This window comes from Arvicanthis niloticus, chromosome 20 (genome assembly GCF_011762505.2).
Source record: "Arvicanthis niloticus isolate mArvNil1 chromosome 20, mArvNil1.pat.X, whole genome shotgun sequence".
Taxonomy (NCBI): Eukaryota; Metazoa; Chordata; class Mammalia; order Rodentia; family Muridae; genus Arvicanthis; species Arvicanthis niloticus.
This window is the reverse complement of record NC_047677.1, coordinates 5,114,407-5,258,585: the sequence shown is the minus strand read 5'-3', so window position 1 is coordinate 5,258,585 and position 144,179 is coordinate 5,114,407. Positions and strand designations below refer to the sequence as shown.

Here is a 144,179-nt window from a genome sequence, read left to right as displayed (position 1 = left end):
TTTCTGCCTTTTGTTTTTCTTCTCCTTCTAGCTACCAGATACCACCTAAAATTCATAAACACTTGTCTTTTCTCTTCTAACTAAATCATAATTGGGTTATCAAATTCAACTTTAACAGTTTTATTTAAAAGTGGGAAATATCCACGGTATTGATGGGTTCATCCAATCCTATTGAGCATTTGGGGTTTTTTTTTTCACAGTAGTTTTACATTTGCATAGGTTCCCATTAACACTAATAAATACTATTCTCCTTTTTATATTCTGTGAATTTCTGACAGCTTCCTTATGTAGCTGTACATAATTCTTAACAGCCATTCTAAACGGATGTACCATGTGCTATTGATCTGTGTGTACTCATGAATGTACATATATAAATCATTTCCTTAACCATAACCCTTTTGTTAAATATTTAAGCTATTTCCAGACACCTTTCTACTGTAAACACTGCTGTGACAAGCAAGCACAGCAGTATTTTTTTTTCCACATTACAGGTTAATTTCTTTGTGTAGATTCCCAGAATTAAAATCACAGAGCCATAATGAACAAACTGTGATCGACACAGCATCGTGCTTCCATACAAGAAGGCTGTGATGTGTCTTATGGTGAGAATATGTGTGTGTGTGTGTGTGTAATGGATTCAATGTTAATGAATCTACAATATACACTAGACAAGGTATCGTTGAGCAGAAACACGGATGATGCGACAAGTCCAGCTCGGTGGAAACTGTGATCAGATGCAAACAGCAGCCTCACACAACAGAAAGTCTTCAGTGTTTGCTGATACAGAATCTCACAAAACATTACTGCAAACTGCAAGAATCGGCTACATCTGCAGGTTTTGTCCGAAAGCTTTTAATTCTATTTATTAAAGTTTAGACTTGTGAGTTTGTCATTCAAGGCCCACGCCTTTATGCCCTAAACTAATTTTTTTTGTCTTCAATCTTCCCTGTGAAGTGTTGCTATAGAGGAACAACTTTGCTTTTGCAACAGAAGTCTACTCCAAGCATGAACAACTAGTGACCCCAGAGAAAGTTCTGAAATGAAAAGCCCTTCTTCGTCAGGCGGGGTTGGGAGGGTGGGGGGTGGGAGTGGGAAACACATTTGCCCTTTAACTTTTCTTGGCAGTGAGCTCTCTGAGTCCATTGTTTCTAGAACACTGTTTTGTGGTTACCACAGTAAGTGACTTCATACATGGTTTCGTTGCCAAGTCAGGCCGTGTTTACTTCCCTCCATGCTCTGGTTCAGAGCAAGGGTTTGCAGATTGCACTAACCTCAGCCCTGACATTCTCCTAAAGCATGAGACTGTTTCAGAACACCAAACCACACCGGGACATATCAGGCATGGGTTGGAGGGTGCAAACCTTTTAACCAGTGTGTAGATATTGGGGAAGGGCACTAAGAATTGCAGATCAGCCAGGCATGTGGTACAGTCCTATAAATCCAGCACTCTGGAGGGACGATTGCTATGAGTTCTAGGCCAGCGTTGGCAGCATGGTAAGTACCAAGCCAAACAGGGATATATAGTAAGAGTTTTTCTCAAAAATCCAGAAAGCACGGGTAAAGAAAACAAAAGAACTGTAGACAGGAGATTTAAACCCCTATTGAAATCTAGGTCGTCCTTTTTCTGTAGCTTGAGCCTTTTCAATCATCTCAAGTCATCCACAGTTGGACTTGTAACAGTTTATGACCTATGTAACAGTGCACGGGGGAAATAACACGTGGGTAGCCTGGCACTCACAGCTCTGTTGATGTTGATGCCTAGACGCCAGTGTCATGTTGAGTGGTCCAGAGGTGCCAGGCAGTGACAGATGGCAATCCAGCTATGAAGAATGTAAGTGTCGTGAGAGGCAGCTGTCTCTTAGACACGCTCAGAAAACAAGTGTTTTCCAAACAGCCTGCCCAACGAGTCAGGCGGAGATCTGGGTCACACAGCACGTGTGACCACGTGTGACCATGTAGCCTCAATAGAGTCCCTGCAACCCATGCGATTGATTGCAAATCTTTGGGTCTCTGACTCACAAACTACTGTAGACCCCCTTACAATACCATCTACCCCACCATCAGGTGACTCTGTTCTTTAAGCATACCACTTCCTCGCCAGGACAGCTAGCTCACTGTAGTTATGGGAGTGTTCTTCTCTTTGTCTGCCTGGTTAATTCCCTCTGACTCTTCTGAGCCTCTCTGCTCCCTTGGCAGTTTGTCCCTCCATCCTGTGTGATTATACCTCCCAACCCTTCAGGCTAGCTCAGCTATTGTCTTACAAGGATTTCTTTCTACAGTGGCCACCTTAGCTAGGCTGTGACACCCACTGAGAGCAGGAACTGAGTCTTTGCCCTTCTGCCTCAGTCAGTCACCCCAGTTCCTTCCTTCCGGGGAGGAGGGTTAAATGGATGATCCTAGAAACACACCTGTAAGCTGGTAATGAATGCGCTTTGGTTCTAAAGTGGCTTCAGTTTCAGGTTGTCCTGTCAACAGTTAAGACTGGCTCGCACCAACGGTGGAGTTCCTTCCAAAGTTAGAAGATAGAGTGGCAGGACGTGATGTTCTAGGTAAGAGGAACAGGATATACAAGGAAACCAGACACTAAGTGGAAATAGAAGCTCCAACCACTACCTATATAGTCAAAGAAAGAAGAAGGAGGCCAGAAGTTGAGGCAGCCAACTGAATATAGCCTTACTTCTCATCAGAACAAATGCCAAAAAAGATAAGGGAATCTTTCTTTTTTTCTTGGGAAATGGCTAACATTGGAAACACAAATCAAAGAATTTTTGGTTCTGGTTTCATGGAGCTCTGTAGCCCAGCTGAGAAGGCAGATGTGAAAAGAGTCATCCGAATCCAGTAGGAGCAGTTCTGGCATGAAGAATAAGAACACACACACACATGCACACACATATGCAGGAGCACAAGCATGCACAAGCACACACATGTAGGAAGGAGTAAGCAGCATAGTGTCACTCGAGCAGGTGGGGAAGGCTGACCAGACAGACAATGGATAAGAAGGAGTGAACATACAGACCCATGCACGTGGCTGGGTGAGGGGAAGCTGGATGAGTAGGAGCTCGGGCCGAACTTTCTAGCTGAAACTCTAGAAGGAGAAACACAAATGACCTCAAGCAAGTGTGGCACATGGGCTAAGATAGTCTGATCTGTTCTTTGTGCCCCTCTCTTCCTTATGGTGAGCTGGGATCCAGACACTCTGGCCAGCCCCATAGGGATACAGCCAGCAGCTGAAAGTGGTGGTCAAATATATGACCAGGACAAGAAAAATACTTGTGAGGGCTGAAAGGCCCAGGCTATCTCTGTAGATTCAAGGCCTTTACAGCTGTATTCCTACCCATAGTGACTGAGGAAGAGCTAGCCTGGGGAATAAGTGTAGCAGAGGTAGTGCATGTGTGTAATAGGACAGCTTAGGTCGTAAGAAGCTAGGAGAGACAGCTACCTGGTCAGTTAGAGTTTGCTGCTTTTATCTATCTACAGAGAGAACTTGAAAAAAGGTGTGCCTTACTGGAAAAAGTATGTGTGCACGTATGCATGCATGTGTAGACAGACAGACGGCCTATTGGGGTTATAAATTGCCATATGTTAGATTTTTCACTGTACTATAATCAGAGAGAAAAATGAAGAAAAAAAAAGAGTCAGATTGGCAGATAATTGATTGAGACAAGCAGACAAAACGTTCCAGGGAGGGAAACCACAGTCCTGTCCTAGGAACTACTGGGCCAGTGCCATTTTGCCCAGAAATCTGTCCCTTCCCTATGTGTTCAAATTTTCCTCTGTCCCATAGCTTTGTGCTTCCTTAAAACCAAGGCAGGTGACACACTGAGCTCCACAAGTGCAGTTCTGACTTCAGCTGTTGCTCCAGCTGCTGCAGATAGAATGTGCATCTTGGCGCCTTTGCTGAGATGTGCAGAGACTGATGCTCTGACACTCTGTGTGTGTGTGTCTGTGTCTCTGTGTGTATGTGCATATGTGTGTCTCTGGGTATGTATGTGCATATGTGTGTGCATGTGTGTTTGTGTGTTGTCTGTATGTGTGAATGTGTGTATGTGCATATGTATGTGCATGTGTATCTGTGTCTGTGTGTTTGTGTCTGTGTGTATGTACAGATGTGTATGCATGTGTGTGTATGTGCCTGTGTATGTGCATATGTGTCTGTGTGTCTGTGTATGTGCGTATATGTGTGAATGTGTGTTTGTGTGTCTATCTGTATGTGTGTATGTCTGTATGTGTGTGCATGTATATGCATGTGTGTGTGTCTGTGTCTGTGTGTGTATGTGCATGTGTGTGTCTGTGTGTATGCATGTGTGTGTCTGTGTGTGTATGTGCGTGTGTGTGTGTGATCTCTCAGCAGAGGGGCCTTAGTGAATCATATTCCAACACTAATGCTCTATAGGACTGTGAAAGGCAGCCTGGTTCCTTGTTGAGCAAAGGCTAGACACCTCGGTGACCCTGAAGGGACAGAAGGTGTTTCACCTCACTCCTGGGCAACTGGCTCCTGTCATTTAGCTACAGGCCCCCACAGCCCTCCATAGATTTGTGGCCATCAGTCACATAAGGGCAATGCCCCAAGCTTCTACACAGGTAGAGGATGTGACCTATCGTCATGTAGCATCAAGACAGATCTCCATTTTAATGACATGCCTAAAGGCCTGGAGGACTTAGCCAATAAACTCTCCTTCCCAGACACTCCTCCCTGCAAAAGGTATTTAACCTCAGACCCGCCCTGAGAAGTGGGGTATGGTTTTACTCATCCGCTTTCCATCACGACAATAAATGCCTTAAAACCATGGGACTGCCTCTTTTCATCAGGATCTGCCATGGGGAGCCATGGAGAAGGCTTTCACCTAAAGAGCTGCCATCTAATCTTCTGTAGAAAGCCTCTCTGAGCTCCCAGCCATGGCCATGACCAAGCCAAGCCAAAGCCAGCTGCCTGCCAAGAAGCCAAGGACTCTCCCACCCCTCCCTTACACTCTCATCCCCCACGACCCAGCCAGAGCTCTCCCCTCTTTTCCCCCTCAGCCCCAGGCTATATCCAGGCTGGAAGCTCCTACTCTGTTCTCAGCTTTTCTGGAGCTCCCAGTGGTGCCTGGGTGTCCAAGAGCCTGACAACCAGACAGCCCTGGCCTCCACACAAGCCTGGGGATCCTCAGCCAGCTCTAGCTGTCCCCAGGACCTCAGACTGTGCTTCCCCACCCCTGGAGCAGTGTCTGAGGCTTCCCCACAGCCCAACATCCATCCTGCATGGACATGGGGTAAGAGCGGTCAAAACTTCTTCATCCTGCCTCCCTGAGCAGTTCTGACATGTGGCAGAGTAGACGTGGAACCTCCATTAACCCTACCATGTTTTATGGATAAAGACTAGGCCTTGGCCACCCACACTAGCGGTGACCAGGGACAGATCTCCTGACAAGACACTGTACACTTTTGCGTGTAGTATTGCAGGCTCTGCTGCCTCATCCACCATCTCTTAGCCTTCTAAGCAAGCATTCAGGATTTGTGCAAAAACTCTTGATTCCTTCGGTTTCCTACTCTGTGTGGTTTCTCTGCCCAGAGTTTGAACTCGGTTCCTCCTCTTCAGCCTCTGGGATAGCTGGGATCTCAGGAGGGTTCCACTGTGCCAGTCTCTGTTTGCCTTGCAGTCTCTATTAGAGACTCCAGCACCCTTTCTCATGGTGCAGAAGGACACTTCCTACTTCCTCCAGAGCTTTCCAGATGCTCACCTACTAACTGGAAACTTCCCTTTTCCACTCTTACCCAACCCTACCTAAGCCCACTGTTTGTTCTGCAACTCCCTGTCTGCCTGGCTCTTAACCAGTTTGCACAACTGCTTCAAATACATTGAGAACAACAGAGCAGTGAGAAATTGCTTTAGACTGGACATGGCTAATTTGCATTTCTGTTACTAATAATCTTGTGTGTTTTCTTTGTTTTCTGCAACTCAGAGTGTCAAAGACACTGGAAGGTAGAGGTTGTCAGGAAGGGCGTGCTTCCATGACCTAGACTAGTCATTTTACCTAGTATAGTGTCTTTTGTGTTTTTAATTGATATTCTAAATTACATTTTATTTTATGAATATAGCATAACCAGTCTCCACACTCATGTAAAGGCTTGAGTTGCAGAGACTCAAGTTATAAAGAAGCATTTTCCCTTTAGAATAAATGGAATGTAAGCACCTGGTTCTTCTGTTCTCTTTAAGAAGCATGTATTGGAGGAAAGAATTTTACAACCAGGTGCTATTCCCACAAAAGATTCATCTGCTAAAACTACAGCTCTTACCTTTAATGCCTGCCAATGTTGCTGTGGCCGTCAATCACAGAACACTACAAGACAGGAAGTCTTGAAGTTTGCCTTAAACATTTTGACTAGAAATATGACTTTGCTTTAGCAGTGTTCTAACATGAAACACATGTTTACCAAAACTCTTTTCAAAGGAGGATATGATTCTATCTCTAAGAATCAACCAGTTGCTTCCTTCTCCAAACCCTTGCTTCCTGCCTTGACATTTGGAGTAGAAAGAAAGACTATATCCATACCCACCCAAGTATAATATGTTCAAAGCCCAAGCCCATCTGCTCTCTTGGAGGAAGCAAGAGATAAGAATTCAAGCTAGGTATGTTGCACACCTATAATCCAGCTTTCAGCAGGTACAAGGACAGAGTTATCAAGTTTCAGTTTGGCCTGGACTATATAACAAGAATGTAAATAAAAAAAAATAAATTAAATTAAAATTTCAGTGCAAGTAAGTAGTTTATTTGTAACTCAGGAATTTCCTCAAGTGGGCCAGAGAAAGAACAGAACAGTTGGCCACTAATAAAGGCCTCTTGATTGAGCCACTCTCTCAACATGTAAATAAAGCTTAATCTTACAGGGAAATGTGGTGGTATAAAAAGAAAACCCAGATCATCCCCAAAAGGGCAATAGCACTAAGATGGTATTTTGTATTGATGCTTGGAAGCCATTCAATGGAGATGTTAATATACCCCCAGAACCTCCAGCTTATTGTAAGTTCTGGAAATAAAGCCTGTGGGTTCAGAAACAGATACTGTTGGGCTGTAGTGTGCCCAGCATGGGTCCTGAGGGTTGAACTGTGGGTCCCATGTCTGCCACCCCAAGGGGCTAGAGCCGTGGCTCAGAGAGGCAGAGGTGTGGGAATTTGACTGTGTTCACTCCAAGCCAGCGCTGGGCAGATGTCGGGCTGTGAGGAGCCATGGGACTCTGCTCCAGGGGTGAGGGAACACAGTCTGCGGTCCAGTGGGGCTGGAGCTCTTGGGTTGGGATCCCTAGGCCAAGGGGGCTGGGAACAGTCGATTCCCAGCCCTTGGGCTCTCAGGCACCACTGAGAGGCCTCAAAAGAACCAAGATGGGGCAGATGGGCTGGATCCGAAGAGGGGAGAAGGAAAGATGAGCTCCAGCTGCATCCTGCAGGGATGAGACTCTTGATCATTGCGAGTCGCTTGGCTGTGTCTCTGTGGCTGGAACATAGAGAGGTCGTTGGCGGGAGATTAAACTGCAGCTCTGTAGTTGAAGACCTTCACGGTTCCTCCTGGTGGGCCCCAAAGAAGAAAGATAGTCCATGGTCTATCTCTTAAATACCTTTTGTAAGGAGGAGGGTCTGGGAAGGAATGCTTAATTGGCTATGCCCTCTGGCCTTTAGGTATCTCGTTAATATGGAGATCTGTCTTGAGGCTCTGTGGCTTATAGTCACGCCCTCTACCGGCCTACATGACTGATGGCCACAAACCTCTCTGTGAGGGGCTGCAGCTATGTGAAAGCTATGTGGAGCCAGGGGACCAGGAGCAAGGTCAAACTCCTACAGTCCCTGAGGGAGATTGTTTGTGATTTAAGGTGGGAAATTCTAAGAACGTATCAGGATTTCCTGGGCTGTACTCTCCTTTTTGTTTTATTAAAACTATATTTATTTATTCACACATTTATCTATTTAGTTAGTGGTTGAGGAGGGGGCATGCCTGCCATGGTGTTGGTATGGAGGTCAGAGAACAACAGAACGGATGTTGGCTGTTTCCTTCCACCATGTGTGTCCTACGATCAATCTCGGGCTGTCAGCATTTTACCCACTGAACCATCTCTCCCGCCCTTTCTCTCTCCATTTCTGTCCTGATATGGAGTTGTTGGGTGTGGTATGATATCGATGCATAATTAGAACAGGCAATTTTGCCAAGGCAAATATCTCATTATCATGTAGCAGTGGGCATTCAAAAGTCATATAGATTGGCTCTTGTAGTTGTAGCCTGTTTGGGGTAGTCTGAAGTTCAGCTCTGTAGAGTTATATCAACCAACTTCCAGTTACAATATAGCTTTCCTCACCCTTTTCCTTCTAGCCTACTTTATAGTCATGCTAAGTGAGCACAACTCAGAGGCACAATTGGAAGAAATTGTTTTTCTTCCCATTTACAGACTCTTCAAACCTGTTCTCAGTCCCTTCTTCTCCTCAGGGAAGATTTGGGCAAGTCACATAACACGTCTGCTCATGCATGGAAGACAAAAGTCCTCTGCTCAAGGAAAGTCTTAAAACCCAGCTCAATTTTGCAAGTAAAGTATCAGTCACTCTTGGCAAACCTCCTGGGCAGGCTGGCTTACTCTTTTGTGGTCATATCTGGCCCTGGAAAAGATTCTCGAGCGTATTTTGTGCCAACAAGCTCCATCCCCACCGTAACTATCCACTCACACATTTATTTGCCTTCTGGGTTTTCCAGTAATCTTCCTGTAGCTGCCTTTTGTCCCCACACAATACAGATCTCTGAGAGATGCCCTTAAAACACATGAACACACACATACACAGCATATGCACATACATGCACAATACACACAGAGAGACAGAGTGATCAAGTGAACCTGTGTGTGTGAGAGAGGGGAGAGGGGTTACCAGTCAGATAACTCAATTTTTGTTTATGTAATGTCTTGTTATAAATTCCAATCTTTTTTTATATCCTACAATTGGACATAAGTCCCAACTATTGCAAAATTTGTTTTTGCCACTTTCCTTGAAAGTCCTATGAAGGTATGCTAGAACTTTACTTTGCACAAATAAATACTAGTTAGGCCTTTTGATTCTTTCTGGGGCTGCTACTAAATCCAAACAGAACACCTTACATGACATTGTTTTCTGCAGACAGTCTGCTCCTCTGGATTTTCATGGTTTTTTCTCTTCAGTGCACCACACACACACACACACACACACACACACAAATTCTACTTACTCCCTGCATACAGCTAAGTTTGCTTAACTGATCAGGAGACCTTCCTTCTCCTGTGCCTTATCTGAAGTGACGGCTAGACACATTGACTGTTGCACTTTTGATATTTCTGTTTGCACTTTGCCATTATTGAATGTAGGCTCCTGCTGTGGTAAACATGCTTTCATGGGCATCTTAGAGCTGTTATAGCAAGGGCCACAGACCAAGTCACCTAAGCATAGTTCTGGAGGCCAGCCACCCAAGCTTGAGGCTTGGTTTCTCCTGACTGCCTGCGTCTTTTGGCTTGTAGTTAATTACCCATTTCTCTATAGGTCTTTCACGGCTTTCTCTTTGTGTATTCTGTGTCCTAATAGTCTTCTCTGGAGAACACTAGTCAGATTGGATTAGGTTCACTTTAGTGGCTCAGTTAACCCTCATCACCTTTTTAAATCCCTGTTTCCAAATACAGTCACAGTCTGAGGCACTGAGAATAAGAAAGCATCAAAACATGTGTTGGCCCACAGTAATGCCTTGTTCATTATAGTGTGACCTCATGTCTCCTACATAGTACAGAGCAGAAGTCCGAGGCTCTAGATCAGTGGTTCTCAACCTGTGGGTCAAGACCCCATTGTGATTAAACTACCTATTCACAGGTATCACCTAAAAGGACTATCAAAAAATACAGATATTTACATTACAAATCATAACACTAGCAAAGTTACAGTTATGAAAATAATTTTGTAGTAAGTCTCCACAACACAAGGACCTGTATTAAAGGGTTGCAGGCTTAGGAAGGTTGAGAACCACTGTTCTAGACTGAGGAGTTCTTTGAAGACCTAGTGTCAAATATATCTAAGAAGTTATGCAGTATGACACTGTTGTTAAGAGTCTGTTTAGAAGGGATTTTTGAACTGAACAGTTGAGAGTATATATTGCCACATTTATTGAGTTGAAGTTATTTTTGAATAATCCTTGCAAAAACGGAGAACAGAGTCGACAGAACCATATCTAAAAGGAATAGGAGAGCGCTTCAGTGCCGACAAGTCCTACTTAAGATCGTAGTATAAACGTCTTAACAGGAGAAATGTGCCGATGGTCTCTCTCCCAGGTTGATGCACGGCCTCAACAATCTCTACTGAAGTTCTAGGGGAACTTAACCCAGCTTCTAGTGTTAACAAGAAAAATAAGATTTTTTTACATTTAATTAAATGTGTTCACGCTGTAGCATTTAACAATAGGAACATTGTAGCAGTATATTTCCCACTACATTAAACTCGGTATTTTGGGAGGAGCTAATGTGGGAGGAGTAAGGAGAGGAAGAAGAGAAGGAGGAGGAGGAGCTAGGAGAGAAGGGACCAGAGGAGATAAGGGAAGTGGCTGAGGATGTGCACATGTCTTTAGAAGTCTAAGGTAGGTGTAATATCTAGGTTAGGTATTGGGTAACACCTCTAATTATGTGTGTGTCTTGTTTATTGAGCATTATCAAACATATAAAGCCTTTGGTTAATCTTTAAGCACTAGAGTCTCATTTCTACCAGGCACCGCATGGATGGCGGGATGGTATGGGCTCAGCCCAGCCTTGTGGAGACAGAGTGGGAGATTGGCAGAGCCATCTCCCACTATGGTGTCTCTTGGATGGCAGGGCCGGTATCTCTGGCCACCTGAGCCGGTGGCCTGAGCCGAGCAGCAGGGAGAACACGCTGCTACCAGCCTCAGGTCTAGCCTAGTCGGGAAAATGGCAGGCCCCATAACTACAAGCCAGAGTGGGTACCACCGTTATAAATATAATCAGTAACAGAACATCTTCAATGTGATAAAATGCAATGTAAGGATTAGAAAGGGCAGGAAAGTCTATATTATTTGTGGACAGGAGGGCATGCAAATTAACAGGACAGACTGAAGAGTTTGACAAAGTCAATACAAAACAACCTATGAAACTCAATGGCATTCCTTACGTACTGTCAGCAACATAAAATACATTTTAAAATACCATTTATAACATCAACAAATTTTTTTTAAAAATTACTAGACCATAATAGAAAGTGTCTGAAGCTGTAATTAAGACCCTCGAGAAGAGCTGTCAGGAGAGGTATGATGTTCAGTGACTGAAAGATCCAGTCTTACAAAGCTAGGAATTCTTCCCTAGGGACCCAAATGTTTAATAGTTTCAGTAAAATTCCCCAGAGGACTCTTGACAAGCTCACTGGAGTCCTCACAGAAAAACAAGAAACCAAGAGAGGCAGTGAGTTCTGAAAACAAGAACAAGGAGTCTTATCCTCCCACACATCAGAAGTCACTGTAAATCCACGTCCAGCTGTGTGACCGTGCATATTAAGGAAGAGCAGGAAGGGTCAAGAAACAGTGTCCCTCTCCTCCCTCTCTGTCCCTCCCTCCTCTCTCTTCCCTTCTTTTCCTCTCCTCTCCTCCTTTCCCCTCCTCTCCCTTCTTCTCCCCTTCCCTCCTTTCCCTTCCTCCCCTCCCTTCCCTTCCTCTTTTTTTCTTTCTCACTCTCTCAAAACTTGACATGACATGTGACCAAAGACAAGAATGGCATCACAAAGCACAAGTACTGGGTTTTACTGTGTCATCTTTATACATGTGTGTGGTTTTAGTTTGTGGACACTCGTGGTTTTAGTGTGTGCATATTCAACCTCTGCCCCCACTGCCCTCTCTCACATTCCCTACCTACCTCATGCTAGTTAAGAAAAGTTTTCATCAATAAATGGTACTGGGACAACTGGTTACTCTGTGAGAAAGAGGAATCAGCTGAATCTCCTTTGAATGCTACAGACAGAAATAAAACCCAAGTTAATTAAAGCCCAACAAGACAGAATCTCTCAATTCCAACTTACCAGAAAACAATTACTGCATACCTATCATTTTGGCCAAAACAAGCTAGGCCTCATATTACCAGGGGTTGACAGGATGTAGCACAACAGGTATGTCTGTGTCCTGCTTGGGAGTGTTAAGTTGGAACAATCTCTTTAGAAAAGGGGGTTTGGGACATAGCTGCCCAATGGTTACATTCTACTATTCTCCCTTGTTTATGCCCCCCCCCCCCCGCCCCGGTGTTAGAACAACAGTGTACTCACGCTCAGCATAGATAGGACTCACATCTGGTTCACAACTATGTCTGCATAGTGTCTTCATGGTGTCTTCAGACTAATTCTGTCCATAGAAACAGATTGTTGCCTCTCAGAATAATGAAAGTTGGAATGAATGCCTTCCCTCACACTCTTTTCTCTTGTTTGGGACTCTGAGTGAGACTGATTTCTGGAGCTGTGTAATCCATCTTGTGATCATGAGGTGACACGTGAAGGATTCCAGAGTGGAAGGATAGACTAAGGCTACATTGACCATGTGACTGCATTCTATTGCCTAAGTAACTGCTGGTTGGCCAATTTGTCAGCCATAGCTTTCCTAATAGAATTATCTGTAAATTTAAAGAAAACCTCAAGCTTCATAAATGCCATCCCTAAGTATATATTCAAATAAACATCACAAATATGTATAGGAGTGTCCATCGCCACACTGTAATGGTGGAAGTACCAACACAGTCAGTAGGAAAGATGGGTAAATAAGTTGCTGTTGGTGTACCAAAAAATACCACAAATAAACTTAAATAAATGAATGAGCTACAAGAATCAGTAGACAAAAACCTAGAAGAATCTGAGCCAAAATTATGTGAGCTGAAGAAGGATTTACATGTGGGTTACATTTATATGAAATTCAAAAACATAATAAGCAATGTTATATGTCACTTATAAAGTGAAATGGTATTCTTGCCCAGGTTAGAAATGCTCTGAGACCTCCCTGGGGGCACAGGTGACACTGTTTTACAAGCACCAAAACCTCCTTGACTTGGTCCAGTCATCATGCATGGAGACTTTGGGCATTTGAAGTGCAAACTTCTTATGCCTGTATTTAATGAGAAATAATAGAGCAGGCCTGAGGCAATGGAGACCCCAAAGGAAATTCCTTAAGGCATCACAGTACGGCGAGTAGCCTAGCTTCTGTTCAATGATGGTTGTCATCTTTAGCTCTCACTAATCCATACAATCTGGGGTTCAAGGTGCACAGGACCATTCTCCTGGCAGCTTGCTTCCTCTCATTACCCTTTATTTCCAAAGATACTTTGTAGAGTTTTAATATCAGAAAGGACCTGATTTCAAAATGACAAACTTCCTCCAGTTCAGAAATTAAGGCCAATATGAAGCTCTAAGGGAATTCAGGCTTGCTAAGATGCAAAAAGGGGTGGTGAGCAGCTATGGTGTAGAAACTTAAAATTAATAAAAAGCTCCTATTTCGGTTTTTAAACTCAAACATTAACTTCCCCCAGGGACACATCCCGGGAGAAGCACATTTCAAAGACTCAAACAAACATTCCAGAAAGAAAGACCCAAGATAAGAGTTTATGAGCCCTTAACCCAGTAAACCTGGGTAAACAGAAGCTACTTAAGGTGACCTTCTTTGTTGTAAAAAGATAAGGTGCAAATTTGAGTTACTTATCAACCAGGCATGGGAACGGAAACTGAGCCTGGGAATGGCTGTTGGAGTTTGGCCTTCATGGTTAATGTTTAAGAAGTAATTGTATAACTGCCCTCATAAATTCTGTAAAAATAGTATATAAGCTGCCTGTAGGAAGCTGCGGTTAGCGGTGATACATCTGCCATTCCAAGATGGCGCGGACATCGTGTCCTCCCACTAGTAAACAACTAACTGCGCAGGTGCAAGAGGCAAAAGCGCGCCAAAGTCACTGGCCAATCCCGGGGTGTATTATGGGTAATGAGTGAACAGCCAATCAGAAGTGAATACTTCACTCTAGGGTGTATTTAAGCTGTGCCTCTTCCTGTCTTTCCGTCTTTCCGCGTCTGCTTATACAAGAATAAAGCCTCGCTGTGGTAACCACCCGAACACCGCCTCACGTGTCCTCTTTCGTGGGCGAAGGGGACTCGGGAGGCGCGCGGAACATCTGGCACCGAAAACCCAGGAATTTCAAGGCGCCGCAGAAGGCCCCCCAAGACTCGGGGCGGGTTAAAAGACTACAGGATCGAGGTACGCCTTTGGAAGATATACCTGGGGTGGAAGCGTTTGTGGCAAGTGGACTTAAACTCACCGCTGCCGCTCCACTAGCTAGCCTCTTGCTTGCATTGCTTTTGTTTTTAGCTTATTTGTGTTGTAAGAAAGAGGGCCACTCTAGCATACCAGAACCAGGGCGTGTTAGCCGGCATCAGGCCAAAGAGCCTGGAGAAAAAGATCAGGCCAAAGAGCCTGGGGATCAGGCCAAACAGCCTGGAGAAACAGATAAGGCCAAATAGCCTGGAGAAAGGAAAGAGTACTCAAGAGGAACAAGGGCTACTGCAGAGCTTGTTAAGCTTAAGGACCCTCCACCGGTTGGTGGAGAGAAAGTGGAGGTCAATAGGACCCCCCTTCACCCCATTAAGGAGCTTGAGGCCATAGACCTTAGCAGCTCCGAAGAAGACCTAACGCTAGGAGAGGAACAGGAGGCAGCCACCTATGCAAAAAATAACCTTTCTGAGATAAGACTAAGAAAGACCTTAAGTCACTCAGCCCAGCCCCATAGCCCTCGGCCGGCGCCTCACTTGGGCTTGAGGGTCCCCTGCCTTGCTTCCCGGCTCGGGCTGTGGGAACAGAGGCGCTGCGACGGTGCCCGGGCCAGACCGGTTACAGGGGCGTCTGTGCTCTGCTACCTGCGGCGGCTTGCAGCCCGGCAGAGTGAGAGCAAGGGAGCGTGGCGCGAAAGACTGCCAGAGGAGGGAGACAGTCTGCTCTGGGAAGTGGCATCCCGCCAGTGGGCATACGGGGAGTGCCCCGCGAGCTTAGAGCAAGCAATGCCATTAATTGCACAGATGGTCTTTGAAAATGCCACAGCTGAGTGCCGTACAGTCATTGTCCCTCGTAGGAACAAGAGGCTACAAGATTGGCTGAGAGCCTGTTGTGGCCCAGGAAGGGGAGATGTTTGTGCTTATTCCACAGGTGAAAACAATTCAATTTGGGCCCCTACGCGGCTGGTTTAGATCGTGAAGAATGAAGCTAGATTGCAAGATTACGGCTCTGAGTCTCCTGATACTGATGTTCGATTTGGGGATAAGTATACCACTATGGGCCATAGTTAGATCTTGGCCTGTTCCCATGCCAGTACATTCAAATTCTGCAGTGCTGCCTTTGTTTACAGCTATTGAGTGTTACTTGGTTGCCCCAGCCTCAGGCGCATCCACCAACAGCCTGGGTCATAAATGCTACAAGTTTTCCATTAAATTTTACACTTTGTTTTGTTGTAGCAAAACTTTATAGCATAAAGGTAATCTACTTGGTGTTGATTTTAGAGAAAATAGATTGCTTACATCGTTAAAGATTGGTTTTGTTTCTCAAAAATATGGTAATACTCTAATATTACAAAAGAGGATTAAAAACATAGTTAAACTGCCAATATTCCATTGGCTACAGTTGGTAGTTCAACCGAGAGTTTGAAAATTTTTGATTTGCCTATGTTTATAGAGAAAAGATACAACACGTGTATTTTAAAGTTTACAGTTTAAATTTAAGGTTTAAAGTTAAAGTTAAGGTCAAAATCACACAGTTCAGGACTAGCCAAGCCTCAGAGAACAGGCCGGAGGGAGGTTACATTTACATTTGAATTGAGACAATGCAGACTGAGCTGCAGAAGCTCAGGTGCTAAAAGCTCCTTTTGTTCTGGGTCTTCAGACCAGGCCCTAAAAATGTGCATACCGGAATTTGTCTTTTGTCCTCATTGTTTCTTGTGAGAAGAGGGATAAATCTAAGACCCAAAGTCTTTACAACAGTCTGTGGGCTAAAAGTTATGATTATGCTGGAGAAATTAAAATTATGTCTACTTCCCTCCATGAGTATAACTGTACCTGCTGATAAAATATGGTTCAAATTGTTTTAATTTCTTTATATTCAAAGTTGTTAAAAATGAGATGCTTTGGATTCCTCTAATATATGTAACAATTATTAGAGAATAAGGTTGGATTTTATCCGATATTCTCATTAGATAAAAAAAGATTGGTTATTAAATTAATCCAAAATAAAGTTTAAATTTAAGAGTTATACAGCCTAACTTGCCTACTCCAGCTGCCATTTCAGTAAATGCTTATATAAAAGATGTTTTATACCTTCCCTTTACATTTCTGGTAAAGGTGAGAGATTTACAGTTAGTAAATTTATTCATAATTTTTAAGAGCCCATGAAGCGATATTTGTTAAAAATAATTGCTTCAGAAAATGGTTAATCATTTTACATTTTATATATATAAATATTGTTGTTGCTTTAATACAAAAAATTAAGAGGTTAAATCTTTAGTGTATCTTATTCATTGTGTGATACTTTATTAGTGGATTTCTCTAAAGAAGTTTTCTACAAGCCATTGCTCCAATATAACGAGCTTTAAAAATTTTTTTGGACTACTTGTTGCTCCAGAAAGGATTCAAAGGCAGTGTCTTTTCAATATTTGAGACAAGTTGGGGCTAAAGAGATGGCTCAGCCATTAAAGGCTAGATTTACAATTTAAAATATAAAGGCTGAATTCCCAGCAACCACATGGTGGCTCACAACCATTTGTGGTGGGGATCTAACGCCATCTTCTGGCTTGTGAGTGTACATGCAAAAGGAAAATGGGTTACTTTTAATCTTGATTTGCTCTTAGTGATTTTTAAAAGTTGTTAAGAGATATTATTTGGCTAAAACCTCATCTTAAGCTTACCATAGGAGGATTTAAACCTCTGTTTGATATTTTCAAAGGGATGCAAGTCCTAATTCCCCTTGACAATTAACTATAAAGGAGAGATAGCTTTGCTGAAAATAAAATAAACTGTTAGTTATCAACAGATAATTCCACTGTTTAGAATGTTAAAAAAGGGTGTATCTGCCTTTGTCTTGTTAAATGATATATTTCATGAAATACAAAATGTTTCAGCTACATGATCAAATATCTCTAGCCATTTGGATAACATTAAAATTAATAAGGTGTTTAGGAATGCATCTGCACAACCGGTGTCGGTGTGTGTGGACCCTCCATTTTTCTTTATGTTATCCAACTTTCAGAATAATTCTGATATCTTGGATTGTAAGAATGTTACATGCTTTTTAGCACAATGCTGGAATGGATCGCTAGACCTAGCCTTGGTTGTGCACGTGCCTACCTTTGTGCCCATCCCAGTAGAAGCTGATCCTAAAACTTTCCCTACTACATCATTATTGAGACATAAAAGAGACTTTGGCATTACTGCAGCCATTATCATTGCTATTACCATCTCTGCAGCTGTGACAGCTGACACAGACATGGTTAATCAAGTTACAGCAACTACTGTTGTTAATTAAATTTTAGAAAAGACCTCTAAGGCTTTGACCCTTCCAGAAAGTGGATGCATAATTGGCATCAGGCATCCTGTTGGTCAATCAGAGAGTTGATTTGCTCCAAACCCATGTGGAGCAGCTCACGGATGTGGTTCAAATGAGCTGCGTGTCAGCAACCCCACATCTAGGTATTACACCTCTGAGATTTGTGAATGATACATTTATTCAAAGCCATAATCTTTCTGCTTATTTAAAAGGGAAGTGGACTAGGAAGTTGGACCAGGTGCAGCAGCAATTGCAGATCTGGATTTCGAGCCTTAATGGAACACGAGTGGACCCCGTTACCCCTGGCGATTTTACTTCTTGGCTTACCTCTGCCTTTTTCCTTCTTTCTTAAAGGGTGGGGATAGGCCTGTTTGATGCAGCCCTATGTTGTGGATTAGTGTTCATGATGGTTGGTCTGTAAGCTCAGAGCCCAGCAAAAACATGACAAGGCCGCTATCGCCCAAGCACTCGCAGCCTTGGAGCAAGGATCTCCCCCTGAAATTTGGCCGCCCAAGCACTCGCAGCCTTGGAGCAAGGATCTCCCCCTGAAATTTGGCTATCTAGGCTAAGAAAGTAGCCAATGACTGACACCCTCAGTCGATGCACCCCAAGGGTTCAGCCCATTGCACTGGGTCGATGAGAGGTCTAAGTCCAGCCAGCCCTTGCCTAAATAGCTGTGGTACCTGAATAGTAGGTTGACAGCCCTTGCACTCCTGGGAACTATACTCCATTGCACAGGGACGGGTGTCAATTCCTCTTTACATCCCCTTAGCCCTTGCACCCAGAGGACTTGCTTCCATTGCACCTGGTAGGGTAAGGGAGAATCTTCGGGCTGTAAGCTCTTGATCGCTTATTCCCCCAAGATGGAGTTTGCTTGATCGGGCTTGAGTTCGAATCTTGATTGGTGCTGCGCTTGATAGACAAAAGGCTGTTCCATATTAATAATTTAAACAGGGGGAGATGTAGGAAGCCTCGGTTAGCGATGATACATCCGCCATTACAAGATGGCGTGGGCATCCTGTGCTCCCACTAGTAAACAACTAACTGCGCAGGTGCAAGAGGCAAAAGCCCGCCAAAGTCACTGCCCATCCCGGGGCGTAATATGGGGTGATGAGTGAACAGCCAATCAGAAGTGAATACGTCACTCTAGGGTGTATTTAAGCTGTGCCTCTTCCTGTCTTTCCGTCTTTCCGCGTCTGCTTATACAAGAATAAAGCCTCGCTGTGGTAACACCGCCTCACGTGTCCTCTTTTGTGGGCGAAGGGGACTCGGGAGGCGCGCAGAACATCTGCCCTCAGCTGTAATTTGGGGTTCTTCTTGCTGGCATGCAAGGGAACCCCAGTGCACTGGGTTTTATCAATTTATCAATTTATTAATAAACCTCATGTTATTGCAACGAGTCCCGCATCCATGAGTGTCTCAGGAGAGCGCGTCACCTGGTTTTGGATCATTAAGTCCAACAATGGCAGCCTCTCCTCTGCATTGAATGTCATAGAAATATCAGCTGTAAGTAATATTTCACTCTTTCCATGAAAGTCTGAAACAGACTTTATAGTGAAAACTGAAAACTTCCTTTCCATCTTCAATATGTTTTTCAATAAAACATATTGAAAATAATTGGTTCTTTTCTTTTCTTTTTTCTTGTTTTTACAGCAGGATCTCATTTGAGTCTTAATTAACAGGGTTCATGAATTTTCCTTAGGGAAATGGCTTGTGACAAATAAAAAGAAAAGAAGCAATGTAAGACAAGTGACCAGCCCAGGCCTACTACAATTGGGCACTAATTGTGGAAACACGCTTACAAGAGAGCTGTATTTCAGGCCACACTGAGCTTCAATAAAGACGTTTCCAAACAATACAGCCAGCCATGGTGTCTTAGTCAGGGTTTCTATTTCTGCACAAAGCATCGTGACCAAGATGGGGAGGAAAGGGTTTATTCAGCTGACACTTCCACACTGCTGTTGACTGGAACTCACACAGGGCAGGAACTTGGAGTCAGGAACTGATGCAGGGGCCATGAAGGAGTGCTGCTTACAGGATTGCTTCTCCTAGCTTGCTCAGCTTGCCTTCTTATAGAACCCAGGACTACCAGCCCAGGGATGGTACCACCCACAATGTGCTGGGCCCTCCCCTCTTGATTACTAACTGAGAAAATACCCTACAGCTGGATCTCATGGAGCCATTTCCACAAGGGAGGCTCCTTTCTCTGTGATAACTTCAGCTTGTGTCAAGTTGACACACAAAACCAGTCAGTACACATGGTGTTTCTGAAATCCTATCTCCTGGGAGGTAGAGACAGGAAGATGAGGGCTTAGGGCCAGAGTAAGTTTGAGGGCAGCCTGGGCTAAGTGAGACCTTATCCCACATACTCCTTTTCTGCCTGCCTTCATTGAATCTCTGAGGGGTGGATTTATTTTGTGATCTGCATAATAGTTACATTCTAGATGCTGAATATTTTAGCACAGTGGTCTCCTTTATCCATTCATTCACTCTTAGTAGTTTCACTGACCTACAGTTAACCCTGACCTCAAACTATCACATGAAAAGATTTAGAAGCGTACAATTAATAAAATTTCAACTGCATGCTATTCTGGGTAGTGTCATTAAGTCTTGTTCTGTCCCTCTCTCTCCTAAGATATGAATTCTGTCTTTGTCCAGAACATCCCCATTGTATACATTTCATGTATATCCTCCCATTCATCAGTCAACACTTTTGTTAGGAAATAGTGATTTATTTAATGGCCACAAAGCACGTGAATATCAAATATGGAAGTTATCAACTCAGATATGTCAACTGTCTGAAGCCATCACCTGCCTTCCTTAAGTGAAAAAGTAAAGACACAAGATGTTTTGAGAGAGCAGGCCCACAATCACCAGACATCGACTGCATTATTGCATTCATTACATTTGCATCATGGTAACTAAATACCTAAGAACAGGAACAATTTAAGGGGGGAAAAAACTAAGATTGACCCATGGTTTCTAGGGGCTCATTCTGTGGTTCTTCTGTCCCACCTATCAGCAAGACATCATGGTAGGGAAGACTGGTGCCTTCATAGCCTGCCAGGAAGCAGAGGGAGGAGAGACACAGTTCCTCAGTTTGCTCTTTCTTTTCTCTCCCCCTTTTCATAGTGTAGGCTCCTGGGCCATGGAACAGTGATACCCAGCTTCAAATTCTTTATCCCCTCTTTGGTTCATCCTTGATGAGAGTGCCCTCACAGACATATCCAGAAGTGTGGCCTCATCAACTTGCTAGGTGGTTCTAAACCTAGTCAAGATGATAATGAAGATCAATCATCATAAGTATGGTATTACAGTTATCCTGTTAGTATTTTGTTGTTAACCCTGTCTAGTCTAATTTATTAGGCAAAACCAGAATAGATTGGGGCTGGTACTGTCTTCAGCTTCAGATGTCCACTGGTCATAGAACAAAGCTCCAGGATCTTAGAACAGAACTGGTATATGATATCATTCATTTGTTTGTTTGTTTGTTCATTTATTTATAACTTTTATGCTTCTCTCATACATTACATCCCAACCAGTTTCCCCTTTCTCCACTCCTCCCAGTCCCTTTCCCTTCTCCAAATTAACTTCTCCTCTTTTCTGAGAGAGAGAGAGAGAGAGAGAGAGAGAGAGAGAGAGAGAGAGAGAGGACCCCCCCCCCAGGGATATCCAACAAATATGGCCTACCTAACAAGATACAGTAAGACTAGGCACAAAGCCTTGTATCAAGGATGGACATAGCAAACTAGTAAGAGAAAAAGGGTCCTAAAAGTAGGTAAAAGAGTTAGAGCTACCTCCCACTCCCATTGCCGAGAGTCTCACAAGGAGACCAAGCTACAAAACCATAACATATATGCAGAGGACCTAGCTCAGACCCCTACAGGCCCTGTGCTTCAATTGTTGCTTCAATTTCTGTGAGTCCCTATGAGCCCTGCCTGCTTAGTGGATTCTGTGAGTCATGTTCTTGTGTCCTCTATCCCTCTGACTCCTACAATCTCTCCTCAATGCCTGTGGGGGTTCCCCTGGCTCCACCTAGTGTTTGGCTGTGGGTCACTGCACCTGCTCCCATTGGTTGCTGAATGACACCCCTCTGATGACAACTGAGCTAGGCATGGACCTATGAGTATAGCTGAATATTATTAGGGGTCATTTCATTGGATTTTTTTTTTGTTTTTGTTTTTTGTTTTTAATTTGTTTTTGGCACTCATGTTTTATTATATCCTGAGTCTCTGGGCTGTCCTGCTTCAGATTCCTGGACATCCAAAGAGTGCCAGGTATGGGCCTCAAGTTGGACCAGTCATGGGTTGGCCACTTGTGGTAGCCACAAGTACTATTTTGGGGTAACTCAAACCAAGCAAGTAAAAGACCTGTACAACAAAAAGTTCAAGTCCAAGGATTGATGGAGAAAATGGCCATCCTACCAAAAGCAATCTACAAATTCAACTCAATCACTATCAAAATTCCAACAGAATTCTTTACAGATCTTGAATGGACAATACTCAACTTCATATGGAAAGATAAAAAAAAACCCAGGATAGTTAAAACAATCCTGTACAATAAAAAAAAAAAAAAAAATCTAGACAAATCACCATTCCTGACCTCAAGCTGTACTACAGAGCAGTAGTAATAAATACTCCATGGTATTGGCATAAAAACAGACAGGCTGATCAATGAAATTGAATCAAAGGAAATAGTATCATAGAAGATAGCTTTGCATATTCCAGAGTAGTAATTTTGAGTAAGAAAATAATATAGTGTCTTCTGAGTGGAGTATAGATTTTTATTCCTTTATTGGACCTTTTCTTCTGGATGGACAAAACTAGGTGTCTCAATCATGGCCTGAAGTGATCTTTCCATCTTCTAGAAAGCTCCTCACCCCCTTTGTTTTATGGCATCGTGTGGAAAGTCCTTGTCTGAGACACTTTGACTCTACAATTCCAAAAAACTTAGACCTGGAAATACTTCTGAAAATAATCCAAGGCATTTCTGTTAAAGATTTTAGTGGAAAGTAAATGGAAACACTAAGTTGAAAGAAATCAGAGTGATAATAAATCTGCTCTGATCATCACACATCCACTGGTGTGGAACACTCTGGCAGCCTGTGCATGGAGGATTACAGCTTCCAGCTTGTGTAGAAGATTTGTGGTGATGTCATTTCCTGTGGGAAGATAGAAGAAAGAGCAGATTGGGATGTGACAAGAACAACAACAACAACAAAAACAATAATAATAAATCCCAGGTTCTGAAAATAGCTGAAGAATCCAAGATATTCTAACAGCCTCCTGCAGGCTAGCAGATGACCGTGCTCTAGTACACAGAGAGAAATCTGGGAACTTCATTTACATTTAGAAGTTCTTTAGATTTAGATTCCCCCAGGCATGGGGGAATCACACTCGTTTTTGTGTTACTGTAGTTTTGGGTTTCTTTGTTTGTTTTTGTTGTTGTTGTTGTTTTTAATCCAGATAGTATTGATTGGCCTCTGTTGTAGCAAATTTTCCTTTCCCAGCTTTATATATACTATTTGCTTCCTATCATTACAGTAACTAATTGCCACTTACTCAGTAACTTAAAGCAGAAATTTATTCTTATAGTTCTGGAGGCCAAAAGTCCAAATGGGGCAGCAGTTCAGCTCCTTCTAGATACTTCAAGAAGAAGCTCTTTCTATATCTTTCCCAGAGGCTGTCCGTGCTCCTTGCTCTGTATCCCTGATCAATGTCACAAGATTCTGTGATCACTATCATTCTCTGGCTCAGACTATGATAAGGACTTCTTATAAATTAAGTTACCGCCTCTCCTCAGGGTATATAGGACAATCCCACAATCTCAAACTCCCTAATTTAACAAATCTACTTAGTCTCTTTTGCTATGTAAAGATTTCCTGTTCCAGAAATCAGGACATAGGTGTCTTTAGGGAACTATAGCTCCATACCTTATATACATGCTTGGGAGTCAGTAGAAGTGTCGTGTTCTGGGGTTCTAATCTAGTCACTCTCTGTATGGCCTCAGTGTTTGGAATAATATCTACCATGCACAGTGGGTGTTGTTGAACTCAACTAAAAGCCTTGGTGGGAGTTGAGGGCCTAGCTGGAGTGATAAAGCCAGTGGGATTGGAAACTAGAGGGAAGTTTTGTGGCATGTGATGGAATCGACCATAGGGCGTCCTGCTTGCTAAGACAGTGATACAAGGTGGACAAGGTGGACTCAAATGGGTCTGTGCTCTGCCTCCATGGCTAGAAATACCTTAAAGCAGATAGATGTGTTGTTAATCAGATTTTTAAAAATTCCCTAGAAAACACTTAACTGTCCTAATGTTTATCATGTGTGTGCCACGCTGCCAAGACACTATAGAATGAAGTCTACCATGCCCTAAAGCAGAGATTTGGAGCAAAATAGTATGCAACCGCTCTGTGATTCCACACTAGGTAAGATGAATACATACAGGAACTAGACAAGGAAGCCAGTGTCCTGGGCTGGGCAAACAAGAAAAGTGTTTGTGGATTTAAGAGTAAAGGATCTGGTCAATCTTTAAATGTCCACAACTGTGAGGTTAAGAAACAGAGATAAAGCAGTTAGGTTCTCCTTTTAAAGGAGAGAGTAGGAGTTGTGAGGGACACGACCTTGACCATGAGTGGCCACAGTTCATCACTTAGTGTCTCTCCTCTACCTTCCTCAGAGCATGTGATTCTGATCCCAAGTGTCCCATGACTCCTTGGCAGGTAAATGTCCTTTTGAGAAATGCTGATTTTAGTGTTCTGAGTTTAAAGAGTCATAGACTTTCAGAGCCTGAGTCAAAAACCCCTTCCCTTGACTCAGGACAATGGCAACAGCATGGCGGAACCTTGTATCAGCTGGCTCTTGGCTCTCTAGTACCGGGTCCAGCCCAGCTCAATGAAACATAGCTGGATTAAGGAGCCAGATTTAGGTAATCTCAGTAGGATCAGTGTCTGTAGGGGAGAAGTCTTCAGAGCATAAATATCCGTGGGTTCGGGGCAGAAAGTTATGGTGGACACTTTCTGCGCACAGTGTTACTATCCACACAGAACAGGAGGGAAGGCTTTCAGGTGTCCCTCTGGGTCTGAAGCTTAGGTCCTTGACACAGCTGTGCCAATGTCAACAGTACACATTCAGTTACGAACCTCACACTCAGTGATTCCTCGGCTGCAACACTAGTTCCAAGCCTCCTCTGTCTGCTGTGACAGTGACTGTCCATGGCAGGCCTGGTAAAGCAACTGTGGTCCAGAGCCTGTTCAAATCGGAGAATCAGAACGCATCTGCATAACAGGGTGGGTGATGACTCTTTTAGAGGCTTTGGGACATACTGAATAAGGAAGACAGAAACTCTCCAAGAATAAAAAGGTCAGAGCAAGGTTAGAATGAGGAAGAATAATCATGGAGGATACGAACACTTGTTAAAAGATGGGATGAGATGATAATTATTGCACCACCATGTAAAAAAAATCTACAGAAAACGCTCATTCTACGGAGTCCTAACAGGCTGATGTATCCCGCTCAGGAGAGCCCCAGTAACCTTTAAGTGAGGCAAGCATCCAGAACCTTCGCCTCTCACTCCAAAGCCCCTTGGCCCCATGAGCTGTGGTTGAGGGTCTCTGTGCACCTCTGTTCAGCCCCACTCCAGTGCATAGCTGCCGGTACGAGGCACCCTGCTCTTTCTAGTTCCCTTGCTTAGGGAACTGAGGCAGCTCAGTGCCTGTGTGGTCCCTAGTGGGGTCTCTGTTTCTCTCCTGCTGCCAATTTTTGGTGTTCCCAGCTTCTCGATTCCATAAATGAGCCCCAATTGTTTCTGTTCTCCCCCATGGGTCAGCATTTGGCGTTCGGCGTTCTTCCTGTTTGGGAGAGTTTCTGGGCAGATGCTTCAAGTCCTCCCGGCATGGCAGAGCTCAACAGTGGGCAGTGTGATCCATCGATCACACAGGGCAAAAGACCTGAGAGGACAAGAAACAGGCTGTGTCAGGAGAGGTGTTTGAGGAGCAGTTTCCTGAGTCCAGGCTTCAGAGCCTGAGCAGAAACACAAGACAAAGTAGGAACCGAAAGCCTTGTCACAACAGCCAGTGTGAGGGCGGCCTCCCTGTTCTGACCCAAATCCGCTGTCTCAGGACCTGATCACAGAACAATGCTGACTGTTTTCTTCGGCAGAGGTGACAAGTGATAAAGAAGGTATTTCCTCACAGCTGCTCCTGATAACGTGCTTTCAAAGCTCCCTGGCCCTCCTGGGCTGGAAGCTTGCGCTGTGGCATCTGCCTTTTCTGCCTTGTAGAACAGAAGAGAAAAGGAAGCAGAGTCTCTGGTTTAGGGGCGCAGATCCTGTGCGGGTGTGTGTGTGTGTGGGGGGGGGGGGGGGTCCCAGTCTGGCCTGAGCTTGCTCTCTTCCTCTTCTTGAGCTGATTTAAATCTGTTTGAAACAAACACTGACTTCTCAGGGGTTTTTTTTTCTGCCCTAAATGTGTTTTGAAGAATTTTCATCAGCGTCTAAAGTATCTTAATCATAACCTGCATTTAGGGAGATTCCCCAAACTACAAATAAATTAGCACTAACTGTTCATATTGCCGAAGCACTGACTGTATAATATCAGTCCCAGGCATAGTGGTGCGTACCTTTAATCCCAGTACTAGGGATGCTGAGGCAAGAGGTCATCTGAATAAATTTAAAAAATAGATACATAAATAACAAACAAACAGGGTCTGTATTGTAGAATATTTTAAATGCAGAATACGAGTTTTCCTTACTTGACCGACTGACTCCCTGACTGAGAATGTCAGTTTTGAGACAATGCTCATCAATGCTTTCTTCTAATAGTCACATGGCTACGCGTCCGAAGAGGACATAAATATATACTGTTAGAGACTGGAAAGGCAACATGGAAAGAAGAGATTGGAAATAAAAGAAGGAATAAACCGACCTGAATACAAACAGATTGCCCTTTAATCAGAACAGTGAAGGGCATCACCCTCTCCTCTGAGGAGCCTGTGCTCCTGGGGGTGGGGGTGGGGATGGGAGTGAGTTTATAGAGCAGAAAGGGGGACTCTCGATGGATTGTTCTCCTAAAGTCTCACGGCTGTGATTAGCAATGGAGGTTGGTGTGCTAGCCTTATCATGATCTTCTGCTTAGTTTAGAAGGCCTCACCTCTGGACTCCCTTGTCAGGAGTTCCATGGACCCTAGGCCTGAACATGTTGGTTCCTTAGCCCACTCTAGGCTTTTGGGCCATTAGCCCTTTACCATACTATACATACATACATACATACATACATACATACATACATACAAGTGCACACACACACACAGAGAGAGAAAGAGAGAGAGAGGATTGAATGTAACTCTGTTCTTGCAAGAACTTCATCAAGTTTGGATACAGTGCCCATCCTAGATGATAGAAATGAGAGAAAACACAAACTCTTAGGATGAATAGTTCTCAAACAGCTCAGAAAACACTTGTGAATTTAGGATCTCGTCTTCCCTATTTTTATATCCTGACGCCTCCCAGTTGTTGACTGGCCTTTCCGGAAACCACATAGTATGTGTATTACGTATTTTTATCCCTCTCAGAAAATAAATCTTGATTACATAGTTTGTGTCCAGTACCATCCCAGAGACATATAGGAGAGGGGCAAAGAACCCAGACCCTGGAAGCTTCCAAGAAGTAAATGTGTAGGAAGCTGCTGTTAGCAGTGATATAATTCACCATTCCAAGATGGCGCGGACATCGTGTCCTCCCAGTAGTAAACAATTAACTGCGCAGCTGCAAAGGCAGAAAGCCCGCCAAAGTCACTGGCCAATCCCGAGGCGTAATATTGGGTGATGAGTGAACAGCCAATCAGAAGTGAACACGTCACTCTAGGGTGTATTTAAGCTGTGCCTCTTCCTGTCTTTGGCCCTTCCGCGGTCTTTCACGTTTGCTGATACAAGTAAAGCCTCGCTGTGGTGATACCCGAATTCTGCCTCTCGTGTTTCTCTTCCACGGGCGGAGGGGACACGGGAGGTGCGCGGAACAACTGGAGCCGAAACCCGAGAGTTTCAAGGCGACGCGGAGGCCCCCAAGTTTTGGGGCGGGTTAAAAGACTACAGGACGAGGTACACCTTTGGAAGATATGCCTGGGGTGGCATTTGTGCCAAGCGGATTTAAACTCACCGCTGCCGCTCCACTAGCTAGCCTCTTGCTTGCATTGCATTTGTTTTTAACTTATTTGTGTTGTGAGAAAGAGGGCCACTCTAGCATACCAGAACCAGGGTGTGTTAGCTGGCATCAGGCTAAGGAGCCTGGAAAGGAGAAACAGGCAAAAAGACCTGGACAACAGAGGCAGGCCAAAGAGCCTGGTCATAGGAAAGAGTACTCAAAAGGAACAAGGGCTACTGCAGAGCTCATTAAGCTTATGGAACCTTCACTGGCGGGTGGAGAGAGAGCGGAGGAAAGGATCCTCCTTTATGACAGAATCTTTGGGGGAAGCGTCTGCGCTCTGCTACGTGTGGCTGCTTGCAGCCCGGCAGAGCGAGAGCAAGAGAGCGTGGCATGAAAGACAGGCAGAGGAGGGAGACAGTCTGCTCTGGGAAACGGCATACCACCGGCAGACACATGGGCAGTGCCCTGCGAGCTTAGAGCAAACAATGCCAGTGATAGAACAGATGATCTTTGAAAATGCCACAGCTGAATGCGGTTTGGGAAACACCCTTACTAACGCAGGACTAGCGGCAGCTAATTTACAGAGGGCTGTTGTCCTTCTCCAAGGTCAGGGACGAGATAGGCCCGAACCATGGCCAGGAAGGGGGGCTGTTTGTGCTTATTCCACAGGTGAAAACAATTCAATTTGGGTCCCTACGCGGCTGGTGCAGATTGTGAAGAAGGAAGCTAGATTGCAAGATTACAGCTCTGATTCTCCTGACACTGATTTGGCGATAAGTATACCACTGTGGGACATAATTAGATCTTGGCCTGTTCCCTTGCCAGTACATTCAAATGCTGAAGTACTGCCCATTGTTTACAGCTATTGAGTGTTACTTGGTTGCCCGTCCTCAGGGCACACAGGCCAGCAGCCTGAGTTATACAATGCTTCAAGTTTTCCATTAAATTTTACACTTTGTTTTGTGGCAGCAAAACTTTATAGCATAAAGGTAATCTACTTGGTGTTGATTTGAGAAAAAATAGATTGCTTACATCGTTAAAGATTGGTTTTTTGATTTGCCTATGTTTATAGAGAAAAGATACAACAAGTGTCTTTTAAGGTTTACAGTTTAAATTTAAGGTTTAATGTTAAAGTCAAAACCACACAATTCAGGCTTAGCCAAGCCTCAGAAAACAGGCCTGAGGGAGGTTAAGCGCATTTACATTTGAATTAAGACAATGCAGACTTAGCTGCAGAAGCCCAAGTGCTAAGCATTCCCTTTTGTCCTGGGTCTTTACAACCTGGTCCTAGAAATGTGCTTACCGGAATTCGTCTTTTGTCTTCATTGTTTCTTGTGAGAAGAGGGATAAATCTAAAAACCAAAGACTTTACAACAGTCTGTGGGCTAAAAGTTATGATTATGCTGGAGAAATTAAAATTATGCCTACTTCCCTCCATGAGTATAACTGTACCTGCTGATAAAATATGGTTCAAATTGTTTTAATTCCTTTAACAATTATTAGAGAATAAGGTTGGCTTTTATCCGATATTCTCATTGGACTAAAAAAGATTGGTTATTAAATTAATCCAAAATAAAGTTCAAATTTAAGACTTATACGGCCTAACTTGCCTACTCCAGCTGCCATTTCAGTAAATGCTTATATAAAAGATGTTTTTATACCATCCCTTTACATTTCTGGTAAAGGTGAGAGGTTTACAGTTAGTAAATTTATTCATAATTTTTAAGAGCCCATGAAGCGATATTTGTTAAAAATAATTGCTTCAGAAAATGGTTAATTGTTTTACATTTTATATATATAAATATTGTTGCTGCTTTAATACAAAAAAAGTAAGAGGTTAAATCTTTTGGTGTGTATTATTCATTGTGTGATACTTCATTAGTGGATTTCTCTAAAGAAGTTTTTTCTACAAGCCATTGCTCCAATATAACGAGCTTTAAAAATTTTTAGAGTACTTGTTACTCCAAAAAAGGATTCAAAGACAGTGTCTTTCAATATTTGAGACCTCAGTTATATCCTAATCAGATGGGGCTAGAGAGATGGCTCAGCCGTTAAAGGCTAGACTTTTAAAATATAAAAGCTGAACTCCCAGCAACCGCGTGGTGGCTCACAACCATTTGTGGTGGGGATCTAACGCCATCTTCTGACTTGTGAGTGTACATGCAAAAAGAAAATGGTTTACTTTTAATCTTGATTTGCTCTTAGTGATTTTTAAAAGTTGTTAAGAGATATTATTTGGCTAAAACCTCATCTTAAGCTTACCATAGGAGGATTTAAACCTCTGTTTGATATTTTCAAAGGGATGCAAGTCCTAAATTAAATCATATGTGTATTTTCTTGAGTTTACCCTGCTTCAACACAATTAAATTATGTGTTGTAGCCACTGTTTAGAATGTTAAAAAAGGGTGTATCTGCCTTTGTCTTGTTAAATAGTATATTTCATGAAGTGCAGAATGTTTCGGCTACATGATCTAATATCTCTAGCCATTTGAATAACATTAAAATTAATAAGGTGTTTAGGAATGCATCTGCACAACCAGTGTCAGTGTGTGTGGACCCTCCATTTTTCTTTATGTTATCCAACTTTCAGAATAATTCTGATATCTTGGATTGTAAGAATGTTGCATGCCTTTTGGCACAATGCTGGAATGGATCGCTAGACCTAGCCATGGTTAACCAAGTTACAGCAGCTACTGTCGTTAATCAAATTTCAGAAAAGACCTCTAAGGCTTTGACCATTTTACAGAAAGTGGATACATAATTGGCATCAGGCACCCTGTTGGTCAATCAGAGAGTTGATTTGCTCCAGGCCCATGTGGAGCAGCTCACGGATGTGGTTCAAATGAGCTGCGTGTCAGCAACCCCACATCTAGGTATTACACCTCTGAGATTTGTGAATGATACATTTATTCAAAGCCATAATCTTTCTGCTTATTTAAAAGGGAGTTGGACTGGGAAGTTGGACCAGGTGCAACAGCAATTGCAGATCTGGATCTTGAGCCTTGATGGAGCACAGATGGACCCTGTTTCCCTTGGTGATTTTACTTCTTGAATTTCTTCTGCCTTTTCCTTCTTTCTTAAATGGTGGGGATAGGCCTGTTTGGTACAGCCCTATGTTGTGGATTAGTGTTCATGATGGTTGGTCTGTAAGCTCAGAGCCCAACAAAAAACAAGGTCACTAGCACCCAAGCACTCGCAGTCTTGGAGCAAGGATCTACCCCTGAAATTTGGCTATCTGGACTAAGAAAGTAGCCGATGACTGAGACCCTCAGTCGATGCACCCCAAGGGTTCAGCCCATTGCACTGGGTCGATGAGAGGTCTAAGTCCAGCCAGCCCTTGCCTGAATAGCTGTGGTACCTGAATAGTAGGTTGACAGCCCTTGCACTCCTGGGAGCTATACTCCATTGCACAGGGACGGGTGTCAATTCCTCTTTACATCCCTTAGCCCTTGCACCCAGAGGACTTGTTTCCATTGTACCCGGTAGGGTAAGGGAGAATCTTTGGGCTGTAAGCTCTTGATCGCTTATTCCCCCAAGATGGAGTTTGCTTGATCGGGTTTGAGTTCGAATCTTGATTGGTGCTGCGCTTAATAGGCAAAAGGCTGTTCCATATTAATAATTTAAACAGAGAGAGATGTAGGAAGCCGCTGTTAGCGGTGATATAATTCGCCATTCCAAGATGGCGCGGGCATCCTGTCCTCCCAGTAGTAAACAATTAACTGCGCAGCTGCAAAGGCAGAAAGCCCTCCAAAGTCACTGGCCAATCCCGAGGCGTAATATTGGGTGATGAGTGAACAGCCAATCAGAAGTGAACACATCACTCTAGGGTGTATTTAAGCTGTGCCTCTTCCTGTCTTTGGCCCTTCCGCGGTCTTTCACGTTTGCTGATACAAGTAAAGCCTCGCTGTGGTGATACCCGAATTCTGCCTCTCGTGTTTCTCTTCCACGGGCGGAAGGGACACGGGAGGTGCGTGGAACATAAATGGTTGGCAAAATGATCGACCGCCATTAAACTGCTCCTGCTGAGCACCGATTCAATCTGCCCTCTGTTTTGAAAGTGGCCTTAGGGAGAAGGAAAACTAATATATCATGTGTTTAATGGGAAGAACAAGGCTTGAGGGCCCAATAACACCAGGCCTGATTCCCAACTGCATTATGTCATAGCTGCAACCTTGGGTCAATTAACTAGTCTAAACCAGCTTTCTCATCTGCAAAACATAAGAAACACACAGAGGTTTTACATGAATTAAATAAGGATAATTTAAGCCAGTGAGACTCCTAATGTCACACTGACCTGGATTCAAATTCTGCCTCAAACTCTTACTTGCTATATGATCTGGGCAAGCTGCTTGATGCTTTTACGCCTCAGTGTCCTTACTATAAATAATAATTGTGATTCTTGTTTTATTGGGTAGTTGTGGTGAACAAATGAGTTTATTCATGGAAAGGATTTAATGGAGCACTTGGCTGAGTGATTGGTGAGGCAGCAGCTTGATACAACTACTGTAAACATGTCACACAGTATTTCCTGTCTTCTTAGCCACATAGCAGAATAATATGGGACACTCGTGCTAGACATGACCAGAGGCAAATTCCTCCCTTTACAAAAACCTTCTTTCTCTTTCCTTTTTTTGTACTCTCAGGATTATTCTAGTAGACATTTGTAAACCGCATGGGGTGGGGCAGAAAGCCTTTAAGTGTGCTATTTCCCTCACAACCCAAACATCTGCTTTCAGAGGGGGAAAAGAAAGACGCAGATCCTGGACAGGGGCCAGTTAGAAGAAGAGCCTAGGACTGTATATTCACTCTGTGAGTCCAAATGAAAGACAGGCCATTAGTACCTTCATTACAGTGTTTATCCATAGATGCAGCCAATTATGATCTTGTCAAAGACTAAATTTTATCCAAAGGGTAATTGTTTAGATGTTTCCAATTGTGAAATAATGTCCCTTTCATGGTAGTGTAGTGGTCTATTTTTGTTTGTTTGTTTCAGCAACAAAAGTTCTCTTAAAAAGAGTTCAAAGAAAATGAGAGGCTTTGTTTAAAAAAGAAAAGAAAATGGAGTTTCTTCATTGCATTAAAAAATAAAATTAAACACGGAAAGATCAAAGAGAGGAGTTAGTTTACATAGAGTAACTTCCTAGGGAGGTTCTCACACCCGCTGTTTATGCAAATGATAGCACCTTAAAACTCCCATCTGACTTGCTCAATATTTACATATATTTACGTAAGACCATAGGTCCTAGTTCATTGGTCTAGGCAATAAGACTTGCCTGAGGATATTCAAACCAGAGAATTCAAAGCCCAAAAAGTGTAGTTTATGTCTTCTAGGTCATGGTACCTGTGCAATCACACGTCCCTCAATTATCAGGTTACAGACTTTACTCTTAACACAGCGCCAATTAGCTATGGAGTCAAAGTAGCCATAGCAGAATATCGGAGACCTTAGTCATCATATCCAGGAAGGCTCTGGCCCATACCTCACTGCGCCCCTCCATCCAACCCTGCCGCACTAAGGAATTAATGTCCCAATTTAAAAACTTTGTGGTGGTAGTGTGGGGAGGATCCATTCAGATCACTAGTAATGGTCATTAAAAGTGTTAATGTTTGCAGTTTAGATTCTGATTATCATGAAGAGAATGGTTGGCCACATGGCCCTGCCCTTGTCCCTGCCCGTCAGCAAACTCTATACCTACCATCTCTTCTTGAGCTCCTTCTGGGTTCCAGAAAATTCCAAACTTCCTCACTTTGTCCCTCATCATATGGAGGCTTCCCTGCGCTCAGCCAACACACATAGTGCTAGGTATCATTCTCACCAGGCATGGGAAAATGCCATAGCCATTTCAAATTGCCAGGCAACCGGAGAAGTCACTGCCTCCAAAAAAAGAAACCTGGAGATGGCTGGAATAATGATGGGAGAACTGGCTTTGCACTCCTTCGAACAAAGGCAGGAAAGACCACAAGACCTCCCAGTGCAACAGAGACTCTCTTCTCTCCTTCTCTGGTTCTTTTCCTTCTTTCTATTGACCTGTCTTTGGGTCTTTGCCTCTTTCCCCCTTTGTCTTTTGGGCACAGTGCTTCAATACTTCACATATGTCTGTTATTCTTTCCTCTATCTGATAGGGGGTGGTGAGGGGCAATATGGTTAGTGGCACCACTGTCTACATTAAAAGAAACAAGATGCAGAATGCTACACAACACCTAGCAGGTGCAGAGAGAGCAAGTCCTAACGCTCCTCTTGAGACTCAGGCTAACTGCTGGTTCTAATGCAATAGCCAGGATTCTGGGAACCACATAGTTCATGAACAGACACAGCACCATGGACATATGTATGGTCCCGGGGTACATTGCTTGTATGATTTATCATTAAATTCCCCCTAAAATCACTCCCATGAGCTGCTATCCATGGGGTTAAGCAAACCCCATGTATCTGTCTAGCCACCCATTTATCTGATGTATCCTGAATGGAGGTTGGTGAAGGAGGCATTCAATTAGAAGAAACCAAGCAATATATTTTCCCTCCAGACTCAGGAGACCATGAAAGAAAGCCCCTCTTAGAGTCAAAAGTGACAATTATTTTTAGTCACATTTAATCCAGATCACTGGACTAAAAAAAAAGTCTTTCTTAAAAGATACTCTCAGTTGTGGACATTAAATGTGTTACTAGGTTTTCTGCAACTGTAACAAGAATCCAGGATTAATCAAGTGAAAAAGAAGACAGGTTTGTCTGCTTCACAGTTTAGGGGGTTTAGGTGAATACTTGACTGGTCCTACCATTTGGGAGCCTGTAATAAGCGGAAAGTGAAGCTAAAAGCTGTTCGTTTCATGGCAAGTAGTGTGATGGGGTGTTCACCAGAGAAGACAGCTTGGACGTGAGCTTAAACCAATAGAAAGCCTTTATTAGCCAGCCAGTGACTACAGTGGGCTTTAGGAATGCCAGAGTAGCATGAGGCCTTTCTCAGGGTGAGCTTTTAAACACAAAAACCATGTTCTGAGTTGATGTACTTTAGTTACAAGAACAGTCAGCCAGAAGCAGAACTGCATAGGCCAAAGAGCAGCATTAGTACATTTAGAAACTTGTTGGAACTATGGACTTTGATTGATTAGGCCTTTGTTTTAGTTTTGACAGGTGGTGTCGTCTACTTGCTGAGGTTTACAGCCTGAATGGTACTTCCATCATGGAGTCAGTTGTGCTAAGGTCTCAGGGCCTACTAAGGTCTGAGGCCCTCTTTCACTAGTAAATAAAAGATAGAGGAAGGGATTAGCACCGCCTGGTCTCCACCTCCTCTCAGTTGTGCCAGGACAGGGATCAGACCTTCCACACGTGAACCTTTGAGAACATTCCAGATCCAAACTTGAACACTAAATTGTTAGTCGGGAACCACAGCTAAGCAAATACTGAATTTGGTTAAGAACTTGAAAACAAGGGCTGAGGACATAAAGTGTTTGCTGCGCAAGCTTGGGGACCTGAGTTTGGAGTCTCAGCATCTATATAAAACCCCAGACCTGGTACAGGAGTCTGTAATCCCAGAGCTACAATGGCAAGATGGGAGAGAGACAGAAGCATTCCCAGAAGCAAATAAAAAAGGCCCTGTTTTGAACAAGGTGGAAGGCAAAGACACATACTTAAATTATTCTCTGATCTCTATTCCAGTTGTATGGCACATACACATCTGACTCACACATGAACACACACATGCATGCACACATACACACACACATGCATGCACGCACACACACATATATACATTCATACACATACACACCTATGTACACATGCATACACACATACATACATACATACATACATACACACACATACCCATATATACATATACAGTGTACATGGATGTGGGAGGGCCTGTTTCTATTTCTACTTTTTTAATGTTAAAATGTAAAATATTATCCAAATCACATTAATATTTTGACTACTTTCTATCTGTTATAGCAAATTGTCATAACTCAAGAACTCCTCCAGCTTCTTAAATAAGTTCTTCTTTTACTATATTAAAAAGAAAGAAAGGAAGAAGGAAGGAAGAAAGAAAGAAAAGAAGGAAGGGAGGGAGGGAGGAAGAAACTCTGCCCAAGCAGCCTGAGGTAAACTTGCAATGTGCACTGGAACCGCTTTTGTCTTTTACTGTCCACTGCCATTTGCCACCGTCCAAGAGGAAAAGTACCATGGAAACTCCCAGGGTGCTGTTCAATGATTTCTTTCTCCTTGGGCTGCTCCACTACTAAAAGAGATTCAGAGACTGATCATTGCAGCTCCCTCTGGTGGATAACTAAAACAAGACAAAGCCAAACACTCTGGAAACCCGAAGTCACTAAGAAGTGATCTTTGTGGCTTCTAAATGGCCATCACTAAATACGCCTGGGCCAGGCCAGTGGAGGGAGTGAGAGGAACTTGGAAGCATGAGATTTAGACCTGAGACAGAGCTCCATCACTTGCCGGCTCCTGTACCTGTCTGGTGGGTCAGTTTTCAGTGAGAATCTGGGTCTGGAATTAACTCCCTGGAGACAAGGAGTGGTCTGGAAATTGTGGGCCATTTAAGTGGTATGTTCAGAAAAGACAGCTCTGCAGAAGCAGCGCGTACACCAGTGGGTGCCTGGAATCCGGGAAGGAACAGAGAGGAAGTGTAGAGAAAATGTTCCCAAACCAGATTGCAATTTTCTAAAAATTGTCACACTGGACATTGAAATGGGTGAATTCTATGGTGTATTAATTCGATGTCAATGGAATCATTTTTTAAAAACCACCAGGGCTGGTGAGACAGCTCAGTGGTAAAAGCACTGGCCATATCAGCCTAGCAACATAGGTTCAATCCCCAGAACTCACATAAAAGTGGAAGGAGACCTCTGATCCTTACACACACACACATATACACACCTACACACACCACAGTGACAAACTTGTATCCATACACACATTACATACACACACGCATTGTGACATACTTGTGTCCATATACACATTACACACACACAAACACACACATACACACACACACACACCGGACCACAAAGAACTAAACCCCAGAGATCTATGTAGGTCCACAGCCAGGGAGCCTGGGCCTTGTGATTAAAAGGGAAAGGGACTGAGGTTTAGGACACAGGTTGAGCAGAAAGAAATGTTATAACTGGTGTTGTTTAGAGCTCTACTCTGTCACTTTACCTCGTCCCTAGTGGTTCCTTAGGCTTCTCCAAGGCCGGAAGAACAGCAGCACCCAACTCACCACTTATATTTAACTTCCTTTATTCATTCACATAAGAAGTGCTGTAGGCCCAGGTTCTTTTCTGATGGAGCAAGTATAACGTTAATGATTTCGAACCTTATTTTCAATGATGATTCTTAAAAGCTTTAACCTTGCTTCTAGCTCATCACCCAACAGAGGTATGGAGAAAGACAGGATCCCAGGGAAGTGGACCTGTTTAGAAATGGTTCCTTGGAGCAACTCCCGTCTGTGTTGTCTGGAAATCGGCAGTTCAGTTCACAGGTCAGCAGCAGCAGCTCGATCCTCTGGCAAACACTTCACAGACACACCAGCAGTCCAGTCCAATAGAGTCAGGACAGCAAACACAAAGCAGCACTAGTGGCAGAGACAGCCAGGCCTCAACCTGGGTACAAGTCAGCAGGTGGGACCAGCAGGAACACCAGGAGTTCTCCACGGTGCTTCTCTCAGATCAGCAAAAACATGAGACCCGCAAATGTTGGACCACTAGCTCTATAAGCAGGCCTCGCTCTGCCTCCATCACTGTCCACCGAGTTCTATTTATACCCCTCCAAACATTACGTGTCCTCCACAGGTCTTGCCTTAGCACATGCATCCTTCTCAGCTGACATGACTCTGCCATTCAGCAAGAAACTACCGCACGCCACCTGAAGTGTTTTGGTGCACTTCTCACTAAGGAGTCCCGACAAATGAAGCTCAAGTATGCAACGTAAGGCGGAGGAATACATGCATATTGTTAGCTAAGAATCCTTAGCAGAACATCCTTTTTCCTATGTCTGCTTCAATGAAACATTCCTTCACGAGTCTGCCTTAGCCTTTCATGTGTGTCCACTTCAGGGAAACACGCCTTCCCATGTTTGCCCCAGCAACACGCCATCCAACACAACTGGGTTTCCAAAGAACCCTTAAGTTTTCCACTTCAAGCGAGACTTGAGGCTGTGTCCAAGTGACCACACTGAAAGGTGGAAGCCATGTTTTCATCATTATTATTTTCTGTAACAAGGAAGTCAGTGGGAGTTGAAAATCAAATGGGGTTTAAAAGTGGCTTGGGGGTAGGAGTCTGAGTAGAGGGCTATGGATACTGCTTAGTTGGTAAAGTACTCGCTGCACAAACATGAGGACCTGAGTTTGATCCCCAGATAAAAGCACAGATAAAAACTGTGTCTACAGTTCCATCTCTGAGGGTGAAGACACAAGGATCCCAGGCAGTTTACTAGTCAACCAATCAGTAGTCCAGCCAATCAGTAGGCACCTCCAGGCTCGGCGAAACACTTTATCTCCAAAAATAAGGTGGGGACCAAGAAAAGAAGATTCTTAATACCGATCTTTGGCCTCCACATGCATGTGCATCCATATGTACCCACATGGACACTGCACATGTATAAGCATGTTGCAGAGAATAGACTTGGTAAGAAAAATGTCTTTCAACATTTACTACTTGACACTGAAAATGTATAACGGCACTAGAACAAACCTCATGCAAAAATCCTCTGTAGATTTAGGGGAGAAAGAAACATACTAGCTCTGCCTCACCAGAAACTGGGTGGGACTGAAGTGGGCTTTTGAAACCTCATGGCCCACCTACAGTGACACTTCCTCCAGCAAGGCCACCCCCACCCCCAGTCCTTTCTAAAGGGTCCATCTATTGGGAACCAAACATTAAACTATATGAGCCTGTAACCACCATCCTCACTCAAACCTCTGCAACTTGTTATTCTGTTTTTTTTATTATTATTATTATTCTGCTTATGTAATTAACCCTCCCCTGTTGTTTCTGAACTGCTGGCACAGAAAAGGCATCCCATTAAGTATTTTTAAATATATACATAGAGCTAGGGAGATGGCTCGGTGGGTAACAGAGCATTTGCTGCACAGCCCTGAGAACTAAGTTTAGATTCCCTTACAAAAAGCCAGAGCATGAATAATTATTGATATACTGTGGCTACCAGCCTTCCCCTGACTCCCTCCTCACTCTTGTGACCAAAGCTCACAAGTATCTGTCATCAGCTAATCAGTGTGAGTCACACAAGTAGGACTGTGTCAAAGGACTTAGACAGGGAGACAGGGAGAGGAGCCTGAGCGAGCAATGTTAAGAAACAGTGGGACTTTGACAAGAAAGGGACTTGAGACAATACACCACACATCGTATTGTCGTTTCAATGTCACCTAAGAGACACAAGAGAATACTAGAATTAATTTGCTTCTGAGTTCTGGTTTGTGCTCTCTGAAAGTGACCCCACAGAAAAGACTGGAATTTTCCTTTGGCATTCAGCCTACTTCTTTGTGAAGGAATTCGGCAATTCCCAACTCACAGATTATTATTATTTTGGATATTTTATTTACATTTCAGATGTGGAACCCCCTATCCCATCCCCCTCTCCTCCTGCTTCTATGAGGATGTGCCCCCCAACCCACTTTTTTGAGTTACTTCTAAGATGTCTCAAGATGTTTTTAAGATGCAGCTTCTCCTGTAGAATCACACCCTAACTCTCAGGGTGTAGCTTGTGTTAGACACCTGTCTCATTGCTGCCAGTAAACAATTTGTTTTCTCAGCAAAAACAGCTAAAGGAGGGATTGGTCTATTGTCCTTACCTTTGTCAATACCACCTCACTGTGAACTATGCCAGGGAGTGTGCCTAGCTGCTCTCTTTGTGTCCACAGTAAGAAGCCAAGAGAGATGAATGCTTGTTTTCAGCTGCCTTTCTCCTTTCCCTCAGCGCTGGACTCCAGACTACTGGGATGCTGCTGCCCACATTTTGGAGGTTCTTTTTACCTCAATTAAGCTAATCAGGATAATCCCTCACTGATGTGCCCAGAGGTTTCCCTCATTAGTGATTCTAGATCCTGTGAAGGTGTCAATACTCATTATTACACACAGAGAAGCTGGCTACTGCTACCGGTAGAGCCTTCCAGAAGCAACTCCCCTAGATGTTCAAGTACCCTTTAGGAAAGCTACTTCTGCCTGAAGCGCACACTGGGCATACTATGACTCCTCCTCCCACCTAGAGCACAGATTAAAGTCATGCTATAATTCTATAGAAACACAAAGAATGCCTTATCAGTCTTAGGTTAGCACTAACCTTCTCTGTCTCCTTTCTCCACAGAACCCAAATATGAGTTTATTGCAGAGAGGTAGTGAAGACCCCCATACTCGGGAGACCCTTCCTCAAGTCTCAGGAAATCACGACCACCCAAAGATCACAAGAAACCATACCTGGATGCAATCAGCAGAGGCTTTATTAGGGAAGTTAGCCGGCAGTCAAACTACAAGCTCTCTAGCTCCAAGAGGAAGGTTTGGCTTCGAATGGCGGGCTAAGGGGTCTTTTATTGCATGGGGTGGGGAAAGGAAGGCATTTTTGCAAAGTTATACATGATTGGTTGCATTTTCTCGCGGTTACACATGATTGGTTGTTTTACAAATTTTGAACGTAGCACTGGGAAGACCAAGGGAGGGAGGGGTAACCAAGAACAGTGAAACATTCCAGAGAAACCCACCCTGAAAGGTTAATGGCCATGGAAATTACTCAGTACAATCATTTTCTCAAAAATGTGGTCTTACCAAGTCACTGTCCCCTATACTGTCATTACAAAATATTTCTCACTTCCTCCAGTCATAGCCCCACCTAGATGGCTTGTATTTTTTATGATCAGGAATGTGTCTTCCTGCTTTGGGCCTTTTCCACCTATAGGCGGGTCTACTGCCTGAGGCTTGATTCAGGGGATAATGTCCTCCACCCGGAATGTGCCCTGGGGAAAGTGAAGGCCTGAAATCTTATTTTCAGTTCCTCGTTCTGGAATCTGCACTTTTCTGCCCAGGTCTAAGGGCAAAGAAATCTACACATATTTCATAAAATGACCTTTATAATTTTTCACTCTACAGTAGCACCCCTTTTTAATTAGAAGGGCAGATAGTGACCATTTCAGGCTCACTATCACTAGCTCAGACACAGGATCTTCTTGCCCCCAACCCCTCCATGCTCCTGCCTCAGTCTCTCAGTTTCAGGAATTCCCAACATGAGCCACCACACTAAGCTGTCACACATACTGTTTATGGCTTTCTCTCATTTTTTAAACAACCTTTTAAAAGTATAAAAACAACTGCTAACTTGAACACAATACAAGAGTAACCTGTGTAGTTGGTTTGATCCACAAAATATGCTCTGAAGACTCCTGGTTGCTAGGAATGGTTCAAAAAATGGCGCCTGTATTCAGAGTCTTCCTTTTCTAATATTTTCTCAAGCATGCATATGTAAAATTATTACTATTATTACTATTACTATTATTATTATTATTATTATTATTATTATTATTACTGGTGGTGGTGGTAGTAGTAGTATTTGGGACAGGGTCTTAACTGTGTAACTCTAGTTGGCCTGGAACTTTCCATGTAGACCAGACTGGCCTTGAACTCACTGTGATCCACCTATTTCTGCTGGGACTAAGGGCTGCCAGATTATGTAATATTTTAAAAAGTTTTAATTCTTCCTTTCTTTAGAAGAAAAAGAAAAAAGAGATTCTTATCAACTCATCAAATGGAGAGCAAACAACAGAACTTGCCACACATGAGCTGTGGTGCTTGTGGTTGACCTGGACTTTTTGAGTCCATCTTCAGATGACTGACAAGCTAACGCACTTAGGCCCCAGTCTCTGGATGAACAGGCTTCAGACAGAGCTGAGGGCTATTTCTCACCTTGATTGAGCATTAGTCATTTATTTAAATGATCCAGAAACCTACAGCCACTTTGAGTTTTCAATGTTTAGGAGACTGAGTTGATTACAAACAAAACTACTGCGTTACAAAAATGTACTTCATTCTTTTTATTTGGCAAACATTAAGTTTGCTTCAGTTGTTTACGAAACAGCAGCTCTTCGCAGCTGGTAAGGAAGCAAAGTGTGAATGTAAGACAGAGACATTTGTCTAACTGGGGACCTTGGGGCAATAAGCAGACAGACAGGTCATGTCTGCTGACAAATAAGGTCCTTGTTAGACTGTGTGAGAAGTGCATACAATAGAGGAATCTTGCTTTGCAACTAGAGAATTAAGAAGCATTTATTAAGTGGGGTTTCTGTAATTGTATTTATCAGTAGAATTCCAGAGGCTAAAAGGCCACAAACCCAATTATTTATTCAGTAAATCCTGTGTGAAGCCATGTGCCAAGAACTTTGAGTAAAATATTTAAACATAGTAAATGCATCTGTTCAATAGAGACAAAAGGTACATCTGAAAAGGGCAAAAGAGGATGTAGAATAATTAGCCTGGTATATGCTCATCTCCGTGGAACAGAGAGAGGCCTGCAACTAGTGATGCATCTCTCAGTATTGTAAGACCTTTGCAAAAATTCAAAATCGCGCGCGCGTGTGCACACACACACACACACATATATATGCGTGCGCACACCCACGCACACAGGCACAGGCACTGCACACACAGATACACGAACTGCCTTATAAGGATGAGAAAAGAAGCTAGAGTTCACTTTCCAATTAAAGCAGACATCCTGTAGCCTTTCATTAGTGAAAAACTCCGAAGTGATCCATGGAGTGATCCCAGGGCCACCCCCCAGGCCACAGCAGATCTTAGATGTCAGTGCTTTCCTCTCTAGTTCTGCACAGAGGACCCCATTGTCTGTTCTCTCCCCAGATCATCCGTACTGCCAGCTCCCAGGTGCAGTACGGAGGGCAATTCTCCTCTGCTAGGAATGGCAGTGCTGGAGGAGAAGAAACCTCTGAGTGGCTAGCTTACCTCCCAGGGCTCCAGGAGAAAGAGGTGCCCAACGCGCATGAAGGTGAGATGGCAGAGGGGCCACCCCTTTCCGGAATGGAAGCTTTTGACCCACCCTGCTGATATGCGGAAGACTGCATCTGATGAATCTCAGGTTCTGTTCTACTCACTCTGTCCTAAAGATTTCTGTTTCCAAACTCATCTTCAAAACCCTCAGGGAAGCCAGAAAGGGACAACGCTGTTGATTTAGTTCCTTTATATTAAGACATTTCTCAGTGAGCTTAAGTTCTGCTCCCAGGCTGATCAGAAACTCCATGAAGCAGGTATCACGTTTGCTGGGCTTTCTCTTCCCAATTAATGACTCCGGACTCTGGTCTCCGGTCTCCTGGGCTGTTTCTCTGTTTGACCCCTAGACTGCAACTCCACAGCCTCTCTCGGCACTTTCGTCGCTAACATCATCTAAATGCGGAGATATTAATAGCAGTTTTTCATAACTGATTAGAAGTCTTTCTGAGTGAGTCGGATGTTTTTCACCTCTGCTAAATGGGATAAAAGCCATTTGTTGTGCTGATGTAAGATAATTTCGACGAGGAGCATAGAGTGACTTGACATTTGGTAGACATGAGAAAGTAATCCATGACCTCAGCTTCCAAGTCTGTGGGTTGAATATTCATCCACCGGAAACCTGAGTCGGGAGCTCATAGCTTCAAGCCCCTCTCCCCGGGGGAGCACATTTAAGTTGGCTTTCATCCAGACTCTGGTTCCAGGAAATGAAGCTTCAACATCTTGTAGTGTAAACGTTTAGAAGAAAACATTTGGTGAATCCTGAAAGGAAAAGGGGCTTTGAAGAAAAGTCGAATGAAAAATTGAAAATCGTCACTCCTTTCATTTCAGCGGTGTAGAGACTGCTGCCAGTACAACCCTTGCAGGCTGTGAAGCAGCCTTGTGAGCAGGCAGCGGAACTTCCTTTAAGCAACTAACTTACACATTTCCAAGCTCCACCCAGGTCGCAGGAGTCAGCTGGCTCCTCAGCTGGGAAGGCCTCGGGCACGGAAGATTTGAAAAACAAGACCGTGTTTACCAATTGACCTTCATGGTCACATGAAATAACTGTATTTTCCCAGCAGAGATGAAAAACATCCGATACTTTGCAGCTGACTTTTAGTTCATTGCTTGCTGCCTTTAGGATAGTGCTAACTGTAAACAGACTGCAAAACACGCCAGAGTTCAAAGGCTTGATGTTCATTTAAACTATCATTAGAATTGGGCAACTTTAATTACTTTGTTAGGGAGGCAGCTGCCTAACGCAAAGAGCAGAGAACACGAGAAAAGTGGGCCATGACCCCAAAGAAGCGATATTACATTGATCCAAGTCTCTGTAGCTAACAAAGAAAAGCCAGTGAGTGGCAGGAAATTTGAAAATCTTCCTTTGCTGTCTATTTGTTCTTCTTCAACTGACCCTTTGTGTTTATGTCATGACCCCGCTTCCCAGGAGTGTCCTAGAGAGTTGCAATGACTATAGAAAAATGGTGGTCTTACTTAAAGAGCACACACAAGGAATTCCTAAGAAGAAAGCAGGGGCGTGAATTACGATTGGATCCAGCCACTGCTTGCATCCCTGCCATGCTGTGACTGCTGTGATCCACCATCTTGGAGAGGCTTTCACAGGGCTTTCCAAGTGTGGCTTTATTGACTGGGCAGTAGACTTCCCTCGTCATCCAAACACACAGGGTTCACATGCCTCTGTAGTTTGTACATGAGATTTATTTGCCAGCCGATGTGATCGTAATGTCTTGGTTTTTGGTTTGCTTTCAACAAACAATGTGGTACTAAGGTTGCAGTGTCTTAAAACCTAAAATGAAGTACAAGATATCATGAATTGAGGGTGTGAAACCCTCTGTGTCTGGGCATGTCTTTCTAATGTAGGTTCTCTGCACTTCTGCCTCCGAGCCTGAACATGTCTTCTGTCTGCTTTCCAGATGATGTGGATTCCGTTCCCAGCGCTCACATGGTGGCTCACAACCATCTGTAACTTAAGTTTCAGGGGACCTGACACTTTCTTCTGGAATCCTTAGGCATTAGGCACACAAGTATACACAGATATGCAAGTAAGCAAAACCCTTATAAAATAAAAGAATAAGAAAAAACAAAAAACAATGGTTTCTCTCTTTTAATTTCCTCCCCTGGGTTTTGGCTCTTTTTCCACCGAGCCCCCAACTTTCTTATTCACTGATTCAAAGTTGGATTGAATGCCAACCACTATATATTGTCTCTGAAAGTTATAAACTTTGCCGGCTACCCCAAATCTGAATGAAGTAGCCTTTTCATATGGGTAGCCCCAACCCAGACAGAGATAGGTTTTTCTAAGGACATCTATCATGCCTATGTTATATATATATATATATATATATATATATATATATATATATATATATATATATATCAGCTAAGACAGAGCTCCATCCCCTTCTGGAATGGGAAGAAGTACCCTGTGGAACAGCTGCTCCCAGGCCTAAAGAGAAATGAGATAGTAACCTCAGTCAAAATGAAACACTTAACAAAGTTTCCTAGTTTTCCATTTGTTCAAATGGAAAATATATGCCTCTCTCTGTCTCTGTCTCTCTCTGTGTGTCTCTCTCTGTGTGTGTCTCTCTCTGTGTGTATGTATATGTGTGTGTGTATGATTATATGTGTGTGGGTGTTCACTAGCCTGGAACCTGCCTATCGTGCTAGGCTTGTTGGCAGTAAGCACCAGGAAGCCACCTGTCTACAGAATACACGCATGCGCCGCCACACTTGGCTCACCCTCTGTTTTCTTCAATGACGACCTTAGGGACTGTGTTTGCAACGCAATCACTGTGCCAATTAAGATCTTCTCCCCACCACACAACATGGCTCTTAAAGCATAAAGTAAAGCTGAAAATAAGACTAGTTAGCTGGTCAAGGCTATGAACTTCCCTCAAATCTAAAAAGCCTTCAAATCCTGCTTAGACCTGATTCAGACCTGTGGCTGGGTTATTCTGAGTTTATTTCTTGTCTTCAGTAGTCAAAATATTGACCTCTTAGGAGCTTAGGTTCAAATAACTTCTAGAATCCTAAGCCTGAAGAAACCTTCCATGCCAACACTGGGCCACCTGCATGCCAGTACTAAATATGAATTTTCTAGGAACTATATGCCGGAAATTGTTTTCCCCTAGAACGCAGCATCACACTTTCTAGGAATTTCTCAATTGCCGGTGGTTGCTGGAAGTCTCCTGTTTCAAACCAATACTTGTAGCACTATTGGGAAACTCAGAAGACATGAGGAAAGACAAGATTCATTATTAATGAACGTGCTGCTGCCAGCCAAGGCAACCGAGCTTCGTGCTCAGTTCACTTCATCTGCCATCAGTACATCCATGTCCCCTGCTGCTTATGGCCACCCTTGCTGGGCTCACCAGAGAGGAGGAAGCTATTAGCAAGCACACCGCGGTTTTAATTAAGCTGCCCTTTCATAGGGAACTGTTTTCCAGGTCCCACTTCAATGCACATGGAGACGTTTTTTCTGCTATTACTCCCATTACAGAAATGGATTCCAGTGATTTGTTTTAAAACATGGTCTAATTAAACTTTATGTAGCTAATGCAATGATGTATTTTCACAGATTTTTAAATTATAATATGAACAGACTTCACGAACACTAGTGATGTCCCCATGTCCACCCCTGACTCCCTCATCCCCTTGTTCCTTTTCAACTGAAAGCCCATATTAGGTTTCCAGGGCTGTGGGGACAAAGTATTGGAGGTAGAAGTATAGAGACCAGAAATTATTTTTCTCACAGGGCTGGGCTGGAAGTTTGGTGTCAGCAAGCCAACGTGTCAGCGGGGTTGATTCCCTGAGTGAGTTCTAAGCATCTTTCCTTGACCCACAACTGACTTGTCATTTTGCTGGGTCTTCAAGTGGTCTTCCTGTTGTACACGCCAGCATCCAAATCTTTTCAGAGGACACTAGTTTTACTAGATCACACCCTACCACAGTGGCCTCATTTTAATACAGTTAATTTTCGAAGGCTCTCTCTCTAAAGGTAGTCAGCTTTGGAAGTGTGGAGGGTTGTGACTGCAACACATGAATTTGGGAGACAGGAATCAGGTCTTAGCAACAGCGAGGAAGGTTGGTTTCTAACAAGCCAGTAGAATTTGTAGTCAGGACATCACATCTGAAGAGCTGATGATTTAGACCTCAGCTTTACCACTGGCTGTCTATATTGACCTCAAGCAACTGTCTTTAAGTCCTCTACTTTTTAGTTCTCCTATATGTAAGTGGTTCATAATGACTCCTGGCACAGGAGAATCCATGACATCCTTCTCACACAGAAAACTCTCCATGTTTGCTGTGATGTCATCGTTTCCTTTTAAATTGGATAAATACAAATTTTCCTCATGGAAGAAGGTATGACAATATATTACAAAATCGAGGAAAACATTCTGGAACTCACAGTGAGGTGAGCCGAAGTGACTATTTTCAAATTTTCTGTAATAGATCTTTGACTTTGGATCATAGAGTGGATTGTAATCCACACGTGTAATCCAGCCTGTACCTTGCCACATTTATACCCCATCATAATGTTTTCTTCTCCATCTGAACCAAAGACAGCTTTTGACTGTGTGTCTAGTTCTTTCTGAACAAACTGAAGACACACAATTCCAAATATAGGTACCTGACTTCGTACATACAAGCAAACCTTCATTCTAGGCCAATGTCCTTCTTTATTATACACTAGTACATATGCATTCTGGAGAAAAATGTGCTAGTCATGTGTCTTAGGGTTTTACTGTCTGTTATGAACAGACACTATCACCAAGGCAACTCTTATAAGGACAACATTTAATTGGGGCTGGCTTACAGGTTCAGAAGTTTAGGACATTATCATCAAGGCAAGAGCATAGCAGCATCCAGGAAGACATGGTGCAGGTGGAGCTGAGAGTTCTACATCATCATCTGTAGGCTGCTAGTGGAAGACTGACTTCCAGGCAGTCTTCTCACATAAGTTGTATAAAGTTTTAAGTTTTGCTTCCCTGACTGCATTCCCTTCATTTTGTGTCTGCCCTGTCAACACCATTATTCTTCACTGAGATCATAGAGGTTCTAGCAAGAGCAAGCTGCTTACTTATATACCATAGTGAATCTATCTTGTGACCTTTGACATAGGAAATACTTTTTCCTTTCTCAGGGTCTCTACCATTGGTTTAGTTTACATTTAAGATTTGGCTCAAATATCATGACCCTCCTCAGTCGAAGCACTGCTAAAATTTGCAATACACATCCTTCCAAAATTCACATGGAAGCTTAATCTACAGTGTGGCAGTATCAAATATTTGGGCTTTAGAAGAAGTGACTACACTTGAGGGCTCTGATCTTGTGTGTGGTCTTAATGGATGTATAGGAGAATGCTTTCCAGCCAGTCTCAACTGCTCCTCTGCCATGTGAGGTCATGAGAAGATGATGTAACCTTAGAAATAGACAGCTTCTACCACAAGACAAATTTGCTAGAGCCTTGATCTTAACCTTTCTAGCAGCAGACCTGTGAGGAAGGTTAAGATCCTCAGTCAGTGGTACTTACTTCGAGATGCCCCCCCCCCCCGAGTGAGACACCAAGATGCAGATCAATGCAAAAGCAAGAGGTTTGTTTTCCGGGGCATCTGGGTCAACCCTCAATCAGTCCCTCAAGGTGAGTGATGAGAAGGTGACCCCAAATGGCTATTACAAGCAGTTTTTATACTTCTTAGGGGTACAGGTTACATCAGCCAGGTTACAGTTCAAACTTATTGGATAAGCATATTGACCTTTAAATTTATTGGCTAGCAAGCATGGCACACATTTGAACTCTATCTGGGACTTTCCAGAGGATCAGGTGACTATCAGTCAGTACATTTTGAGAATTTTTTTACTCAAGAACGATCCTGTGGGTGAAAAATGGAACTTGGCCTAGCCTTGACCCCAGGCAGCAGGAGGAAGCTGTAAGGAGGGTGTGGAGCTGGAAAAAGCCCTTAAGGTCCCTCATTACATGCTCTGAAATATTTTATTATAGCAGCAACAACAGACTACAGCACTCCCACTACACATAGGCTGGGCTGGGCTCCCCTTTCTGCCCCCACCTCAGTCTTTAATACAGCTGTCCTTGTCACTGTTGTATTGCTGTGAAGAGAGGCTGTGGCCAAAGGAACTTTTATGAGAGGAAGCATTTCATTGATGTCTTGCTTACAGTTGCAGAGGTTCGGTCCATTATTGTTCTGCGCCCCTTCCGAGTCCCCTCGCCCGCAAGAGAGACACGGGAGGCAGTGTTCGGGTAGTTACTACAGCAAGGCTTTATTCTTGTATCAGCTGAAGCGGAAGACCCCAAGCCCAGAAAAGGCACTGCTTATATGCACCCTAGAGTGGCGTGTTCACTTCTGATTGGCTGTTCACTCATCACCCCATATTACGCCCCAGGATAGGCAGTGACTTGATGTGCTTTCGCCTCTTGCACCTGTGCAGTTTAGTTGTTTACTTGTAGGAGCACCGGATGCCAGCGCCATCTTGTAATGGCGAATATTGTCACCGCTCGCCGTGGCTCCCTACACATTATCATGGCAGCACACATGGTCCTGGAGAGTTCTGGATCCTGATCCGCAGGCAGACAAAGAAAAGACTTTTGACTTGGACTGGGCTTTTGAAACCTCAAAGCCTGTCCTCAGTTGACACACTTCCTCCAACAAGGCCGAACCTCTTAATCCTTCTAATTGTTTCAAATAATGCTGCTTTCTGGTAACTAGGCATTCAAATATATGAATCATTCAAATATATGAGTTTATGGGGTCATTATTATTCAAACCACTACATTCCTCTACCTGTCTCCCATAGACCTGTAGTCATAGAACGCAAAAATGCATTCAGTCCAACTTCAAGCATCCTAGTAGTCTGGGACAATCTCAACACTGTTTAACAGTCCAAAGTTCAAAGTTTTCTGAAATTCACGGCAATCTTGAAACTAAAACCCTCTGTAAAATCAAAATAAAAACGTAGATCATATACTTCCAACCTGCAATGGCAGAAAATATATGTTACCATTCCAAATGGGAGGAAAGGGAACATAGTGAGGAATCCTGGACCAAAGCAAGGTAGAAAACCAGCAGGATAAACTCCAAACGCTGCACCTTCGTGTTTGATAGGAAGACTCCTCAGATCTCCAGTCTCTTTCCGCTTTGTTGACTGCAACACACTTTTCCTCTCTTGGGCTGGTTCTACACCTTGTTAGCAGCTTTTCTTGGCATGTATGCTATGTCACCTTCACAGTTTCACATCACAGTCTTTCTGGCCCTCCATGTAGAAACATCCTTGCCACAGGCTTGGCCTCACCTTTCCTTAGCCATAGAGGAATATTCCATGGCCTTTTTCTTTTTTTTTTTTTTTTTTCTTTTTTTTTTTTTCCGGTCTTTGACTCTAAACCCAGAACAACATGGCCAGAGCTGCCAAGTTCTTTTGCTTGATGGGGTTAGGACTCAGCCCTCTTCAATTACAATTACATTTGGATCAATCAACTTTCTGTTTTTCATGATTTCCTTTACTACTTAAGCATTTCTTTAATTCCTTTTCGGGAGTTGGAAGCTTAGCTGGGTAGGGTTTTTCCCTAAGGCCACCACTCCCTTTATTCCACTTAGCATCAGGCTTTCCTTTGAACTTTTTTTATCTCCTTGAGCACTGAACTTAGCTCCATCACACCGTGCCCTGGTGCTCCTTTTCTCTTGAAACTGTACATTTTCCCCCCTTGGTCAGCTTGTTCTTTTTCATCATAGATCTTCATAAGAACCACGTGGCACACTGAATACTAGGCCGTCTTGAAATTTACTCTGCTGATGCCATTAATCCAAAACTCTTCAATTTAGACTCAGGCAGCTGTTTTAGACAAGGTCAGAAAGCAGTTACGTTCTTCCCCAAGATATCACAAGAATGTTCTTCTCTAGGCCACTTATTGACATTCGCCGTCTCTGAAAACCCCTGGAGCCAGACCGTTGTAATCTACATCACTCTCAGCTCCCTCATCTTCCACACTTCTACTAGTTCGGCCCAATGAGATCCATTTAAAGTGTTCGAATACTTTTCTAGTCCATGATCCCAAAGTCTTCCACATTCCTATAATAAACAGCAAGGTCAGGCCTGCCACGGCAATAAGCCCACTCTCTGGTACCAACTTCTATCTTAGTCAGGGTCACTATGGCTGTGATGAAACACCATGACCAAAAGCAACATGAGGAGGAAAGTTTATTTGGCTTACATTTCCACATCACAGTTTATCGCCAAAGGAGGTCCGGACACGAACTCAAAGAGGGAAGAAACCTGAAGTCAAAAATTGATATACAGAGGCTATGCAGGAGTGAAGTGGACGTTTCTGGATATGACAGAGGATGCAGACTCACGTGTTGTTTCGCTGAGGCAAGACGGTCAGGAGGACTCATGATGTTAAGAGAGAGAGTATAAATCGGACTCAATAGACATTGAGGATGTGCTTGCATAGCTGGCTTTGCAATGCTTCATTGGTCTGAAGTGTTCACTGATCAAAACACAACAAAGAACTCCTGGCACCCCAGCTGATCTGCTGACTTGTGCCAATTTGGTGGAGGCCTGGCTGACTCTGCTGGATCAGGCCACCACTGCTGATTCCTGTTTGCTATCCTGACACTACAACTGCTGCTATCCTGACAGAGATTGGAATCGCCTCAAAGAACTCCTTCTAAACAGGTCCACATCCTCTTGTCCCATTTCTTCTCTTTCCCCACTGCCTTTGGATGGTGGGCTAGAAAGGGGCATCGAAGCATTTGTGAATCCTTATTAAAAGTAGGTGTTAAAAAATCTAAGCCTACATGGGAATGCTGTTTACTGGCTTGATCCTCATGGCCTGCTCAGCCTTTCTTTCTTTCTTTCTTCCTCTCTCTCTCTCTCTCTCTCTCTCTCTCTCTCTCTCTCTCTCTCTCTTTCTTTCTCTCTTTCTTTCTTTTTCCTGCTTTCTTATAGAGCCCAGGACCACCAGACCAGGAATGGAACCATCCACAATGAGGTGGGTCCTCATTAATTAATCACAAATTAAGAAAATACTCTGCTGGCTTGGCTAGAGCCCAGTCTTCTGGAGGCATTTTCTCAGTTGAGGCTCTCTCCTCTCTGATGGTGCTAGCTTGTGTCAAGTTGACATAAAGCTAGCCATCACAAAATCTAATGTTATTTTATGGAAACGTCATTATTCCTTGAGGTAGCCATCCTTCCAGAATAGCAAGTTTCTTATAGCCAGTCACACTGCTTGTTAACTGCCCAATCTGTCAGTACAGTAGACGCCAACACAATAGATGGCCCTGAGAATATCCCATCTTTTTTCCTTTATTTAGATGCTGGATGAGGTCGACAGCTTAATCATTTTTCATCCTGTGTATGTCAGAATTTTATAGCTACAGGGAACAAAACTCATCCTTATGGATTTAAATACAAAATAATCTTGCTGAAAGTAATAGTCTCACTGAATCAGTGGGACGATCAGAAAGCATGACAAAGGGATACCAAATGCAGCACGTCCCACAGACACAGTTTCCAACAGAGTGGAAGGCCTGTTTCTTTCATAATGTTCCCACTGGGTAGACGTCCCATCCTCTGTGGGTAAGTCAAACAACTGTGTGTGCATCTGACTGGCTAAGCCTTGAAGAGCCAATGTGAGTTTATGTGGTTCTTCAGTTAGTGAGGAGATGATGTTTGCAACCTGGTCAGGGAGACTGGACAAATTCTTCAAACAATGGCCCTAGCTAAGATCACGGCCCTTAGAAAAGTCATTGTAGTTCTCTTGAGCCTAGCAGACCCAATAGCATAGAAGGCAGATTAAAAACTAAAGAGCGAGGCTGGGGATTTCGCTCAGTGGTGGAGCACTTGCCTAGTATGCACAAGGCCCTAGGTCCAATCCTCAAAACTGCAGAACAATAGGAAAACCTCGAATGATGAAGACTAAAATATGAATGAATTTTCTTTGTGCTTCCAGGAACCAACTTTCCAAAGGGCGATTTTAACCTGGCTCTTGAATACTTCAGTTTTAAGGTGGGAAATATAGTTGAAAAGAACATGAGCTGCGATGTCATATACTATGCAGGAAGCTCAGATCTGTCCCCAAGTATATAGTAGCTTCACTAGAATGCAGTGCTCAGACACATTATTTCCCCACTGTCTAGGACACAGTGTGTGGTACATAGTATGTGTGGGTTGGTGATGTTCAGGCAATCACAGAGCTGGAGAACAACAGCTCCATTTGCTACCCAGTCCCACCCACACTCTTATCTGTCTGGCTACTAAAGTCTGTATCGCTTATTGGGATTCTGGGTTTTGCTTTCTTTTGTTTTCACTACTGATGGACAGAGTCTCTCTGAGAAACATGTGACTGTGGAGTGTGACTTCCTACCCGGCACCTCCTGAAGAGTCACATTATTCAATGTTGGTTCTACAGAACAGGTCTGACATTGCACAGGCTCAGGGAATTTAGAGCTCTGCTGGAGCCATCCTGTGTGGGCTAGGCTCCCCACCACCACCACTGCCAATCCTTCACATGAAGCAAATTTTCCAGAATTATCAAATGACACACCTCTTCTGCAGCCATACAGATGAGGCTGATTTTGGGGGGAAAAAAATGTTTTAGGATGAGAGCTGAATGTCAGGAATCTTCCCTTTCACATTTGCAGCCGTCCTGGTTCCTCTATTGAGGACTTCATGCCCTCTAGTGGTGGATAGGCTGACTTAGTGTTTCTAAGTTGGCTCATCCATCCCCTGGGAACCATCAATGTTCAAAGCAGGCAAGGGCAGGCAGGAAACAAGACACCCTTCAGGACAGCGGCCCAAGGTACAGTTCTGAAATACAAGGGAAAAGTTTCCTATGAAAAGACTCGGGGTGTGTTTGAGGGAAAACGAAGCAAAGTCTTTTGCAGGGTCATTTTTCAGGGTGCTGTTCTCCATGTGTGGCAGGTGTCCTGGGGCTGCACACTCATCAATGAGGCTGCAAGGCTGCAGGCATTCTAGTCACAGTGGCTCTGCAGTCTTGCTGCACTGTTTCTTAGATGTGGAGCCCAAATCTAGGCAGAAAATTGCTTCTCTGCTTTGGATTATGTGAATAGCTGTCAAGGTCTGCATGCAATGGATAAGAGAAGCACCCTCAGCCTGGCACTTACCCTGGTCCCCAGGAGGCTGCTACCACAGGCTTTTTTTCTGAAAGTGAATGGTGACTGAGTGGGAGAGGGGTTAATTATCCTCATGGCTTTGGTCATTCTGTCACGCTCGAAGAGTTATATTTTTGGAAGGTGTATTAGCATAGTTCACTTTTACATCAGGACCTAGCTCCACCGTGATTCATTTGCTAGCCTATGACCTTGAAACATCAACATCCTCTTGGGGTTTGTGGTCATCTCATGATACCTTTCTAACTTAATTCTGTGTAAGCTAAGTATCTACCTATATACTGTCTGTATACTGTACAACTTGTGTGTGTATGTATATATATATGTTAAATGTGTGTGTGTGTAATATAACATTATGACAAATATAGTACTAGTCACAATAGAGTCTCTTCCTCATCCTCCCTATCTTCACAATCCCACATTCTCCTCAGACCTGTCCATGCCATGAGGCATGAACATTCTCGGGTATGATAGTTGGTTTCCATGTCAACTTGCTACAACCTAGAATCACCTGAGTGGGTAGTAGCATCAGTTGCAGAATTATTATTGTTGTTATTATTATTATTATTACTATTATTGTTATTTTCTTTCTGGAAGTAGGTAACTGAGGTCTTGCTCATCAGTCTGCTCCACTGTTATGTTTTCAGACACATAAATGCTATCTGGAAACTGTCTGCTATCCTTGTGTTTAACTGCTGTGGCTTGTTGAATCAAATCCACTGAATTTGAAACAAGTTGAGGATCATTTTCTTCAAGGATTAACTCGTCCTCCTGGGGGTGAGAAAAGGAACAGGCAGCACCTGTCTTTGTCTGAACCCTGTGGATCAAAGACATTTTGGATTTCAACCACAGGCCCACTCTCCTAAACGGAGACATGATGTGAGCACACACAGACCTCATCTCTTACCGGATCAAACATCCTTGATCTCACTCTGAACACAACTCCAGACAGTTCAGACAGTAGCCAGCTCCTGGTTCCTCACCTTTTATCAACCCAGAGCCTCCTCTTTTTCTTTCCAAGGAGACTCCGCTTTACACTGATGTGACTGAAGTCCCTCTGGGTTTCCTCTGGGCTCCATTACAATGCCTATGTACTCCTTAAGAGTGATGTTGACATTTTTTGGAAAGCTGATAGACTGAGGGCTGAAAATGGTCTTCATTTTTGAAGGAGTTGCAGCAAAGACTGAGGAATTATTTTAATTGCTTTAATCAACGTGGGATAACCTGCCTCACTTGTGAGCAGACACTTCTAAGGGTGCAGCCCAGACAAGGAAGTGCTGCAAGAGGAAGGTTTGTCATTGTTTGCATGCTTGGCCTTCCCTCCTGCCACTGAGTTAATTCCTCCCATTGCTGCTCATTCCTTGGTTTCCAGGCTTCCTTATTGACTGCGGACCAGCAGCGCTCCAGGAACAGCCTCCCCTCCCCCGGTTTTCAGTACCAGATTTGAGTTGCTGGAGCATCCAGCTGCTTGGACTGCGGGTTTTCAGTGTTAGTCACTGTGGGATTATTCCACTGACTAAGAACTCCAGCTGTGTGATCCAGCTGTTACCATTTCAAAGTCAGCTAATTACATTCTTCGAATATATACTTATTCATTCTATTAGTTCTGCACTCTACAGTCCCCGACCATTACAGATGTCACAAAATAAGACTCCCCGAATCCTAATTTCATGGACTGCCCTTGCTTTAGAGAGGGGCTAATAACCAGACCCAGTTCACTACAAATAAAAGAAAATTCTATGGGTCCCATGAAAAACATATAAAAGGGCCTTATAGATTCTTTCTCCCTAGCCTGAGTAGCTAAAGTCGCCCCTCTGGTTTGCCAACCAGAGGCCAGTTAATCCGTAAACAAAGAATGCAGAGTTACAGGACAATGGGCTACCAAGTCATCCCAGGAATGAAGATAAGAGATAAACATCCGCCTGCAGGAACTGCTCCCCGCCCCCATGGACCCGTTTGGCCAGATGTTCAAAAATTGGAAAACAACCAATCGTGTGCACCCGCGCGAAAGTTTCTCCTTTTCCCCACCCCGAGCTTATATTAACCCTAAACCCTGGAGCCACAAGGTCGATGCCCCTGTCTCCTACATTGAGACACGTGTCGGCCCGGAACATTCCGCCATTAAACTACCTCGTGTTCTTGCAGCAAGTTGGTCTTCCGTGTGTCCTTTGGGTGCGTGACATCCTGTGACTCGAGTGGGGTCCCCTTTGGGGGCTTCCCGAGCCTTACACAAATAACATTAGAGACAGTCACTCCAATGACATCTCTGCTTTATAAAAAGCAAAGGAGGAGCTGTGAGATGGACTATGCCAAAAAAACTTGGTAAGGTAGAGAGGGTCTGAGACCCCGGTACCCAGGTATCCACTTAAGACAATAGACGCCTTCCTGTTCCTGAAGATTCCGGGCCTGGAGCACAGTGCCACACTACCCAGGTCGTTCACATCACTCAAAACAGAGTTCTTCATGCTAATGAGATATGCTAATGAGGTACCTAGAAGCCTTGAGGGTTTAGCCAATAAGTTTCCCTTTCCGGACATTCCTCCCTGCAAAAGATATTTAATCTCCGGTCCACCCTGAGAAGTTGGTACACATCCATTTTCCACAACAAAAAAAACAATAAACAGTTGGAAGCCAAGGACTGTCTCTTTCATAGAGGACCACCATGGGGAGCATGGAGAAAGCCTTAACCTACAGAGCTACAACCTGAATCTACCACACAGAAGGCCTCCAAGCTCCAGACAACCACTGGGAACTCCCATTCCCCCAGCCCAGGGCTAGTCACCGTCATTAGCCCATGTCCTCCTGCCCCCGATTCTGCTCCCAACTCCTCCCGAGTCAACAGCACCAAGATGTCCAGGACTTTGGGAGTCCTTGATCCTGTCCTTGTCACAGGCCCGTGGACCCCCACACTTCATTTCCAACTTCTCTGTGCAGTTTTCTAACAACCTCTAGATGCCCCGGTGTGAGGAAATACACATTTTAGACTGCCCACTCCCTAGGTGGTGCTCAGTGCTTCCCTAAAGCCTAGCATCCAACGGTGTGGGATAAGCACAGTCAAGCTCCCCACAATTCACCTCCCTTTCGGCCTTGCCTAGCACCCTAGGGGCAGGAGTTCACCTGCTCTGTAAATGCCTCAGGTCTGAGATTTTGTTAGGTAGGATCCTTCTTTGTTTTTAAATGGCATGGAGGATCTGATACTTGGGGTTCCTTCTGCCTTGGTGGGACACAATTCATTTTTCTGTAGTGAATGAATAACAGTGTCGTCTCTGAACGGGTGCAACCTAGGTTCTCTTTGTTGCCTTAAAAAGGCTGGTTATAGATTCATATAAATATAGTAAGGAAAAAACTTACAGCTGCAGAGCTTAGCAGCCCTGGGCGATGCCTCATCCTGAATCACATGCCAAATGACTGCAGGCCAACCCAGTAGGTGTTCTCTGTTCTCTTCACCCTTCACCTGCTGAGACCACCACAGAACGGCCCACCACCCACCCCCAGCCCAGAGCTGAGAACTCTCTTCACTTTCCCCTTTGTACTAATGTGTTCCTTTTAGGCCTTTTTGTTTTTGTTTGTTTTGTTTGTTTGTTTTGAGGATGAATAGACACTTCTGGAAGCTGGCATCTGTGTTAAGGTTACCAAACATACTACTCACCTCTCGGGTCTTACTTGCACACCCTAGATTCACGCTTTGTAATGCTTTGCGGCCTGTTTGCTCCGGTGTTTTCTTGTCACCTACTGTTTCCTCTAAGTCTCCTGTCCTATGGAACAGCCTATCACATATGGTAAACACTGTATAGGAGCAGCTGGAAAAGAGACTAGGAAAATGGCAAGTGCTGACTGTGGTAATAACTCCTTCAAAGGCCTTAAATATTTCATCCAAGAACTATTTGTTGAATACGTGTTATGAGTAACACTCTTCTAACTAATGGGGTAAATCTGTGAGAAAAAGCAGACATCCCCCCAAAGTTCAAAGATTCTTACGTCAGTGAGGGATGGTGTGTTAAACTGTATTTGAGCTGGAGGCAAAAGAGAAATAAGTATCATTGTTATTTAAAATTTGATATTCTGCGCATCATTTAAAAATACTTTGAGTTTTACAAATGTTTATCCTGAACACTCAGTGCTGTTATTATCTCGAATGCTGTGTCTCGGCCCCAGATACATGATGGCAGATGTAGGTGTGGAAATCGCTGCACCCATATAGATGCACCTATTTTCTGTAGCTGCCAGTGTAAGCACGTAAGAGCACACGACTGAGTTTCCCACCACTCAGGGCCCCAGTTGCGGAGCCCTAGCACCCCCTAACCCCCCAACCCCCATCACACGCCTTCCTTGGGATGGGCTGACAGCCAATCCCTAATCAAAGTGGAGTGTGAGATCCTAGGATTGAGAATAATCAGGTGATCAGGCTGCCAAATGCAAAGTAAGAATAGATGATCTCACCTAGCGGTCCAGAGAGTCACCTAGCTGACCTTGAAACTTACTCAGAGAACCACGGAAATGACTGGTGTCTCCAGAGGCAAGACCTAGCAATCTGTATATGTCTGTCTATACCAGTGGTTCTCCAAAATGTGATCCCTCACCAGCAGCACCAGTGTCACCTGGGAGACCATGAGGACGACCAGCCAGTTCTAAAGAGTCTTGCTCAGACCTTCTAAACAGAAGATCTGGGATTAGAGATTTTAATAAGGCTTTGGGTGACTGTGATCAATGTCACTAAAGAAAGGACTGTGAAGTGGCCCAGAGAAACTGGCCCAATAAAGTCACAATTCTGTGCTTAGCTCCTAGACCTGATCCAGTGCTTAGTGATAGGATATTTCTCCACAGCCGGAGACATGAGCCAATTTAAACCAGATCACAGTATATTAAAGGCAGGTCTATTGGGAAGCTGTTCTTGGGTGAGTTCATTGGCCTCAAGGATTGAGGCCACCAGAGAGAGAGAGAAAGAGAGAGAGGGAGGGAGGGAGGGAGGGAGGGAGGGAAGGAGGGAGGGAGGGAGGGAGGGAGAGAAGGAGGGAGGGAACACGAAATGTCTGTATTACTTCCCCAGGGACCTCTGGGGAAGGGGCTGGAAAGCTCAGGGTTGGGGCAGGAAATGCCAGGTACAGACTGAGGAATGCTGGAAGAACCTGGAGGCCAGTCCTGCACTGATTTATAAAATATACACCTCAGTCCCTTGTCCTGAGGTTCAAAACCAAACACGTAGACTCAAGACAAAGGCCGGAGTCACTTTAGCAGTGACAACTCTACACCTTAGCAAGTATGTAGGACAGTGGTCTTCACGGTCCTTCCCCGGGGGCACTAATTTGGGTTAACTGTCAGCTGCTTTTGGGTTGCTGCAACAAAATGCTTGACAGAGGCAGCTTTTCTGATAAAAGATTTGTTCCAGTTCATGTCTTCAGAGGGATTTCCTCAGTCGTGGCACAAAGTCATGGTGGAACTCAGTTCAGTGGCAGGAGCCTGAGGTAAAGGTTCTCATCATGGGGACCAGAACAAAAAGAATGTGCTGCAGGGATAAATATGGCTTTCAAAGGCTAGCCTCCTAGAGACATACTTCCAACCACGCTCTATCTCCTAAAGGTTCCCACAGCCTTCCAAAATAGTGCCACTGGCTGTGGGAAAAGTATTCAACACACTAGCCAATGGGGTTCCTGTGTTCAGATGTAAGCAATTAACACCCTGGGGAAAAAAAAATTAGCTGTAACCTCCCTAATGCTGCAACCCTTTAATCCATGTGGTGACCCTCAACCATAAAAAATATTTTTGTTGCTACTTTATAGCTGTAATTTTGCTAGTTATGAATCATAATATAAATATCTTATATGCAGGTTATCTGATGTGCAACCCCTTTAAAAGGGGTGTTCAACACCCAAGGGGGTCAAGACCTCTTAATTAGACCACTTAACTCGTGTCGAGTGCCACTGAATTAGAGCAATGCTTTAAGAACTGTTGGCCATAAGGTTTGAGTGGACAACAAAACCTAGTATGTTACAAATCATGGTCCTCAGGCAGAGGGCAGGTGTGTAGGGCAGGTAAACAATTAGAACCCTGGCCTAGGCCTACATCATAGTGGGTTCCAGATCCTGATCTTATATAGAATATACATATACAATGATTATATGTATATAATTAATACATATAATATATAAGAAATATATATATATATCACACCACACACACACACACACACACACACACACACACACACACACACACCCCGAAAATGGATTGTACTTGAAAGGTGGTGGAACAGCCACATAATGAGATTACTTCCTTTACCTATAGGTCAAGTTATAGTACAGAATAATCCTAAAGCTGCCCCCAGTCACCTCTGAGGCATGACTGTCAATCACATCTTGAGATAAATGACAGAAGTTACTTCCATGCTTACAGACCTACAGGAAGCAAAGAGTATCCCTGTCAAATCTCCATCAGTGCATCCTTTCTGTTGCTGTTGGGTTTTGAGAAAGGGCTTCTCTGTGTAGCCCTGGTCATCCTGGAACTCACTCTGTAGAGCAGAGTGGCTTGAACTCGGATTTGCTTGCCTCTGCCTCCCGGGAGTGCTGGGATTAAAGGCGTGCATTACCACTGTCAGCTTTATTATGGCATCCTACAAGAATTGGGTAGATCCTGGCCTACAGTGTAACTCAGTGTCTATGGCAGTGATTTGCTGGATTCACTAGGAACCTAAGCTCCAGCACAGCAGTTGATCTAGGACAGCAATTGGCCCTCTTCTATTGTCTGCTTTAGACTTTCCTGTCCCTTGGATAGAACTGTTGGCACAGGAAACAAAATAAGTCAGTAATTTATAGTATGGTAGGTGATTTTAAAAATGCAGTGGATTGGAAAATTGGGTAAGTCCAGGTATATTTTACAATTTTTAATAGGGTAGTGTGTAGGCTTCACTGGGAGAGTTTTGGGTTTTTACTTATTTTATTTATTTTGGTGGTGCATGCATGCGTGTGTGTGCAGAATGAGTCTTGATGGATGATTTCTTGGTGATACAGGGAAAGGGCAGGGAACGCGGACATGGAGAGAACAGAAAATAAAAGGCTCAGTAGCTGGACTAGATTCAGACATGAAGAAAGGAGACGCAGTACCCAAGGTCAACTCCTTAGAGATGCACCTTAGAGATCGTTATTATAAAGACTTTGTCTTTTAATGAGCATGAGGTGATCTGACTTTACCTAGGGATGGGGTTATTTTGCCCTTTGTTGTGACGACGGCTTGACGCGGGTAGCAAGGCTAGAGGCAATAGTGGCTTAGATTGCTGTGCTAACTGCAAATGAAGGAAAGGCTCTGATTCTGGATGTACACCAAATAGACATTCCATAGGCTTTGCTAATAGACTGGATGTGAGGTACAAAAGGAATCGAAACTTCAAGGATCACGGAAGATTTGGCTGTAAACAACTGGAAAGATGCCGTCTCCCTTTAATTCTCCGAGGTAGACAAATGCAGAGAAGGATTAAGTTCCGGGAGACAGTTAATCTCTGTAATTTAGAATGTGAAATATGTTGAGGTTGCAAATTCCTTTTGATACTCAAATAGAGACACTGATGACAAGGTGGCTAAGAGTCAGACGCTCACATAAGCGACCACTGGGTGAAAGCTGGGTACTGAGAGTCCAGAGATGCAAGTACCAAGAGAATGAGCCAGGAGAAAGGAGTCTGAGGATATGCAATCATTAAAGGTCCATGATGTGAGGAGAAGCTAAGTTATATGCTGCCAAAAATCATTATATGAGTTAACATTTTCAAAATGCTGAAAATAATTAGCACAGAGTAAACTACCAATAGATAGTTTTCACTGTTTATCTATAGCCACTATTTTTAATGAATTAAGAAGTGAGCCAGGGAAGGAGTCAGAAAGCAGATGCTGCAGACCTTAATCCTCGTGCAAATAAAGTATGATTATTTTGTAAAAACAAAATGAAAAAACTCCCTTAAATATTGGAGCATTTTCTTCATTTATAAAATAGGATATTACCTGAAATATGAGTAGTACTTGTTATTGTGAAGGCAAAATGAAGTCATGTAATATGCCTTGAAAACTTACGTATCGGTATGGTATGGTAACCAGTACAAATATAGTAAGTCACTTGGGAAAACTAGCATTTAATATAAAGCTAGAAACATTTCACTTGAATTTAATTTTGGCTCAAGGTTTTTGTTTTGTCAGTGAATGATGCTTTTGGAGAGAGCTATTGTATATACACGTGTGACTGCAGTGAACTCAAGTTCATGACCCTGTGGCCTTCCTGAAGTAACCATGCTGGGGTAAAAGGTGCTGGGCCGTCTGTCAGACAGTGCTTCATTCACGGATGAGTCAGACGCAGCTGAGGCTAGCCCTCCAATAGGCAGTGGCTTCTCCAAGGGCCCGCTGCTTCGTTCCCTATTTACACTGAGCTCCTCTGAAGGTGGCAAGGCAGGTCTCAGACATGTCAGGCCCTGTAGCTGGTCTTTGCAGCTTTGTAGGATCCTCTTTTCCCTACCCTTATCCTCCCCCGGCTTCACCCCTTTATGTTAGATAGGAGAGAAAAAATAGAGGGGAGAGGGGAATTAGGAAAATCCCTGAGTCCATTTCTTTCCTCTTGTTTCTTCTTTGAGCAGGACTACTAACAAACCTCACCCAACTGCCCTAAATGAACAACAACCTCCGACCCCTCCTCTCGGGGCCCTAGCACTTATATACTCTGAAACTTTCCCAGAGTTTCAAACATCATACAATCCCAAAAACGTGTCAGGCCTCTGCTAGAGCACAAGGCAACCATAGTCAAAGCAGCCCCATATCCTTACACCTGGGATTAAAGCAAAAACATATTTTTTGTATTATTTCTGTGGTTCTTAAAAGAAGCCAAAATACCAGAACTGCCACAAGGTCCCTCAACTTTCCTAGAGCTTGGGCATTACCTATGGTTTTTTTTTTTTTTTTTCTTTTCTTTTGAGATGGGATGTTTATTCATAGCGCAGGGTTCTTTTAATTCATTATATATCTTACATTGGCCTAAAGCTTGCCATCCTCCTGCCTCCATCTCCTAAGTGCTAGGATTATAGGAACATAGCCTGTACACTACTTGGCTAAACACCTTAGAAAAGAATTTCTAACAATTATAAAACATATTAGAAATCAACTTTGTAATTTTGATTTAAAATCAAAATTATGGACTGCTTACTACTTCTGTATTATTCTAAGGATGAAAGCAGGTCTGGAATTTATGTGTTTTTGTCTCTTCAAAGTGGATCTAGTCCCTACTTTGTTGGCAACTATACAGTTAGTTTAAAAAAAAAAAAACCTGGAAAAATGTAAACTATCTTAACACCCTCCTTGCATTCCCACCCATTTGGCTCCCACCTAAGAATTTCTAACAGCTATGAAGATCAACATACACATGAGCAAATGGAGCTGGGAATGCAGCAGTAGCCAGTTCTCTCGGCATTCTGTAGCCTTATCTGTACGTCAACACTGTCAGCAATGGACGGCTTGTGTGTTGGGAACTGGCTTGCTGTCATCAGGCAGCCTACATGGTTCCTAAGCAAAGATGATTCAAGTGCATCCAGAAATCTACCAATAATCCCTGTATTACAAAGTTAGAGAGTTATGATACCTAGAACCTTAAGCCCACTAGGAGATCAGGATGTAGGAGGCTGGCCAGAATCTCTACCATTGGCCCAGGCTGCTGTGCTTGCTTGTGATAGACTATGATGTAGAAGTACAAGCCAAACAAACTCTTTTCTTCCTCAACTTGCTTTTGGTCATGGTGCTTCATCATAGCAACAGTAACCCTAACTAGGACACAAACTAAGATGATCAGTGAGTCCCAGGTCAGCCAGGACTATACAATGAGATCCTGCCTCAACATTCCCTCCCTCCCCAAAAGAGCAGAGCATGGTGTGCCTACCTATATATGGGGTTGGAGAAATGGTGCAATGGGTAAAGCGCTCACTGTGCCTGCATCAGGACTTGAGTTTGTATCCCCAGCACCCATATAAAAGCTGAGCAAGGTGGATGCCTGTAACACCGGCCTCAGAGGTGAAGGGGTGCAGGGGGCGGAGGGGCAGGTGGATCCAGGAAGTTCTCAGGTGAGCCTGTAGCTGAAAAGACAGGCTTCAGGTTCAGTGAGAGAACTTGCCTGAAAAAATAAGACAGAAGAATTTAAGGTAGACACAGGCATCAGCCTCTGCCTCCACATGCTCAGGAAGGTGAGTGGATTCATGCACACTCATCTGTATACTCCCTCACCCAAGGGGGAGAAAAGCAAACTTTTTCCATTTTAGTTCTAGAAGTCTACTGAAATCCCGGAAAGAAATAACACTAGGACATTAGGAATATATTCAGGATCATCCTATGCTTGAAGGTTCTTAAACAATCGCAGAAATACATTATGTAAACTATAGTGCTAATGTTTTTGAGTAGGTATAAGTGAATATGAAATACATTTTAAAATTACTACTTATGTAAATGTTTTGTGAGCGGTTCAAGGTACTTGAAGACTCCAAAGTATTAAATATGTTCTAATAGTTTACAATGTCTCAGAAAGCCAGTCAATTTGGGAATGCATTTTTAAATGCTTAAAATAATTGGGTTTTATAAGCTTTGTGGGTTTTTTTAATTCTGTATGAATTTCACCAAGTAAACATTAACAAAGCACATACATTTTTTGAATACTTTTCATGTCCCAAAGTCCTCTTGTCAATACAAGAATCAGTCAGTGCTACAAGTGCACACTCTGAAACATGTCTGTAAGGATGGAGCCCTACCTCCCTACCCTCTGCTGGAATACAAAGAAAAGGACTTTAGAAGCCCACAGAAAAACAGAGTTTAGTCATCTATTCCCACCAGACATGGAAACTTCTTTGGGTTTATTTTATTATTATTTATGTATTTAGTATTTGCAGTGTAGGGGATTTAACCCAGGGCTTCATACATGCTATATATACATTCCACTTCTGAGCCATATCCCAACCCAATTTTTCTTGGTTTTATAAAAAGATTATAAATAGATGAGAACCTATCAGGGACGACATTTCCATACTGATGCCGTTGCGGATATGACAGGGCTACAGCTGGCCTCACTTCTCCTCTAACCACATGATTTAAGTTGTATTGAAGGTAAGCTCTGAGAGCAAAAAGGAATCAAAGGCAGGGCATGATGGCCCAAGAGGAAAAGACCAAGCCCAAGGATCAGTGCTTCTGAAAGCTACCGTGGGCCTTCCCTGAGGATGCCGTGCAATGAAAGAATGCATCTCGAAGACAGAACCACCAGTCCCTTTTAATTTGATGTATGAGAATTAACAGAGGTATGAGAAAACCACATGATTTCAGCAAGTCATTCCAAATGTTAATAAATACCGAATTCAATACACAGTGGGCAGGAAATGCAAAGCAGAAAAGAAAGCACTCAGCTGCCTTGTTAGATTTGTGAGTGCCACCATCCTGCCATTTGGTCTGGATGAGTGAGAGAGAAGCTTAGAATAGAATTCCTCTATTGAAAACCAAAACAAAACCAATACAACAAAATGAACTAACCAACCAACCAAAAACAAAAAACAAAACACGGAAACAAAAGCCAAGTGAAAGCCATGGATGCCCTTGATGGATGCCCTTGATGGATGCCCTTGATGGCAAGTACCTCTGTGAAATGAAGCATTCATTCATTCATCCCAAGTGCTTATATCACACTGACCAAAATTATTTATTTGGCATTTGAAGTCATGAAGATAAACCTGACAAGGGAGTTGGGCTTTGACACAGCCACATAATATACACCGAGTGCACACTTGTAACCACTTGTATACTTTGAAGGCACTTGGTTGGGCTGGGGAAGACAATTCTGACCAGAAAGCTTTTCATAATCATGGCTTTTTTCTCATCTCTTCATCCCAGTCAAAATCTAATGCTTCGTCATCTAGCTCTGATAGACTGAAGAGGGTGAGGGTGGAACAATTCGCTCTCCCAGTGGGCTGCTGCAACTGGAAAGACTGCCTTTGCTGGCCAAGCACTGGCACGACAGGACTATGGCTCCTGTCCCTGCTGTCCTTCCTTTTAGGAGGGAGGGACTCTGATTTGGATTCTGAGGGGGAAGTGAAGGAGAAGTTTGCCAGTCTGGCTATCGTGTCAGCATGAATCTTGCTGCTTTTATTACCACAAGAAACTCCTTCCTCTCTGTCTTTCTCACAAGCTAGCTGCACATGCCCAGCCTGGTTCCCAAGCTCCAGTTCGGGCTGGACTACCCTTCTTTTGGGGCCCTGCTCCCTCTCCTCTCTTGATGGATATCTCTCTGGTGGCTGCCTTGAGAGCTCCTTTGTCTTTCCCTGTAGCCGGTCAGGGCTTCTGTCTCCTGAGGTGGACGGCAACTTTCCTGGTGCTGCCACAGGCACAGCCACTTCTCTTCTTCTTCTTTGTTGGGGAATCTTAGAACTGTCAACTGCTTCTTTAGTAGCACTGGGGGGCACGGGGCCTTGACCTTCAGGGCAGTGGGTCAGTTTTGTCTTCTGTTTAAATGTGAATTTGGCCAGCTTTCCTACCGGAGTATTCATAGTCTCCGGACCTTCAGGCTCAGGCTCTTCCACCTGAGCAGATTTCTGTCTCTTTCTTTTGGGTGTTCTTGTTCTTTTTTCTGGCCCAGGTGAAGGTATGGACAGGGAAAGAGGGACTGTGGGTGGCAGTGAACGCACTCTGGTTGTGCTTCTGCACAAGCTCTGGGACCCCTCCTTCTGCAGCTTGGGGAGTTTGTGGGGCACATGAGTCAGTCCAGGGTCTTGTGCATCATCCCATCCAGCTTCAGATACAACCGATGCCTGTCTTGCCTTTGTACTCTCAACACTGTGAGACTGGAAGGGAGCATCCATGGCTCCTGATGACGGAAGATGCCCAGCTTCTAATAATGGGCTTCTTTGCTGTGGCCCATGTTTCTCCTTGTCCTGAGATTTATTGACGGAGATTTTCAAATCCTCATTTTTCCCAGCTGTTTTCAGATTGGGAGACACAGTAGTGCTTTCTGGTGCAATCTCAGGACTTGCTGTGAGTTCCAACCAAGCTAAACCGTCACCTCTGCCACCTCTGTTCTCAGCTGAGTGGTTACAATTTGTTTGTCTATTAAGCCCCGGACTAGGTGGGGACTCTCCACCAGACTTCTCTGTGGGACTCCAGCTACAGCACTGTTCCTGTTGTGTTGAAGTCCTGAACCTTGGCTTGTCCCTTGGATCATTTCTGCAAGAACCCGGAGCCATCTCCACCTCTAATGAATGTGATTGGCATTGGTGTTCACTCTCATTCTGTAACCTGGGCAGAGAGAGATAAAGAAAACATACTGAAAGGAAGAAAATCTACACCGATCTTTCATTTCTTTAGTCTCTAAGACACCGCCTGGAAGGTTTAAGAAGAAAACAATTTCAAGTCAATAGAAGTTTAGTCTTCTAAAATACAAGAAATTACTTTGAACTTAGTGCTTTGGTATGCCTCTTCTTTCAACCTGAAACTGCAGTAAAACAAAGAAAATGAAACCAGAAGCTGGTCTACCTTTTCAGCCACTCACCTCACTTGACTGTTTGAAGATCAGTGTAAAATGTTCATCCATACATAACTTTTCCTGTGCCGTGTTCAAATACAAGACATACGTGACAGCCTTGTACAGATGCTGCTACTCGTAGTGAGCTCGGAGGGCTCACTGGGCAGTTTTTAGATCAGAATTAAAGTGAAAGGATTCTACGGTTTTACCAAAGCAGGCACTGAGCGTTAGTGTGCATGAGCCTTGCCTTCCAGAGGAGTGAAGAGTCTATGCTACTGACACTGCTGCAGCCAATGCCTGTTCACCTTCATCTCCACAGCAGACCCTCTAGCACTGTTCACCCTTTCTTGCAAAGCCCCATCGTGTTTCCTCAGAGACTCTGAGCAGCTCTTCAGCAGTCTGAGGCAGAATTGGCACCTGCTTACCAGCTGCAAATGAAGGGTCTACTCATGAAACCTGCTCTCAATCCTGGGCATAGGAAAAGCTCAGCACACAGCAGAAGAACCACGTTCTCGCAGGAATTATAGTTCCCAGAGCAAGTCCTTTAGAAGGGCCTTAACTTAGAAATGTAGGCTCACTGAAGTGAGATCCATGGCCCTGCTTCCATGTGCTAAATGAGAAAGGAAATTGCACACAAAGCAGGTGAGGAAATTATTCTAAAATTCATGTGCAGCAACAGAAAAAAGAATTAAAAATATAAATTTAACTATATTAAGAAGTTAACACATAGCACTGGGATAGATTACATTTTGTTTTTGTTTTCTTGTTAATTCATTACTTCTAGCTTTCAAAATGCACAAAGAATGTATATTACATTCATAAAATTAATTACAAATTATAAAAGTAGATTATAAATGTATCGCCATATGTTGAGAAATATCAACAGAGTAATAAGCTCATGTTCCTTGTTTCTAATTTGGGTTACAACACAAAAGCAAGCGACTTTCACAATCCATGCCGTGAAGTAGACACTTCAGCATCAGATAAATGTCAAGACACTCACACTGGTTAAAGTTATGGAAGGAGGGCCTCAGGGCTGAGCAATTTCAGGAGTAGAATGGTTTGATCCTGTTATTTCAGTCTAGCTCTTGCTCAAGAATGAAATTCCTAGATACAATTTCTGCAGTTGTGCTGCATCGCCCTAAAACTAAGTGGTTATCTCTGCCCTCTGATTTGAGGTAGTTACTAGCAAAGTATTTTCTGGAAGAAAGTATGGGCAAACTCTGAATGGTTTTACCATGAGATCTAGTAGGAAACTCTTTTCTAAAAGGCAAAAGCATACAGGCTAACTGGGTTCTTAGGACTCGATGAGATTAGCTTTCAGTGGGATCTTGAAGGTAATTCATCCTTAGTGTGAGGCACTGGGCTCTGTTGCTTTGAGGATCAACACTGTAACATGGTTGCATGATACAGACCTAACAGTAGGAAAGGCCTTTTAAGGCAGAACTCGGGTTTGCTTTTTAGGTAGTCATATATGCACTTCTGCCCATTCCATTCAGTCTAGGAGAGCCATTTTTTAATATGAGATGACTAATTCTGAGTCTCGTGTTTTCTTGAATCTAGCATTTATCAATTCTGATAGCATGAGCAGACTCTCCGTGAGCCCAGCTGAAATCTGAAAGGATCATCTATACCTACACCTAACCATACAGCCCTGGGTCATAAACATAGCAGGGGCCAAAGGAGAGGGTGATTCATTTCACACAGTGCCCGTTTAGTGCAGCCTGACACAGGTGACTGGTGAGTAAAGCCAGCCCTGCTCCACTGCCCATCAATGGAGTGGAGAGATGCCAGAAAAAAACGGATTCTCAGGGCTCGTCTTAATGCAGTCAACGACCCCAGTGGATGTCAGTGGAACTGACAGGATGCCCGGCAGTTTCCTTCTAACTTTATGCTTTGTGTCACTAGCTACCAGAGAAGCATCTTCCTCCATGTGCTCTCCTTTCCCTCCTTACCGTTCAAGTCTTCCAAGTTCTTCCTGCAAGAGGCTCTGGAGTTCCAGCTTTTCCAGAATGAGTTCACACTGCCTCCGGTACTGTGCCCGTGGGCTTTCAGGGAAGGAGGTGTGAAGAGCATTCACACCTCCTAGTAGTGCACCTCCCTGAGGGGGAAGAAATCACGAGTGGGGACGGTCACAGATCAACTTGCACAAGAGTACCAACACACCAGGAAGCACACTGGTCCCAGCTCACTGTGCCCTCATCCTGGGCATCACCACCACAGAGCCCTTTCAAATTTCTACAGTACTCCCTTCTCCTACAGAGCAGTGGGTGACCACTGTGCCAGGAAGCCTCCCGTCACTACTGAGAGCATGAACTCCCTCAACGACAGTGGCAGAGTGACGGTCTCAGTCCCCAACAGCTCTTCTTCTTTTACACAGTCGCTTCTGGATCTTTCCAGGAAGCGAATTTGATCATTTTTACAATTCTTAGTACATTAATTACAGTACCATTTAAAAAAGATCTTGTAATTAGGGTGAACACAGTATCCTCACCTGCATTGAGGATTCCATCACGGACACCACTGTAATAGCATCTTCCAGAGTCACAGTATTGCGGAACATCAGGCGAGCATGAGCTAAGATAGCAAGTCACTGTTAGGATTACCTGGCATGAGAAATGTAATCCTTTGATTTCTCTGCCCTCTAAACTTGAATTTTATGGATGAACTAAATTAATCATCAGTTAATTTTACTAGAACAGGCAACTAACTAATTCTCCATAAGAGGCCTAAGTCTTCAAAGCCCAGGCAATTTTGTGTATTTATATGAGAACATTCTAGACTCTAGCAAAGAAAGGCACTGTAAAAACATCCATTTACTACTCAGAAACTTTTATTCTCCATTTTTACTCTCATATAAATACACAAAATTAAAACTCATTTCTCACCTTTGGCACCTCTTTTATTTTTGATTTATGAGCTTTTAAAAACACCAATCTAGCAAGCAAGAATTTTAGATACTTTTTGCCAGAATATTAGCTATAAATTCTTGAATAAAATGAGGCTCATTTGTTTTGTGGAACTTTTATTAAGTTTTCATGATTTGTTACATTCAATTCATGTGACTATTGTTAATTTGAACATTGGTAAAATATAAATGCTATAAGAGATAGACATTAGATCACCCAGTGATCTGCATAACTCAGTGGTTAAGAGGTCCTGAGTTCAATTCCCAGAAACCACATGGTGGCTCACAACCATTTGTAATGGGATCCGATGACCTCTTCTGGTGTGTCTGAAGACAGTGACAGTATATTCAAATGTATAAAAATAAATAAATCTCAAAAAAAAAAAAAAAAAAAAAGACAGAGAGACATTAGCTGCCTATGTATGTTGCCCTGAAGCCTTCAGGAGAGGATGGGGTACACTGTGCTGATTTGGTTATAAGAACAGGCATGAGACACTGGGAATCGGGTAGGTGCCTTTCACTCTTCTTTCTGTCTCTTATTACAAGTTTTCTAGTCTTATCCCCAGCCCTGCAGCAGACAGCTTGGAGAGACTGACCTCCCTCCCACTGTAGTTCCTTCTCTGGACTGACACTCACTGTGGACTCAGCTTTCCTTGCTCACCCCAGCCCTTGGTGTCAGCCACCTATTCTAGCTAGCAACACTTTGCACCTGGGAAGCCACACCTGGCTGGGAATCAGGTAGGCAGTATCCACCTGTTTCCCAGTCCTCCATTCCTGCCTCTCCAGTCTCATCCGTAGCTCTGTAGCAGACTGCTTGTGGAGACCTGTCCTTCCACCCCATCTCCAATCCTGGGGAACTCCACCAAACCTTGGAGTGGGCCCAGCTTTTCTCCTCCCTGGATACTGCCTCAGACCCCATCCTCTTAGCCTACACCCATTCTTTCCTGTCAGCCCCCGATATCTAGATACACCTTTTACCCTGGAGCCCAGTGGCCACACCAGCTGGAACTCAGGTAGGTGAATTACAATGTCCTTTCTGCCCTCCGTTACCATCTCTCCATTCTCACCCTCAGCCAGTAACAACATGGTTACAGATGCACCTCCCTCCACCTCCACTCCCTCCATGGACACTGCAACTCCAGGTTCAGACCCTGGGTCCCCCCACCTCCGTTCACTGAAGTCTCCAACTCTAGATTCAGACCCTGGGATTCTCATAGCCTTTTCCCCATATAATTCTTTACCTTACTACAAGATACTTGTGGGATCTCCTTGTTCTACCACATCTCCAACTCCCTGTGGTCCCCAATTCTAAGTATGAACAGGTTTCCCTTAGGTCTTTCCTGAAGTCACTCTTAACCTTTTCTCCTAGCTCACCCCTATTACTTTCTGCCACCCAGTGATCTGCATAAGCACCCCCTACCAGTCAACCCATAGCAACACACTTTCCTAAGATGCAGAGAAGCCAACAGGAAACAAAGATAACCCACCCAACAAAGGTAAGACCAGATATCAACATCTAGTATCACAATCATCCCAACCCCAGATGCCCAGATAACAGCACAAAAACATACTTAATAACATCCAAGGCAACAGGCTTCCACCAGAACCTAGTGAAGTTATGACAGTCGGTCATGAGAAGTGTAATAGAGCTGAAGCACAAAACAGGTATTATGAATATGTTCAAGGACCTTGAAAAGGATATGAACAAATCCCTAATGAGGTCTGTGAAAACACAGTGGAATGATATAGTGAAAAATCCATGACATGAAAATAGAATTTAACCAAGAAGCAGACCCATTAAAAACAAAACCTCAAACTGAGATAAAACTGGAAATGAAAGATTTAGGAAGTCAAACAAACAAACAAACAAAGAAAAAGACTTATTAACAGAGTACAAGACATGGAAGAAAAAATCTCCAGTGTTGAGGACAAGGTAGAAAGAATGGATACCTCAGTCAAAGAAAATGTTAAATAATAATAATAATAATAATAATAATAATAATAATAATAATAATAAAAATAAAAATCCAGGTACAAAACCCGGAACACCATGAAAAGACCAAATCTACAAACAATAGGACTAGAAGATGCTAGAAGGAAAATTTCACTCTAAAGAGGTTAATCATACCCAAGAAAACACAAGGAAAAAATAACTGCAGTCCAGCAAATCAAAAGAGGAGAAAAAACTCACACCACCACAACAAAATAATCAATAAATGCTGCTCATTGATCTCTCTCAATATTAATGGTCTCAATTTCCCAACAAAAAGACACAGGCTAACAGATTAGATTAGAAAACAGGATCTATCATTCTGTCACATCCAAGAAACACACCTTACCATCAAGGACAAACATCACCTCAGGGTAAAATGATGCAAAAAGACATCCCAAGCAAATGTGCCCAAGAAGCAAACTGGTACAGCCATTTTATTACTTGACAAAACAGACTTCAAACCCAAAATAATCAGAATAGAGAGAAAAAGATACTACATACTCATCAAAAAAAATACACCAAGAGAATGTTGGAAATCTAAATATTTATATACTAAAGATAAGGGCAGTCAAGTTTATAAAAGAAACACTACTACAGCTAAAATGACGTATTGATCCTTGCACAGTGATAGTGGGTAACTTCAACAGCATAAACACTAAGATCTAATAGTGTTAGATTAGATCTAACTATTGGGACCTCATGAAACCAAAAAGCTTCTGCATTACAAAGAACACTAGCATTTGGAAAAAGTGACAGGCCACACAAAGGGAAACAATCTTTACCAATTACATATCCAATAGAGGGATACTATCTAAAACATAAAAAGAAATATATAAAAAAAAACTAGACATGAAGAAAATAACCAGTTAAAAAGTGGGATACAGAAACCAGGTGAGGTGGCTAATGTCTTTAATCTCAGCACTCAGGAGGGAGGCAGGTGGATCTCTGAGTTTGAGGCCAGCCTGGTCAACACTTGAGTTCCAAGGCAGACAGCCAAGGCTATACATACAAACCTGTTTTGAAAAACCAACCAACCAACCAACCAACCGACCAATAAAATACTTTAAAAAAATCATTTAAAAAGAGAGGAGGGGCTGGAGAGATTGCTCAGTGGTTAAGAGTGCTGGCTATTCTTCCAAAGGACCCAGGTTCAATTCCCAGCACCCACCCAGCAGTTACAACTGTCCTTAACTCCAGTTCCAGGGGATCTGACACCCTCACACCAATGGGCATAAAATGAAGTAAGTTATAAACCACTGGTACAGAACTAAACAGAGAGTAGTCAAAGGATGCACCACAAGGCCGAGGAGCACTTGGACACTTGCTCATCTGTGCTCGTAGCTGCTCTTCACTGCTGGCTTTTCATGATACCCAGAAACTGGGAGCAGCCTAGGTGCCTGTCAGCAGATGAACAGATAATGAAAATGTGGTATATTTATACAATGTAATATTTCTCCTCTGTTAAAAAAGGGAATCATGAAATTCACAGGTAAACTGATGGATCCCATAAAAAAAAAAAAAAACCAATCATCCTGAGTGAGCAAACCAAGATCTATAAAGACAAATATGGTATATACATAGATGTCGGCCTTTAAGCCTTCAATATGCATACTATACTTGGTGTAACCACAGAGTTTAGCTATAGAGTAGGGAAGGATCTCCCAAGGAACAGGAAATAGAATATATAGTAATGGATGGACAGGGTATTGGATTGCATTGGGAGGATTAAACAAAGGAGTGGACAGAAGAGGGCATAAGGAGAGAATATGGAATACAGGGAGGGACAGCTACAACTAAGGACCATTTGAGTAGTCATATGGAAACTTATTACAACAGAAGCTTCTTAAATATATATGTACATGAATGAAATCTAAGTGGAATCACCAAAAAACAGGGCGACAAAGACCTAACTAGACTTTTCTCACCAACAAGTGAAACCATCGGTACCAGAAATGGGTTACATCTAATTAATTGAGCTGTTGACCGAAGGCACCCTAGGTTGTCATCAAGGCTGTTGGTTACTCTCCACAAATTGACTGCAAGGCTCTAATTGCTGAAGACAACACCTAGTTACTCATTGAACAGGAAGAGGTCTAATCTGTGCCTAGTGAGTCTTTACCCCAAATGACTAGTGTTGATGGCACTAGAAGTACTCTGCAAACTACCCAGAGGAGAAAGATAGACACACCTATAGACCCTTCAATCCACAATGTAGAATGAATAATCTAATAGTAATAGTAACCTGATTGCATAATATACTGGTGCGATAGTGGTGCAAAAGTCGTGGGAGCAACCAACCAGTATCTGATTGGATTTAAGGTGTACTCCGTAAGATAGAACTCATGTCTGACACTGCTTGATTGACTAGATAGGCCATGGACTTAGGGGAAAACTGAATGCTATTATTTTGTATTAAATATAGAAAGATTTAATAGATAAGAACTTATATTTAAAATATATGAACTCCTAATGATATTCTGCCTCATAGATCATAAATCATAGACTTATAGATCACCAACTTGCTCAGCCATTGTCAGAAAAGCTTCCATTAAAGTAGATGGGAACAAATACAGAGATGACAACTAGACCATATGTAGAGAATGAGAGGTCTTGGAACACCGAGTCTTAAATGGGATGTGTTCATCAAGCTCTTCCCTTCAGGACTCACGGAAGTATGGGGAAGAGGAGGTATAAAGATTATAAAGAGCAGGTGGGGACAGAAGACACCAAGGAAATGGCATTTCCTACACACAACAGGACTGACACAAATATAACCTCATAGAGACTGTGACAGCATGTACAGGGCTGATACAGGTACAAGCCAGATGGAGTCCCAACTATGAGAGATGATGTGGACACAAGCTCCCGTCCCTAACACAGAAGCTATCTCCAATGGACAACCACTAAAAACAAACAAACAAACAAAATCAGCTTTTCTCCAATGCATCTTATTGGGTATAAAACATGGTTAAGGCTGATCTCATGCCCAGCAGTAAACACCTGCTGCTCCCAAGACCCAGCAGCACAAAAAAGGCTTTCTAAATGAATAATAGCTTACATTGTGGGAGGTCCAGAAATGACACAAAGACTCACTACATAATCATTATTTATCCTCAGAAGCATGGTGGTCTGAGGGCTAAGGAGCCCTTACTTTTAATTTATAAAGTTTAAAACATGTTTATTATTTTAAAAATGTGCATGTGTGTTCTCATGTACGTGTACACTACAAGTATGCAGGTGCCCACAGAGGCCAGGATGGCATCGGATCTCCAGAAGCTAGAGTTACTTGCCAAGTGTCAGACCAAGGGATCAAGCTCAGGCCACTAGGCTGGGGCAAGCTCTTTTATCAGCTAAGCTAGCTAGCCCATCTCCTGAGACCTCTAAGCCTTTACTTTTTAAGTGACTATGATTATCTTAGAGTGGGGATTACTCTTATCATCTTTCAGTGCATGGTGCACGCCTTGTATAAACAAGGCACTCAATAAAAATATCATTTGTAAAATGAAATGAACCTTCTGCTAATCGGATCAAGCTCTCTAGCAGGCGGATGGTTGTCCGGGCTGCATTCCGGGAATCACTCTGCCTTTGCATTTGGTAGTATCGGAGGAGTACTTGATTGCTCACATCAGACAGTGTGGGCTGGAGATTCCGAATGAGGCAGAAGTAGGTTTTCATCTTCTCCATGCTCCACAGATTCTCCGATTTGCTTGGATAACCTGTGTACAGCAGTCATGGGATCAGTAAACTAAAAGGAATTGGAAAATATCATAATTTGGGAATTTTAGATTCCCAACATTCCTATACAAGATTTAATATCTATTTATCTATATATCTATCTATGCATATATATATATATATATCACATATCTGTCTGTCTGTCTGTCTATCTATGTATGGTTATTTTGAGACAGAGGCTCTCTACATAAATATCCTCCAACATCCTGAAACTCACTATGTACAGGTGTATACCACCACAGCAGCGCCTACACACATTTATAAAGATAAGCTTTAGGTTTTATGTCCACTGAAATCTAGACCTAGTCTCTTTGTGGCATGAAATTCCAGAATAAGCTGTTTTATGATATAAAATAATAAAAATAATCTCCCCATACCCAAAGTAAAAATTATTCACAATAATTCCAAATAATTATAGTAGTAAGGACTTGAATAGGTCTAACTTGAAAAGCATAACATTTATGGATTTCCACTTCATAATTCACTCCAGTTTTCTCTGTGCAAAAGCAGATATACCACAAGAATGTCTCCTATCAAAAAGGATACGTATGTATATGTTATGTACACATACATGTGTATGTATTCACATGTATACACATACATATGTACCCTCACAGTGGAGGTGGTGGAGAAAGGCACTTTCCCTTATGCTATGACTCTGTAGCCCACTCCCTGGCTTCTCAGCTGCCTCTGTGTAAGCATCTACTACCTGTCAACACAGACATTCTGAGTATTTAACTCAAGGGACATGTCCTTAGTTTAGGTCTAATCTTTCCTTGTCACAATGAGTCGCTCATTTGTCTTCACCCACCTTTATTTTCTAAGATAAAGGAAGAAATGATACGATCCCAGTCTTCATTCCTAGTGTCGAGCAAAACCAGGACGAGGTCAAATCGACTTAAGAGTGGGCTGCCGAGGGCAATGTTCACAGACACAGACTCCTGGGGGTCGTACTGGCCTTTGGGGTTAGTTGCTGCTAGGATGGTGGTCCTTGTGTTCAGTTTACAAACAAGGCTACCAAGATAAAGGGAGAAAGAAATTCATTGACTGAGATTCAAACAAGAAGCAGGATAACACTTGTTAATATAGTGAAACTGTAATTGTCCATTGAAAATCTAGAGGAACTTCTGTGAAAGAATCTGGAGTGATAGAAGAGGGTTCCACAAACACCAGGTTCAAACAAAATGAACTGGAATGAGTGTCTTGGAGAGAATTGTTCAATAAACACCTCTATGCTGCTTCAGCTGCAGTGACCAGGAACCTCTATGCTATAAGAGGCGCACATATCACAGCAAGCGTGGATACTATATCTAAGGAGTTTGCACTTGACAGGCTAGAATCTAACGCAAGGCGGCATATAGGAGATTCTCTATGACTAAAGCTACAGTGGAAATGAGGCAACATGTACTTACTTACCTAGATGAAGAAGATATAGACAACGGAGATGAAGCAGCCTTTGAACTAGACCCTTCAATTCATCCGGATAGTAACTGGAAAGGTGTATGTATTATGCAGGACGGGAGAGGATGATGCTGCAAAATGGTTGAACCAGAAACTTCCTAGGCATTTGGCTAACTCGCTTTGCTTTTTCATCTGTCCATCTCTGTCTGTCTGTCTACCCTCCCTCCCTATCTATCTATCTATCTATCTATCTATCTATCTATCTATCTATCTACTTACCTACCTATCATCTGTCATTCCTCCATCTACCTATAAATCTGTATTAGTCAGGGTTCTCTAGAGGAACCCTATATATACCACATATATGTGTGTGTGTGTGTGAGAGGGGGGAGAGTGAAAGAGAGAGAGAAAGAAAGAAAGAGAGAGAGAGAGAGTCTGGTAAAAGGGACTCAAAGATGTAAGCAAGGCAGTGGAGGGACAGGAATGGATTGTTTTCAGAAGCTATCATAGGAGAACCTAATATATATATGTGGTTTATTAGAGCGGCTTACAGGCTTTGGTCCTTTTAGTCCAACAATGGCCGTCTACCAAAGGAAACTTCAAGAATCCAGTAGTTATTCAGTCTACAAGGCTGGATAGCTCAACTGCTCTTTAGTATACACCAGAATACCAAATAAGTGGGCTCTATTGCCAGTGAAGAAATAGACTTGCCACCCTAGTGAGAACAAGCAGGCAAAGAGCAATGAACTTCTTTTGTCTTTGTCTTTAATATAGGCTGCCACCAGAAACTGTGGGCCAGAATAAATGTGGATCTCCTACTTCAAAATATCCAGATTAGAAATAGTTCTTTCCACTTTAAATTATTTAATTAAAAATAATCTCACAGGTGCTCCTAGACACTTGAGTTTTAGTTAATTCTAGATGTAGTGAAGTCGGTACCAAGAATATCACCGAACCCATCCAACTCCACCCCCTGGTGCAGCACCACCCTGACCTTTAGTATGTAACCCATGTGAGCTTTGAACTCAAATTCAGGATCTTCCGGCTTTACCTTCTCTAATGTGCTAGGACCACAGACATGAACCACCTGACCTGGCTTTGTTTTGATTATTCTGTATATGAAAGGAAAATAATGAAGAAGGGAAATAAACTCTAGATCACCTTAACATGGAGCCCTGAGGAGCAATTATGAAGAAAGGACTTGGAAGAGAGACTGAACAGAAAGGAACACACAGAGAAGGGTGGGATGCCAGCACAATGAATAGTCTGGTAAAGTCATAAGCAAGGCAGCGGAGGGACAGGAGCAGATTGTTGTCAGGAGCATCATAGGAGAAACTACTAACTAGCAAGTCCTGAGATGAGTCTGCCTCTGAGTGAAGGCCACTTCGGATTTTCTCTAATAGGCAAGGCCTAGAAGAAATTCATTTTGGGAAAGATTCCTGCTATTAATATGCTTTTCCTGTTATTGTTATATATTTAACTATCACTAGGTATTGGCTTACCCTTTTAAGAAGATTTCTGCAGAACAATGAAGATGTATTACCTTATAGTGATGCTATACAGACAAATAGATAATAATTCTATAGAATTTTTTATTTGATTCAAGTAACTTTAGGAAGAAAGTTTTTAGAGATGGTTTTAGTTGCCAGAAAGATGTAATAAAGTTAGAATCAAGAATAGAGTGTGCCCACTCCTCAGAATAGTAAGTAAAGACTACATAATAAAAAATGCAATGAGCTTTCATAATCACACTAAAAAGAGGAATAGACTTGAGACAATTTTGTGTTCAAGGAAAAACATTTAGGTCCAAGGATGAAGTCACAGGTGTGCACTGTGATACGGCAGGGCCATGGAAAACCTGTTGGTTTGAATTATTAATTACTATATTATAATGAAACACTGTTTTGAACCCTTCTCTAATTCACATTTTATGAAACATTTTATCTCTGAGGTAATTTTCTAAAGAACTTTTTTCCTAAGTGTGTATAAAAAGACCAGAGAAAAGAAATAAAGTTGTTGGTTGAATGGTTTGACTTGGGGAACTTTGCTCCATCCATCCATCTGTCCATTTCTCCGTTCATCCATCCATCCATCCATCCATCCATCCATCCATCCATCCATTCAGTCATCAAAATGTGTATGTCTGTTTGTCTACATGTTTGTGTGTAGGGTATTTGTGTATATGTGTAAGCATGCATGAATACTTGTGGAGTTAATTGTGACAGATGGTTGGGCCTGGCCAGTGTATGGTGTATGAAGGACTGAAAGTATATGTATCTGTGCATATTTGCCTGTACATAGCATCTTAATTCTTTTCCTTTCCTTTCTCTCTGGTCCACAAAGAGTCAATCAGCTTCATCAGAGGGATTTCTGGCTGATTCACCAGAGAAAGGAGCACCAACAGCAAATCTTTTCACTTATCCTCTGCTAAAGAGTTTCTGGCCTCAAAGGAACTCAGATTGGCAGGCCAGCTACCACATCAAAGTGACTTGCACTTAAGGCAGGTAAACATTTTATTATTATACATTAACCCTAAATATCTGGTAAGACCAAATCTTATCCCCACCAATGCTCTTCCCCCTCTGTTGCCTCAAGCAGAACCAAGACCAAGACCTGCTGGAGCTGGCTCCCGGCAGATTGTGGCTTAATTTAGGTATCAGTTTAAAGCTAATTAATCCTCAAAAATGTGCCACATTTACTAATAGCAGAAGTGTGACATTTTTATCTGTGAATGTGAGCTCTGTACTTGATAACCATTTTTAGAGTGGGATACCTACCTGCCCCTCAGAAGTCACAGTCCTGTGACATCAGCCATTCTGTGCTACATTTGTTCATTTCCATTCTATTTCCAGGTATCTCTAGCAATTACTTCATTCCCTGAGGCTGCAAACGTTTGAAAACATTTTACTTGTAGCAAATGGCCCAAAAAGCCACTCACTGAATAAAACAAAGACAGACAAGTCACTGTAACCAAAATCTCAACCCCCTTTAAAACTTGGAAGAGACAACTGGATGGTCCACCTTTTACAATTTATGTGCCAAACTGGTAGATGTTAAGAGCTTGAAATATAGTCTTAATACTTCCATGTTCTCCTAACACCTCATGTACACTGGCCACCCTGAGGGATGCTACCCTCACTTATCATAAGAAAGGAAGGTTAAGAAGCTAACCAAGAAGGAAGGTCCAGGCAAGGAAGCTTGAATCTCACTTAGGAGGGGGAATAAAATAGTCATAAGAGGCAGATGGAGGGCAGGAATTAGGAGGGAGGGAGGATGGAGGGGCTCAGGATCAGGGGTAAAGAAAGACAGGAGAGATGGCTAGATGGCCATGAAAATGAATGAAAATCTGCAACTGACAGGGGCAAGGAGGCGGGGGCATCTCCAGGATGAGACAGACACCTGGGATAATGGAGGTGCCCAAGAATCAATGGGCGTGACCTTAGCTGTGACTCACTATTTTGGGGATATGGAACCTGAAGAGGCCACTTCCTGTGTAACCCCAGTGGAGCAATAGAGACACCAACCCACCCACAAAACTTTCAACCCCAAATTTATCCTGTCTACAAGAAATGCAGGCATAGGTGAGAGAGCAGAGACTGAGGGAATGGCCAACTAATAATTGCCCCAACTATTAATGATACTGTGTTATGCTTGCACACAGGAGTATGTTGTCCTCTGAGAGGCTCTACCCAGCAGCTGACTCAGACAGATACAGACACCCACAGCCAAACAGTGGATGGAGCTTGGGGACTCTTATGGAAAAATAGGAGGAAGGATTTTGGCCCATGAGGGGATAGGAACTCCACAGGAAGACAAATAAAGTCAACTAACCTGGAGCTTTGGGGCTTTCAGGGTGTGAACCACCAACCAAAGAACATACACAGTCTGGACCTAGGCTTTCCCACTCATATGTAACAGATGTCTAACGTGACCTTCATGAGGGTCCTGAACAACTGGAGAGGGGGCTATCCCAAAAGCTGTTGCCTGTACATGGGATACTAGCTGGGCTGCCATATCTGGCCTCAGTGGGAGAGGAAGCGTCTAGTCTCCAAGAGACTTGAAGTGTCAGGGTTGGGGGATACCCAGAGGGCCTCACCCCCTAGAGGTGAAGGGGAGGTGGGATAGGGAAAGGACTGTAGGAAAGGGTGACTGGGATGGGGCAGTGAGTGGGATGTAAAGTGAATAAGTAAAACAAAAGTAAATTAAATTAAAAAATATATAAAGGAAAGTGAAGGGACAAATAATACTAAGGGTATTTGATTCAAAAAGAAAAAGACAAGAAAAAAGAGCTGACCAGGTCATAGGGATGAATAAATGACAAAGACAGCAAAGAAATTTGAAGTTTAGAAAAATTATGGTAAACCCCTCTGAACAATACAGGTCCAGAAAACTACCTGAATTGTATAAAGTGATTTAGACTACAAAATCTTCTACTTAAATGACATTAACACAGCATGGTGAAGCAGGTGATGCCACTCCACACCTCTGGCAGCACTGGACATAACTGCTGAGGAACAAAAACAACCCACGTGTACACAGAATAGATACTCAACTTTGTGGGGTTCCAACACATGCTACAAATAATAAATAGGTTCCAGAGCACCACAGTAAGGAAAATGCTATGACTATTTACATGAAGCATCTAGAGTAAATAAATGTATAGCCAAGGAAAGTATGATTTAGCAGGAAGCAAAATGGGGAGTCAATGATTTATGATTTTAATCTATAAGAGGGTTTGAAAAACAACTGCATTACACCATGATTATATTTAACAATGAATTATATCCTTAAAACAAGCAGTAAGTTTTATTTTCCATCTTCACACTATCCCCAGGAGTAGGGAGAACCTATATTAAGTCACATATTAACTTCCTAACACCTGGTGTGAAGGCGATGGGAGATGGGACCTTTGGGAGGTTTCGGGCTAAGATGAGGTTATGATGGCAGGGTTGTCACAATGGGATTAATGTTTGACATAGGCAATAAATCACCTAGTGTGTTAATCTGCTGTATGCTAGAGAAGTTAAGTTAGTCCACTCTTGACTAGTGAAACCTTTTCTAGTATGTCCCAGACCCTCTCATTATGGCAAACACAACAGCAAAAGTGTCAGCCCCCAACCTAGTTTGAGATGCAAATCTCACATAAAGGTTTCTAGGCTGTCTCACATTTCTATGAAGAGAATCCCAGCTAAAAAACACAGCTACTAAGCACAAAGTAGGAATTAAAAAAAATTCCATCAAGCTATGCAAAATAAGAACACACTGGTATTACAATATACGGATGGATGCATACCATACCCACACACATGCAACATGTTCTAAAGCTACAACAGTACTACATGCCTGTCCCAGCTATTTGAGCATCTGGAGCAGAAGGAGCCCTTGGGCCCAAGAGGTTGAGGTAAGTTAGTATGTGTAATGTGGTCATATGGCCATGTTTCACCCAAAGATTCTAGGTTTAAGCAACACAAGCAAGGAATGAAATTGTTGGTCTTCTTCAGCATCTACTGAAAAGCTTCTATTTGGTTACTGACATGATTTACAGTTTTGTAAACTCTAGGCATCCTGAGTATTTTTTATCTTTGTTTATATTCTGATTGTAATAAGCCTTTACACTGAAGAAATCACTTTGGTTCCTTTCCATTCTTAAGCATTACAATGGACATGTATAGGCAATAATATGCCCATGTAGGTATGTGCCCACCATGGTAAAAGAGTGTATAATGTTCAGCCTGAACTCAAAAGGCAATTTGGGTAATAAGCATAGATAAATGGAATAATTAAGTCTACAGTTCTATTTTTTGTAAAGAATTATTATTTTAGCAGGTATGAAGTGAAATGTTAAAAAAAAAATCTGAGAAATTTCCCTGTAACCTTGTAGGCAGGAGATATTCTAACTATCATCCTTAAGGAAGATCATAATTCAAATCAAAATACTTTCCTAATAAACAACTTAGTCATATAAAAGATGAGAAAGGGAGAAGCAAAGCCAGGCATCTTCAAGATCTTGAAAACGATGATGTAAGAAAGCTACTAATTGTCTTACGGAAAGACCTGCAATGTTGAGAGACAGGGCCAGAGTGTATGAATGACGCTGTAGAACAAGGACTTGCACCTTATGGGATCACACTCAAAAGTGCTTGAACTGAAAAATACAGACAAGGGTTCCATAAAGACTATAATCAAAGGAGCCTGTACCTTTGGTTTTTAGTGAATTCATGACTATGTATCCCTTTTTACATGTAACTGTATCTGCTGCTAATTAACATTATATCTTGCCATACATCTCTAGAATTTTTTCTAAAGAGTTTTGCATTTGGCGTTTACTTGACATTCAGCATCAGGAAGGTCAGCAGGGTTCTAGTTAGAGGTAATGAGTTTAAGATTCTTTCTAAAAAGCTGTTAACCCCAAATACTAGATGATCTATGAAACAAATCCAACTTCTTCCTAAGCAACTTAGTGATGATGCACAGTGAGAAGTATGAAGAGTGGACACATGAGTTACTGTGAACCTGAGGAGTGTAGCCACTGGCTCTCACTACCAAGTAGATGGCAGAGAAACGGTAATCACTGGGCCACATTTAGCTGCTAACTCCAAAGCACCTTGTGGTGCTGTTACAATGAAAGTAAAAAACTATAAAGAATCAAAGAATAAATAATAGTAGTACCTATCGTTTTCTGGAGAAGTTGGAGGATCTACTGCAGAGATGAACCAAGAGCCTAGAGATCAACAGCGATACATAACTGTGTCCTTAGAGCAGCTGAGTCCTATGGAGGAAGAATCCATCAGGCCACTCTCTCCGATTGCCTACCTCAGCTCATCAGAACTTGCCTCATGACCCATCCTCGGTATAGTCCATAGTGATCTTTTGTCCTCAAACACTTCTGGACAGGCCCCATGCTGGACCATGCACCAAGTGCATAATACCACAGTCTTTTTTTGTAACTGCTTCTGAGGAAGAGCAGACCAGATGAGAAACACCAAGAGATGCCAGGTCACAAACTGCTTAGAGATCCTGGGCTATTCTGACATAAATGTCTTAACAGGAATGACAGCAGCTATGGAACCTGTCTTCAAGGTATCCAAAGTGGTTCCATGAAGGGAAGCTCAGCTACTAAGGAGAATGAGGGAATAAACTGGGAATGAAGGAACTTTTGGGGATATGGTGACAATGGGCTATACAACTGCTATTTTACATTTACGATAACAAACTCCCGCTCCAAATTATGATACAGAATGGCAGTTTAGTATTAGAAAAATACAGTAATCATGCTTCCAGTTTGGTTTTCTGTCAACTTGACATAGCTAGAATCATTTATAGACTCATAGAAGAAGAAACCTCAATTGACAGAATGCCCCCACCAGACTGGCCTAATGGCACGTCTGAGGAGGACTTTCTTGACTAATGATGTATGTGGTTGGGCCCAGCCCTCTGTGGGTGGCAGGACTCCTGGGCATGTGGTCCTGGGCATATCAGAAATCAGACTGAGCAAGCAAGCCATGAGGAACAAGTCCGTGGTCCATGGCTTCTGTGTCAGTTCCTGCCTCGACTTCTAGCCGTCTCTCCTTTATGTGGAGTATAACTGTAAGCTGACAGAATCCTTTCTCTCAAGTTGCTTCTGTTCAGTGTTTCATCACAGCAGCAGAAACATGACCAAGACATATGCTCCAATACCAGATAGTGGAGCTGCAACCTCAATATAGCCAGGTTAGCTCTGGATGTTCTACTCTTCATTATTCTAGTAACTCTGGATATGCCCACTGTACTCTTGTGGTTACAAAAAAAACCAGGGACTTGATGTTGGCTTCTGAACTTACTCTGTCTAGAATACATTGTGTTCTATATCTCACTATACAGTGTAAAACCACATTTTATGTACATCTTCTATAGGAAATCAGCCAACAGCTGAATAAGCTATGGTTCAATTTGTAGGTTAGCCCATAATTTATTATGCATCCTAGGGGGCACATTAAAGGCTATCTTCTAAGAAACCTCATTAAGTACTTGAATTCCTACATACATTTTTCTTCTCTAAACTTGAAGACTTTCACAACCCTATAGTTAACTGGGTGAGCTGGTTTCCAATGTCTGTTTTCTATTTGCATGTGCATTGACATTCATAGTATTTGCTCTTTCTTAGTCTCCATTTTACTTTTTTGGGGTTTGTTTCATGGATTTAATTTCCTTGATTATCTGTAATGTGTTTGGAGAGTAATGCTGAGGCTTCATTCAATACAAAAAGTTTATATTATTACATAGGAACATGGAAATCAATATTTTATTTTTTGTAATTATTCTTTTAATTGTTTATGCTATGCACTCAACTTTTGCTACCTATTTTAACATACCATCCATGTTTTTTATGAACTATAGTTAGAAGAATAATTAGAAATAATTGTACAATTACTTTAAAATGCTCAAACGTAGAAATGCTATCAGACTTGTTCTGATCCTACACCAATACATGCAACCCTCATTAAACTCAGTAGTTCCTAAAAATAAATAAAAACAATGTGCTAACAGAACTTGTCGGAAAGGAGTTTAGAGGGACGAACTCTATAGCCCATTCTGGAGTAGAGCCCTCCGGAGTGACTAAGTAAAGGTTACACAGTGCTAGAAAACAGGGTACAAGAAAGGGAGCTAGTCAGAGGAGCTAGTCAGAGGCAGAGGGTTTCTGGGGACAAGTTCTATGGGTAATGACTTTCCTGAGCCCCTTCATGGCCCCTCTGCCTCTTGAATGCCATGAGGTTACCAGCTCTGCTCTGCCATGCCTTTTGCCAGGCTGTTCTGCCCAGCACAGGCCTAGAAATAGTGGAGCCGGAGCCAACTGACCTGGATGGAAGCATCTGAAGCCTCTGAACGAAGCAAATCCTTACATGGATTGTCTGAGCAATTGCCAACCTGCTTTTCCAAACTCCAACAATATATAACCTTTGCAGAATTGATTTTAAAGCACAAAGGAACTTCAAAAAAAGCCTGAATATCATTTTTCTTTATAAGAGAATGATATTGATACCATTACTATGAAGCTATTTTAGAGACTAAACTGAGTGCAGAATATAGAAAATACTATAAATACCTTCATATGCACACTTCAAATAATTTTGGAGAGTCATTAAATATTATCCCACCTAGGCCAAGAGCATATTGGCTAGATGGCAAAGACATGCAGGACAATGTAAAGCACATCTAAGCTACACACTTAACGTTGGTTGAGATGGGAAGTTAGGTTATGTGTATGTGGTCATATTTAATAATAAAATACTATACTTCAGTAGCTATACCTTCTGCCTATTGATGTAAGGCAGGTACTGAGTCAGAATTTGACATATGCATACGTCAAGTTAGGACAATGCTGGTGTCAGAAGCAGCTACGCCAACATGGCTGCCTAAACATGACCTGCCCAAGCATGACACCAGCAGACATGCCAACATAGAAGAAGAAAAGCTCCCCAGACTCCAACCCTTGAAAAAGAACTGTAGGCAACAAAGGAACATTGAGAGTAGGAGCACAACAGGTAGTCATCCAGTATCACATGTACAGCTCCGAGAACATATATGTACATGTACTTATGTATTCAGGGGTGTGTGTGTGTGTGTGTGTGTGTGTACATGAGTGGGTTGAGGGGAAGAAAGGGAAGAGGGAAATGACATAATTATATTGTAGTCACAAAAAATACTAAACAATAAAAGAAAGGCCTTGACATTCATTTCATGGAGAGTTACAGAGACCAAAGAAAGTCAAGCCTGTCCCACGAGGTCAAACACATAATAGATTCGCCTGCCACTAACAGTCGTTGTCTTTGGAACTCATTGAGCCAGGGACTTTTTCTATCTACAATAACCATTTTGACTTTTCTAGAATATATCTACAACTCAAATGTGCCTTATGTCAAGTAAGGGTTGGTCATTGTGCTGTCCATGTTGAATGCAGTTGCTTCCGAGTGATGAGAGGGGCAGGGATTTTGTAAAAAATTGAAAGGAAAAAATAACTTGGGAGGAAAAGTGTTCGGCCTCTTGGAAGCATCTGTTATTCTTTTAAGTTTTTAACTCAAGTCACTTCTCTGTATGGAAAATGTGAAATCTAATAGTTCAAAGCTGAAGAGATTAAACCCATACTCTATAACTATTCTGTTTTAAATGAAATTTAAAATTTTAAGGTATGAGAAATGTTAAGCCCAACTGATAATTTCAGGTCAGCATGCACTCACTATAAAGACAATGTTCTGAATTTCAGTTACCTCTTTGCTTGTCAACATTTCTCAATTGGATCCGTCCAATTGAGAAAACAGACTGCAACACTTTACTAAATTCATAGAGCACAGTAATTCCAGCTCTGTTATCATAATGTGATTATAAATATTGTCACTACATTTGTAAGGAAAAAAATCCTTTTCAGTGTATAGAAATCTAATATACAATATTTATGTAACTGCATACTATGCAATGTTAGGAATGAAGTCTTTTAAATCATGCTAACAATAAAATGGTATAAATGTCTTTATGAATCCAGCAATGGTTAAGGGGGGCAGGACACCAACAATATCACCACACGACAGCAAGTGACTAAGAGCCAGCTGGAATAGTGAGGGAGCACTGATCCACTAACCCTGAATGCAGTAAATGACAACAATGTTTACATTTTCAAATTATTATTTTAAGTATATGGATGTTTTGTCCACATGTTTGTCTGTGCATCGCCTATGTACCTGATGCCTTGGAGGTCAGTAAAGGGCTTGAGGTACCCTGGGACTGGTGCTGTAGGCAGTTGTAAGCCATGACATGGGTGCTGTGGAAGAGTAGCCTGTGCTCTTAACCACTTAGCTATCTCTCCAATCTCTATAAAATCTTTAAATAAAATATGCTAACTTACTTTGCAAAGTAAAATTCTTAAATAAAAGTAAAAGGGCCAGATCACTAAAATACCAGTCATGGTGAGTGCCTCCTCTCAAGGAAGTATTAACACTGAATGGAAGTCAAGACAAAGCAGGAAGACATGAAGAACTTCATCTTTAAACCATAATACATATACTCTGTGTAGTAATGATTACCACAGTCGCAGGGAACTACTCATTAAACAGTGTTCAAGCTGCTTCTTAGGCAGCGCAGTGCAATACATATTATGTGTCTGGTAAGTAGATAACAGAAGAAACAATTTAGCAACAAAAGGTTCTAGTCCTCTAAGATGAGTCCTTTTCTCCTACACAGACAAGAAATACAACCTGAAAATTACTCTTTCAACTATTTCCTTTTGGAGACATTATTTCCATTGTAAGAAGGCAACTGTGGGTAACCACATCTAGGCAGCATGCCTTCTTTCAGTCTCTTCTTATGTAACATTTTTCTAGGTGGCTTTAGTAACAAATTCCAAAGAGAAGCTGTGAGCTACATTCACACACCATCACCAGTTAGGAAGAGCAAGTGTTCAGAAATCTGGCAGAGTGATTTGGGGACACAGATGTGAGTTTCTGTGTTTTTCCAAGTAAGGATTACTATACACACTGACCTGCGCTCGCCTTAGCTGTGCCTTGTCTAGCATTTCATACATGTGGATGGAATCTTGTCTTGGCGTCTTTTACTCTGAATAAGGCTTTTATTCATGTTGGTTTATTTACCTACAGTCTGTTAGACTCTTCCTATACGTGGCTAGTAGTATTTCATTCTACATCGGTATCACGGTGTATCCACTCTCTGGTAATGAGCCCCAGTTGTTTGCAGTTTGGAGGGATTAGAAATAAAGCTGCTAAAAACCATGTTTGTACAGGTTTTCTGCAAATACATATCAAAGTGTTCGAGCATATTTATTTCATTTATATAAATTTCTTTTAAAAAGACTTTTAAGTTAGCATACCAAGTCACGGGTTTCATTATTTTCAAATATATGCAACAATTACACTTTGATTTAACTGTGTCCTTCCCTCACTGCCTGGTCACAGCCCTCCTGCCATGCCCCTCCTGCCTCGTCTCTCCTGCTGGCCAGTGTCTTCCCTCTGCTTTCATGTCACATGTCTTCCATTCCTCTTCCCTTCCTTTCTACTCCTGTAACATTTCTTCTTCCGTTCCGTCCTGAGTAAAAACATGTGGTATTTATCCTTGAGTCTGGCTTATTTTACTTAACATAATGATTTCCAGTTTTATTCATTTTCCTGTAAATGTCATAATTCATTTTTCATTATGGCTAAATAAAATTCCAGTGTGTATATGTAGTTTTCTTCATTCGTCTATTGATGGACTTCCATTTCCAAAGACTGAGTAGTGCAGCGGTAAATACGGTATATAACTGTCTTCACTGTACATGAATCGTTTACATATCTATCCAAGAAAGGTATACATGGGTCATATGGGTCTTCAGATTTTTTTTTTTCAAACTTGTTTTGGTAAGTCTAGCTTCTGTGCCTTTCTTTGTAAAATCTAATCAGCTTATCAAGTGGTTAGAATCCTGCCTGGAACAGTGTGGAGTCTATAGACTGCTTTCAGGAGAATTTACATCATAATAATATTTCCTAGTGACCAGTAAAAGGAAGCCTGTCTCCCTGGTCTTCTGATGCTTCATGGTTTCCAAGTATAATCTTAGAAAACATTTCACTAAATTTATCTCTATTGTACTCCATTAATCTTTCAAAATCCTCATACTTAAGATGCCCTGAGGACACACACAACTTTTATAGAAAACATTAGTAGAGTCCTGTGTTGAAAAAGCACTATTAATTGCCCCGGATGAGCTAAGTCAGTCTACTTGGTAGCTTGAATGAGGATGACCCCCCATAAGCCAGTTGACAGGAAGGATTAGGAGGTGTGACCTTGATGGGAGAGGTGTGTGACTGCGGCTGAGTTTTTGAGATTTCAAAAGTCCACTCCAGGCCCAGTCTTGTTCTCTTTCTCTGCCAGCTGCCAGAGAGTCTTGGCTACTTCTCCAACGCCACGCCTGCCTGGCACCGTGTTCCCTGCCATGACAGACTAAGCCTTGGAAGTTGTAAGCAAGCCCCCCCAGTTAAATGCTGGTGTCTCATCACAGATTACAGAAGTAATTACGACAGTCTACTTTTATACTTTACTTTTAACCTTTCTTTTTCAAAACAATTCCCTTTCATTTCCTTATGCATGACTATATTCTAAACTTGAGGATGGTTGATAAACTTGAGGATGGTACACCAGTAAGGTTCTCATTTTCTTTGGATTTATACAGAATAATCTTTCCACTTCCACAGGCTTTATAGAAGAGAAATGCTTACCCAGCCTTAGCAACACTTATGGTTTGTTGCTCCATTGCTTCATGGATGCTGGTCCTGTCATGTTCTTTAAGGCTGTTAAATTCGTCAATACAGCAGAGACCAGCATCTGCAAGCACCAAGGCCCCAGCCTCTAGATTCCATTCTCCTGAGTCTTTTACAGCTGTCACTGTAAGACCTGAGGAGACAAGGAAGCTATGTTAGCTCTTATTTTCCAAAGGAAAATACACAGTCAGGGTTCCTATTTGCACTCAAATGGACAGTACCAGGACACTAAGTCAAAAGACCTCAGAAGTACTCAAGTTGTGTAAACAATCTGTCAGTGTTCCTGCTCGAATGGAAGGGCATCCTGGGACTGGAAACCTAGAAACCATAAGGCTCTGCGGTGGAACAGCGGCCCAGTGGAAGGGCATCCTGACACATGGGGCCCAGAACAGCTCTGCGGTGGAACAGCGGCCCAGTGGAAGGGCATCCTGACACATGGGGCCCAGAACAGCTCTGCGGTAGAACAATGGCCCAGTGGAAGGGCATCCTGACACATGGGGGCCAGAACAGCTCTGCGGTAGAACAATGGCCCAGTGGAAGGGCATCCTGACACATGGGGCCCAGAACAGCTCTGTGGTGGAACAGCGGCCCAGTGGAAGGGCATCCTGAGACACGGGAGCTCAGGCACCACATAGCTCTGAAAGGAAGCTCCTTCTCGTCTTCTCTTCATTGCTTCCTCTGTTCTTGGCTTCTTCTGACAAGAGAGTCACACTAGGCATGAAATCTCATGAAAGAGATTTATTGGAGGGACCAGGGTGTGCAGGGACAAATCCAGCGATGGCTGTACTCTGCTCCCAGGAGTGGGCAGCAGCGAATTGGACAAAGGCCAGTGCTTATATAGAATTTCTAAGAAGTGGAACTTTTCAGGGCAAAGATTTTTAGATTGAGGATTGGTGGGATTTCGAGTCCTGAGCTTGGGGAGCTTAGGGATTGGTAGGTCTTTGTGGGAAGCTCAAGGATTGGTGGGTTTCATGCTTAGGGACTGGCAGCTTCCCCCGTCCCCCCTTCCTTCCCTGTATTGGACCCATGGATTAGGGTGGGAAGTCCTTCCTAGCTACAGAAGGCTTTTGCTGAGGTACCATCTCTGTGGGGCTGCTGGGGTGTATGGGGTGGACAGCTCCTTATGAAGGCACTAGGCTAAGGCAGGAAAGGTCCACCATGACAGCTCTTGAAGGGCAGCTCCTGCTGAGGCAGGAAAGAAGATGTGTCACCGTGGACAGATCCTGTGATGGCTGAAGGCTGAAGAAATGTCCTAGTGCTGCCATTTTGATAGGAGCTGTCATTTTTGACACCTCTTGTAGGGGCATCTTACTGAGTTCATAGGCTGGGATAGGAAGGAGGAGCTGAACACCACTTTGATAGGTTTTGTGGCTGCCACTTAGGGACTACATTCCCTCCCACCTTTGTTTATTATCAAACAATCAGAGCTTAGAAAAGGAGGGTGGTTTTGGAAGGGGCAGCATTATTCTCAGACTGCTTCCTGCTAATCCAGGGCATCAGGTCCTTGGGGAAAGTTTGATCATGGCTCTCAGGATATAATCGGGTATTGGAGACCTCTGGCTCTGTAGCTAGGGGTCAGTAATCCTGTAATTATACCTGGTTAAAGGTCTGATTAGAAATCTTTTAATTTGCTTTTGGAGAAGTTTAGGTAAGAAGTTAATAAGGCCAAGTATAATTAGCAGAAAAGAAAAAAGGAAGAAAGACTGGTAAGATGGCTCAGCAGTTAAGAGAACTGTTCTTTCAGAACTGTTCGCCCTGGTCTTCTAATGCTTTATGGTTCAAGGCTGTAATCCTGCAGCTTCCAGGAGATGTCCTGGTGCTGCCATTTTGATAGGAGCTGTCATTTTTGAGGTCCTGAGTTCAATTTCCAGCAACCACATGGTGGCTCACAACCATCTGCAATGGAGGTTTTCTAAGAGGCATCTCAAGGGAATTAGAGGGTAGGAAAGATACCGTTCCCATGGAGAAGTGTAATGTCACTGTAGCCTGTAGTCAAGGGCATCCTCAGACTCAGGGAGGACAAAACCAGGACCAAACTGGATTGGTCAGTGGATTGTCACCACAACTCAACGGGGATCAGCTTAGCTGGCTAAGCTGAAGAGTCTCGGTGCCTGGTACCAGAACTTTCTCAGAAGCCAGAAGGTGAGAACAAGAACTGAGCTCTTATAGAGGGTCGCATCCACAGGAATGGTTTAGTAATGGAGTCACAAAAGTCACGAGTGCCTAGAGAAGTTGTGAAATATACAGGCAGTTCCAAAGTGAGAGTGGTAGAAAGGGTTGAAATAGCCCAGTCTACTGGGCCCAGGGAAGCTGCAGGGTTACAGCTACAGGAGGTGGAGGGACAGGGCTAGGCAGGAAGGGTAGGAGGAGCCCAGTAGGGCCTAAGGCAGTAGCAGGGTTACAGCTGCTAGGGTCAGAGCAGAAAGGGTCACAGGAGCCCAGTAGGGCCTAAGGAAACTGCATGGAAAATCCACAGGGCCTAGAGGAGCTGTGGGATAAGCAGCTGGAAGAGAAGGTAAGCAAAGGACAGGTAGGGGCTCCATGGCCCAGGAGGGCCTAAGGGAACTGCAGAACTGCAGCACTGCAGCTCCAATGGTGAGAGAATGGGGTCAGGTGAAGAGAGTCAGCTGTAGCCTTAAAGACTATGGCTGGGCTACCTCTACCTCAAAGGGTACCAGAGGAGTGTCGGACATTCAGTGGTTACTTCCGAACTCAGGGAGGTGTTTTCACCAACCAGAAGGGGAAGCTTACTAAGTGTTACTGGTGGATGGGGTGTCAACTAGAGATAAGGGATAGGGTCCTAAGTGCAGCTCAGACACCAGGACTTGGGAGCCCACAAGCACCAGGTGTCCAAGGTGTCCAACTGCTAGAAGACCTGAAACGTGCTTGAAGCCATCTAAACTTGATCTGAGTCCTCTGTCACTCTGGCTATTAGACTGTAGGCATGTTTCCTAATATACACATCTACCTCAGTTTATTTATCTGTAAAGGGGAATAACAATAGAAAATGGCAATGTTAAATGTGTAAATGGAATAAAAGGGAAGGGTTTTAAAAGGAACATGGCACATAAGTACTTACAATGGCTAGTACTAATAAAACAAATGTATTTCTGACCAGGTTCACCAAGGTGTGGAAAACATAAGAAGAGAAGTCATAAACTGCAAGTATCAAGAATGAAGGAGAAGATGTAACTATATATACCTTACAATGAACTAAGAAAAAAATACTATGAGAAATTTTATACTATATATTAGTGTCATATGTATTAACTCATATGCCACATGAGGTATCAAAATTAATTCAAAACTGTTAGAGATAAATATAACTACAAAACTATAAAAATAATACGCAAAACCACAAGAAATGGGAGCTTCTTCTGTTTTCCAATGCCATATAAGGAGAAGTCACTATTCTATCTGATGAGTATAAGAATGAGTAAGTTTAAAAACGCATTTTCAAACAATCAAAGAAACAAAGACATGAGACAAACACTGCCTAAAGCTGGAGACAGTCAAGTGGATGCTGAGAATCACAACTTACTTGGCTGAACCTTTGTAAAACAAATACCTAGACAAAGAAAACAAAACCCAACAAAGCAATAAAAAGTCCTGAAAGGTAACTGAGGTTTGTTGGAGGCAAGAAGTGACAAGATGGAGTTACAAGTCACTGGTCCCAGTCACAGGGGACCAACACACCTCAGTAAGTTTTACCCCTAAAAGATAAAACCTCACAGTGAAGACAGAACTCCTTTTTCTGCTTCCAGCAGGCAGAGAAAAAGGATTCTTTAAAATATGCAAGATTTGCTGTTCTTAATGAGGCTTGTCCTCAGGAGAAATTATTTTACCATAACTTAATCTACCTGGGAGGGGAAATATCTGGTTTCAGCCTCCCTCCCTAATCCCATAGCACCCAAGGGCATGAAAATAGGGAAAGAAAAGTAAGACCCCAAACTGAGCACTTGAAAAAGACAGAGGCAGGAGATACTGCCCAGCAAATGGCTTCAGAGTGTTCCCTCTACGTCACAGCTCACCTCCACAGGACAAAGGACCTTTCTTTTTCTGTGTTTACATTTTAGAAGAAAACTCCAAGGCATGACACAAGGCAGAACCACAATCTGAAGGGACAGAACCACAGAACTACAATCGGAAGGGACAAAACCACAACATGAAGGAACAAAACCACAGAACTACAATCTGAAGGGACAAAACAATCATTAGATTCAGACTCCTGTTTGGCAGACATATTGAAATTATCCAACAGGATTTGCAACAATTGCATGATTAACATCCAAAGGCTGTAATACAACTGAACAGAGAAGCAGAGACATACAAATTAAGAAACAACAGAGACGGTCCCTAAGCACCGCCCATTAAGCAGTACTGACTTACGTCAAGGAGTCCCGTGAAAGCAAGCACATTCTAAACTACATGGCTCAATGACAACATCGCAAGAGAAATTAAAAATCATTCAAACTAAATGGAAAGGAAAGCACAACTTCTAAAAACTGCAGATCAGTACAAGCAATACTAAGAGGGACACTCAAGATACTGACAGAAGGAAAAATAATCTAAGCTTTCATGTTAGAAAACCAAAATGTGAGCAACACCATATCCAAAGTAAGCATAAATATAAATCAGTATAGAAATTAATGAAATTGGAAACATAAAATCAAAAGAGAAAAATCAAAAGCAGAAGCTGGATTTTAGGAGGAAAAAAAATCAATGAAACTGTTAAACTTCTAAGCAGAATAACTAAGAAGAAAGCAGGATCATATGGACATATGATATGGAAAGTATCATATGGACATAAAAGAACATATGGAGGGATTATGGGCAATTCTATACTCACAGATTTGATAATTTGAATGAAATGAACCAATTTCTTTAAAAATACAATCTACCAAAATGTTAAAGAATAGAGACAGTCTGCATGACCAATACCTGCTAATAGGCTTACATTATAAATTAACAACATTCCCAAACAAGAAGGTCTAGGATCAAATGGTGCATCTTACTAAATACTTCAAGAAACAACTGTGTGAATCTTCTATAATCTTTCCCAAAAGACGAAGGCAGAAAGAATGCTGGCCTTAGCTAGTGCTAAGGCCAGCCCTATTTCCTATAAAAAGCAGACAAAGCCATACAGGAAAAGTACAAGTCATCATCTCTTATAAAGATGCCAAAATCCTCAACAAAATATTGGCACACAAAGTCAATGTACAAAAAATAATTTTATCTCATCACAAAGAGAGACTTATCTCACATATGCAAGAATGATTCAACATTCAAAAATCAGTTGATGTATAAATCACATCAACAGTTCATTGAAGAAATAAAAATCACATGAGTGTATCAATACATAGACCAGCGGCAGTTTTCAATCCAACGGCCATTCATTATTTAAACAAACAAACAGAAAACAACAAAAACATCTCCCAGAAAACTTGAAATAGGAAGAAATTCCTTAGTTTGATAAAGACCATCTTAAAAAAATTAAATCCGTACAAGTAACACAGAGACAATGCAGAGAGGCTTGAAGCTTTGCTTGACAAGACCAAGAACAAGTAGACACTGTCCTTTACCTTCACTGACTTTAAGCACTGCAGGAGAAGTTCTAGCTACTGTCATAAGGCAGGAAAAGAAAAGGAATGAAAGACAAATGGAGGATGCAGAATCAGCAGGACACAGTACATGCGCCTTTAATCCTAGCAGCCACAGGTGGATGTCTTCTGAGTTAGAAGCCAGCTTGACCTACATAGAGCAGTGGCTCTCAACCTGTGGGCTACGACCCCCTTGGGAGTCACGTATCAAATATCCTTTTTATCAGATATTTACATTATGATTCTTAACAGTAGCAAAATTACAGTTATGAAATAGCAACAAAACAAATTTATAGTTGGATAACATGAGGAACTGTATTAAAGGGCCACCACATTAGGAAAGGTGAGAACCACATTGACATACAGAGTTCTATGATAGCCAGGCCTACAAAGAGAGACCCTGACTTAGAAAGAAAGAAAGAAAGAAAGAAAGAAAGAAAGAAAGAAAGAAAGAGAAAGAAAGAAAGAATACAAAGTTAGTCTAGGTTAGAGGAAAATAACAGAAAGTGGATATAAATAATCTTTTGATCTTTGGTAAAGTATCAAAGATACTACAATGAAACAAAGACTATCTTTTCAATAAGTGGTGTTGGAACAACTGAACATCTGCATGTAAAACAAGAAATCTAAGTCTCTAGGTATAGACCTTACAGCTTTTACAAAGATTAACTCAAAATGTATAGACTTAAATATAAAAAAAAAAGAAACTATAAAACTTGGAGAATCTTAAGATTTAAAATTAAAGGGCTGATATAGTGCATAGACCTTAAATCTCAGCACTTGGGAAGCAGAAGCAAGCAGATCTCTGAGTTCAAGGCCAGTGTGCTCTATAAAAAAAGTTTCTGTGTAGCCAGGACTATATAGTAAGGTATGTACAAAATAAAACAAAACAACAAAAAGAACTAGATAAAAGTCCTGAATGTATACCTCACTAATAAAGATATACAGATTGACAATAGAATTTCAATATAGCAAATAATTAGCCAAATATGAATTAACGATGAGATAGCATTATAATCCATTGAAGTGGCTGAAATTCAAAGCAGTGACAACTCCAAGTTATGCCAAAACAGCAACAACTCAGTATGGCTAGAACTGCAGAAAATTGGCGCAACTACACTGGGAGACAATGTAGCGGCAGCTTATAAAAACAAACTCTTACCATGCAAACCAGCAATGTCAGGGATGTGAAAACCTATGTTCATGAAAATCTGGCTTACAGTTGCTTATAGACGACATATTTAGAATTGCTGGAACTTGGAAGCAATCAATCTGTCTGTCAGGTGAATGGTAAACAACAATGTATCAGATAATAGAATAGCATTGCTGCTTGAGGGTCAAGCAATGAAAAGACACTGAGGAAATTTAACTGCATCCTGCTAGGTAAAGAAGCTGAAAAAGAATACAAACTGTATGAGTCTAACTGTATCAGATTCTTGAAGAACTCTGGAGAGAGTAAAAAGGTCAGTGGTTGTCAATGGTAGAGAGCGGGAGGGATAAATAGGCAGAGCACAGAGGAGGAGGGGGGCAAAGCTATTCTGTGTAAGACAATAATGGCAGAAAACCACACACGTTAAACCCTATGGAACATAAACAAGAGTGAACTAGTAATAAGTATGTGATTGAAGGATATTTCTAAATATCCATGGTCTCAATCCCCAATAAAAAGTCACAGACTAATAGGATGAAAGCAAAAACAGGATCCATTCTTCTGCTGCATTCAAAAAACACACCTCACCATCAGGGATAGACATCACCTTAGGGTAAAGAGTTGGAAAAAGATACTCTAAGCAAATGGACCTAAGAAGCAAGCTAGTGTAGTGTATAGTATCTACCAAGAGACCTCAAACCAAAACTAAATACAAGAGATAGGGAAGGCCACTGCATACTCATCGAAGGAAAATGCCACCAAAATGACATTTAATTATCTATGCCCGAATCACAATGGCAACCATATTTGTAAAAGAAACATGATTACAGCTTAAATCACACACTGAGAGTGGGACATTTCACTACCTCAACTCTCACCAATGAACAGGTCATCTAGACAGAAAGTAAGCAGGGAAGTAAATGCTGGAGCCGATACATGTTATCAACCAAATGGACCCAACGTGTTTACAGAACATTTCACCCAAACATAAAAGAATACGCCTTCTTCTGTGCACCTCATGGAACTTGCTCCAAAACTGACTACATCCTCAGACACAAAGCAAGTCTCAAAAAGATAAAAGAAAACGTTAATAACCCCCTGTATCCTATCAGCCAGAAACAACAGTAAGTCTACAAACTCATGGAAGCTGAGAAACTCTCTCCTGAATGAAAAATGGGTTAAGACCGAAATAAGGAAATTAAAGACTTTCTAAGACTGAATGAAAATAGTTACACAACACACCCACACTTATGGGACATGATGCAAGCTGTGCTGCGATGGGCGAGCATAGCACTGAGTACCTATATTAAAAAACAAAGACAACACAAAACCTGCACACATCTCATACTCAAAACAGTACATCTGAAAGCTCTAGAACAAAAGGAAGACACAAACAAACTGGAAGAGAAAACCCCACATGATTATCTCAGTAGATACAGAAAGGGCCTATGACAAAATTCAATACCCCTTCACGATAGAAGTCCTGGGGAGATTAGGGATACAGGGATATACGTAAACATAATAAAGGCAGTTTGCAGCAAACCCATAGCCAACATCAAATTAAGTGGAGAGAAACTCAAAGCAATTCCACTAAAATCAGGGACAATACAAGTTGCCCACTCTCTCCCTACTTAGTATAGTATATGAAGTTAGCTAGAGCAATAAGACAACTGAAGGAGATCAAGGGGACACAAGCTGGGAAGGAAGAAGTCAACGTACCTTTATCTTCAGATGATATGACAGCATATATAAGTGACCCACTCCCCCCAAAAGCTCACTGGGAAACCCCTACAGCTGATACATACTTTCATCAAAGTAGCTAGATACAAAATTGACTCACAAAAACCAGTAACCATTTAATATACGAATGAAAAAGCAAAACTGAGAAAGAAATCAAGGAAACGGCACCTTTAAAAATAGCCTCAAATAATATAAAATATATTCCAGCAACTCATAATCAAGCAAGTAAGGGATTGGATGATTAAAAACTTCAAGTCTCTGAAGAAAGAAATTGAAGATATCAGAAAATGGAAAGATCTTCCATCTCATAGATCAGTAAGATTAGTAGTGAAAATGGCCATTTTACCAAAAGCAATTTAACAGATTCAGTCCAATCCTCATGGAAACTCCAACACTACTCTTCAGAGAAATTCAAACATAATGTTCAACTTAATATGGAAATCACATGCAAGAATAAGATAGCTAAAACAATCGTAACTAACGAAAGGACTGCCGGAGGTAACGCAAGCCCGGATTTCACATTGTGCAGGCTGCTGCTTTGCTCGAATGGTGGCATCCTTTGATATACAGAAGCATTTTAGTTGTACAAGGCTACACTATACTGATGCCTGTGCTACTTACTGGTTGTACACAAAGCTATGGTATTAAACACAGCATGGTATTGGCATTAGAATAGACACATTGATCAATGGTATACAATTGAAAATCCAGACATAATTTCACACCTGATTTTTACAAAGGAGCCAAAAATATACATTGTAAAAAATACAGCATTTTCAACAAATAGTGCTGGTCAAACTGAATAGCTGCGTGTAGAAGAACGCAAATAGAACGGCAGCCCCACCCTGTGAGAAATGGCACAGGATGGGACTGAGGCTGTGGATCCCCATCTCCTGGACACCCAGGCACCATTGGGAACTGCAAGAGGTTGGGAAGGGGGCCGTGGGCTGGCGATGAGCCCAGGGGTCTGTGTGTGTGTGTGTGTGTGTGTGTGTGTGTGTGTGTGTGTGTGTGGCTGGCTGGCTGGCTGGCTGGCTGGCTTAGCTCAGGGTGAATGCCAGGAACTTGGAGGGGCCTTCTGCAGAAGACTTAGGGAGTGAGCACATTCACCCATGAAGGTTCTTGATGAGACAGACAGTTGTTGCTTGTCCAAACTGTTTATTCATCCTTTAAAATGGATGCATACAATTTACTCAGGGTGGGCTAGAGATTAAATACCTTTTGTAGAAAGGAATGTCTGGAAAGGGAAGCTTATTTGGCCAAACCCTTGGGACCCATCTAGATACCTCATTAGCAAAGAGAATTCTGGGCTACATGGTACAGGACCAGTTGCCATGGTCCTCCTAGTGAGGTGTCGTGGTCATGTGCTCAAGACAGAAGCCAAGTAGGGAGCAGATTCAAACGCCTACTGTTCTTAATTATGAGAATCTATTGGGTTTCTGAATCTGCTTGACCTTCTGTGTCTGGTGACACATTCCCATTTGCCCCATAGATTGAGAAGGAGTTGGGAGATATGAAAATATGAAAAAAAATATGATCTAAATATGTTCTATGAAAACATTTTAAATTAATTAAAAAAGAGAAAGAGTAGGTGTTCTTGTGTCACTCACATTAAGAAAATACTTCCTTTTATTAGAGGCCCCCAAAGCAGGAATGGATCCAACAAGACAGGATAGAACTTAAGACTAAAGTCTATGGCGAACGGTTGAAACAATGTGAAGACAGGGGATGAATCAAATCCCACATTTGCTGACTAGAAGACAATATTGTAATATCCCTCAAAATGTAATACCTCTCAAAAGTGGGGCTGGAGAAACGGGGGGTTGAGTACACTCAGCTTTTTTATTTTAAAGAAGACCTGAGTTTACCCCCCATAATTCTAGTTGCAGAGGACCCGGAAGCCTCTTCTGCCCTCCACATGCACACACATGGCACATACTCACACAGACACTAAAATAAAATAAAATAAAATCTAAAAGAAAATAATATCTACGCCAACTGGCTAAGATGCTCCTGAATACTGGGCATTCCCTTGCAAAAATATGATTTTTGGATACAAAAACAATTCAATGTGAAATCAAAGACATAATTGTACTAAAACTACATTACATGTGAAGGGACTCTAACCAGACTGAACATGGCAAACACGACCCCAGCAGGCCTTGCCCTTCTCCCCATACTCCCTCAGCCTTGCTTAAACACACACACACACACACACACACACACACACACACACACACACACACACACACACACACACACACACAGTTAAATTACAGTCCTAAAGCTAGCCACCAAGGCCTATCTTACCTTATTTGGCCACTTCCTGCTCCTGAGACAGACTACCAAGGCCCAGCTATGGTACTGAAGTCCAGCAATCAAAAACCCCTTTGGTTCTCCTAATTAAGCTGCCTAATTAAACTTAAACACCTCCTCTTAACTCGAGATTCCCAGCTTTAAACCATTTCCCCTTTCCTCTCTATCCAGAGGCAGTCCCTCAGGGCAAATAGCCCTTCCTGCCTCTCCCCTGTTCCTTTTCTCTTCTGCCTTGTCCTCTACTTCCTGTCAGTATTTTTCTTATCCCCCTGCCCTTTGTTCCTCTGCGGCAAATAAATATTTTTGCTGAGAAATTGGTCTTGGGGTGCCCTGGCTGACACCATTTCTAACAACAAGTAGGGAAAAAAAAAGAACATTGTAAATCTTTGACCTTGGAATGGTAATTGTTTTGAAAAATTACGAGCAAAAGCCAAAGAAACCCAAAATAGATAAAACAGTTCATACACACATGTGTACACATGCATGCACACGGTTTATTCTAGAAAAGATACCACCAAAAAACCAACCTACAGAAAATGAATAAATCCATGTAATGAAAAAACTAAGACAATGAGTCAACTAAAAATGGGAAAAGATCTGAAAATAGCCTCTTCAGAAGATATAGAAATGGCCAACATGTAAATGAAACATAACAATAGCTTTAGTTATTGGAGAAATGCAAAGCAAAATCCCAATGAAGTATACTTTATAGATCACTATAAAGATACTTTATAGTCAAAACCGTATCTTAAACTTTTTATTATTTTATTAGTGTTTCATATGTACATATGCCTGCACACCACGTATGCGCCTGATCTCCATGGAGGCCCGAGGAGGGTTTTGTTGGATCACCTGGGACTGAAGTGCTAGAAGGCTATGAACTGCCATGGCTGGGGCTGGGAACTGAACTTCAGTCCTCTGGAAGTGCAGCCGGTACCGGTAACTGCTGAGCCATGTCTTCAGACCACTCAAATACACATTATAGCAAGCGTAGGTGCAATGAGAAATTGGGACACTGTGTCTAATAGAAATGGCAAATGGTGCAGGTCTTTTTGGAAACAATCTGGTGGCTCCTCAACAGGAGTTACCTACCATTTGTGACCAGGTTCATCCCTAAGCACAAATGTAGAAAAATGAAAACAGCCATATGGGAAAGTTCTGCATACAAGTGTTCATAGCAACTTTGCACATAATAGTCAAAGGTGGGAGCAACTCAAATGCCATCAGCTGATAGGAAGGAAAGGAGTTAGATCCATAAGTACAAAGCTATTGGGTAACAAAAACAAACTGTGAATAGATGCTCCACTATGGATGGAAATAGCAAAGAGATGTTTGAAAGATGCTGGTCAGGAAAGACACATCTGCACATGTAGCACTCGGAGTGGCAGTTAGAGGCCAGAAGGTAATATATTCACATACACTACACACACGTATACCTACATACATATTTACAAGACAGAGCCTACACGTGGGCCAGCCTGGAAGCTTCTATGCAGAGCAGGCTGATACTACACTCATTCCTGCCTCAGTAGTTTGGGGCTGGGATGACAGGTGTAAGATATCATGGCAGCCCTGAAAGTACCTTCATAAGATGACGAAAACACTCTAAAGTTGTGGTGATGACTGCATGCTCATGAATATCCTTAGAAAGCTATTAAGTTAGATGCCTTAAATGAGAGAATATGCTATGAGTTAAGCTGTATTTAAAAAAATACTGTATAATTGTACATAAGTGTGCTTGGACAACATCTACCAATTAATTACCTGTCGGCTCCTTTGTGAAACCGGTCCCCTTTATATCCTTCCTAGTTTCTGTCTCTAAAAGGCTCCAGCCTTACAAAGCCTACTTGCTTAGACTCTGCCAAATCTGACTCCATTTAATGTCATTTGTCTCTATAGCAACCAACTAGAAAAAGCTGCTTTGTTTAGCAATGACTTTGTACAAGCAGTGGTCTAGCCTAGAGATGTTTTAAAGGTCTGAGTCCTCTATTCATCACTTTGCCACCCACCTCCTAGTATCAGGTAAAGAGGAAAACCTCTGATGAATGGGAGAAGCAAAATAAATAAATAAATAAATAAATAAATAAATAAATAAATAACGAAAGAAGACAAGCTGCAAGGAAGACTGAGCTCAAGAGGTTAGAAGGACCTGCTTTAAAAGAGGATGAAGAAGAACGCTTAAGAAATTAGAACTAGGAAACAGAATAATGTTTAGACATTTCCATTAATGCACTGGTTAAAACACTTTAATAACAATAAGACACATTTCAACATTTGCATAACAATGCTGGGTCAGCAAGCAGAATGCTTTCATGTGTAGCTAGCTAGTGGGCATTTCGCAGTGGTTCAACTACATATAGATATCAGCTCTATAGCAGGCATCTTTAACACATTTTTAATGGACTGGTAGACAGCAGTAAACATCAAAACTGTAAGACACTCATTAATGCTATGGAGCGCACAATGAGGAAATAGCATAGCGTACCTAACACAGAGAAGCCTTTGGAAATTTCAAGGACTGGTCAGCTGGCTCACTGGGCAAAGGGCTGGCCATGAACCCAGGCTGAACAGGGAGAGTCCTTTCTGGTTTTCCTCTTACCTATCATACACATGACATGTTTTACACACACACACACACACACACACACACACACACACACACACACACACACTTAAAAAGTATAATTATTCTTAATTTGGCATCAATTCTAAAATATATAAGGATTCAGGGTAGGATGTGTGGTTCTATCCCCCCAACCCCTGCCCACTTTTAGGGCTGTCTTTTCAAAATAGGCTGTCTGTCTGAAAGGCCTCCATGGGGGAGATTCTGGGTTTGCCTTGGCTAGATCAAGCCCCATCTCCAGCTCCTGCCTGGCCATCCACATTCACAGTTTTGTTCTTTAGGGATTCATTAATGAAGTCATTAACACAGTGCTGGCTGGCCTGTGTACACTCCCCAGGAAATTTTATGTCTCTGTTTTCTATACATAAGGAATACTTTATATTCTACCTGCTATGGTGAAGACAGGGTTGTAACTATGACAACAGTGAATGTAGCCAGTTCCTAAGTACCAGCCCTCAGTTGCCATCCTGGTTGGTAATGCCTTACTTTCCAAACCACTCTAGCATACTGGGTTGCTCAAAATGTCTGCTATTTAAACGGTTTTTACAAAGAGTAAAGAAAATTTCTTTTGTTTATTTTTGTTTATTTCAGTTGTAATTTTGATCACATAAGCTACCTTTCAGCACAAAAATTTAACATAATAAATTCTTTCTGTATATATGCAACAAATTAAAATCACTGAGATTTCAGTTAGAAATATCTAGAAAATCACTCCAGCAAATCTGCATATTTGACAATTTTACAGAGAAAATAATATTTAAAACAAGTCACCAAGTTTCGATGTTCTGTTAGTGTAAAAAGGTGGGTCAGTGACGGTGGAATTTATGCTAATAAAGATCACAATTCAGTATGCCCGGCTTGGGATGTGACTTGCCTACCTTGGGTGAGAACCTGGATTTAATTCTTAACACTGCAAAACAACAACAAAAACAAGCCAGCAAACAGAAAAGCAACACTTATGCCCAGATTTATTTCCACAGATCGGAGTAATAATACAAATGACCTTCCTAGACAACATGGTGACTGTGTAAAATAAAAGAAGAATAGAAGAAAAGTGGAACAAGCAAGGTCAGGGGTCTGGGGATGGCTCAGGGAAAGGCTGTCCATCTAGTCAGCCTGAGCCTCATCCCAGAACCCACATACAAGCTGGAGAAAGCCTACTACACAAGACTGTCCTCTGACCTCCATGCTGTGGACTCACCCACACCGATAATGTACGTTTTAAAAGTTACTCCACCGTTTCTATTTTACCTTTTGCGGCAGGCAGGACTGAGGCTCCATTTCATTCCCAGCTCCAGGAAAATTTCATCCAGCACATTTAAATTCTACTGAATTTAACTTGCTTTTTCATTGGTCTCTGTGTAATCTCAATTTAAGTAAATGTTACAGTCTTAGAAGCCCACTGCAGAAGATTTTTGGATCCATGGAAACATACTGCTTGTCTATTCAAATAACCAACATACACAATCGTCAACGGATTCTTCCACTGGAGAATGGCTAAGTACAGCATCCCACATTCCCCCAGCATCCTCCCCACTGCATCTTATGGCTCATAAGGCATGTGGCATTCAGGAGTATGAGGATAAAACACGCGTAAATACTCATGCTATCTTAATTTGCTATAAGAAAAATATGTATTATAGTTTGTCTGTTTTTTAGGACTATAATAACAAAATATCATAGACAAATTTAAATAACAGACATTTATTTCCTCACCATACTGGACACTAGACCATGCAAGACTGCTAGCTTTGTCTTGTTTCCTTAGAAGCCAGTCCCTTGGCTTGTGAGTGGCCTTCTTGATCTTTCTTCTAGATGCCGTTTGCATGTATTCTGTGGTGTTTCCTCATATACTTTTTGTTTTAAATGAAGACACCAGACTGAAGTCAGGTGCATCCTGACTGCTATCCTCAACTGCTTCCTGTAACTCAATCCCCTCTTTATGAGGCCTATTTATAACCAGTGTGGAATTCTGAGGTACTAGGCGATAGAACTTCAATATATATGATTTGAGAGAAACACAATTTAGCCTGTAACAACAGCTCTCGGTAGTTCATTCATGATTTTCATTTTTAAAAAGCTAACAACTCTTTCAGGTAACCCCCAAAGTGGAAAGTAGTGATTTGGGGTCTCAAATCCTTATGTGGGACCTCTATATTTTGACTCATCAGTTATAATATGGTTTTCTGTTGAGGAGTCACCTAGACATTGTTCCGACTGTGAGTCAGCATGGTTCTGTTACACGTTACTTTCCCTAAAGCCTGTCACTGATGTAGAACACGGCACAGTGCTTCTGAGGGGCGGAGGAAGGAGGAGGGATCCTAAAGATACTGCTCACGGTGAAGAGACTGTTGGAGCCAAGGTCTCTTTTAAACTGTTTGATGAGCAGTAATAAAATAGAGGGGCAAGGTGATAGTCCTAGAGATAGTTCTTGGAAAAAAAGGCGACCCCTTCTCCAAACGCTGTTATATATGACTCTTTAAACAAACAAGAGACAAAAGCAAACAAACATACAAACAACCCACCCCCAAACCAAACTTGTAAGAAAATGAATCAAGCTAGTGATAACCTGGTAGATATTCTTAGACCCTGACACATACATACATACATACGTGTGTGTGTGTGTGTGTGTGTGTGTACTTGTACATCCACCAGAAATGAGTGTAATGAATCTTATATAACTCATAACACACTTCTGGTCAAACAGCAAGACACATGTAAGAAGTACATAAGGGCATTTTCATAAGTCAATTGGAATCTCAAGGGTGTCTGCCATAACTGCATATTACAACCTCACAAAGTCACGTTTTCTTAAATCTTCAAATGGATACTTTATCTTACATATTCACTGTGTCTTACAGCATATAGTAGTTTTCTTCTTTATCTTGGCTAATATCGTATAAAACTAAAATTATTAAGAGCTGCGCGTATTATTTACCAGGCATGGTCAGCCATGTGTGACTACTACCAGTGTGACTTTTACCCTGATGCACATAAACGATGGTGACTGAACTGGCAGACACTGATTGCTCATTCTACTGACAACAAAAGTGGTTCTCTCCCCACGTTAACTCCTTTAACCATGGACGAGCCTGTTCCATAATAACTTTAAAAGACCTTTGGACAAGGACAGATCATCAATAGCAATCCACCTGAGTCTGAACATGTCCAAAGAATGACTAATCAAAATTCTGCAAACTAGCAGAAACTTCATTAATACTAAGAAATAATTTTCACTGCGAATTTTATTTAATAGTGTAGTAGTTTCACTTATAAGGAAAAAGAAAAAAAAACCCAATAGTTTATGAGTAACACCTCCACAGTAAAAAGAATCAGTTCACATCCAAAGGTGTTAAGCTTCCGATGCCTCGCCCACCCAGCCTGGCTGAGCACCATAAACAAGCAACATTTCCTCAAGTCAGCCTTGAAATGGTTTCACAGGCATGGAAGTCTCCTCAGAATTTGTGGTGCTCCAATTTTTAATTTATGAATGTTTGTTATGTCCTGAAGAGCAAATGTCATGTTATCTGTGTTTTCTCCTTTCTCATACTCCAGTAATAATACACTTGTTGTCCTTTGGTCTTCTGACACTTCCATTTTCTCGACTTTTAACTTTTCTCTCCCACCCCCTCCCAACCACAGAAACCACGCTGTAACTGATCACGTTTTTTTTTCCCTTTTATTCCTCTTTTCGTTCTACATCTTTCCAGATCTGAAATGGGAAGAAATCCAACGTGCAGCCCAAGATCACATATTTAGATCTTTTTCCAGTCTGCCTGCCTGTGGTGTGTGTGTGTGTGTGTGTGCAAAATCACCCCGCCCTCGTTTTGCATCTATTTCACCGCACTGTCGTGGCCAAGAACTTGAATTCCAAAATGGCTTGCTCCTTTCGAGCTGACATGGGCTATAAAATGCAATTTATTTCCACTGCAACCAGCTTTTCTCCCTAGTCTCCACCAGCATGAGAAGCACAGACAGCTGGGCCTGACGCGTGCGGCGAAGCGCATCTTATCCGCTGAATTCAGCAGAGCCCGCAAAGCCGCCGGCACCGATGGCGAGGCGTTAAAGGCGGGGAAGAAGCCCGAAAAATCCCAAGGCCCACGCTGCGCACACACGGGGCCGGCTCCCGCCCTCCCGCCACGACCGCCGGCCCCGCCCCCTCGCGGGGCCCGCCCCCTCCGTCCCGCCGCGACCACGCCCGACGTGCGGCGCGGGCCCGCCGGACGGGGGCGGGGCCTGCGCCGCCCCTCCCCCCGCCGGCGGCGGCCTCCGCGCGGGCCTCCCAGCCCCTATTCCACTCACTTTGTTCTGCGCCTTTGTCCTGGTCCGCACCAGCAGGTGGAGCCGCAGTGAAAGTTTCCCGTCCGTTCCGCGAGCGGGAGCCCATCTTGCTCGCCGCCGCGGCCCTCGCTGGAGGAGGAGGGTCAGAGCTCGGGGGCAGCCAATCGCGGGCAACGCTGCTAGTTATCAGAGCAGAATGGGCTGTAGTTTAGTGAAATAGGAAAGCTGCAAAACACTGTGGAGTGCTGCCGTGTAAATAAAAAGGAAAAAAAAAGTTTCTCAAGTCGCAGCTGCACGACGTCGGGCCGCGCCGCGCCGGGGCGGGGGTCTGCGCTCTCGGAGCGGCCGCGCGCGGGACTCTGTGGTGCCGCCAGCCCCGGCCCCATTGTTTGTGTTTTCTTCAAAATATGGCAAAGGTTCAGGTGAACAATGTAGTGGTGCTGGATAACCCGTCGCCTTTCTACAACCCGTTCCAGTTCGAGATCACCTTCGAGTGCATCGAGGACCTGTCTGAAGGTGAGCGAGTGGCGCCGGGCTGTCAGTTGCGGCGGCGGACGTTAAAGTTTCCCGGCTCGGCCTCGCGCGGGGTGGGCCGCGGCCGGCGGCCGGCGGGAGGGCGGCCATGCGAGGGAAACTTGAAGTTGAGGGACGCCGGCCGCGTCGCAACTTGCGAGCAACTTGCCGGGCGGAGGGAGCCATGTTGTCTGTCAGCTTTGTCTGCGGCGGGCGGCGCTTGGCGGCCCCGGCTCGCGCGGCGCTGGCGGGGGTCGTGCGGCCTCGGCGGCCCCAGGGCCCCGCGGCCCGGCGGGAAGCACGCGCGGCCGGCGAGGAGCGGAGCCATCTTACCCGGCGGCACGACGCCTGCTCCGGACCGCCAGGGGCGAGCGGGCCCGCGCCTTCCTGCCCGAGCCCCGGCGAGGCTGTCCTCGCGCCGCTCTTCGGCTCCTTCCACCAACCAGCGCGGAAGGCGGGCGCTGGGCTCGCCCCTCGGCGCCTGGCTCCCGGGGACCGCCGTGCTCTCCGCGGGCGCCCGGGATGCTGTGCGCCGCCTCCGGAGCGGCGCGGACGCCTCTCCCGGGGGACGGAGACCTCTCGGAGAGAAACGGTGAGGGGCTAGGAAGTTCCATCCCACCCGAGAGCAAAAGCCCCTGCTTAACCAGTTCCAGGCACTTCATCTCTGGCTTCTAGAAAGTCTGAAAGACTTTCTCCAGAACGTGTGAAGAAGATGCAATTAAAATAACTCCACGTCCAAGCAGATAGAGAAAATACAAACGTTGGCTGGGAAGGCAAAGTCCTTTCTGAAGTACGTTTTACGGTTTTAAAAAAAATGTGAAATAGTGAGGTAATGCAGAATTTAGAAAGCTCAAATGTGGCTTTTTATCGCTTTTCTTAGATTTCATTAAAATTAATGCTTCGTTTTCAGCATTTGAAACAAAAAGTTCAACTTCATTGGTGTTAAATTGGTGTTAACTAGGAGGACATCTTGGGACTTGGAAGGAAGTATTTCTACAAAATGCCTTTAGGAGTATTATCCTAATCATGATGAAGAGAATTTCTCTTTTCATTTAAAAGTTTATAATCTCGACAATGTACTTTATGAAGGATGTTAAGTTTAATTATAAAAATCGTTGCAATAAACCTTTAAAAATTGTAAAAAGGAAGTCACAGCCCTTTTCCCTCCACTCCTCTGGCTGACCATCACTTAAAATGTTCCCTGTTGTTTTTAGTCCGTATGTAAATTATAATGCACATACATTCAGTGAGTGGGACATATTTTGAAGATTGACTAAAGATTAAAATATAGTAGTCTCTGAATAGGCTGTGATGATTAATATAAGTGTAAGGATGTTCATTTCTACATTTGAAATGTAGCATATTTCCACATCAGACCCATTTCCAACCCCAACACTGATTTTTTTTATATTTCCTTTTTGAACTGCCAATTTATATGTAAATAAGCAAATATAAAGTAAGGTCATGGCTGAGTCCATCCTGACTCAGTGCAGTGTTCGAGACATTAGAAGTTCTTTACACTACAGGTGTTTCTCATATGATGGCTTCCATTTTAGGTCCATGTTGTAAAAGGGAGATACAGTCTAGGATACTGTTAGCGTCACTACACTGGGTAGTTCCAAGCCAGCCATCCCCAGAAACCAAACAAGGTTCCATTTTAACTGGGGTCCTTTCACAACAGTAGTATTACTCAAGTCAAGACTGTCTTCCTGTAGTGCACTTCAAAACCAGGGCACCATTATTTTAAGGTATTTTAAGCTGAGTCATTCCAAAGCTGCAAAGGAATCCTTGAAAAAGGTGCCATTCCTGTCTATTCCATCTAGAGGCTCTGTGGAGTAAGGAAATGGGAGTTGATTTATCCTGCAAAAGCTCCTTTTTAGGGCCCATACTTTTGTTGAACTGTGACTTTAAGTTATTGATCAAAGTACAAAATACCTAAAGGGAATTTTGAGTTTATGATTTGTGTCTATCTTCAACCTACCAATTAGCCACCATTTATTATTTGTCAGTAGTCTTGAAATATTTTAACTTTGCTTTAAAATTGCCTGGTAGTTTTGTTTCAGAAGAAGCCATAAGTTGTGTTTGCTCTAAAGATAATATGGTTATTTCTTTCATAGGGTTTATGTTTAGGAATAGAGCACATTAAAAAGTGGGATTTAAAGGCTAGTGAGATGGCTCACCCATACCAACTACGTGGTCACCTGAATCCACATGGTAGGAGGAAGCTGACTCCAACCAGTTGTCCTCTGACCTGTGTGTGTGTGTGTCTACACACACACACAGAAATTTTTAAAGAGATTTTTAAGTAGGGGCTTTATTTATGCTTGACCACTAAGCCTGTACAAGTTTAACCGGCCTTCCTGCAGTCTCTGGGGTCTAATGTTTGCATCAGAATTGAGCCAGTGGCTTTACACTTTGAAAGTTCAGGCCTGACTGCAAAGGCTGTATATTTTCCACTAGACCACAGATCTTCCCAACAATGTGATTAAAATTTCCTTGGTAACACCCCTCCTCACCACACATGGAGATACATTTTGCCTGGGATTACCATGATTAAATGGAAAAGTTAACTTTTAAAATAAACGAATAATTTTCAGCTCATAACTCTTGTAGTGTCACAGCTCTTATAACTCCATAAAACACAGAGGCATAGAACAGGAAAATTGTTTACAGACAAGCTGGTAAATAGGCATACCATCACTTTCAGACTCAACATGTGCCTGTTCCCGAGTCCCAGCTTGTTCTCGTTAAGGTTAGATTTTAACTCACTCTCCATTGCCTGTCTTAATCCACTCTCTCCTGTATTCTTTAAACCTATTGCCTGAAAGCTAGAAAAAGCAAGGCTTTTGAGTAGTAGCAACCCACCTTTAATTGATTCCGATTTGTAAGCTCTGAGTTTTAGATTACTAAAGTCTCAGCTTTGTTATATTAGTGAGAGCACGTATGCACTCACACAGTATATATGTACTTGTATAATTATGTCTGTATGATAAAGCATTTGCCTTAGGTAAGTCAGTAGCTTTCCTATACTATTCTCCTTAGCTGTGTCTTCATTTGGCTTTTGGATCATTTCCTTCAGTGGGTGCTAGCTTTCTAAACTACTTTATTGATTCACCCTCTTCCTGACCTGCCAACCTGAGTGTTTACGAAGACTCATTTCACTCCTAGAATTCCCATTCCTGTCCTTGTCATTATGTATTATTGCCAAATTTCAATTTTTAAAAATTTGACTTTTGTGTGTTTATATTTAAACATTTAATAGGCGTCTTAGACATGCATAAAGTAACTCCTGATTACTTTGTTCTTTACACCGACCTCCCCACCCCCCAGGATGGCTACTGCTGCTTCCACTTCCAAACTTTATCTAAGATTTGACTGCTTTACACCAGCCCTATGGCCACCATAACTCACCCACACCACCATAATTCCTGTACTGAACTGTTGAAGCAATCTCTTGTTCCCCTGCCCTCATACAGATTACACAAAACATTAGCAAGCAAAATAATCCTTTAAGGTAAAAGGAGGATTCTTGTCACTTTTCTGCTCAAAACTTTCAGGGCACTGGGTCTCAACCTGTGGATCATGACTCCCAGAAGACTATTGGAAAACACAGATGTTTATATTACAATTCATTTGCTACATAACAGTAGCAATTTTGCAGTTATGAAGTAGCAACAAAATAATTTTATGGTTGGATAGTCAGCACACCTTGACCAACTTATTACAGGGTCACAGCATCAGCAAGATTGAAAAATGCCAGCTGTAGGCTGTAGCTCGGTGATAAAGTGGGTGCCTAGAATGTGAAAGTTCTGGGTCTGATGCCCAGCACAACAACAAAATGGTGCTGCTAAGGGATGGTGGGCATCAGGCCGTGTATGATGTGGCTGTGGAGCTCCCCATCCTAACCTCACAATTGGGTCATTTCTCTCTGTTCCAAAATCCCAGCCTCTTGGCTTATTCTTGAACACACCAAGCAGGTTTTTACAGTTGTGACTGTTTTTGCGGTTCTTTCTGGTCAGAAAATGTTATTGTTTCTTTCTACTACAAATCCAACAACAAATAAGTGATCTGATGAGATGCCAGATGCAGAACCCTGAATCTGGAAATGTCTTGAAAGCTGAACATACAGATAGTCTGTGGTGGAGCCAAGACATAATAGTAACTGCTGGCTTTTAAAACATTACAAATACCAAGAAAGTTGCAATTCAAAAAGTTTCAGTTTGCAAGTATGGTATGAGTCAAAGGAGTGCCAATACTCTTACAAATTTAGGGGATACCTACATAGTTACACACAAAAAAGGATTTGTTGGTGTTATACAGAGTGAACCAGAGATTCAATCCCTTGGGAGTGCTTAGTCTTTCTATAATGAAGCCAAGCATAGACCACACTATAGGAGATTGTCATCTTCCTCCTATGTTTAAAGAACAGATGCCCAGATTCCTTCAAAGAGCAATGGTTTTAATCCTCTCAGTTCTCCATAGAGAATTTTCTAAAAGGGTGCTTAATGAAATCTAGGTTGAATTACAAGGCAAGTCTTAGGTTAGGCTGTACTTGAGTGTATCATGCCCCTGCCTCTATGCTATGTAAGTACTCTATATGAGGAGGTATAAGGATATTGGTTTCCTCTTCTGGTTTTAAGAATATATGGCAGAAAGGAGTATGAAGAGGAAACAGCCCCACTGTGTCCAGTGGTGTCCAGTTGACATAGTTGATAATACAATGTGAGTACACGTTAGTAACACAGCTATTCTGCTAGCTAGTGAGAGTGACGATGTAACAGACTGACAAATTTATCTCAGGAAATGAGCTGAAACTTCTGAACCACAAGGAAGATTTGCTAATGATTTTTCTACTTCAGCTTCTGTGATGATTTCTGTTTCATAGGGCAGCTTTTCTATGGTGGTGAAGTTAAAAATGGGGCACAAAAAGAGGCTGGGAGATTGCACAGTTCATGAGCCTGGGCAATGGGATTACCGCTCCCAGTGTTCTTTACTAAAGGAGGTCTGTGAGAACTTACTGTGCCATTTTGCTTTATGAGTACCAATGGCAGACTTTTAGTGTTTCCCCAATTTTTGTTCATGTTTTACTTGTGAGGGACACTCTACAGGGACCAGTGCTTTATGAAAGAGAATTTGGAGAAGTTCTTGGGATGAAATATGAATTCTGGTGAGAGAGAAATATGTAAGTAACATTTCCATATCTCTCTGGTAAGAAGCCATTTAGCAGTTAAGTGGTCAATAAAAGAAACTTTATCATGTTAATATATAATTGCTGCTATGAAATAATGTTTTTTGTTTTTTTTACCCTAGACTTGGAGTGGAAAATTATCTATGTGGGCTCTGCAGAAAGTGAAGAATACGATCAAGTTTTAGACTCTGTTTTAGTGGGTCCCGTTCCTGCAGGAAGGCATATGTTTGTGTTTCAGGTAAGATTAATCTTCAGATGTATGTGCCAAGTGTGTTTCTAATAGACTAAACTACTACTAGCCTTTCTGTGTTAAGTGATTGCTGTACCTACTCTCACATTTAGTCTGTTGTCCTTTCAGGCAGTGTCTATCATAACAGATTTATATTTGAGTTTATATGCAGGGATGTTATTGGGTTACATTTGGGAACTAGACTAGACTACAAGTATACTGGGCATACAAGGTTGAGTTTGTCCTATGGGACTGTCTTTCAAGATGAAAGTGTCCCCAACCATGTATTCAAATGGTGTGCTGGCCAACAACATGCATGCATCTGCTGATGTGATAGCCACAGCCTCATTTTAGTATAGTCAGGAACTGCAAGGCTAAGATAGAGACATGTGACTTGAGCCATTGGAATGACAGTCCAATACTTCACTAAAACTTCTTATCTAGGTTTTTATAGAGGACCACTGTGACAAATCATGTTAGAACTTGTGAGTTATAAATGATGCCGTCAGACACCTCTGACCGTGTTTAGGTCTGAGCCCAAGCTTTAGACATTATCTTCTGTCAGAGCGTTATTTGTCCTGCATTACTAAGTTGCTATATAAAACTAGTGACTTTTTCAATTATCCATGCTTCTTAGAGGAGATATTTATAACACTGCAAGGAGTAATGAGCTAGCTTTTAATAACCATTAATTTTTGTTAGAATTATTTCTGCCTAGCTAAATCTCACTACAGGCATAAACCAGGAGAAAAAAAAAATCTACTTCTTCCTATACTTGGCCTCTGTTTCTCCCTTCACAGACAGACAATTTCAATGAATACTCTCTTTGAAATAATCCCATTAGAAATGGGCGAGGAGAACATTGTTAGAGATGCTGCCTTTTAAATACAGAACTGAATCTGGACCTGAGTGTTTTCTATTAGAAAACCCCAAATAATTTAGTGTATGTAAACAAATGGCTAAGAAAGGCTCAGCTACAGTAATTTAAAGGCTGCGATACTTTAATTAAAAGTGCCATCAAACTGAGTTGTGTGTTGCGAGCATAACCTTGTGAAAGCTGCAGAAACATAGACTGCCTAAGGAGGCTCTGCAGTCTCAGGCAGGCCTGATGCCTCTGCTCACTAAGATATGTGACCCCACTAATGACCTACTGCATAAGAATATTATGAGGAATAAGGCAATTAGCAAATTACTGACAAAACTAGCTATATGTATAATTAATTAAAACTATTATTTTATTCTCATTATATAGAGGCAGGATTTCCTTGGACCCAAAAGCTCGAGGACTATATACTGTACTGATAATTCATGATGTAGTAAAAGAAGGTCAGCTTAATGTGTAGCCATATATATACACAATGTATTGCTGTAAAAACTTGTACATCATGTTTTAAAGTGAGCCCTTGGGAGTCTTGTGTGTCTATGGTAAGAGTACCTCTAAGCTTTTAGCTTGCAGTGCTGTGAGGAAAATCTCATAGCAGTGTGTAGTTTTTTGTTGCTATCAGTGTAAATGTTGCCAAAAAGAACAGAGAAAGCACTGTGATTTAGAGAAAGCACTGTGATTTAGGTCATGTGTTAGCCTATGCAATTTTCAAAGTCTGACAGTTATTAACAAAATGAAACTAAGGCAGTTTTTGTTTTGTGTTATGAGCAAACTGTCCTTTTTTTCTGGTCTGCCATTTTGCTTAGTATAGTTAAACATGCCTGCCTTAGTTATGGGTCTAAGACTAACAAGGAGCTGTCCAGACATCTGTCCAGTATTGGATTGGGTCAACAGAAGTTCCATCCTTAATGACTTGAGAGGTATACACATTTCTTTACCCAAATTTGCTCAAGTTAAATCCCTTGCCAAACAATACTTTTAAACCTAGATGCAATTACTACTCGTTTGCTGGGTGGTAACAACTGAACTCTTCCATCTTCAGCCATTTCTGGGTATATGAGAATCCCTGAAAGTAACCCTGCAATGTTGAGTAAGATTTGTAGGCAGACTGTATATGGTACAGGAGAGTCTATGTCCTCACCCTTGGTGTCTGCCCACAGGGATCATATACCCCATCAGGACAGGAACTGAGAAAATTGTAAAATATTAAATTCTTATAGCTGCATTTAGATTAAGACATATATTAGGAAATGTGTGTCAAATAACAAATACATAAAAAGGAAGCTATTACCTTGTGAATCAGAAAGGATTTCGTTTGGTAAACTGGTTTGATGAAGATGTTGAGAGATAAATTTGGGTGGATGTGGGGGAAGGAACTTAAAGCCAAGGGGGCTCTTTGAGGCACAGAGGCATGAAAGAGTTCCAACCCATCTTACAGAACTAAGTCAGTCAGTCTGTCTCTCTCTGTCTGTCTCTCTCTCTCACAGTGCATGCGCACACGCATACGCACACACAGAGAAGAATTATAAAGCTGTAAAGAGCCTAAGGAACTAAAGCATCTAAGGGTTAAAACCTGCCAAAGGGATAGAAATGGATGCATGTTTAAATGGCAGCAATATAAACGGCAGGCTGGGAATGAGGAAGTGAGTAAGAAATGAAGTTAACAGCATTCTGCATAACAGACGAACATCCAACCGTTAGAAATGAGATAGAGAGTGACAAGGGAAGAGAATAAGAGAAACTGAAGGTGACAAAGTTTTAGTCTCTGTGGATTTTTATGGCTTTTTATGTCAGTTATATACACAGTAAACAGTCTTAAAAGTTTCCAAGCTGAAAGCATTTACTGAAGTGTCCATATGCAAAGAATATGGTGCTCGAGTTGCCTTTGTTTACTATGCAGAATGGTGCTCCAGGTTGTGCTTGGATGCCTCAGCTATGTCTGTCTGTCTGTCTGTCGTCTCAGAAGTCTTGCTGATGAGGGCTGTGGACACAACTCTAACCTCTTCTGGCATTTTTAATGTCTTCTAGTTCTGTTGTTTTGCTTTCTTAATTCCTTTAGGTTCATTATGATTCAAAACATGGTCTTTGGTGTCTTGGACTGTACTGAATATCCACAGTGCATGTAGCTCAAATACAATATGATTTTCATTTTTTCAAACTTTGCTATAGAGTTTTTCATATCCGTAGTCATTTGTATTCACTATTTATATGTGTACATCGTAGTTGGTGGTGCTAGGATTGAACTGAGCTACATCTCTGACCTCTGCTTTCAGTTTTACATGGCTCACTACTGAAGAACCTAAGGGCCTTGGATAGAAGAGGGAACTGATAGAGTAATCACTTACTGAATAGGCTCTGTGAAACTTAATTTGGTACATAGTAATTTGGGCTTGGAAACTAAGACTGTAAAAGGTTAGGATCACTACAATGATTGACTTGGTTATAAATAATGGATTTTATAACGAATATTATGTAATTAATCACCATACAGTAAAACCAGAATTATTTCTTTCTTTAGTTATAATTATTCCTGCAAGTACTAAGCATACCCACTACTACTACAGAGAAACATGAACCTTATTTTCTAGGTATAAGCCAATTCCCACCAAAGAACATTTGTTGGGTGTGTGGGGTGGTATTCACTTGTATCTCTAGCACTTAGGAGGCAAAACTGTGAATCTGAGGCCAGCAAAGGCTACAGCAGGACTCTGCCTCTAAAGCCAAAAATAAATTAAATTGTAAAAACATTTTTCCCACTAATACGGTTTCAAGTAGTGCTAAGGTACTTAATGCTCATTCAGTATACCTGCCACTAACAGCCTTTTTGTGTTTCTTTTTAAATGACTCTAGGCTGATGCACCGAATGCAGGGCTCATCCCAGATGCAGACGCAGTCGGGGTAACAGTTGTACTGATTACTTGCACCTACCGAGGTCAAGAGTTTATTAGAGTTGGCTACTATGTAAATAATGAATATACTGAAACAGAATTAAGGGAAAACCCACCAGTAAAACCAGACTTTTCTAAGGTAATTCTCTTACTGTTACTTTTTAATTACTTGTACTATCCAGCTTTTAGGGGTTGCTAAATGATGGCCTTAAAGCGCATCTGAAGTTTTGTAGCACTTGAACAAACTAATTGTTGTTCCATTTACATGGATTGCCTCCACCCTGCCTCCCCACGAGTTACTGTTAGGTGGTACCTTGAGTCTGATGGTTTAGTAAAATGGAAGGGCTTCCTGCAAAAGGAGGCTTTTGTTTCCCTATACCATTATATTTCACTTCAACTGAGGATATGTGAGGTCTTACGTTTGTAGTGACATGATTAAAAAAGTTTTGCCTATGACTCTTCCCAAAATCATGGCCAAGATGAACCTGGTTTTGTTGTTCATTTCTCTGGCAGAAATTTTGAGACTGCTGTAGCTCAAGCTGGCTTTGAACTATGGCATTCTTCCTTCCTCAGATGTCCATGCCCAGCTTGTGCTTATTTTCATTAATATTTAGAATATCTACATATTTATCATATCTGCTATCCTAAAGGTTAAACTAAAGTTCTTAAGTATTTCTGATGATAACAAGTTAAATTCTGAGACATTAATCTGATTCAATAGTCTTAAAAACATTTCTTTAAAACCTTTAGATTTTTCCACTGGGAATGGTTAAGGGGTTTAGTTACTGGTGACTTTTTAAATAAACCAACTGTGGTACTCTATCTGCCAAACCTCGCCACAGATTAGCATTATCTCTCCGTTTTGCTGCTGAGGGCGAGATGCTTTTCATAGTCTGGAGACCTGTTGAACCAGGGTTACTCCTTGTAGACCCTTTGTATGGCAGTAAAAGAAACTAGAACACAATACTGTTTTGAAACTGAGATTTAATGTTACTGCTTGGATCCCAATAATTACAGGTTCTGTTTGGGGAAATGGTTCATTTGAAGTCTAGTTTTTGTATTCTATTTCTTAGTGCTTAGCATTGAATCTAGGGACTTCTTCAGAGTATGCCCAAGGCAATGAGCATATCCCCAACCTGAAAATACATCAGGCTAAAGACATACTTAACTAAAACATCCTCTAACAGGTTACAGAAGGACCTTCCCTCCCTTATTCTTTAGGAGGCAGAAGTATAAAGCTGGCACTTTGTTGGGAGGTGAAATATGTTGATGGATTATCATCTCCCTCACCCTTTACCTAATAGTTCTTTTACTGTTTGCTGTTGTGGTCCTAAGTGCTTCACTTGCTGATGCCTTTGCATATGAATTTAGTTCTAAAAAGATGAAGAGAACCACCCAGTTTGCACATGGTAATCTAATTTTCTTAGTGCTTACCATTTAAATGTTTCTCTTTCTAGCTTCAAAGGAATATTTTGGCATCTAATCCCCGAGTCACAAGATTCCACATTAACTGGGAAGATAACACAGAAAAACTGGAAGATGCAGAGAGCAGTAACCCAAATCTACAGTCTCTTCTTTCAACAGATGCATTACCTTCAGCATCAAAGGGATGGTCCACGTCAGAAAACTCACTCAATGTTATGTTAGAATCCCACATGGACTGCATGTGACCACGTGCCATCCCATTAGTACAGATTAAGCTATTAAAAACAGAACTATTTCCCTGAAGTTCCGTAAGTACATAGTCAACGTGAAATGTGAAGAATTTGTTTAAAAACATCCTGTAGAAAGTTTATAAGAAAACCAGTATTTGAGCAAATTGTGGAATATAAATACAACTATTTTTAAGTACTTTTTTCTCTAATGTGTTATTTTATTTGTTCATGAAACTAATCTGATTAAAGCATATATATTATTTTCCTCTCTTTTATATGTAATTAAAGCACTTATAAAAAGAAAAGTTATCAATTATTAGACCAGGTTGTAAAGGTGTTTTCGCCTCTTGGGCAATAATACTTACTAGCTTTTAAAAGAACAAAGTTTACTTCAACTAAAATGATTTTTCCTGTGAAGATAGTGTCCTTTTAATTTGAGGAGAAAACTTCCATTCTGTAGTAAAAATGGGATTTGAAATCAATTACATGCCACCAGGGTTATTCTAGGCCACCCCAGTGCATCTTGACACAGCTTGTGTTACACTGGTCTAGTTTTCATAAAATGTGGCTGCCTTTGAAGTCCTGACTATGGTGTATGCCTTCCTACATCTAAAACTGAGAAACCATGATCATAATTCATCTTTGTTCAGAGATTCCAACATGGCAAGAGTCTCTAAAGTACATTACATTATAATGGCTCAGACCTGCTCTTTATTTCAGTTTATAGAAAAGCTGCTGAACTCGTATTATTGGCGCTACTACTATAGGAGGGTAGTTTAGAAAGGTCTTGTTAGCTTTATCCTGGTTTTATCCTGGCTACTTTAGGAAAGTTGTCTCACCATGTAACATGTAGCCATGTTACCCCATATCCTCTGGTTCTCGTTAATGTGTAAGATCAGGGCATTATCTGTAGTTGACATAATTAGACACCTTTTCCAGACTTTTTTCCCCCTTGAAGAGGAGTTTTAGAAAGGAATTCACCAAATAAATGGGCCAAAAGCTTATTTTCTTTAATGATCAAGGTTTTGATCCATTAAATTTATAGTAAATGTTTTCATTTGATGATGAGTGACGATGGGCAGGATAGCCATAAGATGTAGTTATGCACTGCCTTCACATCTAAGCTCTTATACTGCACTTTTAAAAGCATTTTGAGGAAAGGAATGAGCATTTGTTTAAATACAAACTCTTCCAGTTGCATATTTCTTGCTATTTTAAAAGGTAAATTTACGAAACAAAGTCTTGTTAAATGTTAAACTTTGAAATTTAAGACTCCAGATTATTACAGTATTGTCCATTACCCAGTTCACAAATTTTAAAAATAAAATACTAAAATGATTTGAAAAAAAAATCTCATTTTGTCTAACTACAATTAGGAGAAAGTGTTAAAACCAGAGTTCAGTGATCAATACAGTAAAAGTTTGTTAGAAATAAAACAGATCGCCAAGTAGAGCAATTCACTGGAGTATTTAATCTGATTATAAAAACCGCTTTGTAATGACATTGTATGGTCAGGTTTTTATTCAATTTTTAAATATATGGCCCACTGTCACAAAAGTTTGATACCTCAAACTACTGCCTTTTATTTAAATATTACTGCTCTATAGAATTTAAAAGTAAAAGAATAATAGAAACATTTAAATTAAACATTAAGAACTAAGGAACAAACTAGCATGCAGGGATTTTCCTCCTGGTTATTTATACATGTCATTTAAAGACCTGTCTGAATTATAGATACAAATATTATAGACTGCTCCCCCTGACTCTGTTTCTTATTTTTGAGATATGGTCTCTCAGTATAGCCCTGGCTGTCCTGAATTCTCACAGCTTCTGCCTCCTGAGTGCTGGGATTAAAGCGTTTGATTCCGTACTCAGCACCTTTCCTCTTTTTGATCACTGTAAATAAATGTCTGGTGAATACATACAGATACACATACACATACAGACACACACACATGCACTGCATTCACCCTGCTGAAGAGCTAGGTGAGTAGTTATGATGGTACTGTTTGAGTTGAGGAAACCTTTCAGAAATCTTGGGAGGCGTACATGCATTTACTCATTCACAACCTTGTCTGACCTTTCACTTCTGTTACTATTTGTTTTACCTTATAGTTTTACTAAGAAAGTCTGTGGGGGCTGGCAGCGTGGCTCAGTGGGTAAAGGCGCTTGCTGCCAAGCCTGACTACTTCAATTCAATACCTAGGATTCACACGGTGGAAACTAACTCCCACAAGTTGTCATCTAACTTCCATATATGCACACACACAAAATAAGTAAATGAAAAGTAATAAAAAATGTAAAGACTATGATGTTTTCTATCACAATCCATAGTGTAAAATATCATACGACCATGCAATGCAAGTATGCATTTATAGTAAGTTTTTCATGAAAGTAGCCCTTTGCTGCCCTTCTTGTGTGCAGCTTGACTTTAACGGATTACAAGAGTGTCAAAGGCCACTGACATCGTTTGGGTGGGGAAGAAATACCAATATGTTTCTACAATTACAAAATCTTTACCACTTTTTTCTCACCTTTGGGTTACGATCTTGACATCTAAAATGAGGGAATAATGTTCACTTTACATTATCACTAACACTTGAAGCCATAGCTGTTTGTGCAATAGTGGCCTGTAAGATGGCATGGGCTCAGTGCTTGGTACTCCACATGACTGACTGGCAGTCAGTTCATTCACACAATGTCACACTTGGCCACGAGGATTTCAAACTGTATAGGGGTGGGTGGTATGTCAACTTACAGAGCCTATCCGATCAACACTTATTAATACAGCATTTAAAGTCCACAGATGTGACCACTGGGTTATTTTTGTTTTTACCATGAGTTTCAAGGTGTAAGTATTATATAAGAACTCTGAGAGAAGACTACAGAAGCGAGGGTATCTTAACATGTAATAACACTAATAAAATATGGGAAACCAAACTCCTGTTTTTAGAACTGGAGAAATAATCAAAACTAAAAGTAGAAAACATCAAGACATATTTTAAAAAATAAATTTTCCTTAAATTTCCTGTCATTTTTATAACGAGATGGTCTGTGTGTAATGTACTTGTGTCGAATTATTACAATGTATGAACAAAATGTCATAGTACATATGTGAAAATATGCTTTCTAAATGCACAAATTTCCCTAAGAGGTGTCATTAGGAGCCACTATTGCCCATGAAAATGCCTTAAGCTATATGCTATCTACCTACTTTGTAAATGAATTTCCCTGTTTCGATGTTTTGTTTGGTAGACCTTTATAAAAAGGCATCTTCACATTTTCCTATAAAATGAAATTCCATACAGAGGACATGGACCTTTCTGAACTATCTTTTTACAATTGTACAAAAAGAATGTTACATTTCCTTCCATTTTTGGCAGTAACTTTGAAAAATCTAAAAACTAATTTGAAATGTATCCTATGACAGCTACTTTTTCATAAGGAGGTAATTATGTTCATTACTATATTAATTTTAAATTATATAAAATTATCATATAGTACCTGCACTAGTAGATCCAATTCCTGTGGTCAAAACGGACCTTGGTGTAATCTTTGCTGCATATTTAAGGAATTGTGATTTTCCTGTGCCAGGATCCCCAACCAATAAAAGGTGAGATTCACCTAGAAAAAGTAATGTAAAAGTTCAAAAAATTTTTTAAAAGGATCTATGAATAACAAGCAACTAATAAAGAAACTACATTTTATGTGGTATTTTTGATATATTTTATGCAAGGCTCTTCAAGGAAAGAGTTAAGTAGAAAATCTTAGAAAAGTTAGCTGTCACAAATATAGCAATTTTGATTACTGAATGTGACATTTAAAATTTAAGATCTTTTAATAGAGTATGTGCTATTTCCAGATGCTTAGGCCCATGTTTAACATTTTAAAAATCCTTGACTTATAAAAACTTTCTGGTTGTATCTATTTTTAAATACAAACTACAGTGATTAAAACTATCCACACAAGTCATATAAGGCTTTTCTATTTTTTTAAAGTACTTCTAAAGGTTGGGGATTTTATAAGTGGTTTATACATATCAAACCATTATGATTATGTTAACTGAATAAAAACATTTTCATGTATGTAAATTCCAATAGCTTAGTGGAATATCTACCTTAAAATGACCAAGTACTCCAGTTTCACAGTTAATAGAAATGGACACATGCCTGTCCTAAGGCGTGGACAAAAAAATTCACTGGATAAAAAATTTCTTTAGTAATAAGTATTTCATAAATACATTAATAAAAAACCATTGTTTAAGCTCAACATTTAGCAAAGTGCCTTGGAGATAGCAGGTGATCAAAATACAGTTTATAAAATGATTCTGTTTATTTGCTTCTGTACTATGTATGTGGTCTTAGACTTGTACTAATAGCCTGGCTTAGAGTACCAGTATTTTGGCCTGTGGTTACCAGCTCTGTGCGTGCCATGCTTGCTGCACAGCAGCTCTCTGCCGTCCAGATAGTACTGCACACTTGGAGCAGTCTCCGCTTCAAGTGTGATCTAAGCAGCAGCTCCTGGCAGATGGCATATTTGCAGTCTACCAGCAGGAGAATCAGCAGGCAGACGACTGTGCGTAGCAGCTGACAGTCACAGATGGAAACCAGCTTGGAGACATTAAGACACACACTCTCCCTCTCCCTTCAAGGGAGCTAATTCTGTGGCACCTTTACAGGCTTGTAGTATATAGCCACTGAAAAACTTTGTGATTTCTTTCATCTTTCTAGAATTAGAGAAAGTAGCCTCTGATAAATATGGATATAGACTAAATATGAAAAACCCAATTAGAAACTGCATTTAGAAAATAGCTCTAGAGGCAGCTTTTACAATTAATTTTCTTGAAGTTAGTAGACTAAGTAATGGGTTTTTTTATTTGGGCATTTTCAAACGTGTGTCATAACTCACCCTCCAACAAGCAGGTTTTGTTCAAGAAAGAAAGGGTCTCCCTTGCCCTCCCCATGGTAGTATTTCTCTGAATGTATCAGGAGGTACTGACCTCTAACCCTTGTTCCTGCAGCGTCAGTTCTTTGAATCCCACCAGCCAGTACCATGGCCACAGCAAGCTTCACTAGATACATCCCAAAGACTTGAGGACACAAGCTGGCCAGTATCTCATTCCTTCCTGGGAAGTGAGAAAGATCACAAGTTAGCCCTTTCTAGGATTTGTACCTGGAACCTCCTTATCCTGGAGTCAGTTTCTTATAACACACTCTGTGCCAATGTAAAATGATAAAGAAGGCAAGTCAAATAAGAAAAGAGAATGAGAAGCTTTGCTTAGATTCTGCTTTTCTTTTTCCGTTTAGTTTTTGAGATGGTTCTGCAAAGTAGCCAAAGGTGGTTTAAATGTGTAATCCTGCCCCAGTCTCCCAAGTGATGGGACTATAGGTCTATACCATCATACTGCACTGGCCTTGTTTAGGTTCCACATTTAGTACCATGGAGAGTGGTTTCTTTCCTGAGTACTACCTACTCAAGTTTCTATCAATTTGTCAAACTGAATTTTTTTTTTAAAGGAGCTTCGTTTTCTCTTCCAACTTGTAGCTATCAAACTGGCACTATCCCTTAACATAAAGCAGCCATGTGCTTTATGTTAAGGGATAATGTTAAGTAATGTCACCAGAACCACCCCACTACTTAGGTAAAGGAGAATAGCCTCAAATGCGGCACTGTGATAACTAGTATCCTTTACAGAGGTAAGCAGAGGCTTCAGAGCTTCCCAAGTACAGTTAGTTCCCTTGGAGTTGACTTGGCATGTGTTCCTGATTGTTTGAGAAATTGTTTTATTTGGAATAAGTTGCTGTGGTATCAGTATATTAAGATCATTACAAAATACAACTTCAGTAATCCAAGGTGAGGATCTTGAAGTCCAATTGTGTGCTTTAAATAAAAGCAGCAAATCTGGGAATCATTTTAGTGTACTCATAAATAAAGTATTTCATCCAGTCACTGGTCTCATCAGTTGACAAGATTCCAGTGATTTTTCCCTGAGCCTGTCCTTGCTTCATAACTCATATACAAAGACTATTTGTAATGAGCCAATCTTTACGTTTGGGGAATCGAACCAAGCACTGAGCTACTTCCCATCCTGTAATGGCTCAACATTGACTCAGTGGCAAGTACCCAATGGTGATGAGCCCTAAAATAGCAGGAATAGCAAAGAAAGAACACCCTTGATTAAAAGGAAACCGAAGGATGATGTAGAAAATATAGGAAGTGCATCACTAGTAGAGGGACTCTTCCGAGACAGAAAGCCTAGAGAAAACAGGTCAGGGCTCTAGGCCAAGAAGACTTGAGAATCTGATTAAAATCCAAGGGTTACACACAAAAACAGAATGGACCTAAGAACCAAGTTTAAGAGTAGGTAAAGCTCAGCCAGAACTGTCACATGCTGGCAGAGCCACACTCCAGTGGTAAAGGGCACAGGGTCAGTATCCTGCCTCGACACAGGTCCCAGTGCTTTTCTTGAGCAAGAGCCTTTACTATTCTCCTTTACTGTCTCCCTTTTCCATGGCTTTGTTATGGAACATGATACATTCAGTCCCTTCCAAATTTCTGGTTTCAGACTATGTTGTTATAGTGTCTGTGGCCAAGTTTCCTCTTTGAACATGGCCCTCCGTTACCTTATAGAAAACCTTTCTGGTATAAGATAATTGCATCAGCATAATATGAGTTCAAATGATCCAGCAGACCCAAGTACTATGCTTGGGATCCCATCATTCCCCGCAGTTTCAGGAGACAAGTCAAACCCCAAGAGAAACAGCACTGGGCTGCAAAAGAGAGATGCCCTTTGGATGCAGCTTCTCTTCTTCACTCAAGCAAGATGCATGTACAACTTCAAAATGGTCAACTAGATAATATACCAATATCTAGGACCATAAGAGGGGAGTTTATTCATACTAAGAAATGTTGCCTGACTTTGATGGTGTCTTCTTAACTTACAAGGTTATTATACTTAATTCATTCTTTATCTGACAAATGAGTTGCATAGCTACAGCTTCCTAATTACAAGACAGATCTTGAGTCATGAGCACAGGGACTTGGGAATATCCCGGGAGAGAGCGGTGTGATGAAGGCAAAGGAGCTGGGGCACGGGAACGGATAAGGAATGAACACAGTTCTGAGAAGCACTGCAGTCTTCCCCGGACCTGAACCTAACAACAGCTCAGTCAAAAACTACACTGAAAAATGGATGATTTTAAAAGTACTTGCTACGTAAAGCCACAGCTTAGAGAACTTTGGGCTCCTTTTTATACTGATTAAATAAAAGGAAGATCAGAGAATGCTACATATGTATTAGACCTGGAAGATTTAAAAAAAAAAAAATCCCACAAAATAAAAGCAAACTGTCCATATATAGATGAATGGAAGCCTTACTTTGTAAATTGTTACTTGTGACTTGAGAATAAAATAATATGCATTAGAATGGAGATAAAGTTTATTTTTCTTGAGAAACCTCCAAAGAAGAATTAAAACAAGATTTAATTCATGTTTTATACATGTGGGTTTTTTTTCCCAATAAACAATAATACTTTCTAAACCTAAGGCTGTGGTGTGTTATTTTGTGTGATACATCGAAAGCTCACAATGTTATGCTATGATGACAAATGTGTTCTGCCCATCATCTCTCCCTCAGTTTTCCCCTATTTTAAATCCTCAGCTAACATGGTCTTTATTTGGAAATATACTAGAAAACTATGTACTCAATGCATAAAAGCATGAGGACTGACCTGTGTTTAGTCCCCAGCACCCACATGAAAAGCTGGGCATGCTCACACGTGTCTGTAATCCCAAGACAGGGGAGACAAAGACAAGTGATCACTGAGCCTCACTGACCAGTGAAGCTGGCCTAAAATAATAGCTGTCTGTCCAAGTCACACAACTTGTTTCTGCGAGTTGGGGGCAGGGGTAAGCAAACACATGATGGCCCTTGAAAAATAACCTAAGATTGACCCCTGGCTTTCACATGTGCGCACGCACGCACGCACGCACGCACGCACGCACGCACGCGCGTGCACACACGAAATAACAAAATCTCAATGCCAGAAACAGACTTGAAGACTGCTATTAAAGATACTGACTAAATGATAGCCATCAGCAAAGCCACACTGTCTTAACACATCACATAAGCTGTCTGCAGTCATACCCCATTTAACTGCTGAGTTGAATGTAGTAAATTATGATGAGGCCTATGCCCGTAATCACAAACCTGCAAAGGGGTCACTCTTATAGTATTCCCAGAAGTCTTCAAATTCTTTTCGAGTGTCCTCATCCATGACCATCCCTGAGGACTGCTCATTATTCACTTGGACATAGTTGGCTTTCAAGACAATCTCCACTTCACAGCGCACATCTCGCTGAAAGGGTTTCCACCGTTGCATTACAACCCCATAGATGGTGAGGTCATCCCCTAAGGAAAGCACCACAGTGAGTCCAGCAGGAATATCATGCACAGTGAAATGGTATTGAAGCACTTGGCAAAAGACCAGAAATTAGAAATAAGCTGCCCACACACTTTCTGTTTCCAAGTACATCTGTTCATTCAGAAAGCAACGACCAATTTTAGGTTAAAACACACCCCAGACCTCAGCCCCTAAAACGATAAATTGTTTCTGAATATATAAAGTCAAAATCAGCATTTTAAAAGAAAATCTGCTACATAATGCTCACACAATTAATATCCTTTACTGGGAACAGTGATAATTTATTTATCACTGTTATGTCGGGTGACATGTTCATTCTCTCAGAAACTAATCAGCCAGAAACTGAAACGGCATTAGCTTGGAATCCGGAAAGTAGACACTCTAGTGCTAGATGGCATGTACTTTAGTTTCTTATGCGCTCCTTTTTACTTTATTAATATTTTACTCAGTCTCCTGCTTTTTTCAATGAAGGAATAACCGATAATAGATCAGTGGATATTGATTCTACTTCAAAGCATGAAATAACTGGTTTCAGACCCTAGACAAGGGACTGAGGTGCACAGTTCACGTATCAGAGCAGACCGAGCATCCAGGTTCTAGCATCAACTCCTACCTGACATACCCTGCTCCCAACTCGGATCTTTCCAGCCCAGGAACTGGGCTGCCCTTCACCCAGAGCCTCTTCTATGTAATCCAGACATTTTAGTCTCTTTACCTCTCTCTCTCTCTCTCTGTGCATGCACCCTTTCTCTCCCCCTCTCCCCCATGCCAACTCTCTTGGCCTCAATTCTTAAGGACAGTGAACTTGCCCAGAGCAGCTTCCCAACAAACCTGCCTTTAATATAATCTGGCTTGAATTGGCTCATTCACCATTGGAGAAATAACTTGTCAGGTGGTGCTGAACCTGAGAGGAGTTGAGTCCCCAGCCCAATGGCCTAGGTCTTTCCTGGCCACGTAGAGTCCTTTTCCCCCATCTTTCTGCCAGATACATCATTTCTTCGGAGTCTATGACTATCCATCCCTAGATAGCCTGTTAGGATCCAGGACCCTTTGTGTTTGCTCTGCTGATTTGTGGCTGTGGCAGTGTTAGCCCCACCCAATCAAAGAACAGGCCTTTGGGTTTTTTGGGGGGAGTTGGGGGGGGACCTTTGATACAGAAACATCTTAGATCACAGACTATCAACTGGGACGCCAATTCCATAGTGTTGGCATCTCCAACAAATGCTGGAAAGAGGGGTGCCACAGGACCTAAATCAAAAATTTATTTAAATTGGTCTGAACTTCCTGTGTCCAGTTTTAAAAAAATACCCCCTTTCCACTGAGCACAGGGCTCCAGGTAGAGTATAGCCCCACCCTCTCACCTCCCATTCCCACCTCACTCCTGTCCTTGTGTGGCCCTGGCCACAGCATTAGCTGCTAACTCCGTGAGATTGCAACAGTGATGGTGGATGATCAGCCTGCTCATCTTAAATTGCTCACTGTGCCTGTGACTTGTCGCCATCTTGACTTTGGGATATGGCTTCACCACCATCTTGCTTAAGGGCAGCAACGTGTGACATGATCAGGCCAGGGAAGGTCTCCAAATGATACTTCTGAGTTGAAATAAGATTTTCATATGACTTCTGTACTGTCTTGGCAAATAGTTTATGATATTGTTCTATGTTTTCACTCTTTGAAAGATGGTTTATTTTAATATTACTTTCGAGGTTTATAACATTAAAAAGGTTAAAAATGTTTGCCTTCTCCAGGCAGTGGTGGCACACGCCTATAATCCCAGCACTTGGGAGGCAGAGGCAGGCGGATTTCTGAGTTCGAGGCCAGCCTGGTCTACAGAGTGAGTTCCAGGACAGCCAGGGCTATACAGAGAAACCCTGTCTCAAAAAAAAAAAAAAAAAAAAAAAAAAAAAAAGTTTGTCTTGTTCTTATGTACCAAAAACAACCACCTTGATCCTTAGTTGTTCCTTCCTACCTGAGGAAAACCTATTCCTGGAGGGCAAATGGCCACACTTCTGTGTTCTCTGAAGAGACCCTAGGAGGCTTCTAGACACATTTACTAATCCCTGATGTCTGTGATCATACCACATACATACAATACAGCATGTCACTTAACAAGTGTTTAAGAGTTTGTGACATCCAGTATTTTAGGAATATAAAATGGGGGACCAAAAACAAAACAAAAATTTCATAATCTTAATTCCCCTAAATTTCCGTCATCTTGAATGCAGGATGCTAAATATATCTCAAACCCAATCTTTGTATTTTATACAAGAAATACCATTGTGCAGCAGGCAATACTTCATGCCCAAGACTGCCATATATGTTTTTGTGCTACAAAATGCCTTTCATTCTCTAAATCTCTGTGAATAATGTGTACAGAGCTTTTGATTTCCTGGAGAAGGGTTCATTAGGTACTAGCCACATAAAAATGGTGGTGCTAGTGTAAACACTAGCAGGCACATTTCTAGCTAAATGCAACTTCATGCCAAATGCAGATAAATACAGTAACCGTGTTTTACATATGTGTTTCCAAGGATTTTTATACACCTTTCAAGGTCAATCTAGAATAATGGCATCTTACTGTATTTCTTCTTAAAGTTTTAGATAAAAATAACTAGAATAAGTTTCAGTACATACCCACTTGAAACGTCCCCTTATTACCTTCACTCTAATGGACTATACTGAGGGTCTTTCCACATTCATTAAAGGAGGACCTTAACTTCAATATAGTATCCGCTAGTAAAAATCAATTTCTACAAACAGTGATTACGTAGAAAACAGAGTAAGAGTGGCCAAGAATAACAATCTCATTAGAATTGGATGTAAATCTTATTGCCACTGTCCTTGGGCAAATTATCTGACTTATTCATGATACTACAATGAAAATTAGATCATGTGTGTATATGTGTGTGTGTGTGTGTGTGTGTGTCTGTGTGTGCATATATATATGTACACATATAAATTAATGGAATCTCAGCTTAGTGTTATTATACTAAAATTACCTTGCATTTGTAGAACATTGAAAAATACTTAAATATATAAATGGCTTCATATATGCAAGTAGTTTTGAATGGCAGGTTTATGTGATCATTGTAACTGTGAAGTTCACAGAAACAGAACATGCATTTAAAAGTTTTGTCTTTTCCTATCATTAATATGCAAACTATTCATGAAGCTCCAGTTCTTTCACTTCAACACTGCAATCTCTTTATGTTCCTTTCCCTTCCCCAGCATTTGTGGTCCTTCAGGCATCCTCAGTCAGATCCATCCCTTTGATCTTCAGCATAATCAGTCAGCACTGCAATCCACTTCACTGCTCTGAGGAGTGTGAATTCCTGAAGGGCAAGGATTACACGTTTCTTGTCTTTTGATTTCTTAGGTTTATAGCTAGGGTAATGAGGCAAACAGCTGTTAGCATACTGCTTACCTGTCCTTTATTATGGAATGACATTTGAAAGAAATATGGCTTAAGATTTCAGTGCAGACAGAATTCAGGTTCAATGCACTACAGGGAAACACTGTTCTCTACTGAATATTCTTCTTCAAAACCTGTGTCACTCACTTGCAGTGTCATCAGCACACAGCAGAAGAGAAACAATTACTCCTTTTGCTTATGAATCAGTAAGGTTTTTAGTCGCACTTGACAGTCACATCCTGAGTCCTTTGACTGCCAAATCCACTAGAACCCTTTAGGATGACACTGTTAAGCATGACACACTGAAGAGAGACCTGGATGAGAAGTCAGTGATGTGGATTTACGTTCTAGTCCTGCTGCTTAGTTCTTTAAATGGTGATAGGTAAGTCTAGTTCCTTGTCAGAAAGGACCAGCAGCAGGCGACCTCTAAGCCCCAGCTTAGCTCTTCCGCCTTCCTCTCTCTCTAAGCCTAACTCTTCACAGGGTGACCACTTAATGTCCTCAGTCCCTTGTCAGTAACTTTGTGGGAAATAAGAATAAATGACTGTTCAGAGCCTCCTATGCAATCTACCGAACGTTTACTCTCGGTATCCAGTAGCGCTCATCTACAGTCCCAACTTCTGGGGTGGAGGTGGCTGGGGGTGGGGAGAGGAAGCTGAGGACCACACATCCCAGAGTTCAAAACAAAGCAGACCAACACAGCACTGCCATCTCAAGAACTAAAAGGTAACTGCTTACCAGATTTGCAACTGTCCACTAGATCATCTTCCAGAATAACCTTCATGGATCGAGGGATACTTCCCACAGACAGTCTTTGCACCTAGCAAACAAAGAGATAAGAAAATGAGTGTGCTTCAGCAGATGCTAGAGATCCCAGACATGGTAGCACTTAAAACTGCTTCCATTTCTCGGATACTAGAAATAGTTTGATTATGATAAGACTTAAGGAATTTTTATTAAAAACGGTGACTAATATCAGTTTCACTAACACTAGCTGGGTGTGGTGATGGGCTTCTTTAACCCCAGCATGGGGAAGACAGAGGCCAATGGATCTCTGTGAGTTCAAGAACAGTCTGGTCTACATAGTTTCAGGACAGCTGGGGCTATGTAGGGAGACACCGTGTTGAGAGAGAGAGAGAGAGAGAGAGAGAGAGAGAGAGAGAGAGAGAGAGACAGAGACAGAGACAGAGAGACAGAGAGACATCACTAACACTAGGCACTGGAGAGATGTCTCAGCAGTTACAAGCTCTTCCCCTGCTTCCAGAAGACCAGTTTCACACCACCTGTTACTCCAGCTCCATATGATCTGCCTCTCTGACCTCTGTGGGCATTCACACACAGAGATCCATACACATGCAAATACACAAAAATAAAAATAAAATACAAGAATTCACTAAGGTAGACTAAAACCATACCACCAAATACGGGGAATATGGGGAACATCTCCATCTCCATTGTAGATGGTTAAAAACCAATACATATTCTAACAACTTAAACTTGGTGACAAAGCTACTTATTTAGCAATGAAGATATATTTCTTTCATAATCTCCAGCCTGATGACCTGGACAACCGGCCAGTCCCTAGGATTACTCCTTAGTAACAGAACGCTGGCTTCATTTCACGTAGACATGACCTTATGAGTGACTGCTTCCCAAGTTCCCTTGAAGCTAGGTGTGGTCATAAGACTACGTCCTGGCAAATGGCATGTAAGCAATCATGTAATATCAGGCTGACAAGACTTGATTACAGGGTAGGCTCCTATGAACATCCTTCCTTTGTCCTTCTTCTGACAGGTGTCATGAACGGAAGCCACCATTGTAGACCATACACCACCACAGGAATAGAAGGTATGTATCAAGAATGGTAAAGACAAGCCCAGCATGGTGGCGTGTTTCTACAATGTCCACCTCAGCACTTGGGAGTCTGAGGCCAGCCTGGATGTGTGCTGTGGCAGAGTATGGCATAAAGTAAAAGAAAAAACACGTGACCTTTTCTATCATTTACCCAAGCATGGGCCTGGCTTGTTCTGAAGCATTCAGATGTCTACTCCTGAGCAAAGCCTGCTCTCTCCATTAACTGAACAACAGCACTGCAGACATGAAACAGAAAGAGGGACGACGCACGCCTGCCTTACTCTTTTACAGGAATCTCACAAGAAAGGAAACTGTTCTTTTGGCCCGGTTGTGTCAGAACCGCGCACAAAGCTACAGACAGATATTATCAACCCATGGGCATCTGTAACTTTCAACATTCTTTGTGGAGGGTGACACTGCATCCAACACCTCACTACTTCCAGTGAATGGTCTTAGGTCTTGTCGCCACATCTTACCACACTGTCCTGAATCAGGCATGAGCTGAGTTATGATGGGGAGGTGGGGAACAGGTACATCAGAGTCCAAAGCATAGTGACATTGATTACACTGTTTCTTAAAGTCAACAGACTGAATATGTAGTGTATAAGGAGATGAGTACAGAATAGTGGTAGAATTGTAAGGGCCAGCTTCAAACAGCATTTCTCAGAAGGTATTCTCACACACGAGGAGTTCCAGGTCAGCAAGGGCTGAGTCAGACCTATTTAACTCAAACACTGGACGGATAAGAAAGGTGAAGTATAAGAACTGCACACTGAGGAGCCTACAAGCAGGCCTTGAGCTGCCAATCTTATCTCCTTGTTTCCGTGAGAACACACCTTTGACTTAAGGATGGGAAATAAAGTTCCTCTTTATTTGTTGAAAACCTTGGGCAACCAGTTAAACTGACTGAGTCTTATCATATTCCTAAGTGCAGCTAGTTTAGAATGCATAATATAAACTTTTTGTTCATTTATTTATTTTTACTTTATGCTACGGGTGTTTTTGCCTGCATGTACGTCTGTGCATCATACACATGCAGTACCAGCAGAGTCCAGAGGAGGGCGCTGGATCCTCATGTGGGTGCTGGGAACCAAACGGAGGTCTTCTGCAAGAGCAGCAGCAAGCGCTCTAATCCACAGAGCCATCTCTCTAGGTCCAATATTTACTTTTAAAATTTAAAATCAAAACAGTGATTGCATGGTCTCTAAAACCTACATTCTAATACATTTGACGGCTTTGACTTTGGTCTCCCACAAAGTGGAGGTATAAGGCCATTCATTTCCATGTTATATTCTCCAATCCTGGCCATCTGACTGTAGTAGAAAACATGTCCGAATCTGTTATTTTTTTCTCACTGACTTCATCATTTACCTGCTCCTGAATTTTGATTTCCTGGTAATCCCGACATCTGGCTGGAGATGAAGACAAGTCCGAGAGGCAAGTGAATTTGGAGGAATCACAGCTGTCTAAGCTCGGACACGAAGACGGCCCACTGAAGCTGTAATACTGCTCGAAGTCAGCCTTCACCACGAACACATGCTTGCACTTGTTACACATGTAATCCCGCTCGAACGCCAGGACCTTCACCAGACTCGTCCGGATCACTGTCCCAGTGACAGATAGGAAGTGTCCCACATCCTTGGTTTTAGGAATATGTTCCCTGACCAGTTCTGGACAAACAGGCAAACCTAATGAAAAACAACATCATCCACTTACGCTTTGATAGCTGATTCCACACAATATTATTTCTTTCCCAGAAAATACTGTAATAATATTTCAGGGGAGAAATGTTTACATATTAATTTTTACTTTACTGTGTGTCAGTGTGTGGGGTAGGTACACATGTGCAAAGACCAGACACTCATGTCAAGTACCTTATTTATACACACTGTATTTCGTGACCAAGTCTCTCACTGTACCTAGAGCTCACCAATTCCATGAGATTGACCGGCCAGCAAGTCTCAGGGATTCTCCTGTGTTTGCTTCCAGAGTGCTGGGATCCCAGGTGCTTGCTCCCATACCCAGGATTATACCAGGATGCTAAGTATCCAAACTCAGGACTTTACAGCTGGACAGCAAGCCCAGGACCATGTTTGTATTTTACTTTAAAAAAACAAATCAGATCATCAACCCAATGAAGGAAATAACTACAGATGTCAGACAACAGCAAGTACTGGACTCTTTTGAAAGCACAGCTCTAGAAACTACAAACAGGGCTAAGAAAGGCTAACTCTCATGAACACAGTCTCAGTAGCACCTAAATATACAACTAAGTGCAGTTAATGGACAAAACTCTTCTACCCGTCACACATAAGAGCAACTTATTTAGTCATCACTCAGCAAACCGAAAGAGTAACAGAGATGGTAGCATGGTGACCAACAGGTCCATTTTCCTCAGATTCAGAATTTAAATATGACTGTTTTCAAGCTTTGATTTGCATAGAACTTTATCCATACTCTCACTTTATCCTTTCAAAAACATGTGGTTTTTCAATACTAAAAAAAAAGGGGGGGGGGCAACTGAAAGGTTTGAATATGCCAAAGAAAAAACATTATACAAAACCCATGATCCCGGCTAAGCCACACCACTGGGGTGCAAAGACGCCAGTCCTGCTAGTCAAGGTTATTTCTAATGGGTTTATCAGGAGCGCTGGCTCTGCTGGTGGTTCCTGCAAGACTCATTCTAAAATTTAATGGCAGAAAAATCTAGTAAGTACTGTTTCTTAGTCTGTTGGCTAAGATCAAGTATAAATCTGGTTGGTAATTGTAAAGACTGATCTTTTGGGTCTGCTGAGCTGGTAAGAAATAGCTATATTAAGTATCATAGTGGCTTCAGTTTCTTGGGTCGGCACTCTTTTGGTCCGTTGATATAGCTACTTTGAAAGCCTAGCAGAATCAGCAATAATCACAAGGTAGCTTAGGAAAAATCCAGTCAGGTTGGGTGTGTGTCTGTAATCCCAGCAATCTCAGGAAGCTGAGGCAGTAGGGTTTCAAGTTACAGGCATGCCTGGCCTTCTTGACAAGATCTTACCTGATGTGGAAAACATAAACAGATCTGTTACACAAATTAGACATTTGAGATACGGGGCTACACTGAACCCAGCATAATGGGTGACAGGTTTACAGGTGGATCTGATTTTATTCTGCTAGCTGGCTAAGATTCTCCACATACTGTATAGACAGTCATTTCTCTCATTATATACTATATAGACACAGTGGGCACGCCCAACGTTTGCTTGCTTCCTTCGTCCATGTTTGCAAGGATAACTTGCCTATTTTTGAATGACTATATTGTTTATTAGTACTAATTCAGGCTGTATCATGTGTACATGTATATGTGTGTGTGTGTGTGTATATATATATGTGTGTGTGTGTGTATATACATATATATATGTGTGTGTATATACATATATACACACACACACACACACACACACACACACACACACACATACATATATATGGTTTTGTTATATTCTGAACACTGGCAGCTCAATACTCAGAAATCAAATTACTTCTTATATCCAAATTCCTGGAAACAAAATACCCAAGTTCTTTTTTTCAGGGGTGGGGTAGAGGGGTGGTTGAGACATGGTCTCATTATGTAGCTCTGGCTGTTCTGGAACTCAGTATGCTGAGATTCAAAGCCTGTGTCATAACACCTGGCTTAATACTCAGGTTTCCTGACAGATGCTAGTGGCAGCACATGCCTTTAATCTGAGCTCTTGGGAAGCAGAAGGAGGATCTCTGAGTTCTTAGGCCACCCTGGTCTATAGAGTTCTAGGACAGCCAGCGTTCTACACAGAAAAACCCTATCTTGAGCTCCCCGACCAAAACAAAACAACAAAAACCCCAAACAAGAAAACAAACCAAATAAAAACAAAGATTTCTTTATCTTTCATATTATGCCGCTGGAATTTTATAATAAAAAGACAAAGGCAACATAACACTAAGCAAAAATGATAATTTGCTACCAAAATCTTTGTCCTAGTTAAAAAGCTGAGGTGGTAAGGCATTGGAGGCCTGGCCTCTCACACATACACACCCACATGCAGAAACACACACAAACATACACTCGCATGCACACCTGTGCACACACACATGCACACACCACCATGTACTCAGCAAGCATGTGTCGAGTTCCTGAGAGCTGAGCAGCACACTCCGCACTGTGATATATAAAAAAACAATGTCATACAGCAGTTCTGAAGACCACGGGGCAGGATCTCCTCTAATCCATACTTTTAGATTTATTTAGTGAGTGTGCATGTGCATGTATGTGCATGGACACTTGTGACAGTGTGCCTGTGTCTGTGTGCATGAACACTTGTGACAGTGTATATGTGTGCGTGTGCATGGACACTTGTGACAGCTTGTGTGTGTTTGTGCATGAACACTTGTGACAGTGTTCATGTGTGTGTGCATGGACACTTGTGATAGTGTGCGTGTGTGTGTGTGTGCATGGACACTTGTGACAGTATAAGTGTGTGTTGTGTGTGTGTGCACGGACACTTGTGACAGTGTGCATGAGGAGGTGAGAGGACAACTTTTGGGGTTCAATTCTCTGTTTCCATCATATGCATTCCAGGGATCAAACGCAGGCTGTCAACCTTGGCAGCAAGCACACTTACTTGCCGAGCCTCAGAACAACAATTGTTTCTTAGGGCTCTGAGTCCCATATGTGCTACAGTTTATCTAAATCCTCCCAGAATGTTACATGCCAACAACATGCTCTTATGACTTACCTGATATCCTGGCATGAAGATTCTGTTTCATAGAAAACCCCTCGGGCTCAGGAAGGGACTGCAGAATCGCCAAGGCTGACCTTCGAAGTGCACTGTCAAAAACTGTTAGTACTTCATTGGGGAACACAGTGAAATAGTCTCCAATTTCCATGTTGGTCTCAAAAAGGGTCATAGCGTTAACCACAACTGGGTAGTGAGCATCTTCGTCTCTTTCTTTCAAGATCAGAAGAATATCATTCTTATGGTACTCTGAAACATAGGACTCAAACACTTGACCCACGAGAATGACCTGGTCACTATTCATCTCGAACCAAGGTTACTAAAAAGAAAGAAAGGATGGTATTATACCTTTGCTAGTCAAGCTTTACACAGGATTTACCAAAAAGATTCTAGTTTTGGGTCACAAGGTACTCACAAAATAACGTCTGAATCCAATCTTATCTATAGATGAATTATCTATTGTAGTTATGTAAAACATGTACTTTAAAAATCAGTGAAGTTGCTAGGCAGAGGTGATGCATTCCTGTAATCCCAGCACTCAGGAGGCAGAGGCAGATGGAGCTCTGTGAGTCTGAGGCTAGCCTGTTTCTACAAAGATAGTTCTAAGATAGCCAGGGCTATGCAGAGAAACCCTTTCTTGAAAAAAAAAAAAAATCAAAATCAGTGAAATTGAGGCCACAGTGGAGGCTCAGTGTTGGCAGCACTAGCCTAAGGACCCAAGTCTGGATGCCTGGAAAGTACGTAACCAGCTGCACAGGAGCACGCATCACATGCAATTCCAGTGTTACTACTGAGATGGGTGGTAGAAATGGGAATATCGACCAGTAGCTCGAGCTGCCAAGTATCCTAGATAGTGCAGCTGCAGAAACAAGAGAGCTCCTGTCTCAGGGTGGCATGCAAGAACCAACGCCCCAAAGTTTCTTCCGACCGGCACATAGATGTTATAATATACATGCACTCATATTCTCTCTCTCTCTCTACACACACACACACACACACACACACACACACACACACTGTATGTGTGTGCAGAAATAAAAGAAAAAGAAAAAATCATGAGGTTCTTCCTGATGAAGCAGCCATCTTCTGGTAATTCCAGAAAATGACAAATTTTAAAGAGGAGAGGTTCCACTCCGTGTTCTCTAAGCCCATTAGAAAACATAGGTGTCCTGTTGACCATGTACATGTAAATGTAGACAGGTTGTAGACATCCAGGGATTGGGTGCTGTTCGAAAGACTGTCCCATAAACGCCACATGGCAAAACTGGGAAAGACTACAGTGTCAGGACGCTGAAGGCACTGCTATAAACACACACATTAAAGGTAAGGTTCTCTCCAGGATTAGTGTGCATCTGAGCATCCTGTGCACTCTAAGAGCCAGGACAGATTCCTGAAACGGTGAAAAAAAAAAAAAAAAATGGGAGTTGGGGGCAATGAGAGAGGCACCTGGGTTCAACGTGAGCACCAGCCCACCACACCCAGAGAAGCATGCTGTGTGAGGTCATGGGAAGGAGCCTGTGCCCGTGGACCCTGTTCACGGCTTAATGTACACAAGGAAATTATAGACCTTGACTGTAAATGTGCTTTCTTAAAAACAAACAAAATAGTGAAGTTAATTTTAATTCATGGAATTGGATGATACTGATCATCAAAGTATTAAATACCACAAAGTATTTCTCATGTTTTCCCAAAATCTTTCTCCACGTTAGCCCTTTATTAACATAGGAAGTTCTGGGCCTCCCCTCCCTCATGCCTTTAGTGGTTTTCTGAGGGTATCTCACTCTGCTGGGCAGCTGACTTGGAACTTATTATGAGCCCAGACTGGATTTGAACTTGCAGCAACTCTCCTGTCTCAGTTTTCCAAGTACTGGGACTACAGTTGTGTATCATCTCACACACACATACACACACACACACACACACACAGCTTCATAAACAAAGCATACTATTAATTAGATTGATAGTTCTACCATGACTATTGACTTGCTTTAGGATTGTACAGGCAGTAAATTTGTTTCCTGCTTTCTCTTATAAGCATAGGGACGTGATGGCTTCAGTAAACACAGTTGTTAACGGTGCAGAAAAGTTAGACAAACTGACAAAAGAAGGGAGTATTAAGTTTTGGACAATAAGACTGCAAAGAAATATTATATGTACTTCACTTATTTGACTCTCTGAGCAAGCCTTTCTTTCTCAAATGTGTATTTTCAAACAAGGAAATGTTCACATGTACAGTCATATCACAAATCCTAAGCCCGAGTCTACATCCATTTCCTAATGTCTACCATTGCACAAGCCAGCATCCTCACAAATGAAAGAAAAAGCACAGTGAAAGGTACCAGGCCCCACAGAGACCCAAGTGATGATCTAAACCAAACAATTCTAGAAGGACTAAAAAAAAAATGTAAGAGTGAGAGCAAGGTTCTGGACGGACGGCTCAGAGGCTAAAAGCACTTGCTGCTCTTCTAGGGGTCCTGGATTTGGATCCCATCACCAATATAGGAAAGGCTCACAGCTGCCTGTAACTCTAGTTCCAGGGGATCTGATGCCCTTTTCCAGCCACTGATGGCAACACACGTGTTTCATGTAACATTCACGCACGCACACGCACACACACAAAGAGAGAGAGAGAGAGAGAGAGAGAGAGAGAGAGAGAGAGAGAGAACAAAGAGAGAGATTCAATTTAAATGAGCTGACAAGTACCAGAGAAGAAACCATGGGCATTCCATACTAGCTGGAAGCACCTTAGCAAAGGTGTGCTTTTTATTGGAGTTATTTATATAACATATATCACCCTCTACAAATACTATGACCAAAGAAGGCTAGATATAGTTCAGTCAAAAGTTCAGCTTGGCATCCCTTAGGTGGATCACACTGGCAACTGATTAGCAACATTCTGCCTTCTCTGAACACCTGCTTAGCTAGGAGGTGTGAAAAGTATAAAGTCACATCACAGTTAAGCCCAAAACACTGAGAGTTACAGGAGGCTAGTACGAGATTAAGAGAAGTCATTTTTCAGAGGATCAGTGAAAGTAAGCCAACAATAAAATACTAAGCAACTTGACTTTGGTTCGGTAATAGCATAATCAATCAGCCGAGTAAAAATGAGAGCATTTGGAAAAGGGGTCATAGTAGTCATGATGTGGACCTTTGTTTGGGGGAAAAAAATCACTGCGATACCCTCAACAGTGCCTAAAGGAAAATCTGTTTAAGATTTTACGAATACAAAATGAATATAGAGCAGGAAACGTAGCAATCTGAAACAACAATAACAACATACCCAACTCCAACAAAGCAGAAAGAGGGTGGGTGAAGAATTTTAAGTTCGAATTAGGGGTAGGTTAAATTTTTGCCTAAAGTGGTAAATGCCTAAAGTGGTAAATGGGCCGATATTTTTTAAACACAGCTTTTTTTTTTTTTTTTTTTTTTTTTTTTTTTTTTTTTTTTTTTGCTTCCAACATCCGTGCAATTAAACAAGTTTGCAAACCCATAAACGCAGGCATCCCGATACAGACTTAAGCCATTTATTGTCTGAGGGCGGGGGCGGGGGAAGGATGGTTGTACAACTATCAAATTCCCTCTCCTTTTGCCTTGTTGCGTATCTGGCATCCAAACAAATAAAATGGCCTTGCTTTATTTCATAAGGTCCACGGCAAGGTGGCGCCAAAAAGAGCAGTTTGGGGATAGAGCCGTGCCCGTATCCAAGGCTCCCGCAGCCTCCGCCCCTCGGGAGCTGTGGCCACGCCCCGTCCGGCCGCGCGTCTCAGCCCCGCGTTGCGCGCCATTCGCGGGTGCGCGCTCATTGCGCGCCTCCAGGCCTCCTGGCAAGTGGGGGGCTGGCGCAGGGGTGCTTTCCAAATTCGCTTCTAATCCACAGGTGGTTGGCTGTGGCCTCCCAGCCCCGCGGGTAGTTGAGAAACTAAAGGAGGCGGACGAGACCTGACGCCAACCACAGGAGGGAAACGATCCCCGGGACCCAAGGCTGCGGCGGTCACTTACGGGCTCAACACGCACTGTCTCGGTCGCCAGGGCCGCGTTGCTCCCGTGGTCACCCCGGCCCGGACCGCCCGGCCTTGGAGGGGGCGGGGCGTGCGCGCGGCCGCTGGAGGGGCCGCCTTGCGCGGGGCCGCGCAGACCTCTTCGGGCTGCTTTCGCCTGGCCTCTGAAGGACTTGTGCTTCCCGCGGACCCCGAGCCGCGCGCACAGCCTCAACTTTCCGGCCGCTGCTGCTCTTCCGGGTGCGGACGCAGGCGGGCGCGCGCCACTGCCGGCGCTGGAGTCCGCAAGCGGGAGGCGGGAGCAGGGAGAGGGGCGGGACTCAGGGAGCTGGGGGTGGGAATTGGGCGGGACTAGACGCCTGAGGGGCGGGACTCGGGGAGATAGGGCGGGGTTTGGGCGAAGTGGATAATTCAAGGTTAGATGATGGGCGAACCTGGGGTGGAGACTAGGGCGGAGAGACAGGGAACCCTGGTGACATATTAGGGCGGGGTGTGGGCGATCTGGTGCTCGACTTTGGTTAGCATCTTAACGTATTTTAGAACATATATGGTTTTGTTGTAGGTTTTGTTTTGTTTGTTTTTTGTTTTTGTTTGTTTTGGGTTGGGAATATATTTAAGGAATCTGCCTACTTCCAGGTCACAATATTTTTTTGAATGCTTTCTGGTAAAGGTGAGACTTTTTTTTTTCCATTAAGTAGCGTTCTCTAATTCATTTTGAGCTAAACTTTGTAAGTGTTGTTATGGTTTTGTAAAGTCATTTCTACTTTAAATTCTCAGACTGCACATGTACCTATCGGCAATTTATTAAATCACATCAGGAAGCTGAGGGCAAAAATGGGTCTAAGAAATTCATTATCTTGACCCCCCACTCAGCTTTAGCAAGAAAGTCACGTCAGCCTGTGCTGCCACTGTTCTTGTTCCCCGATCTCAAAAAGTCCCTAGCTAAACTAATAAGTGTGTTTTTCTGAACTTCAAATTGTTCTTTAATACTTTCTACATCAGAGCCACTAGCAAAAACATCTTAACCTAGCTTCACTACCAATTTAATTTTCCAAAAGCTTTCTAAGGGTGGTGGTCACTGCTGACAATCTACATTTCTAAGCTCTTTCCTAGGGTGGTGGTTGAATCATTAATCTGCTCCAGCAGCAGTGCCTGAAAAAGATCAAGCACTATTACTGTGTGTGCCAATGATATTGCCCAGTGAGGGGCTAAAAGCCCCCTTAGAATTTCCATACAATTCTTAGATTCAGAGGGATGTGAGGGCAACAACAGGGCAATACTCTGGGCTGCACTCCATGAGTTCTAAAGCTGCTTGTTGTTCCTCCTGCATGCTCCTCAACATAGAGCCAAGAAAACAAAACCAAGAAAGGCTCCAGTGCAATTGAAGAACCCCTATCAAAAGTACCTGCAGTCAGGCTTGGCAGTACTAGACCTCAATCCTAGGAGGCAGGCACAGGTGGATTTTGGGGAGTTGAGGGCCAGCCAGGTCTACACAGTTCATCCTAGGCCAGCGAGAGTTCATAGAACTCTTTTAAAACAAATAACCAAAGTACATGGAAGGAAACCACACTTTACATTGAACCTACTAAAGTCTGATTAACTGAACAAAATTTGATTGTAGGACTGGAGTCAGTGGTTGAGAGCACCGGATTCTTTTCCAGATGTCCTGAGTTCAATTCCCAGCAACCACATGGTGGCTCACAACCATCTGTAATGGGATCCGATGCCCTCTTCTGTTGTGTCTGAAGACAGTGACAATGTAAGATTTATTTAAATCTCAAATATTAAATAAATAAATCTTTTTTAAAAAAAGAATTTGATCATGAAGATTGGAGTATGACAGGTCCAAACTCTAGTTTGCCTTAAGCCATCTTTAAACTTCTTAAAAGGTATTTCTGGCCAACCTTTCTGTCTGGCTGAATAGTCTTGTGACTAGCTGGTGAAACTTTTTTTTTGAATGAATTTGTCTCTCCGTGTAGGTGTGT

At 42.2% G+C, this 144,179-nt stretch overlaps 2 protein-coding genes, 2 long non-coding RNA genes and 1 pseudogene across 12 annotated transcripts; 2 read left to right on the top strand and 3 right to left on the bottom strand.

The window, feature by feature from the left end:
• Positions 1 to 20,287: 20,287 nt before the first annotated feature.
• Positions 20,288 to 43,817, bottom strand: LOC117724599 (uncharacterized). 2 transcript variants are annotated; one of them, XR_004608824.2, is made up of 3 exons: positions 42,688 to 43,782; positions 24,716 to 25,522; positions 20,288 to 22,737 (listed from the first exon to the last, which is right to left on the bottom strand). It is a non-coding gene; the product is annotated as an uncharacterized LOC117724599 (long non-coding RNA). The 2 variants fall into 2 exon arrangements; XR_013105504.1 differs by having other exon boundaries at positions 20,288 to 25,522; positions 42,688 to 43,817.
• Positions 37,105 to 42,688, top strand: LOC143435313 (uncharacterized). The gene is made up of 3 exons (XR_013105505.1): positions 37,105 to 37,208; positions 40,049 to 40,236; positions 42,586 to 42,688. It is a non-coding gene; the product is annotated as an uncharacterized LOC143435313 (long non-coding RNA).
• A 21,307-nt stretch (positions 43,818 to 65,124) lies between the features above and the next one.
• Positions 65,125 to 142,485, bottom strand: LOC117724331 (DNA helicase MCM9). 8 transcript variants are annotated; one of them, XM_034524047.2, is made up of 13 exons: positions 142,196 to 142,482; positions 138,197 to 138,515; positions 134,823 to 135,139; positions 132,336 to 132,417; positions 127,972 to 128,172; positions 124,762 to 124,887; positions 123,267 to 123,386; positions 90,655 to 90,829; positions 76,830 to 77,032; positions 75,796 to 75,999; positions 69,877 to 69,959; positions 69,338 to 69,483; positions 65,125 to 67,156 (listed from the first exon to the last, which is right to left on the bottom strand). In XM_034524047.2, the coding sequence occupies exons 2-13, from the start codon at positions 138,498 to 138,500 to the stop codon at positions 65,728 to 65,730; spliced, it is 3,390 nt and encodes a 1,129-aa protein (XP_034379938.1). In that variant the 5' UTR covers positions 138,501 to 138,515; positions 142,196 to 142,482; the 3' UTR covers positions 65,125 to 65,727. The 8 variants fall into 8 exon arrangements, 4 of the variants coding, with proteins under 4 accessions (XP_034379938.1, XP_076772562.1, XP_076772564.1 ...); XR_013105203.1 differs by having other exon boundaries at positions 67,015 to 67,156; positions 69,877 to 69,988; positions 75,908 to 75,999; positions 142,196 to 142,485; XM_076916447.1 differs by lacking the exon at positions 69,877 to 69,959 and having other exon boundaries at positions 75,908 to 75,999.
• Positions 108,422 to 120,022, top strand: Asf1a (anti-silencing function 1A histone chaperone). Its single transcript, XM_034524050.2, has 4 exons — positions 108,422 to 108,922; positions 114,230 to 114,345; positions 118,070 to 118,246; positions 119,565 to 120,022. Exons 1-4 carry the CDS (start codon positions 108,814 to 108,816, stop codon positions 119,775 to 119,777), a joined length of 615 nt encoding a protein of 204 aa, XP_034379941.1. The 5' UTR covers positions 108,422 to 108,813; the 3' UTR covers positions 119,778 to 120,022.
• LOC143435277 (uncharacterized) lies at positions 108,576 to 109,581 on the bottom strand (annotated as a pseudogene).
• Positions 142,486 to 144,179: the final 1,694 nt, after the last annotated feature.

Bases quoted from the DNA above. Each gene is read 5' to 3' on its own strand.
- Asf1a (XM_034524050.2), top strand. From the start codon at position 108,814: ATGGCAAAGGTTCAGGTGAACAATGTAGTGGTGCTGGATAACCCGTCG. The intron at 114,346-118,069 runs GTAAGATTAATC...AAATGACTCTAG, and splicing joins GGCATATGTTTGTGTTTCAG to GCTGATGCACCGAATGCAGG. The intron at 118,247-119,564 runs GTAATTCTCTTA...TTCTCTTTCTAG, and splicing joins TAAAACCAGACTTTTCTAAG to CTTCAAAGGAATATTTTGGC.
- LOC117724331 (XM_034524047.2), bottom strand. From the start codon at position 138,500: ATGAATAGTGACCAGGTCATTCTCGTGGGTCAAGTGTTTGAGTCCTAT. The intron at 128,173-132,335 runs GTAAGCAGTTAC...TGCTTTCCTTAG, and splicing joins AGTGGACAGTTGCAAATCTG to GGGATGACCTCACCATCTAT. The intron at 67,157-69,337 runs GTAAGGAGGGAA...CTCTCTGCCCAG, and splicing joins GAACTTGGAAGACTTGAACG to GTTACAGAATGAGAGTGAAC.